Source organism: Equus caballus, chromosome 22 (genome assembly GCF_041296265.1).
Source record: "Equus caballus isolate H_3958 breed thoroughbred chromosome 22, TB-T2T, whole genome shotgun sequence".
NCBI classification, from domain to species: Eukaryota; Metazoa; Chordata; class Mammalia; order Perissodactyla; family Equidae; genus Equus; species Equus caballus.
In genome coordinates this window covers 22,313,828-22,439,836 of record NC_091705.1, presented here as the reverse complement: position 1 = coordinate 22,439,836, position 126,009 = coordinate 22,313,828, and the positions used below count along the sequence as shown (strand labels likewise).

At 52.1% G+C, this 126,009-nt stretch overlaps 1 protein-coding gene across 1 annotated transcript; it reads right to left on the bottom strand.

The window, feature by feature from the left end:
- Positions 1 to 20,736: 20,736 nt before the first annotated feature.
- Positions 20,737 to 58,616, bottom strand: RSPO4 (R-spondin 4). The gene is made up of 5 exons (XM_001497744.3): positions 58,371 to 58,616; positions 30,688 to 30,876; positions 29,847 to 29,987; positions 26,422 to 26,607; positions 20,737 to 22,577 (listed from the first exon to the last, which is right to left on the bottom strand). Exons 1-5 carry the CDS (start codon positions 58,447 to 58,449, stop codon positions 22,456 to 22,458), a joined length of 717 nt encoding a protein of 238 aa, XP_001497794.1. The 5' UTR covers positions 58,450 to 58,616; the 3' UTR covers positions 20,737 to 22,455.
- Positions 58,617 to 126,009: the final 67,393 nt, after the last annotated feature.

Here is a 126,009-nt window from a genome sequence, read left to right as displayed (position 1 = left end):
CCGTGTGGAAGGAAGACTTCCCTTATGCATGGGCAGGAAGTTGTGCGCTCCTAATGGGAATATAACAGCCCTCTGTCGCTCCATCTCCCTGCAGGGCTGGGATCTGGCAGGGCAGGCTGGGTGGCTGCTCTCCAGCTTTCTGTCCAAGAGCTCTCCCACCCCCACCTACTTTGGGAGCAGGGGAAGTCAGAGCCAGGAAGGTCTGGGGGGTGTCAGGAGCCGCAGGGGGCAAGGTGGGCGTAGCAGGTGGGCTCAGATCTGGACCAGGTACATAGACTGATGTGGGATGGGGGAGCTGGCGGCAGGACCTTGCCCAGCCTGGATGCCCAGGTAGGGAGGGAGTGGGTCGGCAGGAGAGGCGGGAGTATGGCATGATGCCACAGTTTTGAACTCTGGCTTTTCAAACAGACATGGTTCAAGTTCCACTTCTTCCATTATAATTATGAGACCTTGGGAAAGTCAATTCACCTCTCTGAGCCTCAAATTCCTCCTCTGAAAAAGGGGATGATAAGAACATGGAGAAGTTAGTAATAGGATCTCCCTGGCAGCTCAGAGAGGCAGCAACCCCCCTGTTAGGGGCTGGCCTGTGCTCCCATCACATCTGCACTGCTGACCAGCAGTGTGACCGTAGCCAAGATCCTTAACCTCTCCGTGCCTCGGCATCTTCTATAAGATGATGTCTCAGAGAGTTAGAGACCATGAGTTGTTCCTAATATCTATATCTCTCTTCTTTTTCAGTAATAGAATCCCTGGATTTTAGCTGGGCTCAAAATTTTAGCTGAGAATAAAGAGTGCATTTCCCAGCCTCTTTTGCATAAGTTGTGAACTTGTGATTAAATTCTGACCAATGAGATGTAAGCCAAGGTGTATATAACCTCAGGGATAGGGATGGGACTCATTTTTCTCACTCCCTTTTTCTCTTTCTTGCTGTCTAGAATGCAGATGTGATGGCTGGTTCTGGAGGAGCCACCTTGGACCATGAACTGAACCTGGGAATTGAGGCCACACATGGCAGAGCAACAAGATGGAAGGAGCCTGGGTCCCAGAACAGATTGTCTTCCTCTGGCCTTTAATTGGGATAGAAACAAATTCTCTGTTAAGGCAACTCACTCCAAAGGCTGTAATTTCTACCTCACGGAGGTTTTGTGAAGACTAAATGAATTAATACCTGTGACAAGACAGAGCATGGCTTCACATGGTCCAAGAAAGGGCAGCATTACTGTTGTTACTGATGAGGATTTTAGGCTGGTTAATTTTAAAACTGCAGATGAGAAGTGGGGCTGGCCCCGTGGCCGAGTGGTTAAGTTCGCGCGCTCTGCTGCAGGCGACCCCGTGTTTCGTTGGTTCGAATCCTGGGTGCGGACATGGCACTGCTCATCAGACCACGCTGAGGCAGCGTCCCACATGCCACAACTAGAAGAACCCACAACGAAGAATATGCAACTATGTACCGGGGGGTGTTGGGGAGAAAAAGGAAAAAATAAAATCTTTAAAAAAAAAACTGCAGATGAGAAGCGAACTCCGAGGTCGGGAGTTTGCTTGCCCTTTGTTGGGAAACATTTACATTTGTAAGGGAAATCTCCATCTGCACCAGGAAGAAGGTGGGATGGCCTTATCTCTGGAAACTGTTAATGGGGAAGGCAAGGACTTAAGTTGTTTACTCTCTGGCAACCTCATGTAACTGACCCACCCCCCCCCCCCCCCCCGCCCCCCCGCCACTCACCCAAATCCTCCTTTGTCTTTAGCTGAAGATAATATTTAAGTGGTGGCTTCTGCCATTTACTCACTCCATTTGATTCTTTTTTTTTTTTTAAGATTTTTTTTTTTCTCCTTTTTCTTCCCAAAGCCCCCTGGCACATAGTTGTATAGTCTTTGTTGTGGGTCCTTCTAGTTGTGCCATGTGGGACGCTGCCTCAGTGTGGTTTGATGAGCAGTACCATGTCCACGCCCAGGATTCAAACCAACGAAACACTGGGCTGCCTGCAGCGGAGCACGTGAATTTAACCACTCGGCCATGGGGCCAGCCCCAATCCATTTGATTCTTATCTAAAAGTTGTGGGACCACCCAATGGCCAGACTCTACCTTTTTAACTTTTTTACATATTCTTTGTCTTGTAAAGAGATAACTCACATACCTATGCCTTAAATTTAGCCTTACTCTCCACCCAACTTTGCAGCAGCAGTAGCGGTGGCAGCAGCAGCATCTCTGACTGCCCGTGGGTCCTGTCCCCACGCAGCAGCAACATGCCGGCACCAGCTCTGCCTGCCCATGGGTCCTGTCCCCATGCCAGCAGCACCACCTCTTGCCCGTGGGTCCTGTCCCCATGCTATTCCACACTGTTCTCTAAATAAAGGAGCACTACCACCAGATCTTAAGAGTCCAAGAAATCTTTCTTTCGACTCCTCGGCTCACTGACTCCGCGTCAGTTACCTCTCAGCAATGCTGGGAGGAGTAAGGAGATAGTGACAGCCACGGGCCTAGCACAGTGCCTGGCAAATAGTAAGCCCCACACGGACGATAGCTAGGATTATTATCGTTGCTGATGTTATTTCATTATCGTCACCCAAGTCCTCCAGCCTTTTCATGGGCACGCTTTAACCACTGAATGAATAGGAATATGAATAACAAGCGATATTTATTGTGTTCTCTGTTCCACCCACTGTTCCAAGCGCAAACGCTAACTCATTTATCATACTTTGTCCATGCTAAGTCAGCAAGTGTTTACTTTTTCAAATCCTCCAAATCAGGATATGCTTTACAATTGTTGGCAGCTCAGCTAATAATATTTAATAAAATCACCGCAGGCTTCATGAGGCCCATAATCTTGGGAAGTTCAGGTTGCTCTCCAATGCCCAGAGGGCAAGGCTTCCTCTTTTTGGGGGGTTCCTGCTGTCACATCTCCCTTGACCTGTTGGCTCCAGCTGCCCAGGGTGCCTACAGCCACCTTGGGGGCCCCTGGGCACCCACAAGCCTTCGCCTGCTGGCTTCACTGTCTCTGCCTCCCGGGAGTGAATTTCCCATCCCTTCTTGCCCCTGAGCCCCAGAGGTGGGGATGACAGCAGGGGACCCAGCCTGGACTGGAAACAGCAGGCATTTGGCCATCTCAGCCACTTGGGACACCTACCCTACCTCTTCCTCCTGGGCCCTTGCCTCCCCGCCGTGCCACCCTGCCCCCACACTGTAATCTGAAACTTTTCCCCAGCAACCCACCCAGGCCTTTGAACAGCCCCATCTGAATCTCTTTTGTTTCAAGCCAAAGGGTATTGTTCCTCCTGACATGAGAGCTTCCCACCCCAGCCCAGGTGAATTTGGCAGCTGTTCTGGGCTGGGAACCTGCTTTTCACAGGATTGTTCTCCCTGTGATCTGGCTGGGGGGGGGGGGGGGTGCTGAGGGGACCAAAGGCAGCGGCTGAGCAGAGGGACCTTCCCATCCTGGAGTCCCCATCTTCCGGGAAGTCAGCCCTAAGCCCGCGCTTTGCAGCATCCTCTCTCCTGTTCCTCATCTGGCGTTGAACACACGCTGCCCATCATCGCTGAGGATGTTGCCGCTGATGATAAGCAATCACAGCGTTGACAGGAACAGCAGCATCAGCAGTGAGAGATGGAGAGAGGAAGGAAACAGACTCTGGAGTCAGTTGAACTGGGCCTCTCTGAGCCTCAGTTTCCTCAACTGTAAAATGGGTTTGTTACCGAACCAGGTTCGTTTTTGCCTGCCGCCCAGAAAGCCAAACACCGAAATGAATGACGAGATTGCAGCAGAGAGAGGGTTTGCTCACGAGGAAGCGAGAGCATGAGCCTCAAATCCATCTCCCTGAAAACAGAGACTCAGCAATCTTTATGGGATGGGGGCAAGGCGGTCTGAAATGTGGAGAGAGATGATCTGAGGGGAGGAGAGATGAGGTAATTGACGACCTGCACAAGCACAGTAAGACGTCATGCCTCTTCATAGGACCCGTGTTCACAAAATGGAGGCGTTAGCATGATCTGAGGGTGGAGTTTTTAGCCTCTTGACGTCAAAAGGTTGCCTATCAGACATCTGCGTGGCCCGGCTGATGAGTTGGTGGTCTCCACCGGCCTGAAGTGGACAAGGAGTTCTTATTCCTGAAATACAGCTCTCTCACCCATTACCATGGTGACCCAGGCTCCAGGGAGATGTTATCTATAGGAGCCTAGTGGGAGTCAGATAGCATACTGCAGCACAGTTAACAATGGGTGGGTAAACAGCTCAAAGCTATAATCAGTAATTACAAAAAGGAAAAAACTTTAGTTCCCAGCTACTTAATCATCAGTGGCTAACTCTTTGCTCTTTAATAGAGCAGCTACCTACCTCCTGTGGCTGCTGGAGGATGACACGGGATCAACATATAGCACCCTTAGCACTCAGCAATGAGGGCAATTGTTGTCATTATTGTTGTTGCTACTGCAAGGAACATTTACCGAGGGCTTACCTCAGCCGGGGCCTGTGCCAGCACCTGCGTGATCACCCACAAATAACGAGGTGTTATGATACCCGTTTTCTGGTTAATGAAAACTGAGTTTCAGCAAAGCTAAGGGACGGGCTCAAGGTACCACAGCTGGGGCATGCAAAGCCAGCAGTGCATCGAAGATGTGTGCTACACCAAGGCCTGGGCCCTGACCCAGCAGACTCTGAGCCCTGGGGCGGGGTGGGGGTGGGGGGCCGTCTCAGTCCACACTGCTGCATGCACCTGCCACAGGCGGTGCCAGCCTCACTGGGCTGTGGCCTCAGACATCCTGGGCCCCCTGAGTGATCCTGGGCAAGCCACTTCACCTCCTAGAGCTCAGGGTCGGCTTTGGAGGTGAGATAATAGCCCCCAACTCACAGGGGTTGGGGGGGATTAAGTGAGTAAGTGGATGGGCAGCCGGAGCCCGAGGTCTGGCACCCAGTGGGGCTGAGGGGGGAGGTAGAAGCCAGCAAGCCAGGTCTGGAGATTTGGGGGGTGAACACATTTCCCCAGATGTCACCTCCTTGGCAGAAACGGTTCTCTGAGAATTGGCAGCAAGATGAAGCTCTGTGAGTGACAGAAATTCTCAAATTGGCCTATTTTCTTCAATGGGGCATTTTTTCATTCCACCTTGGGGCAAGAAGACTGCTCTCGGCCGGGAGATGCTGTAACAGGTTCATTCACTTATGCAGACATTTCCCACCATGGGTCACGTGAGGCCAACTTGGGCATCTTTGTGTCTGCTGTGCCCCCAGTGGGGTCTCCTTATCATTCTAGCCCAGGTTCAAGCACCTGCCCTCCAAGAGGCCTTCCCTGGGCGCCTGGGAAACAGACCCTTCATCCCCTCCCTGGGGTTTCTTCGCGGCTCTTGACTCTCTGACGTCGTGTTTTAAGTTGATTTGTCCGTCTCCCGTCTGTCTCCCACACAGGACATGGGCTCCTGAGAGCAGGACTGAATCTGAGGCTCTCGCTTCTGTATCCCCATTGCTACAACGTCCCTGGCAGACAGCAGGTGTCCATAAAGACTGGCTCAATGGCTGAATGAAGTATCGTGCTTTCTCGTTTACAAATTCCCTGAGGCCTCTGGCCTGTGGATACGGAAATAGGTCAGATGCAGTCCTCGGCCTCAAGGAGCACCTGGTCTAAAGGAAAAAGAAATGTCGACAAATGCCAACTATAGCTGGGAAACTCACCTCCACGTCCACAGACTTCACAGAGCTGAGTGGATGGAAGGAAGGAGGCAGGTGCTGTGTGCTGAGGGCCCGCTCGGTGACTGGAAATTTCACACCCCACGTTGGCTCAGTCTTGACAAAAGCCCATTTTACCGATTAAGCATCGGGAATTGGGAGAGGTGAAATGACCTGGCCCCAATCAGACTCATGGCACAACTGGGATGGGAAACAGGGTGGCCGGATTCTGAACTCGGAGCACTCTTCCCTCTACATCTGGCCCAAGAGAAAGAAGTTAAGTCCAGCCTTATATATGCATATATAAAATATATAAATTATACGTTTAATATATTAAAAATATATATTTATATATAAAATACGTAAATATATAATGCCAATTATAAGATATACAAATCATATATTTTTATATATAAAAGTACTTTACAAGGTATTTTATAAAATATATTTTTCGTATTTTAATTTTTATATAAAAGAATTTTTAATAAAATATAATATTTTATTATTATTATTTGGTCATGTAATGGCTACATCCAGAAGTATTAGCCTTCAGGCATGGCTGGATCTAGGGTCTCACACAGCGTCCCCTGAATTGTCTCCATTCTCAGGTGGCCTCTCAAGTCATAGAGGCAAGATGGCTGCCTTCAATGCCAGCCCTCTCATTCCCTCCCCAACTCCCCAAAGAAGCAGGTCCCCAAGGAAAAAGAATGTCTCATTGCAGGCCTTGGGGTTGGCTGATCCAGCGCCCGTTGCCATCAGCCTCCTCCCCGGATAGAGGCTGTGTAGCGGGGCACACGACACTGTCCCGGCCAAGGAGAGTAAGCCAAAGTCAGCCTGGGAGGAGAGGTGTTGTTGCTCTGACAGCAGGGGCGCTGTGGCTGGACCTGCCCCTCCCCACTATATCTTGCCTTGAACACAGGCCTGATGACGGAGCAGGGACCATCTTGTGACCAGGAGGAAAAGGCCAAAAGTCATCCCATTAGCCCTGGCATCGCAAAGCTGCTTACCTCCTACCTTCAGACTTCCTCCTAAGAGAGAAGAATAAACCTCTATTGTTTAAGCTGCTGCATTAAATTCCCTGTTCCTTGCAGTGGAAAGCATTCCCGTTGCTACACCCTCTGCCAAGGCCCCAGACAGTCCCTGGGAAGGCACCACGGGGCTCCCATGGGGTTCTGTTCCCACTGCTGAACTGACAGTGGTACCGAGCAGGGAGGGGAGATGCCAACTGCCCAGCCCAGCTCCGCCCTCGCCACACAGGCCAGGAGCGGCAGGGGTGGTCCCCAGGGAAAAGCGAGGGGCTGTCAGTAGAGGAGGGAAGTGATGGCTGTATTCCCTATGCCCCAGGATCCGTGGAGGAACAGACACCTCGTTCTTGGCCTAAGCCTTCTTCCATTATTTCCTGGAACATGGAGATCCTGGCTCGTTGATCCTCCAGGCTGTTTACTGCGGAGGTGGAGGAGAGGATAATTCAGTGGGACTGTCCGGCAGTCGGGGCGGGGTGGGGGGGGGGGGGAGGTGGGGATCCTTCCAGGAATGAGGACAAGCTGCAAAGACTGCATTAGATGCGGTGTGCATGATGTCGTTTCTTCGCAGCAGGACTGGGCCGTGACCTGTCACATCACAATCCCGCTGCCCTGAAGGATGAGGACGACCCAGCCCAGCCTCCTCTGTCCGCTCCGCTTTCCCCGTAAGACTTCCTGAGCCAGACGGCCTGAGTTCCAACCACCTCCCTCTGGCCTGCAGGGGGGCCGCCTCAGGCTGTCGCCCTCCCTCTCTGCACCTGCGACAGACCACCCTCCCCAGGCAGGACAGCGTGAGAAAGAGGGAACGGGGGCCATATGGCCAGCAGCAGCGCCGAGAGCACGTTCTCTGCAAACCCTTCCCCGACCATCCCAGGATCCCAGGTAGGAAATCCGCTCCCGCCCAGGCAGGACCCGCCAGTGGTGACAGACCCGCTGCCGTCTCCTCCTAGGTGCGAGGCTTGGCCATAGTCCCAGGCCTCCCTCGCGGGTAGGACGGTCATGGGACTGAGTCCCATTTCCCCACACATCTCCCCCTTCCGTGGGCTTGGTGCACACAAACCTGGAGACCTTGGGAGCCACGGTGGGAGACGGCGGGGCCACGAGGTGGAGGAGCTTGGGACCTGGACCTGTTGCTTGGGAGAACTGCTCACTCACTGGGGGCACCCGAGTCGGACTGTCAGGAGTGAGAAGAAGACCCCAATGTCTGAGCATTCCACCTTACAGGCTGATTCACATTGCCCTAACTCACCCCCCGCCCAGGGGGTGGCCTGGAAAGGCTTGTGGGATGGCCGACGGATGGCCGGTCAGGGAGAGGCTCCATGTGGGTGTCAGCAAAGGCAGAGGGTGGGAGGTGGGGGGCCTGAAGAGCCAGCCGTGACCACACTGTCTGGTGCTGAGACCAGACTCTCCTTGAGCCCTCCTCCCTTGACCGTCAGACAGCAACCACGGCGTCAAGCCTGGAGTGGGGGGTTAAGACTAACAATAACAACAACAACAACAGTAATAATAATGGGAGTCATTGCCAATATTCAAGAGCACCTACCACTCCCAGGCCGGGCTGATTGCTCCACAGGCCTGATCTCACTTAATCCTTGTGATGACCCCCAAGGAAGACACTGCAGCGGTCCGTCCCATGTTACAGACGAGACGACAGAGGACCGTAGGGCATCTGAGGACCCTTTCCAAAGGGCAGAACCTGTGCAGGGCAGCATCTCCCTGAGATCAGCTCCCCCACCTAGCGCAGCCTTCCTCGGGGCTCTGCCTTCATCCTACTCTGTGCCAGGCACTATTGATGGCGCTGAGGACACAGTAGTGAACAGACGGATGGAGATCCTGGGCCTTGTGGAGCTGGTGTTCTAGTGGGGAAAACAGGCAGTAAACACACAGACACGTAAGAGGAGTTCAGAAAAGGATGAGTGACATGAGGACAAGTCAGGAAGCTTCCCTGGGCAAGAGGAAGAGGTGGGGCCATGAATTTTGATATGAGAGGAAACCTCCCTGACAGGGAACTGAGGGCAAAAGGAGGGAGCCACATGAAGATCTGGGGAAGGGTGTTCCTGGCAGAGTGAACAGCACTTGCAAAGTTTAAGTGCAAAGGCCCTGAGGCTGGAATGAGCTTGTCATCTTCAGGGAATGGAATTGAGGGCGGTGTGGCTGGTGTGGACCGAGCAGGAGAGGGAGGGGAGTGATGAGGCTGCAGAGGGGGCTGGGATGGGACAAAGGACAAATTTGGGTGGGCAGTGGTGGGAGGGGTAGAGGACTCCCCTGGAAGGACTCTTCCGGGTGTCAGCTTTGGGGGAGAAGCAAGGGGGCATCCAAAGATGGGAAAGAAGACAGGGGTCTCAGCCCAAATTTATCCTCCCCCCTTTGACTTCTCTCTTTCTTTCTCTCTCTTGGCACAAGTGGAGGCTGGATCCCTCGGGAGAGTGAGGCCCAGGCTTGCGTCCACAGGCCCTGGGAATGACAGGGCACACTCTTGCCTTCCTGGAGAGCCTGACTTGGAACAGAGGAGACGGACAGACAGCCCTGAGAGTCAGGGCCCTCATAGCTTCTTCTCTGCTTCTAATTTGCTGTGTGACCTGGGGCTGGTCACTGCCCATCTCTGGGCCTCCCTTTTCTCCTCTGAGGAGGGAGCTGGTCTGGCTCCACTGTTTGCCAGCTATCTGTCCTTGGGCAAGCTATTTAACCTCCTTGTGCCTGTTTCCTCATCTGCACAACAAGGATGGCCCAGTCCCCAGGGTTATGGTGAGGATTAAATGGACAGTGACCGGAGCTCAATAAGTGCCAGGAATTACTGTTATTTTACCATTCTATTGCTATCGTTCTTGTTGCTATCAGCATTAATGCAGATCCTTTCTGAGGCCCCTTCGGGCTTTCAGGTGGGCCGGGAGGTTGCCTACGCTGCCTCTGGGCCAGTGTTGAGGGGCAGGTCCATCTTCCTCACCATGCTCTGCCTGGAGAGGGGTGGGGAGAGGGCTTGACGTCCCCTCCAGGAGATGGGTCCGGTCCCCTTCCTGCGCAAGCCCTGCAGAGACCCCAGCTTTCCTCCCCGCAAAAGATCGGTTCCCCAAGGAGGAGAGTTGGGATCAGAAATCACCCCCCAGGCCTCAGTGACCGGGTGGGGGCGGGGGCGGGGGCGGGCGGGAGTTGTGAGCCTGGAGGAGCAGGCAGGAGCCGGGAGGAAGTGGAGATGACCCCCAAGCCCAGTGGCTACCTCCAGGAGGACCGGCCTTGTCAGCGCCCGGGGCGGGGGGGTCGTCCCCCACATTCTTCGTGCTTCCCTGCCCACCTCCTCTGTCCCAGCCTCCCCCTGCATTCCTCCCCTCTTTCCTGAGGGGGCACCTTCCCTCCCCCGAGTCCCACCCCAGCCCCACTGGGGAGCAGCAGCTTGGGCTGCTCTCTGGATGCCCGCGGATTAAAATGCAGAGGCGCCTCTGTCCAAAAACGGGACGAGCCCTAATCGCTCCCAGCCTTCTTGGCCGAGCGCCCCGGCTGCTGGCTGCCCTCACCCGAGGCTGGAGCGGACTGACGGACGTGGGACAGAGGCCGGAATAGATCACAGGCGGCCTTCAGACTCCTCGTCCAGCGATCAGGCCAGGTGGGCAGGATGGGGTGTGAGTGGAGTGGGGGCGGGCAGCCCATGCGTCACTCGGAGCTTCAGTTTCTTCATCCGCAAAATGGGGGTGATGATGGGAGCGTTCATGCTCAGGAGGGTGCCGGCCCGCTGTGAGCACTCCATGAATCCTCCAGGGGGTCTCAGCCCCCGGACTCTGCTGTCCCCTCCTCTCCGCTTCTCCGCCCCTCTCCCGCCACCAGCAGACACTGAGGCCGCAGTCCAGGGCGCGCCTCACTGTCCTCTTCGCAGCTCAACCCGGCACCCAGCGGTCACCAGGGCCTCAGAGCGCCTTCGGCAATTCGGTTGAGCGCCCTCCCATGCTGGGCACAGCGCCGTGTGCTGCGCTCTTTTCTTACTCTGCTAAAACAGTTATTGATTCAGGGAAAGTTCTAGAAGGATATAGAGCAAAGAGTTACAGTTGTATCCATCCCCCGCCCCGCTCACGGCCCGCTCGCCTCTCTCTGCACAGACAGCTCAGGGCCGCCCTGCGCACGCCCCGCGCCCCCCCTGCCCTTCTGCGCCGTGGGCCCTGGACGCCCCGTCGGTGCAGGAGCCCAGCCGCGGGCTTTTCATCCGCTCACAGTTAGCCGCAGCGTGGCTGGGCCCCCCCTCGGAGCCGGCGCCCCTGATGGACTGTGGGCTGTGGCCTGGCTCCTTCTCTTGCTAACAGGGCTGCGGGGAAGGCCCTCGCTGTGCCTCTGTGCCCACCGCACGGTCTCTCTAAGGCGGATGCTGGCCGTGAGGCTGACGGACGGCACGTGCTGTTTATGTCTGGGGCACCGTCAAATCCCACCTCCCCCGCAGGCTCTTCTAGGCTTGCACACCCTCCGCCCCCAGCCCGTGGGTGAGGGTGCCCGTCGCCCCCGCTCCTCCAGCCTGGCAGTTCCCAGCCTGCTTGCCTCCCTCGTTTTCTCGTTCCCGTTCGAGGTGACTAGAGGGCCGGGCATCTCATGGCTGTGCCGCTGGCACTTGTCAACCACACCAGTTGAAATCAGTGTTGGTGGCTTCTCCGTCTCAGGAGACACTGTCACAGACACCCGAAGGAATCAGGGACCAGTGGGGGAGAGGTTTGGGTCCACAGAGGCAATGTTGGGAGAGCTTTGGAGTGGGGGTTCTGGAGCCAGGTGGTGGTTCGAATCCTGACTATTCCCTTCGCTGGCTGTGTGACTCTGGGCAGGTTACTCAGCGTCTCTGAGCCTCAGCTGGGTCATCAGAAAAGCCGAGCTAGTAGGAGCGTCTAGCCCAGACGGCTGTTGTGCAGTTTGGATGAGTCAGTACAGACTCAGCGTTTCAAGCAGCGCTGGGCACACTAGCTGTTGGTATTATTATTTGGGCACCTACAGTATGGTTACGGGAGCTCATGGGATCTCAGGAGACGGCACCGGCTGCTGTTTACTGAACGCCGCGGCGCCGAGAGCTGTGCGTGAACTGGTTTTTCTAATCCTGACAACTAGGGCAACCCAGAGCTCCGAGAGGGAGAGGGACGTGCCGGCCTGGACCTGGAAACCCGCTGCCCACTGCTCTCGGGCTGTTCCCCCTCCTGCACTCGGGTTCAGGTCCCAGTGGGGAGGCCGGCTGGTGGGAGGGTGGCCGCCGGGCTGGGAGGCAGGATTTCCAGGCTGGTCCGGAGCATGAGCCTAATGAGAAACAGATGCGCGAGTCGGCCCCGCCCAGCCCTCCCCGCAGCCCGGATGCGGGCGGCGATCGCTTCCAGATGGGCTGGGCTTTGAGCTGGTACCTTAAGTGACTCGGTCTGGGGCCCGAGCGTGGGACGGCAGGCCTCTTCCCTGGCCCTCGGCCCCTCTGACCCTGCTAGACACCTGATGAGGTAGCTAGGTTTGGGGCAGGTGACCTCGGAAAGGTCTGCCTTGCTCAGAGCCTCAGTTTCCCCATCTGAGAAACAGGCATTCTCCATCCGGCTGGCCAGGCACGGCTGCTGTGTGCTGGGAAACCCGAGCAGGAACGTGAGAGGGTTTCCCAAACTGTGGAGGGCTGTGCACACTGGATGGAGTCTCCCAGAGCTGGCGCCCCTGGAGAGGTAGGGCTTTTTCATTTGTTTTTTAATTTTCTAGTTGTATTTATTTTTGGAATATATAATATATTTCCGTATTCCAAAATCTCAAAGGTACAAAAGGGCCCATAGTGAAAAGTGAGTCTCTCTCCCGCCCCTGTCCTCCAGACTCCCAGACCCCCTTCCCCGAGGCAACTCCTGTCACCAGTTTCTTGTGAACCTGCCCCAAGATATTTTATGCACATGTAAGGAAATACAGAGGAATTTTTTACCGAATGATGACAAACTTCACATACTCTTCTGCACTGTTCTTTTATTATCTAACAACACACTTTAGAGATCTTTCTACATCGCTCCATAGAGAGCACCTCATTCTTTTTGATGCCTGACCAAGATGATATTCAAAACATCACACAACTGTTCATCGCAGACATTGACCAATCAGAATGGACTCCAGCAGTGTGCAGCCCCTACAGCTGTCCAGGGCTGGTGGCTGGTGCCAGCTCTGTGTCTGCACAGCTCTGTCAATGTGTACTTACCCAGTCTTCAAGTGATGGGCACTTAGGCTGTTCCCAATGTTTTACCTGATTTACTTTGAATCAAGGTGGCAATGAATATCCACTTTCTACATTTGTGGGAGGGTATACATAGGAGAATTTTCTAGAAGCAAAATGGCATTGTACATCCATATGTTAAAAAAAAATTATTTTAACCCATACCTCACACCATACACAAGAATTAACATGAAATGGAGCACAGATCTAAATGTCAAACTTAAACTCGTAAAACATCCAGATGAAAACACAGGAGAAAATCTCTGTGACTTGGGTTAGGCAAAGATTTTTTAGATAAGACACAAAAAGCATGAACCATAAAAGAAAAAAATATGTAAATTTGACAATCAAAATTTAAAACTTCTTCTCTTCTAATGACACTGTTAAGGAAATGAAGACCAGCCACAGACTGGGGGAACATATTTGCAAAAGTCGTATCTGATAAAAGACTTGTGTCCAGAATATATATATTAAGATGCTTTCACATCTTTGTAATAAGAAAACAAATAATCCAATAAAAAATGGGCAAATGATTTAAAAAGATACTTCACCAAATTAGATGTGGACGGCAAACAAGCACCTGAGAAGATGCTCGATATTATCAGTCATCAGTGAAATGCAAATTAAAACCGAAGTAAGACACCACTACACACCTATTAGAACAGCTAAATTAAAAATAACTGGGGGCGGCCCGGTGGCATAGTGGTTAAGTTCACGTGCTCCACTTAGGAGGCTTGGGATTTGTGGGTTCAGATCCTGGGCTCGGACTTAGCACCACTTGTCAAGTCTTGCTGTGGCAGCATCCCACATAAAATAGAGGAAGATGGGCACAGCTGTTAGCTCAGTGACAACCTTCCTTAAGCAAAAAGAGGAAGATTGGCAACAGACGTTAGCTCAGGGCCAATCTTCCTCAGCAAAAAAACCCCACAAAAAACTGATAATACCAAGTGCTGGTGAGGGTACATAGCAACTGGAACTCGGGAAACAATTTGGCCATTTCTTCTAAAATTAAACATATACTTACCATACGACCCAGCAATCCTACTCCCAAGGCATTTCCCCAAGAGAAATGAAAATTGTGTTCACACGACAAACTGCACACATATGTCTATAGCAGCTTTTCTCATTATCACCAAAACCCAGAAATGATGGTCCACCAACAGGTGGATGGATAAACAATAGAATATTACTCGGCAATGAAAAGCAACGAACTACGGATACAAGCAAAAATATAGATGAATCTCCAAGGCCTTGAGGAATGAAAGAAGCCAGACTCAAATGGCTGCGTTCTGTAGGATCCATCTACACGACCTTCTGGAAAACCATGTGGACAGAGAGCAGCCCCATTAGTCTTTGCCAGGGCGGATGGGAGAGGGACGAGATCAACCACCAAGAGGCACAAAGGGACTCTGGGGACTCCCGGAGCTGTTCTCTGTCCTGATGGAGGTGGTGGTTTCATGGCTGTATGTGTTTGTCAGAACGCACTGGACTTTACATCTCAAAGGGGTGAATTTTATTTACTGTAGTAAATTATATTTCAATAAGTCTGATATTTCAGAAACTCACCCATATGTCTGTAGACTTGGTAACTATTTCCAAATGCCCTACACAGACAGAGGTTGTGCCGGCTGAGTTGTCCATCACAGGCTGAGAGCCAGGGCAGGATTCGAGCGGCAAGCAGGGAGTGGCTTTCATGACGGGCCTGGAGGCCGCGTGCGGGGCCTGGGGTACTGGCTGGACACTGATCCGCTGCAGCCTGTGGGTGAGGGCAGCTGCCTGTCAGGAAGCCCCAGGTCTCACTCTTGCCCAAAGCCACTGTGGGCTCATCCATTCATCCATTCAACAGTGACCAGGGCCTATCCTCGTGCCAGGCTGGGCCTGGGCACTGGGACCTGGAGATGTGTGGGACCCCGGCTTTCCCCTCATGGGGCTCCCAGTCTAGGGGGAAGACAGACATGTAGAGTCAGAGACCACTCGGCCATGTGGGCGGGGAGGCAGCGGGAGAGGCACCTGGCCTGCCTGGGGGCTGTCAGGGAGGGCCTCCAGGGGGAGGCGGAGTCAGAGCTGAAACCTGTGGGATGGTGGGAGCCGACCAGGTGAAGAGGAGGCAAGCGCACTGTGTGGAGGAGGCGAGGGTGAGGCAGGGCGGGAGCTGCAGGGGTGGTACCTGCCACCGGCCCTCCCAGAGTGGCCGAGAAGGTTCAAGATGACGGGTGTTCCTGTGCCTGGAACAAAGGGAGCGCTCAGCAGGTGAGTGATCCAGGCCCCACGACGCATCCCTTCCTTCGCTCTTTCATTCACCCCACTGATATTGATTGGGGTCACCGTGCCCCTGGGGCTCTTCTCAGTGCTTGGGATACGGCAGTGCTCAGTCCCTGTGCGTAGTCTGGTGGGGAAGACAAGCACGGTCAGATGAGGAGGCAGACACAAAGAGTCAAGAATTAGATAAACAAGATCATTTTAAATCACGATAAGGGCTATGAGGGAAAAATTTAAAAGGTACTAAGTAGAGAATGATTTAGGGGGAGGGGCATGATATCTAGATAAGTTTATCCAGGAAGAAGGCCTCCCTGAAGAGGTGACATTTGAACGAGACTTACAGGAGGAGAAAGAGCCAGCCATGTGATCTATACAGAGAGCATTCCAGGCAGAGGGCATAGCAAGTGCAAAGGCCCTGAGGCCAGAATGAGGTTGGTGTGTTTGAGGAACAAAGGAGGCCAGTGTGGCTGGAGCAGGCAAGGAGGAGAGGGCAGGCGATGAGGTCAGAGAGCGAGTGGGGGCCGATTAGGTAGGGCCTGTGGCCACCACAAGGAGTATGCATTTTATTCTAGGAGTAGAGAAACATCTAGCTTGCACCAGCCCTGACATAGTGCAAGACACCCTCCAGGGCCTTGTTCCTGGTGGCTCCTGGCCTTCTAATTCCTCCTCCGTGTTTGCCAACGTCAGCGGGCTGGTTGGCCATCCCTGGAGGCTGCTCCCCGTGTCCCGGCCCACCCAGCAGCGAGGCCCACCCTCCCTGAGCCCGCTGTGTGCAGGCTCCCAGGAGATCCTGAGATCACAGAGGAGCCAGCAAAGATTCATTAACGGAGTGGACGACGATACGTTCTTGCTGCTGTCAGAGGCAGCCCGAGGTGAGGGCTCTGCTATTTGGGCAGCTAAGCCTCAATGGCACCCCTGTAAAGTGGGGGCGAATGTAGCCCCCCGTGTGTGATAGATGCCCGTACAACCTCCAAGAAACGTGAGTTAAACAGTGAGGTGGGCCAAGCCCTGTACCTGCCCCCTGGACTGGCTCAAACTGGGAAGTCGGGAACCAGCGAGTGTTAGCGAGGGTGTGAGAGACGGGAGTGCCGGGTTCCGCTGGGCGTTTGGACGGGTGCAGGACCTAGGGCCGGTGAGCAGGGCTCCATCCCATGACCCAGCCACCCTCCTCCCATGTGTGTGGCCCAGAGAGGGTCTCCCACAGGCCCAGGAGGGGCCCTGAGAGGCGACGGTCACTGTCCTTGTGAGGAGGCGTGACATAGGGCGCAGTGGACCATAATCCACTCTAGTGCCAGGGTCCGTCTTCCTCACACGCACACAAAAGTCAAAAGGAACAAAAGGGAAAAGCCAGCCTCTCTCCACCGGCTCCAACCCTGGCCCCACGCACCCTGCGCCCTGTTCTGCAACTTGCCTTTTCCACTTGACCGTGCGCCCCGGCGATGGCTCTGCATCAGGACCTGGGCGGCTTCCTCCGGGTGCTCTCGGCGGCAGGGCGTCCTTGAGTGCTGGAGACCATATCTGAGCCAGAGCTCCCACGGACCTGCAGGATGTGCCAGGTTTCTATGATCACACGCAGGCTGCAGGGGACAGCCGTGTGCCATGGCACTTGTCGTTTCGCACGTGGGTGAGGCTAACCTGAGGATCAATCCCTGGAGTGCTGGGTCAGGAGACATGTCATCGCAATTCTGACAGCTGTCAACTCGCCTTCTGCAGAGGTTGGACCACGCCCCTCCCCCAGGAAGGTAGGAGATCGCCAGCTCATGCACAGCCGGGGCAAAGCCCTAGTGTTGCAAATTTTGTTTTTTTGCCAATCAGATAGGTGAAGAATGGTGGCTCTGTGTGCTTTTATTGTCATTTAATCTGACTGAGGTTGACCATCGTTTCCGGTGTGTGTGTATGTGGAGCTCCTCCTCCAGATGAATTCCAGAGCAACACTGAGCGCAGACAGCAGAGGAGCTCCGGACACGCTGCTCCCACATGATGCTCATCGCCCTGGGCTGACGGGGACAGCCCCGCGGTGCCTGTTCAAGAAGTGGCCACCTGGTGAAGGGCAAGGTTTTGAGTTCCTTTCTGCGACTTACTTTCTGAGGCTCAGATTCCTCATCTGTAAAAAATAAGAATAATAATAAAATCCACTTTAGAGGGCTCTCGGAAAGATGAGTTTAAGTTTTTAATGTTAAGTACCTGGCACAGTTCCTGGCTCAGACCCAGTGCTTAAGAAATGTTTGTTGAGTGAATAAATGAAATATATATGAAACTTTTATTGAGCCCTTACTGTGTATAAAAACCCTTTCTAATGTATCAACTTATTTAAACCTCACAGCAACACCCTGAGGGACACTTTTAATATGTCCTTTTACAGATGGGGAAACTGAGGCACAGAGAGATGTACAAGGTGTTGCCTAAGGACTCACAGTGGGTTGGCGGGGAGACGGGACTTGCGGCCTTGCTGTCTGGTTCTTCCCTACCTTGCTCCTCTGCTCCTCCCCCCGAGGATCAAGGTGCAGCTATTAACCCCGTCCCAGTTGTCTGTCGCTGCAGAGCAGACCTGCCCACCTTGCAGGCATGAAGCAACAGCCACCCTAGGATGCTCGCAGGCTCTGAGGATCAGGAGTGAGGACAGGGCAGAGCGGGACGGCTTATTTCTCTGGGGCCTCCACTGGGAGGACCCTACTGCCAGGGGCTAGGACAGCCAAGGCTAGGGGACCCACTTCCCAGATGGCGTCGCTAGTCGCAGGTCTGGCTGGCTGATCTGCTCCGCCGTGTGGGCGGCAGGCTGAGGGGAAAGGCAGGGCTGCGGCGGGGGCTGCGGGTCGCACAGGGTAGGGTGGGAGCCTGCACACTCCAGGGCTGAGTCCGCACGTCCCAGGGTCTGGCAGCCTGGGAGGCTTGCAAATGCTGGGGTCGGCAGCCCCACGAGTAGCCTCTCCTCCAGCCTTTGCACACGCCGTTCTCTGTGCCTGGGACCCTCCCCACCTGTCTCAGAAACGCCTCCTCTTTCTTCTCAGTTCTCAGCCCGGCTCTCCGGTCCTAGAGGACGAGCTCCGGGAGCCCCGCGGGCTGTGGACGGATCCTCCTCCTGGATCTGACCTCTGAGCAGGGCCTCATCACACCATCGTGACTGAGTTGTCTGCAGGCCGGAGCTCCAGGGACATGCCTGGACCCTTATCACCAGCCCCCAGCATGGCACCAGGCACACAGTGGGCTCTTCACGCATATTTATTGAGTGGATGAGGAGATGAGTGATGAATTTTGAAGGACTTTAACTCGAGCCTCAGTTTCCTCTTCTGTAAGTTAGCTTGCAGGTTGCTGTGGAGGTGGCAGGAGATAAAGGATGTGAAACTGTAGGGCATGGGGAAGTCAGAAAAATGGTAGTTACTGGATCTACATCGAGGAGAGAAAAGCAAAGGAAATGAGATATTGCACCTAAAGCGTTTGCAGTGTCTGGCACATAGTAGTGCTCAACGGACATAAGACACTTTTTTTTCTTGCTGAGGAAGATTGCCCTGAGCTAAGATCCTTGCCAATCTTCCTCTATTTTTTTAGTATGTGGGCCGTCAGCACAGTATGGCTGCTAACAGAACAGTGTAGGTCCCTGCCTGGGGAACGAACCAGGTAGCCCAAGCAGAGCGTGCTCAACTTAACCACTAGGGCACTGGGGCTGGCCGGGACATTCTTATTAATCATTATTATCATTATTACTATTGTTTTTGTTATTATAAGAGTACACGTTTCCTGAATCGGAAGGACCGTATAGGATGGTTTGAAATTTTCCTACAAGTGAAAATGGAGAAGTATAATGCTCCACGAGTCACCAGGAACGCCCCCCCCTCCCCCCCCCGCGGAGTCATGGTGACCGGCTGTGGGACGATGGACTGGTGTCCTCAGAGTCAGTTTCCCCTCTGAGCAAGAAAGGGCCTGAGTCCTGGACCTCCGAGGTCTGACAGTCTCTGCGCTGCTGTGAATGCCACTCCGCGAAGCCACCATCGCAACTGTGGTCGTTCAGCCCGAGGCGGGAGCAGCCTGTCCCTCGCCGTTCCCCCGCCTCTGGTCCCCCCGGGAGAGGACGTCCCCCGACCCCAGAAAAGCGCCCGGGTTCTATGCGGGCTTCTGCGCTGTGCCTGGGTGGGCGGCGCCCTCTAGTGACAGGAGTGGGAACGACGGGCGGGGCCGCGGGGTGGCGTCCGGCAGGGATAGGGACCGAGTGGGCGCAGGCACAGGGATGGGGACCGTGTGGGCGCAGGGCGGGGGCGGTGGGCCTGCGGGGAGGGCCCTGGTGTGGCCCAGCTGGGGTCGGGCGGGAACTCCTCAGCCCGCGCGGGGCCGCGGTTCCCTCCCGCTGAAAGAGCATCCGGAGGTGCCACCGCTGGAACCGCCCTCCGGGCTCTGCCCCGCCGCCTTCTCTCGCTGGGCTCCGCCGGCTTCGGAGCCTGAGTCTGAGCTTCGCCGGCAGGTAGACGGAGGGTCTCCTTCCCACGAAAACGCCTCAGTCCTCGAGGGGGGGCGGGATGTGGGAAAGGCCAGGATTGGAAGGGAGTAGGAGCTGGGGGCAGGAGACGCCTGAGATGCAAAGGTGACAGGAGGGGCTTACGCCATGGGGGAACTTCGTCTCCTAATTTGGAAACGTTTAGCAAAACCTGGTCCACAGCCCTCAGTTGGGGACAGAGCACCAAGCCCCCCGAGGGAAAGAACATGGCCAGGGGACTGTAGGACTGGAACCTTCCATTCCTATCTTGGTCTCTTAGAATTGCAGAATTTAGAACCTTCCACACACTAGACTTTGAGTCTTATCAGAAAACTCTATATAGAGTATATATACACTAAACTCTGTAGAATCAGATCCTTGAGCCCTGAGGTCAGGCAGAATTGCAGCCCCCTCAAATTTAGCTGCCCTGCACTCTGGGGCTGGCGGTCACCAGAGAGCCGCTCACTCCCTAATCTTGTCCTGGAATGAGTATTTGCTCTCAGTCGGCTCCTAAACTTGTTTACAATTAGTAAGTCTGGGGTGGGGCCCTGAAACCTGAATTTTTAAAAAGCTCCTCAGAGGGAGCTGATCGGCCAGCCAGATTGGGGCAATGGATGTAATCCAGTCGTGCCTCCTCTTCATCCATTGCATGGGGAAACTTTCCTCCCAGAAAGATGAAATGACTTGGCCTAGACCCCGCAGATTGCTCATGACAGGCTGGGACTCAAACCTGTGCCTCCCAATGCTGAGACCACTCTCACCAGCAGCCCAGCGTGTTTAGATGGCTCGGTGGGATTGTCACACCTCCTAGATGTCCCTGGCCCCTCAGACATGTCCTCCAGAGCACAGATGGGTTCCTGGGGCCACTTCTGTGATTTATGGGAATGAGAGGCCCTGGGGATGGGGATGCCCAGTGTTGCTCTCTTCTCCCCGTGGCCGAGCCCCCGGCTTGAGAGGGGCCTGAGGGGCGGAGGGCCCCTCCTCTTCTTTTGGCATCATTCCCAAGCTGAGGTCCCCACAGTCCCCGACACACCCTGGCCCTCTCGGCCCTGAGCATTCCAGCGGAAACCACTCCACATGGTTTAGATTCGGCAACTCCAAACTCATAAGCATCATGGTTTTGTAACACCCGCTTGATGCCCACGAAGGATTTGCAAGTTTCATTTTTCTTTTCCCTTTATTTAAAAAAAATGCTGTGGTCTTGAAACAACAACAGAGCATTTCAGAGGCACAAAGTTTTGCAAAGAGAAGCTGGTGGCCTGGCCAGGCGAGGAAGGGCTCTAGCTGTCCTCAGGGAGGCGAGGGGGGAAGTGAGAGTGAGGTTGGCCTTGGGGGTCAGCCCTGCCATGGGTCTGTCGGGAAGCAGTGCTAGGGGATCCCCATGGGCTAGGCAGGGGGTGGGTGTGAGGGTAGGCACTCTCCTGTGGTGGAGGAGTGCCATTTCATTACCTTTAGCCTCTCCTCCATCCTGCGCAGCCCCCTGCCCCAGGCCACCCTGGGCCCCTCGGGTCTCAGACTTCCTGATCCTGGATGCTGAACCCTCTGGTTCAGGCCAGCCGGCAATACCAGCACAGATCAGGAGCACCCCTTTCTGGGGACTTGGGGGAGCCAAGGAGGAGAGGGGCTATGCTGGTGGAATGACAGGCAGTGAAAACAGACTGACTTCTAAGCTGCGTCTAACATGAGCACCCTCCCACCGCCCTTCCGGCTGGCCTGTGCCGTGTCACGGTGAAATACAAATGCTCAGGTGTCAGGGTGGTGTGGGTACATGGGGAATCTTTCCTGCTCCTGACCCAACAACTTCCTTCAGCACCTCCCCAGAGGCCCCCAAAGTTCCCCCTCAGCTGTGGATGTGCTGAGCAGGGCGACCAACAGGTGGAAGGCACAGGAATTGGCTTCCCCATGTGGCGTTCGGCAAATCCCTTCTCAGGCCTCAGTTTCCCCATGGGCACCATGGGCAGGAGGTGCCAGGGTAGGGAATGGAGTGGTCCTGTCAGCTTCTACGGCCTCGTCTAGGATGAGCCTGTGGTTCCCCCAGGGATGACAGCCCCACCTGAGGCAGCGCTTGGGTGCCCAAAGGACGTGGGAGTCCATTAGGCCCTGGAAGCGGGGGCAGGGAACAGTGAGAGGGAGGGCGCTAAGGGAGCACTGGTTGGGGGCTGCAGGCAGCTTCCAGGAGGGCAGACTGGGTGGGCACAGGGCAGGCTGTCCAGCCGTGGCCCTGGGGGGCTCCTCTCCGGCCAGCTGAGGAAGGTATCTGGGCTGGGCTCTTCCAGGGGCTTCCTAGAGGACCTGTGGCCCACACTGTGGAAGTGGCCTCCAGATTAGCCAGAGCAGGAGGTGCTCAGAGCCCGGGGTGCTGGGGTGTCCTCTGGAGCAGACGCAGGGTGCTCAGGACTCACGGCGCTGCCTCTGCGGTGGCCCGGGCCCTGCCCTTGGGAACCCCTGCTCTGCAAAGGTGGGGTCAGGTCGGGGTTAGGGAAAGGCCTAGAAAAAGACGTTTACTCTCTTTAAAGAACAGTGGAGGGAGTGGCTGTGGGGCGGGGCAGGCAGATGGGGTGTGTGTGTGTGAGAGACAGAGAGAGAGAGAGACTGAGAGAGGGGGGAGAGGGAGACAGAGGGAGAGGGAAGGAGAGAGAGAGGACACAATGAAGAACAGGAGGAAAGGGAAAGAAGGGCAGACAGATAAACGGAAACTGAGAAAGAGAGCACAGAGGGGAGGGAGGAAAAGAGAGGTGGACGACACTCAGGAAAAGGGGAAAAGACAGGAAAGGTAGACTGACAGAGGAAAGCGCGAGGAGGTGGCGAGGTGGGATTAAAGACCGGGGGCGGAGGAGGGGGTGCGGGGCCGCGAGGGGTGGTGGCCGGCGCAGGCGCTCAGGCGGGCGGCTGGCTGGCCCTGACGGGCGGCTTGCGGTCGGGGTCGGGCTTGCGGTCCGGCTTCCTGTCCTTGCGCGGCCGCTGCTCCCGCCGGCCCTTCTTCTGCCCCGGGCTTCTCTCTGCAAAGGGAGCACGGACAGGCGCGGCGTCGGAGGCCAGCCAGGCCCGGAGGCGATGAGGGTGCCCTGCCCGCGCCAGGCTGCCGGAACCACCCACCCGCTCCTTGCTGGAGTTGGGCTGCGGGTAACCCATCCCAGCGGACCCCGGACCCCTCTCTCAGTCCTTAGCGGGGGAGGAGGGGCTGACTCGCCGAGGACCCCCAGTCAGGACTCGGGGTGGCCTGGTGGGGGCCCATGACCCTACCACGTGCACTCGCTTCGCGGGTTAGGGGGCAATTCGCTGGAGACCCAGCACCTTCCCGCGGTCCCGCACCAGCTTCCCCACTCACCCCGGGCCCAGCTCTGCCCCCCAAAATGACAGCGACAGCAGCAGCGTTTAGCCGGTGCTCTCAGGCCAGCCACTTCCAAGTGCCTTCTGTACGTACGGTACGTTAAACTCAGGACAGCGCGGGAGGCCGCCGGCCGGGCCCCGCCCCAGAGGACAGGCAGCACAGGCCTGCAGTTCACCCAGTGCCCACTGGGCGGAGTGGATGCAAACCCCAGACCTAACTCGGAACCTTGACCCCGCTGTGACCTCTCCCGCCCCCCCCACCACGCCCCCCCAAAGCGGAGCCAGATGAGCTTCTAACACAAACACCTGATCAGCCCCATTTCTCAGATGAGTTGACTGAAGCACAGAAAGGGGCCTCGCTTGCTCAGCGGCACAGCCTGGGTGGAGCTTCTTAGCATCACTTTCAAGTGACTCCCAGCTCACTTGAAAGAAAAGACCATGTCCTCCCCGTGGCCTGCAGCCCCTCCTACCCCCTCCTCCCCACTCCCCTCAGCCCCTCCTCCTCGCTCACTTTACCCCAGTCACTGGCCTCCTCATTGTCCCTCCAACACAGCCGGTCCAGCCACCTCCACACCTTTGCACAGCTGTGCCCTCCCCCTGGGATGCTCTTCCCAGGTGCCCTTTGTCACTATCATCTACAGGTGAGAAGACCAGGCATGGTTGGGAGCAGAGCTAGCCCTAAATTTCTGGTTTACAAAGTGTCTCCACACCCCAGCTGTTTTCATACATTGTTATCCCAAGGCAGCTGTGTGCCACTTGAACAAAAGAGACCCAGGCTCAGGGAGTCACTTCCCAAGGTCACAGGGCGAGGCAGTTAGAGCTGGGAGCAGGGAGGGGAGGGTGATTTTATCTCTTCAGTGTCAACTGTGTGCCTGTCTCCCCAGGAGTCAGGGCTCCCCCTCTTCAGGGCAGACTTAGGGTCATCCCCTTAGGTCATGCTGCCCACCTCTGGGGCCCCTAGTCCCATCCCTGAGCTCACAGGGGGCACTGAAGCCAGGCTCCCTCTCTAGCTCCAGGGTTGATGGTATTGGCCCTCAGGTGAGAACAGCACTGGGGAGACGGGGCGTGGGTGCTGCCTGAGCAGCCCCTGCCAACTTTGAAGGGGGGAGCATGGGGTGAGTGGCTGTGGGTCCCCATCCCTTCCCTATGCCTGCCTGATATCTGCCCATTTACCCATCCACCCACCCACCCACTTACCCACCTATCCACCCTCCCATCCACCCACCTACCTACCCACCCACTCACTAGCCCACCTATCCATCCTCCCATCCACCCACCTACCCATCCATCCTCCCATCCACCCACCTACCCATCCATCCTCCCATTCACCCACCCATCTACCCATCTACTCACCCATCCATCCTCCCATCCACCCACCTACCTACTCACCCATCTATCCTCCCATGCACCCATCCAACAAGTGTTAACTGAGCACCTTCTATGTGCCAGGCCCTGTTGTAGGCACTAGAGAGGCAGCCATGAACAAGGCAGACAGAGAGCTAGCTCTCCTGGGAGATCACATTCTAGTAAGGCAGACAGACACTAAAGAAGCAGATACAAGAATGAGCGCCATCACATCAGGAAGATGTAAGCGCTATGATGCAATGTGATGGAAAGGGCCTCTTGGTAGGGGAGGCTGGGGGAGGCCTCTCTGAGGAGGAGACGTCTGAGCTGGAACTTGGGTGAGGCAGGGAGCCCACAGGAGGGCTGTTGGGAAGGTTAAAGGAGTCGTAGTCACAAAGCATTTAGCTCCGTGCCCAGCACATGGTGAGCGCTCCGAATGTTTGCTGCTGCTGCTGCTGCTGTTATTATTATTATTATTATTATTATTATCATCTGGGGGAAGAGCTTTCCTCTCTCCATCTCTCCAGAGCCAACCACCACCAGCTCGCAGATGCCGTGAGAGGTGTGGCCACAGCACGAGGGCTGCAGCGGACTGTCTGGCTGCTTCCCTGGGTCTGGGGTCTTGGTTTCTCTGGCCCCATTTCAACCTCACCCTCTGTCCCCAGCTGCCTACTATGATTCCCAGAGGCCCCCCGTATTTGCTATCTGCACTCTCAACCCAGACACAAGGCCTTCTGAAATCAGGTATGTCCCCAGGTTCAAGGCCTGGCTCCCCATATTTGCTATCTGCACTCTCAACCCAGACACAAGGCCTTCTGAAACCAGGGATGTCCCCAGGTTCAAGGCCTGGCTCCGCCGCCTCCCAGCCGTGGGCCCTGGGTGGCCCCTCGCTCTTAAGCAGGACTTTAGATTCCTCTTTGCACACAGACCTACGTTTGAATTCCTGGTCCATACTTCCCTAGCTGTGCAACCCTTGGGCAAGTGACTCAACCTGTCTGGCCTCAATTTCCTCATCTGTAAAACGAGAATGCAGTCATGTGTTGCTTAACGACGGGCATGCGTTCTGAGAAACGTGTCGTCGGGCAATCTTGTCGTGCGAACATCACAGAGTGCACTTACACAAACCTAGACGTGGAGCCCGCTACACACCTAGGCTCTACGGCACTAATCTTATGGGACCACCATTGTATAAGTGGCCTATCATTGATTGAAATGTCATTATGCAGCACACGACTGTAATAATCCCTACCTCATGGTGTCGCTGTGCAGATTAAATGACTTAATGAATGTAGAGAATTAGCACAGTGCCCAGCACACAGCCGGTGCACAGTCAGCATGAGCTACTTCACTCTGTGTGGTGATCTTGGTTGCTACCATGAGGGGGGACCAGTGGCATTCAGTGGACAGGGATCAGAGGCTGCGTGGGACTGTCCCCACAGAGGAGTCCCCATCCCATCCAGTTCTCTAGCGGCCGGCCCCACCCTCACGTGGCTGAGAAACCTGCTTGCTCAGAGCTGAACTCCGTCTTGTGTGTGAATGCCAAGCGCTTCTGAACACTGTCCCATTCGCTGAGCATTCTGGGGCTGCCAGGGTGCTGTCAAGCAAGAGATCAGGCAGTTTCCTTGGACTTTGTTCAGAGTTGGTCGCCACTTGGGAAACTGCATTTCTGATGTCAACGCGGCTACGCATGCAAGGCCTTGACCGCGTCTATCACTCCACTGCGACCCCACTTCACGAAGTTCTCTGGTGAGGGCCTGAGCACTGCCAGAAGCCTCTTTTCTATTACAGTGAGGGTGCTATACAGATTTAAGAAACAAGGGCCTGCGCAAGAGGGCTACGTTATCTGTGAACTCCATTTCAGAGCAGCAAAGAGGGCGTTCCAAGATCCTTGTTATGAAAAGGGAGCTGGTCAGTCTGAAAGGGTGGAGAACTCCTGATGTCAAGGACAAGCTCAGTCCTCCGAATGTATCTGGTACTGACCCCAGCAAAGAAGACCCTCCTTTGAAAGGACAGCGGGGAGGGCAAAGCTTACCCCACAGGAAGGGATGGCGAATGGTGGACTGGCAGGCAGCCTGACAGGTACTATTAGTGGAGGCAGCATCCTGAGGCCGCTCAGAGTCACCCAGGGGCCCTGCCTGCTGCAGCCCCGCGTGCCTAGCTGGTGCTCACCTCCTGGGCAGGGCCGCTGGATGGAGCATTTCCTTGACTCGGACAGCACCTGGCAGGCTGCCGCCTCTTCCTGCCCGGCCCGGCTGGCCTCTCGAACCCGGGTCTCCAGGCCCCAGGCCGAGCCGCAGGTCTTCCCGTGGTACGTGCAGGGGCTCCAGCTGCCCCAGGGGCCCAGCTCACACTCCTCTGTGGGGTGGAGAGGGAAAGAGACAGACAGACAGACGGGGTCAGCTGGCACTGAGTGTCCTTCCGAACCAAGGGCAGGGTCTGAGGTTCAGTTCCCTGAGGACACCATCTCCACATGCAAGGGACTCACAAGCTACTACAAGGGGCAGAGGGGAGACAGTTAGTTCAACAGCCATTTAGGAGGGCCTGGATGCGAGCTCTCTAGTAGTCCGCCCTTATCCATGGTTTCGCTTTCCACAGTTTCAGTTGCCTGTGGTCAACTGCGGTCCAAAATATTAAATAGAAAGTTCCAAAAATAAACAGTTCATAACTTTTAAAGTGCATGCTGTTCTGAGCAGCACGATGAAATCTCGCACCGTCCCGCTCCATCCCACCTGGGACGTGAATCATCCCTTTATCCAGCGTGTCCTCGCTGTGTGTGCCAGCCGCCTGTGGGTCACTTAGCAGCTGACTCCGTTATCAGATCGACTGTGGCAGTGTCACAGTGTTTGTGTTCAAGTCACCTTTATTTTACTGAATAATGGCCCCAGGGCGCAAGAGTAGTGATGGTGGCAATTTGAATATGCCAAAGGGAAGCTGTAAAAAGCTTCCTTTAAGTGAAAAGGTAAACATTCTTGACTTAAAAAGGAAGAAAAAAATCATATGCCCAGGTTGCTAAGCTCTATGGTAAGTTTTACTACTGTATGTTGTTATAATTGCTCTATTTTATTATTAGTTACTGTGGTTAGTCTCCCACTGTGCCTCATTTAGAAATTCATAGGTACGTATGCACAGGAGGAAACATAGTCTATCTAGGGTTCCGTACTATCCGCGGTTTCAGGCATCCACTGGGGGTCTGGGAACATAGCCCCCACGAATAAAGGGGGACCACTGTGCTAAAGCGCGCACAGGCTGCCGGGGCCCAGAAGCCAGAGTGACCAACTGGCCTCAAAGGGGAGGGCTTCCCCGAGGAGGCGACACAGGAGCTAAAGGGAGAGAGGAGTGCATCAGACTGAGATGGAAGGACGCACATCCCAGGCCAGCGCGCAGAGCCTGGGGCCCGGTGAACCGCGATTCGGGGACGGGCAGCTGGAGCGCGGGCGGGGTGGAGGTTCCAGACGGAGGGCCAGGAGGTGAGGCTGGAAGGCCGCACGAGGGTTTTGAACCTGATCATGTGCTTTTGATCAGCCAGAAGGAGGAAGCTACACGGTGCTTTTGTGAGGAAAGCTGAAGTCCTGGACATAAAACTCCTTAGTACGTAATAATTTTAAAATATATATAAGTATATATTTTCTTTCACATTTGATTCTTTTAAGAGTTCCTGAGAGGAAGCCAGAGAATGGGGCAGCTATTAATATCCCTTTTTGCAGATTGGGACACTGAGGCTTAGAGCACGTAGGGGGCCTGCTGGGGGAACATGGGAGGGGCTCTACAATGGAACACAGCACGTGTGAGATCCCGTGGGGCCCAGTAGGCAGGTCTCCAGCCCTTAGAATGGTGGTCCTTCTGCTGGATGCATTCATTTGACAAGTAAAGACTGAGCACCTGCTGCGGGCGAGGTACCGAGGTGGGTGCTGAGATGCAGCAGGGACAACACAGACCTGGGTCTGCCTCCTACAGTCCATCATCCAGAGAAGTCAGGCTGGAAGGGCAGAGTGCTCATGCAGTCATGGGGGCTCAGGTCCCAGCCTGAGGGACCTGGAAGGCTTCCTGGAGGAGGAGCCTCTTGACCTGAGTCTTGAAGTAGGTGCAGGGAGGTTAGCCAGGCTCAGGGAGGGGCAGGAGGGAGCAGTGCTCCAGGAGGAACGAAATAACCCCAGCAAAGTCCCCAGGGTGACTCGGCCCTTGACACTGGCGTAGAACTCAGGAAGTTAGAGCATGGACTCAAATGGGGGAGGCAAAAATGATAGGGGTGGAGAGACCGGCAGCTGGGGACCGGATTGTCCACAGCCTGGGAGGGCTTCAGGGAGGACAATGGGAGTCACTGCAGGACCTCGAGCAGGGGAGACACCTGATCAGACTGTCACTTTGCAATAGTCACTCTTGCTGCTGGGATGAGAGCCAGCGTGTGCTGGAGGAAGTGAGGCCTGAGGCAGGTAGACAGGCGGGAGGCCATCCATAGTCCCAGCGATGGGCAGAGGGTGGGGAGAAAGGGATGTGGGGTGGGGTTGGGAGCTTTATTCTGCTTCATTTCCCCTGCCAAATTTCTGTCTGCCACGTGACACCCGTATTTATTCTTGTGTGTCTCTTCTGTCTTCCCACTAAAATGTCCTGTCCGTGAGGGCAGAGGTTTGTCTGTTCCGTTCACCAGCGTGTCCCCAGCTCCTAGGAAAGTGCCTGGTGCACAGCAGACGCTCCAGTAAATCTCTCTTGAGTGAATGAATGAGGATATTGGATTGGATGTCAGGAGAGGGAGAAGAGGAGTCAACAGTGATGCCCATGTCTCCAGCATGGCCACCCATGGATTGTGGAGCTGGTCATTGACAAAAGCAGCCCAGAGGAAGCACCAGGCCGGGGATGGGGAGGGAGGGGAGGAGGCATCCAGAGGGCGGGGGGGGGGGGATGCGGGCCCGCTGCTGAAGGAGCGATGAGGCTGGGGACAGCGAGTCAGGAGCCATCAGCTCTTGGGATGACCACAAACATGAGCCTAGAGAGAATGTGTGGGCAGAGATAGACAATTCAGGTGAGAACACTGGGACCAGCCTCATGATAGGACAGAGCACCAAAGAGGAGCTCACCCAGGAGTCTGAAAAGGAGCAGCAGGAAGACAGAGCAGTAATAACAACAACAGCTGACATGTAGTGAGCACCTGCTGTGTGCTAGCGACTGTGTCAAGTACTTTCAATTGTATTGACTCGTTTAGTCTCCATAACAACCCCTGCCCCCACGCATAATGAGGTGGGTTCTATGTTCTGTTGTAATCTTTTTTAACATTTGGAGAAACTGAGAGACAGAGAGCTTAAGGGACTTGCTCAGGGTCACTAATGGGTACGTTTTAGAGCTACGAACTGAACGCAGTTCTGTCTTATTCTAAAGTCAATGCTATTCTTCCGTTGTCTGCTGCCTCCCTTGGTAATAATAATGATGCCAATGTCGGGAGTAATAGTAATCATCATAACAGTGCTTCTGATGGTTCCAGGGTATTGAAGGATTCCTCTGTGTACCTGACATGACCACGTGACATTCTACCATTGTTGCTTCCAGGTCTCCTGACACCCCCCGCCAGCCCCCTGCTCCAGAGCGAGGAGGCCCCCACTCACCCTGGCACTCCCGGGTGCTCTGCTGGGCCGTGGTGCCCGGCGGGCAGGTGGGCAGACACTTCCCCTTGTACAGGTAGAACCGCCTTTTGCACTGGATGCAGAAGTCCTGGCTGAAGCAGCTCTCACACGTGGCCCCGCATTCTGTAACAGAGCCAGGGCCACGCCCGGTTAGGGGGGCTGCCCGGGTAGGGCCTCTGAGCAGCCCCAATCTCTGCAACACTGGGGTCAGGACTCAGTGTCTCCTTGAAAGCCCAGGCTTGTCCGAGGTCAACCTGGGCTGCATTCAAGGGCAACTCCGTTTCTCAATGGAACTGAGGCTCAGTGGGGCAGGTGACACATCTAAGGTAACATGGACATATGTGAATTTAACGTATTTGAATTTAAAGGTCAGGATTCTCTTTCCCATTTGAGCTGAGGCTCAGAGAGGGCGAGTGACTTGCCTGAAGTCATATAGCAGGTCTGGGCTGGGAGTGAGGACTCTGTGCTCCATTTCCATTAAGGCTCAGGAGATGATCATGATTTGTCCCAGGTCACAGGGAAAATTAGAGTTAGGACTCCTTTTCCCATTTGAGCTAAGCCCAGAGAGGGTGAGTACCATGCCCAAGGCCACACAGCAAACTAAGGTAGAGGTGAAGGTCCCCTGCCCCATTAGTGCTGAGACCAGAGAGGGCATTGACCTGCCTAGGCTTTCAGAGCCAGCCTGAAACCAAGCAAGTGTCTCAGAGTCTGGGCTCAGGCACACGCCTGCTTCCCCCGTGGCTGTGCTGGGGTGAGAGGTGGGATGTGGGCCAGAGGGGCCCAGGAGAGCAACGCGAGCACAGGACAAGGGGGAGGCACGTACTTTTGCACCTGTTGACCTCCTGGCCGCGGATGCCGAAGTAGCCGGGGGGACAGTCGTGCACACACTTGCCGTACTGACGGATGCCCTCCCGGCGGATGAACAGAAACAGCCTCTGCTGGCAGGTGGAGCAGCCGTTCTCCTCTGAGCAGATGACACAGCCTGTGCAGTTGCCCCCCTGACCAGCTCCCACTGCCAGCCAGACGGGGGTGGGGGGAGGAGAGGGAGAGAGAGATGGTCAAACAGTATGTCAGCAGCTCAGAGCATCTCACTGGGATATTAACTGAGCATGTAGCCAACCATACAAAAGACTACATTTCCCAGTTTCCCTTGCAACTAGATATGGTCATGTGACCAAAATCTGGTCAATAGGGTATAAGATAGAGCAGTGTGTGCAACTTCTGGAAAGCTGCCTTGCAGGGCAGGGGCATGCCCTTTGTCATCCGCTCACCCTTCCTGTTGGGTGGAATGTGAACATGATGCCTGGAGCACCAGCAGCTATTTTGGATTATGAGGTAGCAACTACGTGTTGAGGATGGTGGAGAAATAAGATTTAAAAAGCCTGGGTTCCTGAGGAAGGCGGAACTGCTGTAACAGCCCTGGACTCCCTGTGTGGACTGTTACATGAGAGAGAAATCAATGTCTATCTCATTGAAACCACTGTTATTTGGAGTTCTCCGTCACTAATCTTTACTAAAAAAAGTGTATTTTTGAGTGTGTGTATAGTGCATACGCATGTGGGGGTTGAGGGAGACCCTCACCCTCCTGCTGTGTTTCTGAACAATACTCCGTTCCCTGCTGTCGCCATCATCAAGGGCTCCCAACACCATCATGTACAGCATGTTGAGGGAAGGCACTTTTTGTTGCCCCAGAATTGGCAACCAGGACCGAAAGCTGGGAAGAAAGAGGTGGAAAATACCCTAGACTCTAAAGAGAGCTTCTACATAGCTCACAGGAAGTCTCTGATTAAGCTGACCACTTGGAAAGAGGGACCCGTGGGAGCCGGGAGTTGTCAGCCTGGGGAAGCCATGAGGGAGGAGGGTTGCTGTGGCCTCCCTCTGTTCTTAAACCCTCAAACCAAGTGAGGTGTGATTCAGGGGAACCCCTAACAGAGACAGGGGGTGCCTGCAAGAAGGGGTGACCAGCATCTCACACCCCGCTTGGACACGGGCTTGTGTGGCTGCCCCACAGATCTGCCTGTTCCCTCTGAGCAAAGAACAGAGCCCAGGGGCGGGAAGGGCAGAGCTGAGAGGGGAGGCAGCGGTCCGAGAACCTGCACATCCTTCACGGCAGGCCTGGGGGGCTCCCGGTGGCAAGGCCCCTGGAAGAAGCAGGCTTAAGTGCTGTTGCTGCTGCCTCGCCTAAAAGCCTGGCTGCTGGCATGTGCCCCTGCAGCAGGGTAGACCGCCGGGGGTAGGAGCTGGGGAGAGTCAGAAAGTGACCAAGTGTCCTTAAGGGACAGAAAAGGACCGAGCGGCCTCGTAGAGGCAGCGCTTGGGGAAATGGGAAACTGTTTCATGTTTAGACCCCATCAAGGTCAGACTGGTTAATAAATCGGTTACACACTGGGGCTCCCTTGACCTCATGGCCACCCAGTAGGGGATGTTCTTGGCTCTCTGGCTGCCAGCCCCTCCCCCATTCTTATTGGTGCCCCAGCTTCCTTTTCAGAGGAACTCCCCATTGCAGGAGGCCCTGTTGAAGGGCAAATCCCGGTGCCCGCTCCCTGGAACAGAAACCAAGGAGGAACCACCCTTCTTCGTTTTGACAGTTGGTGAGCGTTGATGGAAACCTGGCCAATCAGACAGACACTCCAGTCACCCCGAGTCCTGGGAGTGGGACACAAAGAGCGAGGGGACACGTGGGGACAAGGTTCATGGTGGAGGCAGAGCTGACTCTGCTTCATCCAGCCTGGGTCCTTTCTGTCTCCCCTTCCTCCCTCCCTCCCGCTCTGGGATGGGTACTGCCGTTTCCCCAAGCCGGATCTCGTGCCACCTGGATTCTGTGAGCCCCTACATCCTGCTGATAACTCCCACTGCTGTTGCTTACACCCGAGAACCCGAGTGGTCCAGCGGCTCATATGGAGGTACACAGTAACTAATTTTTACCCTGGGATCCTGCCCCCAGGCAGCAATCAAGGGTGGCAAGGCCTCATTGCCCCTGGGAAGAGAAACTGGCACAGGAGAGCAGAGTAAAGATTTGTGTGTTTCCAAAGCAGTAGCCCTGGCAGGGACCTGAGCACGGAGAGAAAGCGTGAAATCATAAGAGGGATTCCCAGGGCCAGAGAGAGAGCATCAACTGAGAAGTGAACAGAGCCCTGGCTTCCCAAACGACTGGCGAAAAATTTAAATTCTAATGATATCAAGGGCTGGCAAGGATGAGAGAAAAGTTTCACTTCCAATAGGAGTGTAAACTTTGGAGAAAAATCTAGCAGCATCCAGCAAATTTGAGGATGTGCCTTTTCTAAATGTGGCGATTTGGCTTCTGGTATAAACCCTAGAGCGGCAGTGCTCAAACTCTAGCACGAATCAGCATCTCCTAGGAGACTCATTACAATGCAGGTCGCTGGGCTCCACCCGCGAGTCTGATTCACTGGGTCTGGGGTGGGGCCTAATAATTTGCATTTCTGACAGGTTTCCAGGTGATGCTGATGCTGCCGCTCCAGGACCACACTCTCAGAACCACTGGCTTAGAGAAACTCTTGTGTATGTGCATAAAGAGACAGGTATGAAGATGTTTATTGCAGCATTATTTAATAGCAAACAATTGACAAAACCTAACTGTCTATCAAAAGTATAAACACACAGTAGTCTAGTCACACACCACAGCCATAGTCCGCTTATAGGACCCAGCCGAGCCAAATGGCTGAGGGAACGTTACAGTCGCCATTGTGGATACATTTCAAAGACAACGCTGACAGCAAAAGGCAAACTGCACAATGAATCATATGGTAAGAAGCCATTTATAGCAAGTCTGTAAAACAATATTCTGTAATATTTATGATACATAAATTTGCATGAAGAGTAAAAGACATAAAAGGGACTGATAAACACTGAATTCAGGATGGTGGCACCTCTGAGGTGAGAAGTGGAGAAAGGGATTCAGGAAGAAGTCTGAGGACTTCACTTGTATCTGTGATATTTAATTTCTTAAAGTCTGAAGCAAATAACGGAAACGGCAAGATTTGATAAAGGTGGCTGGCAGGTACACAAATGTTCATTGTATTATCTTTTTATTCTTGCCTGTAGGCTTAAAATATTTCGCAGTAAAAATACTTTTAAAGAAATAGTTGAGCCTCTATTGTGTCCTGGGGGGAGAGCGAGAGGGAGGGGACCTCATTTTTTCCATGCCTTCTCCCTGCAACGCCCAGCCTCAAGCCGAGGTCTTGGGTAGGAGAAGTTGACAGAAATTCTGAGAGCAGTGGAGACCTGCGCCCCTGAGCACTATGCTAGTCATCCCCGTGTCCATTCTCCACCTCCTCCTCCTCCAATTAGTAATGGAACCCTAATTTTTAGCGGAATGCTGGTCCGAAAGTAAAGACTACATTTCCCAGGCTCCTTTGCAACTGAATGTGGTCATGTGTATAAGTTCTGGCCAATGGGCTTTAAGTGGGTGTGTCCTGTGCTACCCCCAAGGAAGCGCCTCTTCCTCCCGCCTGCGGGAGTGCGGGCTGGACAGCTGGAGCCGTGGCAGGTCAGATGGCGGAGGGAACTGGCACAGACACCGTGGCGCGGCCGTGCTAACCCAGGACTGTCTTCCTAGACGGTTTTATAGGAGCGGGAGGAAAGTGTGCCCCGTGTTTAGGCCACCAGGCCGTTCTGACAGATACCGAGGACTACACGATAATGACCGAGGCGGTCGGGTCTTCGGCCGCGCAGGTGAGGTCAGTGGAGACCCGCGTACCCGCGTCAGCGCCTCGGCACTATTAAGCCCACTGGACCTGAGATGCGACCCCCAAAAAAGGGCAAGGGGAGCCTCCCGTGGCTCGAAGTGACCTCTGCCACCTGGCAGAGTAGGAGTTCAAATTAGAAATGATGCTCAGTTACAGAAAAACAAAGTGGTGCAGACTGAGACTCACACCCCAACGTGGGTGTCGTTGCCCGTTTTGCAGCTGAGAAACAGAGGCCCAAAGAGGTGAGATAACATGCCCAGGGTCCTGCAGAATCAGTGGGGGCAGGCACCCACGTCAGCTGGCCCCACACTGCCCTCTTGGAGCATTTGTTCAGGATCTTCTCCGTGTCAGGCACAACAGGGGCCACCGGCGTGAGCCACACACGGTCCCTGCGTTACCGCACCTCACAGCCTGGTGGCAGGGCCAAAGCCCGCAGAAGTGACTGACAGCAACACAAACGGGCACAAAGCAAAACTCTTACTGACCACTGTCTCTCGGAAGAGCCTGACCCCTGCAGTTTCACTGGGGACCCCGAGGCCAGAAGGGGTGGAGCCTGGCCCCAAATCAGGCAGCCAAACAGCAGAGAAGCCCCAATTAGAGCTACAGCACTATTTGTAGAGTGATATTTCCCCGTGCTGAAGACAAAGGAACCCGACGAGGACCTTCCTCTGACCTCGGCAGGTGGTGTGTGTGTGTGTGTGTGTGTGTGTGTGTGTGTGTGTGTGTGTGTGTGCACAGAAGCGCGCGCACAAGAGTGGAATGTCAACTAGCGTCTTTCAACCCCAGGTCTCCGCAGAGAGGCGACTCTGCCTCCCGCATCCTTGGTGCTGACAGTTGCTAGCGCGCCCTCTAGTGCCTCTATGTTGTAATTGCACTTCTTACTTTGAATCCTGATGGTCTCACTCTGGCTTTTCATCACAACATCTCTATAACTCGTTAGAAAGAGCAACGCGATTTCCAACCCCTCCCCAAGGTCACGAGTGTACCACGAGGTCCTGAATGCTAATTTTATGAATAATAAATGATGACAACTAGAGTTTGTACAATCCTGCTTTGCAAAGATCCAAACTTAATGATTCTTAAACTTGGCTGTGCATCAGAATCCCCAGGCAAGCTTGTAAAGTGTCTGGTTTGGGCCCAGGAATGTGCATTTTAACAAGTCCAGCATCAGTGTAATAGGCATATTGGAAGTGTCTCCCCTGCTTACAATTTCCTTTCCCTGAGAACCAGACTCAGACAGCATGCTTGTCCTCCATGACCCTGTCCCCCGGCCAACGGGGGGCAGACTGCACCAGGGGCCGACAGCTCATCCAGGCTGAGCCAATTAGACTGTCTGTCTTGACAATTTTGACTCCAGGCCAACAGAGAATGGTCTGGGCTGGCCTCTTGACCTAAGGACATTTGCAGGCGGGCAGGGTGGTCTGTTCTGGTGCACATGTGTGAGAAGCGAGTGGGAACTGGCATCCGTGGTCCCCCTCTTTGCCAACAGAGGCCCCTCTGCGCTCTCTGACTTTGAGGTTCATGTGGGGCCACCTCCACCCAGAGGCACTCAGCCTGGGCCTGGCCAGTCAGCACCAGGGCCCCTTGACTGCGGGGGCTGGTTCAGACACAGGCACGTGTCTCAACAAGAGCAAGTCTTAGGATTTATGGTGGGGTGGTCAATGGGTGTGTGTGTGTGTGTTTTCTTTTGTGCTTTATTTGGATTTGGAAAGATGTAGACCAGAGCTGCTGGGCACCACATGAGGGAAGAGTGTCCCTAGAATGGAGGCCACACTGGCAGCAGAGCCCAGAGATTGTCTGAGCACCTGGATCCACCCCTGGGGGTGTCCATAAATTCTCTTCTTTTCTCACACCACTTTGTGTTAGGTTTTCCGTCACTTGCAACTGAAGACTCCTGACTAATACAGGAGCAGAGAGAGAAGAAGAAACGGTCAGACGCAGACAGAACAGCAACCAGAAACCCCGTGGGCCCCAAAGGACAGAAGTTCTGACCATCTTCTAATCCAGTCCCCCCAAGGCTTGGCTCACCTCACAGCTCCAAAGAAAGTCACTTTTTCACTTCAGCTGGCTCTCCTCCGGTCAACTTACAATCTAAATGACGTAGCTCACTAGATGGGACACAGATCATGGTGGGGCTCTGCTTCAGCAAGGACGAGGGCCCTGAAGCACCACCCACCCAGCCCGGCCAACGTGGCACCCAAAGGGGCTCTGGGATTCTAGGGAGCACACTTTGAAAACCCCTGGGTCCTTTTACACCTCAACTGGGTCCTGGCCTTCCTCGCTGCCCCCTCCCAGCTCAGATTCTAAATGAAAGCGTTTGAGCTCTAATTGCACCCTCCTCGAGTTTCCTGGGGGCATCAGAGGGGATGGCACCTCATGTGATTCCCCTTAGCAACTGTCTCCCATAATCGAGACCACTCTCGCTAGTCAAAATACCAGTCAGCCCAAAATGTATGGCTTTGCGTTGCTCCAGCAGCTGGGGGAGGGGGCCTTGGAATGACATCACTTCATTTTTCCCCAAGCACCCAGGGGATGAGCTGAGAGCTAGATGTCCATTTTATGGAGAATGACAGTGGAATTTATCACACCAGGCTTGGCAGTTTACAAAGGGATGCAGGCTTAAAACAACTCTGAACGCTTGCATTAGCCCAGGGTTAAGTGATCCATCCATCCATCCATCCATTCATCCATCCATTGAACAGATAGTTACTGAGCCCCTACCCTGTGTCCGATCCAGCACCAGGGGCTTGATGGTTATGAGCTTTTAGGGGGCTGGCTGTGTGATCATGGGAAAAGCACTTGAATTCTCTGAGCCCCAGTCATTCCGGCTGGAAAAGGGGGTAATAAAGCTTATCCTGCAGGGTTGTTGTGTTTAAAGGAGATGGTACATGGTGATCTCTTAGCTTAGAGCCCAAAACACAGCAGATTCCCGAAAAACTGGAGCTGTTGTTATTATACGAAGCAGATGACATGTTTTCTGCTGTCAAAAATCTAAGGACATGTGTTATGGACAGGTACCCAGGTTCAAATCCTGCCCCCACCACTCACTGAGTGAGCTTGGACAAGCACCCTCATCTCTATGGGCCTCAGTTTCCCCATCTGAAAAATTGGGGGAGCAATTCCTACCTCTGTGGGCCTTGTTATGAGGTCTGTGCAGACAAACCAGCAAGTGCCTGGCACATAGTAGGTGCTTCTCCATACACATTCCTTCCTTTCCTGTTCCCTCACCGTCACGAGACACGGTGGCATTGTCAATCCACATTTGGACCCCCCTCCCCTTTCACAGGGGAACACACAGAGGCCAGAGGTGCTAGTGGCCAGCAGGGCCCAGGAGATGGTCTTTCTCCCTCTGGAAGGTGACAAGCTCAGGGCAGAGACGAGGGGACAGCTTGGGTCTCTGGTGAAGGGCAGGTTTATTCTTTCTGCTGGGGTCAGGAAATGACCTGTGCTCAGGGTGACCCCCATCCTGAGAACAGCCCTGAGCCCCTCGTTGTGGCAGGAGTCCATGGCTCAGCGTATGCCCGTGGGCTCTCGCTTTTCTCCATCTGGGGATGTGGAGCGGATGTAGGGTCCTCTCTGCAATATCACGCCTCCTACCACCTTCGCTCTGCAGAGCTTTCCTCGAGGGGGCCAGAGGCACAGGGTGACGACATCTAGGACCCTGAACGTTACACGTCCTCCCAGACAGGTCCCCTCCTCGGCAGCCCACAGCAAGTCTGCCACTGAAACATCCTCAACACCCGATTCAAGAACGTCAGCCCCACACTTAAAGAAAACTAATTTGGATAGATTGCCAACATTTAAAAAGTCAGATTTCACATAAAAAGCTGGAAATTAGGTTTCTCTGGAAAAAGCCATGCTCTCTGCCAACACCGGGTCTGCAATCTTGCAAGGCAATAATTGGTTGGATACAGAGATGGGGCACAGGCTCTCCAGTTTGCTGCAGTCCCCACCACTCCTTAATATTATCCCTGACACTGAGGACAAAGGTCGGCTGTCCTGTACCATCCTTGAGCTGCTGCTTCTCTAACCCCCCTTCACTCACTCACATTAGAAGACAACGTAAAGCGGGGGTTCTCAAACGTGGACATGTGGCAGCGTCACCAGGAGCGCTTGTTAAAGCACAGATGGCTGGGGCCCACCCCAGAGTGGCTGATTCAGTAGGTCTGGGCGGGGCCTGAGAATCTGCATTGCTAACGGGTTCCCAGGGGTTGGGGATGCTGCTGGTCCTGGGACCACACTTTAAGAGTGGAGTCGGGTTAAGAGCCAGACTGCTGGGGTTCAAACCCCGCTCCGCCCCTTACCCTTGCCCATGTGACCTTGAACCAGTACCTTAACCTCTCTGTGCTTCAGTTTTTCCATCTATCAAACAGGAATCATAGAGGCTAACCTCACGGAAGCTCGAGGCCCTGAGCAGGGTCTCAGTAATGTGACTGTCACCATCTGCCATGCCTCCCTGGGCACTTGTGATTTTGGCCTTGCTTTGGCAATTAGTGCAGAACTTTTTATTTTGATGTCAACATTTTTGGGGTAGAGTTTCTTCATAATTGGGGTGTGCCCAGGGAAGTGTGTCTTGCATGAGAACATCGTGTGTCACGGTGGACTAAGGATTTAACACAGCTGTCCTGAAGGACTCCCCGGAGGTGAGAAGGATGGGGAAGGAGAGAAAGAGACCACTGTCCCCTGCTCCAAGGCAGTGCCACCTGAGGTGGGCCAGGCCCTGCCCTGGGCCCTGCTCTGTCCTTGGGAAGGATCCAGAACCATGTAGGAGGGCCGCGTGCAGAGAGCACTCGGCAGTGCCCCCTCGGATCCCTGGCTGGCCGTGGGGAACGCATGTCACCGATGAACAAGGGAAATAAACGACTCTTGGGCTCCCGCCTGCCCGCTGAGGCCACCACATACGGGAGGCAGCCACTGCCACTGGAGGCTGGCTCAGAGGAGCCCAGGGCACATTCCTGCCTGGGGGGGCAGATGGCACCATCCCCAGCAAGGCGGGGGCGCCCTGGAGATGACTCCTGGCTTGGAGACTCCCCAGGGGTGCGGGGCTAGAGGTCTCCATCCCACTGGACCCTTCTCAGTACCCCGGGGGGACCTAGAGGGCTTCACGCGCAGCGGAACATTGAGGTGATCTTGGCTTTCGGGCCTCATGAACTAGCACTCCCTGGCTGGGGGATCTCAGGCAAGTGGCTTCACTACTCTGAATCTCAGTCTCCTCTTCTGCAAAATGGGGACAATGTTTGTAACCACCTCCCAGGCACTTGTGAGGATGACGTGAGCTCATCCATTGAAAGTGCTTCGCACAGCTCACAGCAGATGAACGGGCACATTTTATTACCTGATTCACGGGAGGTGCATGGGAGTCCCCCCGAGGTGCTCCCTTGAGGGCTTGGACCCAGTTTGACTTGTTCTCCTTCAAATTTCTGTCGCCTTGCACATTGTGGGTGCCCACTAACTATTTCTTAAATGAGTGAATGGCTGATGGATTGATAAACGTTCTCAGAACTGTTCCCAGGGAACCTGCAGCCTAGCGGGAGGACCAGGCTCAGACGTTGCAATGAAAGCTGATGATGTCCGCCCAGCGGGGCTCAGAGCCGAGTGAAGGCCCAGGCAGGCGGGCGCTGGGCTCAGAGACGGGAGTCATCAGATGCCGGGGCAGAGCTGGACTAGTTTGTGTGGGAGGAGGAAAGCTCTGTAAGAGATGGGAGGGCAAGGCCGTGCGTGAGTGAGCGGTGGGGAGGGAGCTTGTGCAAGGAGCACAAAGCAAATCTCCGTGAAGGCACCCACGCAGCACCCCCGAGGGGTTCATGGATGAGACCCTCCAAATGCAGTAACAGTCTGCATCCCACATGGACACTGTTCAGCCCGTGCCCTCCAAGCCTGCCTCTCCTGTCGCCTCAGTCCACAGCTGTTCCTCTCACGGCAAAACCCTTGCAGTCACCCTGCCTCTTCCTTTCCCTCATTCCCACCTGCAATCGCTTAGAAACCGATCAGTTCCACCTCTGAAATAAGTCCAGGATCCAACCACTTCACTGTGATGCTGTCACCTGCCCCCTCTAGCCCGCCCCCTCCCATCTACGGCCACCAGCACCCTGCAAAGACCTAGAGGCTCCACGTCCCCCGGCCCTGCTCCTTCACTCACACGTTCTGCCCGCTCCCTCCAATCGCCCTGCTCCAGCCACAATGTCCTGGCCTAGCTGTGCCTCAGACATGCCGAGACCACTGCCACCTCAGGGCCTTTGCACTTGCTCTGCCCTCTGCTGGGAATGCACCCCCCCCCCCATTCCTCCACAAGGCTCACCCCCTCAGACCTCTGCTGGAATGTCCCCTCCCTTGTGAGACCCTCTAACCACCCGACCTGAAGTAGCACCCACTCCCCTGCCCCTCTCACCCCGCTTTGTTCCTCTTCATTTGTCCCCACCTGCTATGTGATATATTTGCTTGTTTGAGGTTTTGGTGTCTCTTTCCCACCATGGAGAGGTGAGCTCCAGGAGGGTGGGAACACACCCCAGCACCCTGCACACACTGCTCAGCACCTGGCTTTGCTCCCTGAAATGATCCTGGTGAGTGTCGCACGTCGCTGCCTCATTCTTTTTATAGCTGCTTACCATTCCATGTAGAGATGCCGCCAAATTCATTTAGGTGCGTCATCACACCCGCTTCAGAGAGGGGGGCGCTGAGGTCGAGGCAGGGGTGCTGCTTGCCCCAGGCCGCCGAGTCAGAGGTGCAGGGGACAGGCAGACCCAGGCCGTGGGACTGCAGAACCTGGAGGCTTCATCCTGAGGCCACACTGCCTCCCAGCTGCCAGCACATCCTAGCCTCCCCTAACCCTCCACCCAGAATACCCGGCCTTGCTATGTTCCCAGCGCTGCGCCAAGGCCCTGCCTCCTTCAATGTCCATTTGGCCCTGACTGAGACAGGAAATTGACCAAACAGTGGCAGTACAGGTTGACACAGGACTGACCCACCCATCTCTCTCTCGGCCCATCTCCCCTCTCCCCCAGCAGACATGCAGTGGATCAGCACGCGCGTTCAGTCCCTGATGAAATGCCCGTGTCCCTGTCCTTCAGGTCCCTCCAGACTCCGCATGAGTGATGCTCTTCCACCCGGCATGGGCTTGGGGAGGTGGGGCCTGGAGGCGGGTGCGGGAGCCAGGGTTCACACCCACACCTGTTGTTTCCCAGCCAGTGGTGACCCTGGGCTTTCAATCCACAGCAGAATCACCAGGTTGCTCACAAACGGCAGAGGGGCTGCCACCTCTCATATACATTGCTGGCTTCACGCTGACAGCGGGGAGCCCAGTGTCGCGTGCAGGAACTCGTGTGATGCCCAAAACGCGCCCTGCCAGGGCTCCTAAACTGTAATGTGCGCACAAAGTGCCCTGGGATCTTGGGTTCGAACATAGATTTTGATCCTAAAAGTCTGATGCCTCAGCCTGAGTTTCTGCCTGTCTCCGAAGCTCCCTGGGGGACGCTGGTGGCACTGGCCCCAGACCTCAATTAAGAAGCACAGAGAGGGGCTGGCCCCATGGTCCAGTGGTTGAGTTCGTGCACTCTGCTTAGGTGGCCTAGAGTTTCGCCGGTTCGAGTCCTGGGTGTGGACATGGCACCGCTCGTCAGACCATGCTGAGGCAGCATTCCATATGCCACAACTAGAAGGACCCACAACTAAAAATACACAACTATGTACCAGGGGGCTTTGGGAGAAAAAGCAGAAAAAAAAAAAGATTGGCAACAGTTGTTAGCTCAGGTGCCAATCTTTAAAAAAAAAAGCTACGAGGTGGTGCTGTCATCACTGCTCATTTTACAGGTGAGGGAACTAAGGCTCGAAGGCTAATGAATGTAAGTGGCAGAGAGTGATAGGGTCCCCAAACTCATGATGCCTGGTGACGGATGAGAGGTGGGGTGACATTAGGAAGGGGCAACGTGATTCCTCTTACCACTCATAGGAGGGGTATTTTCCCAAGTGGCCCAAGTTGGGGACAGTCCCTGCCAAGCTCAGCATGGCAGGAAGGGGAGGGGCTGGGTTCATGTGTGCCTGAGCATGTGTGTGCCTCTGGGACAGTGGGGGGCGGGGGGGTGACAGTCTGGCGGCTGACAGATGAGACCCACATCAAAAGGATCCTAGTGCCTGGAGGGTGAAGCGTGGGGAAGGCCTTGCCCTGTGCTGCCCCTGCCTGGCCTCCTGCTAGGCGGGCAGGGGGACACAGTCCCGAGCAGGCTGCTTGTGCCCAGCATCCCTCCCCAGCCAGCCCAAATCTCTGCCTTCTCCATCCCCTAACCACCCACCCAGACCCACCAGATGCGTCCCGCCCTCCAATAGCTCCTCATTAAGAGCAGACACATTTGTGTTCCCGGTGGGAGCCCTGGGGATGCTGAGCAGCCCAGCGCAGCCACCAGTGACCTTCAGAAAAATCACAGTTTTTTAAAGAAAGGATTGTTACTGGATTCCTCATCATTTGGCAGGCTGCCCCGCCGGAGGAGCAGCCGGCCGAGACCGGGACGAGGGGAGGCAGTCAAACCCTCCCGCCGGCTTCTCCGGGATCCTGCTCCCCAGAGCTCGGCACCCTGTCATCCGTGAACACAGAACTGTCACCAAGCTGCCCCGAGTGTGAAGCCGTCACGAAATCAATGGGCCTGTGGAATTGTCACAAGGCTGTCTTGTGTGTGGAAGTTTCATAAAGTTGTCAAGAATGTGAAATGGCGTAAGAAATCGTCTTCAATCGTCCCATATGGAAAACGGCCAGGAAATCGTCAGGTCTCTGTGGCTGCCACTCTTTTGAGAACACATCCAGAGGACGGTTCCTTTTCTTTTCTGGTTATAGGGACAGGTTTGCTGTGTGTGTGGCCTTCAACGAGCTGCTGAAATACTCTGTGCCTCAGTTTCCTCTTCTGTACCTACCTCAGAGGGCTATTTTGAGGATCAAATGCATTATGCTCAAAACAGTGCCCGGCACACAGTAGGTCCTCAGGAGTTCTCACCACCGCCCTCCCATACACACAACTAGAATGGAATCTCCTGAGGCAGGGCTGATTCTGGCTTGCTCATGGCTATGGCCCCATTACCTGGCAGAGTAAGTGCCTGGTGCACAGTAGCTGCTCAATGAGCACTTGTGGGCTGGGGAGTGGACTCAGGTTCTGGCTCCTTCCAGTTCCAGCACTGTCCCACAGTGGGGAGGTCTGGCTGTGTGACCTTAGGCAGGTCTCTTGCACAGAGAAGGGAAGTAAGTTGTCCAGGACCACACAGCTGGTAAGTGGCAAGTTGGGATTTAAAGCTAGGCAGTCTTAGTAACTAGGAGTTATTAAGTATTGGGGAGAACGTAACCTAGCCCATGTCCACTGGGGCGAGGGGAGAAGGAACGAGAGATGCAGCAGGGGCCGTCAGGCCTGGGGGAGCCTGCACTGCCACTTGGCACTTCTCTGCCCTGGTCAAGGGGACACTGAAGGAGGCACTCAAGCTTGGTCCAAGCTGCAGATTCCCAACCCAAAGGGGCAAGAGGCTGGGGGCCCATGGGGTAGTGAGGGAGCTGGGACGATCAGATGGAGCCCACGCTCCTCCGCAGTAAATCACGCTTGCGCCATAATCAGGGCACCTGCCACACCTGGAGGGAGGGCGTGGAGGGAGGAGGGGGACGTTCAGCCCCACCCCCCTTCCCGCGGCTCACTGGTGACAGGCCCACGTTTTCCCAGCGCTGGGAGTCATGAGGCCACAGCAGCATCAGAGAAGTAAGAGACTGCTGTCCCTGTCCCCATCCCTTCTTCTGCTCCCAACACACAGGGGAAGGAGGGAGAGAGTACGACACATCTCCCCACACGGCAGATCAGTGGAGTCAGGAGCCACGTCGGCAACGTGGAGGGAGAGAGCTTGAATTAGCCCTATGTTTTCACAATGATTTATTAATTGTAAAGAGCATTGGGCTGGTCTCTTGGATACCAGAAAGCTCAGAGATCTGCCCAAAGTTACTAAGGATCGGGTTTCAGAGCTATAACAGAGAAATAGAAGGAAAAAACCACCTGTCATGTTTGTAACCCTCTGCTGCACATGTTCAGTCTGATCACTAAGCCAGTTACACACAAAGCTGGCCAAGGACCGCCATCCTTAATATACTAAGAGCTCCTGAGGAATCAATAAGAAAACCAGGAAGAACCCGAGGCGGGAAAATGGGCAAAGACATTACAGGTAATTCAAAGAAGAAAGACAAATGGCCCTGTAACCACAGGAAGAGCTGTTCCACCTCACCAATAATTCTCAAAATGAAGTTTAAAACAGGAAAGAAATATTCCTTGTGACTAGACAGGCAAACTGTGAAAGACTGACACCCAGAGTTCCACTTTTGAGAAGGGAATTTGGGCAGTGTCTATTGAAATTTAGACTCTGTAGCATGGGGGTAGTGACGTCATTTTAGAGATGATGTCCTGAGGCTCAGAGAGGGGCAGGCACTTGTTCAGAGCCACACAGGGGGTCACTGGAGGGCACGACTGGAACCCCGGGCTCTGGATGGGTGCCTCTGGCTCTTCATCTCTGGCCAGCTGGTCCTCTCCACCTGGCCATGTGCACAGCCTGGGCTCTGGCCCCTGAACGGAGAGGCCAGGGCTGTTCTACCCATTGCTGCACCTGCTCTGGGCTCAGGACGGCTGGGGCCTTGCTGTTCCAAATGACTCGTGTCCTGTCATTGCCCCTTGCCCACCACAGCCAAGGCTTCCCCTCAGTCCTGCTCACCTGGGGTGGAGTGTAGTGGTGGGAACGCAAGGTTAGGGTCAGACAAACCTGCTCTCCATCCCAGATCCACACTTGACTCCCTGGACAGTCCTTTATCCTCAGTTTGCTCACATGTCAGACAGAGACAATCACCCACTCCCTGGAGAGCCTGTTCCTTCCACGGAGACTTATGGAGGGCCTACTATGTGCCAGACCCCGCTCTCGCACTGTGGACACTTCGGCGAATAAGACAGTCCTCCCCCTCAGAAAGTCTGCATCCCGAAGGAGAGAGAGATTGCTTGACATAGAGGCAGGGAATGAATGAAAGCGAACAGTGAGGGGAGGAGGGCCTGGGCCGCCAAGAAAGGCCCGGCTGAGACGTGCAAGCAGGGACCAAGGTCCAGAGGCCGGAAGGAGCTTGATGCGTAGGAGCCCAGTGAGGCCAGAGTGCAGCGACCAAAGGACAGCGGTTGGCGTTGAGGTCAGAAGGATGGACGGGATCAGACCCGCGTGTGCGGGCTCAGAAGGAGTCTGAATGGTGCTGGATTTTCCTGGAAACAAGACGGGGACAGGCCGAGGAGTGTCCCCACTTGGAAGCTCCCTCTGGTGGTCAGGGAAATGGACGGTAGAGGGTGGGAGCGGGAGCCGGGAGCCCAGGTCAAGGCCTGTGCTCATCCAGGTGGTCTGGATGAGGCTGGTGGCTGTGAGCAGCAGGGAGGGAGGATGGACAAGCTTTGCACATGGGTTATTCTGAGAATTAAAAGGCAAACAGCTTAGTCTGCAGTGTAGCATGTGGTTGGTGCTTAGCAGATCTGTTCCTGCCCTCAGCTCTAAAGAGAGCTAACTGGAGAATCCATGACTGTGTCTGCCCCACAGCCTCCCTTGTAAATGCCCCAATGGCTTTTACTTCTCCCGTCATCAGTTCAGGTCCTGCGCCCTTGACCTGCTATTGCTGTTGACTTTCACAGACTGCTGGGATGAGAGACCTGTTCTGGTTGTTTTTTTGTTTTGTTTTGTTTTGGGGTTTTTCTTGGTGAGGAAGATTGGCCTTGAGCAAATATCCATTACCAACCTTCCTCTTTTTACTTGAGGAAGACTGGCCCTGAGCTAACATCTGTGCCCATCTTCCTCTATTTTGTACGTGGGATGCCCCCATAGCGTGGCTTAATGAGTTGTGTGTAGGTCTGCACCTGGGATCCGAACCTGTGAACCCTGGGCCGTCAAAATGGAGCGCGCAAACATAACCACTACACCACTAGGCGTGCCCCCTCTGGTTGTTTTAAGCAGCTTTGCAGTTCAGTTGCGCCCCCTGCATCTGCCGCCCACCCTGCCCCCAAGCTGGGGAGCAACCCGAGGTCCTGACTGGGTGGCTCCCTAAGTCACTCAAAGCTGAGAACAGGTGGTGAGTCACAGTGACATCTGTCCAGGCCAGGCCCCCAGACCAACTGTGCAGCCCCAGGAAATGGGGAGATGGGAGGCCGGGCAGGCGGGAGCCCAGGTCACACAATGGGGTTTGAATCCCAGCGCTGCCACCTTGGCCCTGGGAGACCCTTTGAACTCTCTGAGCCTCATCTGCCAAATAGGAATGATGCTCTCCGAGGGTGCCTGGAGGGCAGAGGGAGGTAGTGACCCACAGGGCACCTGGCTGCGGGCCCGGCTCATATGCCAAGTACTCACCAAGTGGGACCCAGCTGTATCCTATATGCTGCCCTGGGTTTAGCTCGCCAGTTCCTGGCACAGAGAAAAAGACCCGTGGCTTCAGAGCCCCAGCCTGGCTTCCCACCCAGACTCTGAGGGCTGTGGGGACCTGGGCAAGTGACGTCACGCATCTGGGCCCTACTTTCCTCTTCAGTAAAATGGCTCCAGTCTCCTAAGGTTGTGGGGAATGCACACCAAACACCTGGCACATAGTAGGTGCTCAATAAACGGTGTGATGCCAGTGGGAGGAGCTGGATGGAAGACGGGGAGACAGGCACAGTGTGTGGTGGGGGTGGCAGGAGCACAGGGAGGTGGGGGCTTTGGCCATCTCAGCTTGACCTTGGAAACCTCTCGTCGCCCTCGGGCACTGTCGCCACCAAACAGAAATCCAGGTGATCGGAGAGACCTGGGCTCACACGGGCCTGGAAAGTCTGCACCACTGTCAGCGGGTCTCAGTTTCCTCATCTGCAAAATGGGAACCATAATCCTTCTGGCCCAGTTAAAACCAGCCGGAACCGAGCTGAGCAGCTGCAGCGGGAGATGCTGTTCTCTGTGAGTTCTGGCAGATCCCCCGAGGGACCAGGACTGCAAATGGGCAGAACCAGCCTAACGTTGCTGTGTGTCTGCACCTGTAGGACCCTGTGCTACCCGGGTCCTCGTGTTAAATCATTTCAAACCCACCACAGCCCTGCAAAGCTGGGGCTACACCTACCCCATTTTCATGGATGAGAAAACTGAGGCTCAGAGAGGTGAAGTGGTTGACCCAAGAACTCACAGCGAGGAGTCACGTGGGATGCAAACCGGACACCCAGCTCCTAACTGCTGGGGGCCGCACCACCCTGGTGACCTGTCGGCCCCTCCCTGCTGACTCCTGCCTGGTGGCTCTCCAAAATCAAAGAAGTGCCATGGAAAGCTATACATCTCTCGGGGCCCAAGGTCCACCAGAGAGGGGCCCCAGGCTGTTTGCAGGGACAGACAGGAGTCACTCTCTGTGACATCAGTGGGCCAAAGTGGAAGGAGAGAGGCACAGCTCAGCCACCTTCAGCCTGGAACTCTCTGCACTGCAGGAGGGAGCCCTTCAGACTCCCCAGACCTTCACTAAAGTGGGTTTATGCACAAACGTCCTGAGCCCCTGTTTCCTTTTCCTTCTTTTGCGGGGGCGGGGAGGATCCTTGATGCGAGAGAATAAGACGACCCACAAACAAGGGATGCAGCCAAAGCAGCCCTGGGAGAATGGCCGCGGTTGGCTGGGGATGCCCAGCCTGCGCGGAGGACTTCAAGCCTGGCGGGGACCGGTCAAGCCCGCCTCACCTGTCTCCAGGGGCAGGGGTCTCCCGCTGACGGCTCTGACTCTAACATTGAGACCCCCTCTGTTGGCCTGCCGCCTCCATCAGTCTGGGGCCCCCAGGGACAGGGGCCGGCTGACAGCAGGCATTGAACACTTGTGCAGACTGGGACTCGGTGACCCAGGGGACCATCAGGAAGGAGGCGAGCAGAGAAGCGTCCCCCACATTTGTGAGCGCCAGGAGTGACCTCAGGAAGGGTGTGTCGCTGTGTCAGGACTTTGCCCCAAGGAAGAATCTCTCACGGGAAGCCGGGTCCGTCAAGGAAGAGAGAACCAGGGGCTCACACACGACCTTCTGATGAGCCCTTCTTATAAAGACATTTTATCAGATCACAGAGCCCAGACCATCAGGCAGAAGGACCCCCGAAACCCTCAAGGGATGTGACCACGTGAACAGCGTCATAAGTGACGATTTCTATTCTCCAAAGGAAAGAGTTAGCAGATGGGCGTCAGACTGAAGAAAGAGATCTTCAACGTCAAAAGCAACAGGGGTTAATACGTAGGGAATACAAGGAAGTCCTATACATTGCCAAGAAAAATTCAAGAAACCCAATAAATAAGATATAATAAAAAATGCAAAAACTAAAAAGCCAAATAAAAAAATCAAAATAACAGGAATAAAAGTTGAACAAAAATAATTAAAATTAATCACAAATTCAAAATAAAATAGCATTTAAAAACTAAATTAAATGATAAAAATTGAAAATAACTTAGAAAAATAAAATGTAAAATAAAAATACATTTTAAGGTGAATTTAAATAAATTACATTAAGATTAATAAACATAAAATAAAACAATTTTAAGTAAAATTAAATTAAATTAAATGAAAAATGAAAAATTTTGAGTCAAATAAAAAATCAGCAATTTGTAACAGTTTAAAAAAGAAAGAAAGAAAAATAAAATACAACACAAGAGCAGGGTCTTGCAGGACTGATGCTGCTAATGTGCTATGAATTAAGGAGTCTGATGGACCCAGATGTCTGCCAGCGGGGGCAGGGGAGGAGGAAGGAAGAGCATGTCCTCAGGGCAGCATCTGACTGGGGTTTTCCAGCCCGCCGTGGACATCAGCTCCACCACGGTCCTCTCCACAAATAGCCAGCACATCATTTATACATTTATAATGTGCCAGCACCATACACACACACACACACACACACACACACACACACACACACACACACACACCCTTCCAGCCTCACTGGAGTCCTCTGAGGTCCACTCTCATAGAGGAATGAACAGAGGCTTAGAGAGGCTGAGTCACCATGCCACGGTCACACAGCACTCAGGACCACCCCATCCTCTGAACCTGGGCTCCTCAAAGTAACCTTCTGGTCTGCTGGGGACGTTCAAACTGAGGCAGGGGCATGTCCGATATCAGGCTGGAACGTTCTGGACACTAGAAAGAGCCAACCCTCCATGACGCACGACCGTTGTCACCACTGACTAGGCACCTACTGTCTCCCAGGTGGGGTACAGGCATCGTCTTCTCCGGGACAAGCGTATGATGTAGATGCTCTTGTGGTCCCGTCATACTGAGAGATGGCACTCCCCCAGGCACGGCAGTAGCACAGCTGGGAGCTGAGCCCAGGCCTGTCACAGCCCAAACCCCACACACCCTGGCTCTGGACACCTCAACAGTCGCTAACTGAGTGCTCCCTGTGTGCCAGGAATGCGTTTCAGGCCCCATTTTGCAAATTAGCCAACTGAGGCACAGAGGGGAGAGAAGACCTGCCCAAGGTCACTCAGCCAGTGAGCAGCAGAGCTCATGGCCTTCGTGACAGCCTGCCGGCCTCCCGCTGCTCATCGGGGACTTGTGAGGGCCAGCTGTGCCCACTTGCCAACGCCAGAGCAGTCTCTGGAAGGGCAGTCTGACATTCCTTCCCTGTGTGTCTCCGCCCCTGCGGATGTGGGCACCGCTGTCAGGCTTCAGGGAAAGTGGAGGCTTCTGGCGAAAGAGAGTGGTTTGCCCCTGTGATCTGGGTCCCCCAGGCTTGGGAATGCCTTTCTTTTGAGCTGGTGAAACAGAACCACCCCTCCCCTGCCTCCTCCCCACCCCACAACAGTGCAGTGGATTCCCCACCACGGGCCACAGAGCAGCAACCCTATGAATCACGTGGCACCACTACAAGAAACCATCCCAGGGCGGGCGGTGGTGGCCCAGCCCGGCACAGCAGTGCCCGAGAGGAGCCAGCTTCACTCATGTGGAAGTCATGGGAACCGCTGGGAACCAGAACCTGAAGGAAACCCCAAGGCTGGAGCTGAGGGCGTGCGTGTCCTGGATGGTGCTGACTGCCACACAGGGCTAAGAAAGCAGGCTCTGGCCCACGGAGACCTGGGGGCATATCTTGACCTCTCCCCATCCCGGCTGTGTGCCCTTGGTAAGCTGATTGCCCTCTCTGAGCTTCAAGGGCCTCCTCTGTGGAGTAACAGGATCAAAGCACCTCATGGGCTATTACATGGATGAACTGGGAGAAGGCCCAGCATATACCCAAGCTTTGGGACCAATTGCTTGGGTTTAAATCGTGGTTTTGCAAAACTAACTCTGTCAAGCTATCAGATTGAAACATATGAAATTGCTAATATTTTGCTGTTTTCAACCTACAAAAACGGCAATTTCATATACTTCAACTAATGCTCCTCTCTCTTAATTCAGTTTCCTCCTCTGTAAAATATAGATAATAACAGTCCCCTTGCAGGTTGCTGTGAGGATTAAAGAAGGCTGAGAGGCAACTGAGCTCAGTAGTTAGAGCTCGGGCTCTGGGACCAGGCAGGAGTTGAACCTTGGCTGTGTGACCTTGGACAAGTTACTTAACCTCTCTGTGCCTCAGTTTTCTCATCTGTAAAACAGGGATAATAATAGCACCCACCTCACGGGTTTATCAGAAGAATTTAATCCATTCATATGTATAAAGTATTTAGAAGAGCGCCTGACATTGTTAAATAGAGTAAAATAATACAGGTAACATCTGACAGAGGGAATGCTCAACCATAAAGTCAAATCAAAAAGAGACTTTTCTAAACCTTTGATGCTGGTGAAAATTAAGAATTTTTAAAGAAAGAAAGAAACATATATATATATTATCTATATATATATAATCGATACATAGATGAGGAGTGTGCTCCTGGATGTCCACCGAGCCCAGCGCCATTCTGCATCCTGATGGGGGCCACAGCCCGAGGCTCTGAGGAAAGGACTGGCCTCAAGGCCACAGTGGCTCAGTGTCTGGCCCGGGCCTCCACCAGGTCCAGGCTGGAACCACACAGCCCAGCCGCACACCCCACGTGGCCCCAGGGAATCTGGAGGCCTCTGGTTATGCAAACCCTCTGCCGACAGCTTTCAGGCTGAGCGCCCCTCAGCTCCATCCTCTCATCTGAATTCACCCCAGACCCAGAGAGAGGCAAAGCAGGTGGAGCATTACCAAGTCTCACGGGGGAACTGAGGCTCTGAACCAGACTTCCAGGCTCTGCAGCAGGCTGCCTTCGTCCACCTATCCAGAAGCGTCCTCACCCACGACCTCCCCGGCACCCTCACTCCACCCCAGCCGGGGGACCTCGGGTGAGGCACTCCCCTGCTTGAGGCTCCCCTTTTACAGGTGTTGGTCTCAAAGGTCTCAACTGGCTTTTTTGACCCTAAAGTTCCTTTATTCTCCAAGCCCTCTCCAGAACGCTGGAGAGAAGAGGAACGCTGAACTGCTCCGCACAGTGTAAAATGCCGTGCAAACGAGGCGGGGGTTGATGGCAGCACCAGACAGGTTTTCTGGAGAAGAGCACAGTAGTAGGATGTGCTCCTGTGGTTCTGGGCTCAGGAAGACCCGGGTCACACACACATTGGCTATGTGACCTTGCACGAGCCACGTCCCCCTCTGGACCAGCCTTCTTCTTCTGCAAGGGGCGAGGGGACGCTGTATCCACCGGCAGTGCTGGCTGAGGATCAGTGTGAAAGGCCAGGCGGGTCGGTGCTCCCCAGCTGCCCGGGCGGGGGGCGGGGTCTGACACAGGAGGATGTATTAGGGCCCCAGAGGATCATTCCACCTTCCAGGGGCTAAAATCCACATACCTTGGGAAGGACCCAGGTGCCGGATTCAGGGCCATTAGGAAAAAAGCATATGAACTAAGGACCCGCAAAATGTGTTGGGGGCAGCTGCTGCGTATTGAGGCAATTTGGCATCGCGTCTGAGCTCCAGAGCCAGACGCCCTGGGTTCACGTGCCTACTGCTGTGTGACCACTGGGCCTTAGCATCTCCATCTCTAGCATAGGAGTGCTCGGATAGCCGGCCTTGTGGAGATGTCATGAGGCCGGCTTTGGGCTCAGCTGAGACAGCGGCCTCCACGCTGCTTTGACAACAATAATAATTACATTTTCATATCAGTGCACACAGTACACATATGACACACACACTTTCACACATATCCACACCCGTGTGCACACACATCCACACTTGCACACACATCCATATGCACTCTCACCCACTCACAGATTCACATATATGTGTAAACCCTAACACACTTCTCAAAATAACAATTACTCTTAACACTTGCAATGCACTCTGATATCTTCTAAAAAGGAGGCCGGCTGAGTGGCCCATGGGCCAAATCTGGCCTATGGTCTGTTTTTAAATGGGCTATGAGTTAAGAATGGCTTAATATTTTTAAAGGGTTGTAAAAAAAAAAAAAACAAAGCAAAGAAGAGCACGTGACAGATCAAATGTGGCCTGAAAGCCTAAAATATTTACTCTCTGGCGCTTTACCAGAAAGGTTTGCCGACCCCGCTCTATTTTATTCTATTGTTTACTGTTGTGTTCTATTCGTTCCAGTCCACTCCATCTCATTCAAAAATGCTGTCTACACTTACTCAGCTGATGTCCCTGATCTGCTGATGGGTTACAAACCTCAGCTTGAAAAACTGTGAATTAATTCGAGCTTCAATTTGTTCACTAGATGAAAGGATGGAAGGACAGAAGGATGGATGAATAAACAGCAGCCTGATAGACAAGAAGGGGCAGGGGGACAAAATGAGTCAGGTCACCTTATCCATGCGACGCCTCAGCCAAGCGACGCCCCCTCTTTGAGTCTCAGAGTCCTCAGCCACAACTAGGAGCACCTCCGACCTGTCTCTCAAGGCTGTGCCAGGGAGCAGCGGGGTCCTGTCCACGGCAATCTTCCTGGTGGCTCCGTGCCTGGCATGTCAAGGAAACCCTGGGCCCCCCGACGGCAGGGATGGTGAGCACATCTCTGCTGTCCTTGTCAACACCTAGTCCAGGGCCTGGTCCAGAGGACGGGCTCCATAAACGCTGCTTCGTGACGATGGTGATAGGCAGGCGGCATCTGGGGCCCTTCATCTGGGCTCTGGTCCTGTTGGCAATTGGACCACCGCTTCCTCTGGCCACACAGCTCCTCGGACCCCTCCCACCTGGCCAGCCCCTCCCCTCCGCTCCTCTCCTCTCCTGCTCTGCTCCACCTGGGCCTGACAAAACCCCACCCCTCTGATGAAGCTCTTCTCAGAGGCCTCCACCTTGAAGCCCTCGGCAAGTCACTCACAGGATTCATTTCTTTTTCTGTGCCCGGTCTCTGAAGCCTCCAGAACTCTGGGTCCCCAGCCCAGCTCAGCTGTTGGGGGTTCCCAGGCAAGTGGGGCTTTCCTTTCGGAGCCTCATTTCCTTCGTGTGGGAAACGGGTGTAACACCAGGCAGTGTTACAATGAGGAGTCACAACCCATACGCAGAGCTCCGGCACACAGCAGACCCTCTCGAAGGGGCCTCATGGGTCTCCTTTGGTGGCTGGATGGGGGCTGGGAAGTTTCCATCCACGGGAGAGGGAGGTGGGCTCCTCCCAGGGGTGGGGGACGTGTGCGGTGACAACAGCATCCCCTTTGAGCCCAAGCTTGCCTCCAGAACTGGCTGCAGAGGGAGAGGGTGGGCAGGCAGAGCTTGGTTTACTGAGCACCCACCGTGTGCCACCTATTCTGCTTCCCTTCTCTCAACCAGCCCCCACTTTATGCAGAAACCCACGCCCAGAGGGGCAGAAGCACTTGCCCAAGGCAGCATCCTACCGAGGCATGGGGCCACTCCCTGAGCCCTCCACGGGCATCATCAGCCCTCGCTCTGCCCTTTCCGAGGCCGTTTTCCCTTCCAGAACTGCCCTGACATGCAGCTTCACCTGGCTTCACCTGGGTGCCAGAGTTTAGGGGGACACACCTGGTTCTGTGCCCAGCCACGGCCCCTACCTGCAGACAAGAAACCCAAATCCTCCCCCGTCTCTGCCACCGCCTGCACCTCTGGGCACCTGCCTGCCAGGTCTCAGCTTCGCTGTCTGTGCACGGGGACAGTCCCGCCTGCCTGGCCATCCACGGCCGGCTCTGCAGTTTACAGAGAATTATGCTATTCACGCCACACAACAGGCCACTGGAGCGGGCGCTGCCACAGTCCTTTGACAGCTAAAGAAAAAGCAGTTCAGAGAGGAGGGAAGGGCAGAGTTGAGAGCCAACCCATGGGAGACTCTCGTCCCCCGAGTCCAGGGAGCGTCCCGCTCTGCTGTAAAATGGGAGGGGAAGGGGCTGAATTCTCATGCAGCACCTACTGTATGCCTTGGGCACCTTCCCTCTGGGACTGTGGTGGGTCTTCCTGGCCACCAAAGAGGCCAGCGCACCTGTTCCCATTCCACGGATGTGGACCGTGGACTGGAGAAGGCACGTGGCCTGCCCAGGTCACACATCTAGGCCAGGAGAGGGCTCAGGATGTGAACTGGGGCTACGTGAATTCCAGACCTCCGCCCTCTGCCCCATGCTGCCTCAGGTCTAGAAGGATCTACAGGCACCACACGAATGTGGGGCTCTCTCTCCTGCACCGAGCCCCCTCCCCAGGAGGCCTCGCACGTCAGCCACGGCCTGTCTTCTCCTCATCGCCACAATGGGGCTCCAGATCAGCCGGGGAGAAGACCCCTCACTCCGCCTGACTGTCCCACTGCCACGACACCTCAGCATGTTTCAAGAGAAACGTCCGCATCTGGTTCTGATTCATTTGTACTTAATTAATTAAAATGTTCTTTTGTAAGAGACACTTGAGATCCAAGAACCTTTCTCAAGTCTTGTCTTTCATTCTTTCTCGTCTTAGACACAGAAAAATTGGGTTTCATCAAAAAACAGTGACGCCAGAGCCTGAGGATGCGCAGGTCTGCGGGAGCCGGGCCCTGAGGGTGAGACAGCGCAGCCCAGGCAGTGGCTGGGCTCTGCCTGTGGGGCGGGGCGTGGTGGGCAGGTGGGGAAGGCAGGGGAGGGCTCACTCCACACGGGCAGCTCCTCCAGGGTGGGCCCCAGGGCTGTTCCCCTGGGCACCCCACAGTCCCCAACACAGAGCATGGCACAGTGGCTGCCCTGTGACACTTGTTGAATGAACAAGTGAAAGGAAAGAAAGGAAGGAGGAAGGAAGGAAGGGAGGGAGGGAAGAAGGAAGCACGGCTAATACCCAGGTACCTTGAGGACACATTCTCCCGCCAGAGTTAGACCACAACATCAAAGCTGGTAAGATCCTCAAGGATCTTGTGTGGGATTTTCCAAGCAGCTGTCTTATGAAAAATGGTCTCTGATGTGTAAGCAGTTTGGGAAAAGTCCTATTCTCTATCCCCAGCCTCTTTACCATGAAGGCTCTGATAAGTCCTGCAGTCAAGAAATCTGTTAAACTCAGCATTTCCCAAACTTATTTGGTCAGGACTCCTCTAACGACCTTGCACAACATGCTACAGGAAGGGGCTTTTCTACCCCTCACCCCCACTCCAGTGCCAATGGAGAAACCGAGGCTGTGGGCTGGAGCAGGGGTGGAGTCCACGAGCCCAAGGTCACACAGTACCAAGGGTCCACGGTGGGACTGAGATCCAAGGCTGTCTCTGTTGCACCTGACAGATAAAAGGAGCCAAGAGCCTCTCTCTGAAGATGCTGGGCTGGGCGTGCGCGTGTCCCAGATGCAGGAGATCGAGCACCAAACCTGCGCAGTGTCGGGACCAGCCTGCCTAACTCCGCACTGAGCAGTGGGGCAGCTGCCGGGGAGCTGGGGATGGGCAGGGGCTGAAATTTTTCCTTTTCTTTGTTCTTTGCGCACGTGTGTGTCTTTTTAGAACAAAGAAGCATCTTAAAGATCTTCTAAACCAGCTCCTCTTCAGATGGGGAAACTGAGGCTCTGAGAAGCTCAGGGGACATCTTCTCAGCGTCCTGCCAGATGGTTTGGGAGTCGAGCCTGCTTTGTGACTTACCTGCTGTGCAACCTTGGACAAATCAGTTTCCCTTTCTGAAGCACAGTTTCCTCATCCAGAAAATAAGCATCTCCCCCTCCCTCTGTGAGGCTGCTACGAGCGGCCAAAGGACACGATGGACGGGAAATGAGAATGACTAAGGCAAGTGCCCACCAGGAGCCTGTGTACTTGGCAACTCATTAACATACGCCCTAACGCATTCAGTCTCCCCCACATCTGCCCTGTGAGTTGCATACTTAAGATTATTATTCCTATTTTAAAGCGGAGTCAATGAGGAGAAAGTTTTTATTCTTTTGGTCTCTCTTAGAGCTGAGAAAGACCTTAGAGATCTTCTAAAAGACCCTCAGATGGGTAAACCGAGGCTCAGAGAGGCAGAGTGACTTCCCCAAGGTCACTCAGCTGATAACTGGGGAAGGGGGATTTGAACCCAGGCAGGCTGACTCCAGAGCCCAAGCACTTAACCTCTAAGCCAGGGCCATTCACAGAGAAGTGTCCCTAGGAAGTCCAAACTCCCCCAGCTCCCTGAAGCCCACCCACTTCTCCACTTCCTGGGTCCCTCTGCGCAGCCCCCCCAGCGTTGGAGCCCTTCTGGCTACAGTCTCCCTGTCCCACCCAGCCCCACCTCCCAGTTCTCCCATAGCCCCCTCCGCTTCTGCTCCACTGCAGAAGGGACCATGTCCATGCAGGGCTTTTCACGCAAATAGACTAGAAGCCCCCAGAGGCAGACTCTCGTCCTCTTTCCTATGTAACTCTGCTCAGACCTAACACTAGAGCCAGAAGGAAAGAGGACCCTGGGTCTTCCATTCACCTGCTGGACAACTTAGCGAAGTTACTTCACCCGTCTGAGCCTGGACACCCGGCTTTAGAAATGGGATGACCCCTAGGTCATGAGGATGTAGCGGGATTCCATGAGACAGTGCACGGAAAATCTTTGGTGCAGGGGCGGGCGTTTGACTGTTGATTCTCAGACTGGCACCCAGAGGCTGAAGGGCTGCCGGGCTCAGGCAGGAGACTCACTCACCAGCTTGCCCTCCTTAGCCCCACCAGCTCTGCCACCGCCGGCTCTGCAGGAACAGCCTCAAACCCACCTCCTGGGGATGTTCTGACTCTCGCAGTGAGGGGCAGTGGCATAGGACCCTGAGGTGAGGGTGCAAGGGACCCCTGGCTTCATGCCCCAGGTACATTTAAGGTCTGAACCTTGGTTCATCTTCCTAGTGGCCAGACGAGGTCAAGATGGAGAAACTGAGGCTCTTGGAGGGGCTGGACTTCTTCCAGGTCAGAATAAATGGACTTGAACTCAGGTCTCAGGTCTCCGAGAATTCACGGAGCTCACCCAAGGGGGACTGCAAGGATCAGTGACTTCTCGGAGGCGACCTGGTGAGTCCGGGTTGGTAACAAGATTGGGGCATCTGGACTCCCAGTCCATGGCTCCTTGTCACCTCCTGGCTCAGCATGGATGCTTGGGATGGCTTCTAAGCCACTAACTCTGTCCCCTAGTCCCTGTGCCCTCCAGGCTGGCACCTGGGCTTCCTGTCTTTGCACAGAGCCACCCTCCTTCCTCCCAGCAACGCTGCTACCATAGGGAGTGGCATCGGTGAGAAAGCCCTGCCAGCCCCCTTCCTCCTTGGAGAGCCTCCTGGGTCTAGCTCGCTCACTGGGTGCCCTGGGGCCTCAGTGTCCCCATCTGTGGAGTGGGACCGACAGCTCTCTGGAAGAGTCAGTGGCCCCGGCTCTGGGCACCAGGCAGATGCCCCAAGGGCCATCCCCCTTTCTGTCCCGCTGCGCCCGCCCAGCCCCCTGCCCGGCTGCCCCTCGTACCTTGCTTCTTCCTTCGGTTCAAGGGCAGCATGTCCACGGCGTGGGCGACGAGCAGCAGCAGGCACAGTGGCGCCCGCATCTGGGCAGCCTGGTGCGGGGGCGCGCGGGGGTCCCGGCACCCAGGCGGCGCCCACAGGGGTTCCCCGGGAGGCCAGACGGCCGGGCGGCGACCCGGCGGCGGCGCGGCGGGCGCGGGGGATGCTCCGCGCGCATCCGGGGACGCGGGGTCCGTCCCGCCGTCAGGGACTCGCCGTCCGCCCGGGGGCCGGCCGCCAGGTCCAGCGAGGGCGTTGGCGGAGCCGGGACACGGCCCCGCGGGGAGGAGCCGGCGCGGCGGGGGCGGCGCGTTAACCCGCGCGGGCCGGCGCGGCGGGCGGGGGTCCCCGGCCAGGGGCCAGGAGGTCTGCCTGTCCCGCAGTCCGCGGTCTGGCGTCGTCCGCCCCCTGCACTGCCCTGCTCACACTCCCACCGCCAGCCAGCCAGACACAGGTACAGACCCCCCGGCCCCGCCCCCAACACGCAGGTACAGAAGCGGGGACGCCCAGGGACCCCCAATCTTCTGCTCTCAGCACCTCCCTCAGCACCACTCCCCGCCCCCGGGTTTTCTTTCTCCTCCTTTCGCTGTTTCTCGTTTCCCCTGCGCCCTTACGGGCCACTCCATCGCTTCCTCTGCTTCTCTGTCTTTGGGTCTGTCTTCTGTTCCTCCACTCGCGGCCTCTTCCCTCGACCCCCGTCTGGTCTGTTCCCTCTCCGCCCTGTCTGCTTCTTTCAAGAGGGTCCTAAGTCTCTTCTGGCCGCTGACCCTGAATGTTTCCGGCCAAGCCTGGCGGGAGCCCCTAATCTTTGACTCCAAGTGACCAGCACCTCATAAATTCGCTTGTGAAGGGGCCGGGGACCTGGACTGTGTTTCCTCCAACCTCATCTGCAGGACTGGGAGCAGCTGGCTCGGTTTAACCCTTTCAGGGCTAGATCCCTCCTCCTACCCCTCCGACGGCACCTTCCAGCCTCCTGTCGCCTGCCCACTAAAAACAATAACAGTAATAGTAATGCTTGCGATCATTTTGGAGACCTATGCGCTTGGCGTTGTGCTGAGCACTTTACACATAATAGAATCTTCAAAACAACCCAGCAAAGCTCTGTTCTGATTAGCCCCACTTTACTGGGAGGAGAGGGACTCAGAGGCAGAGACTTGCCTAAGGCCACGCAGCTGGTCAGTGGTCTGTCTGGGTCCAGGGCCCGCCCTCTTAGCCACTACTCGAGTCGCAGAGGAACTGACCCTTGACACTCTTGCTGAACAATTGTCCTTCCTTTTTCCTATGTGTGTGGGTTCGATCCAAAAGAAAAGGAAGGTAAATGCTGTATCTCCTTCTCTATCCCCTTCTCCCCATCCTTACTGAGTCCCCCCAGTGCAATGAGGACCTTGGAGGGCATGTCAGGGGGAGTGAGGCAGCCCTGGCCTGGCCGTTCTTCTGTGGCGCTCCGTGAACACTGGCAGACAACATCCTGGGGTCTCTGTGGAGTGTCAGACCCATCCCACCCAAATGGCTCCATTTCACAGATGGGGCCACTGAGGCCTCGGGATTGGGGGTGTGTAGCTCGGGTAGCCCAGCAAGTCTAGGACTGAGGTGGGATGGGCATCCAGGTGTCCCAGCATGGTCCCTCCATCATGGCCTCCAAAGCTGTCTTGTTCTGCCTTCTCTGATCTCAGTCTTCCCCACCACCCTACCCTCACCCCTTTAATCCCACAGATCTCAACTCCTTGCAGTATTTCACAAGCAGCTCCAGGCTGTCGTACTTCTTCGGAGCCTTTCACATGTGGCCTCTCTATGGAATGTTGGCCTACACTCCATCCGCCTTGTCCACTCACTCCTACAGGACCCAGCTCTGGAGGGTTGCCTCCTGGAAATGCGCCTCATCCAGGAGGCCTTCCCTGATTCTCAGGCCGGGTCCAGGGCCTCCTCTGGGCTCCCATAGTCTCTTGATCACAGCGTTGATAAACTATACTAACTATAGATGTGTCTGTCTGTCCCTCCTTCTAAATTGTCAACTCTGAGGCCAGAGATAAGGTCATGTCTGGGTCTCTGGAGCCTAGCACATGGAGCAGGGCGCAGTATGTTTGTAGACTGAATGAAAGAATAAATGATGAGGTCTCCAGGTGCAGGAGTCTCCTGGCTTATACACGGAATTCAGGGACTTGGAGACATAAGGTGACCCCTGAAGATCAAGCTTTAGGAAGCTGGAAAGTCAGCCCCTGCTCCACTGTCCCCAGTCCTGAGGGTTCCCCCAGGTGAGCAGGACGGCCCCCAGGCGAGCAGAGGGGAGCAACATGCCTCGTGAGTCGTGCAGAGGCTGGGGCCACTGACAGCCACCCAGCTCTGCGGACGGCGGCCTCTCTCCTTCTCCCCACCCGCTCCCTCTGCTCCAGCTACTCAGGCCTCCTCCTGTCTCTCAAACTTGTCGGCTGTGCGTCCCCAGCAAGGCTTTTTGCTGTTCCCTCTGCCTGGATGAGTCTTGGTCAGATATCCTCAGGGCCTGTCTCTGCTCGTTACCTCCTCAGAGAGGCCCTCTCTGAGCACTCCAGATAAAATACCACATCCCTTCTCTGTATCCCCTCATCCTGCTGTACCCGCCCTGGTACCAGGCACTGCCTGGCCTGTTCATGTTTGTCACTTGCTTGTCTGTGAGTTCCATGAGGCCAGGAATCTTCTGTTTTCTCCCTAAGGCTGGCACGTAGAGTGCTTAATGAATATTTGTGGAATGAACAAATGAATGAATGAGTGAGCAGCCGCTCACCCTTTGATTCATTGTGGCCTCTCAAGTGTCTCCTGCTCTCGGGGGTCAGTTTCCCCGTTTGTTCAGTGGCACAGAGGGGATTTTGTGTTCTCTGAGAACCCTTCCAGTCCTTTCAGAATCCCATATTTCTAGGGTTCTAAGAGCCAGAATCCCACCCTGCCCTGAGGTGCTCAGAGGGTCTTGGGTTCTCTGTAGCTCCAGGGGGCTGTCTGGGTATCCTAGCCTGCCACCAGTTGCCCTCCCCCAACATAGGTGCCCAGGGAGGACATGGAAGCCGGTGGTGCTGACGGCATCCCCAGGAGGTGTGCACACCAGGGGCATCGGTTAAGGAACCACTGGACACTGTCACAAATAGATGAAGATGGGTATAATGGCTGCAACACGTTATACTCATAGCCCGTTTTCCTGATCAGCAAATCCTTCTCCTGCATAGGAGAGCCAGGACTCAGGTTCCTTCCAACTTGTGCTCTGCTGTCTTCAGTACATGGTTTAAAGCTCCGGGCAGAAGGGTCAAGGCACCCGAGACCACCTATGGGAGGTACAGAGCTTGTCCCCCCCATCCCATTGGCCGGAACTCAGTCGTGTGGCCACACCTACCTGCAAGGGTGGCTGGGTAATGTAGTCTAGCCATGTGCTGGGGGTGTTGAGGGGTAGGGGGTGGACCGAAAAGGTTTGGTGAACTCTGGCCAGTCGGCCACATTGGACCACTCTCATTCTCGCCCCAGTGATGCAGCGGCTCCTGCCTGTGTTGGCCCTGACCCCTACAAGCTCTTCATCCTAAGCAGCCAGTGGACCTGGATTTTCTTCCAGATGAAGACTGAACTCCTCCTCGGAGCCACAGGGCTGCAGGATGGCCCCTGCTGGAGTGACCAATTGTCCCACTTTGAGGGATTGAAGATGCAATTTTCAATCTGGGATGCAATTTTATCTCATGTATGGCTTTGTGTAACCACCACCACATCAAGGCACTTAACTGGACCATCACTGGACTCCCTCGTGCCACCCCTTTATGACTCCACCCACTCCCTCCCCGCCACCCTGACCCCTAACGACAACTAATCTGTCTCCATTTCTATAATTATGTTGCTACACAGATATTCTGTGATGGAATCATGTGTCCTTTTGAGATTGGCTTTCTTTGCTCAGCATACTTTCCTTGAGATTGGTCCAAATTGTTGCATGTATGAATAGTTGCTTTTTACTGCTGAGTAGGATTCCATGGTATGGATGTACTGTAGTTTGTTTAGCCATTCACCCATTGAAAGACATTTGGATAATTTCTAGTTTTTGGTTATTAACAATAAAGCTACTATGGACATTTGTGTACAAGTTTCTGCATAGTGTCTTTGGCAAAATGTCTGCCTGTCTTTTGCACATTTTTAATTGGATATTTTTGTTTTACTGTTGCAGTTTAAAACTTCTTTATTCTACCCAGAAATCCTGTGTTGGATATGTGATTTGCTAATATTTTCTCCTCGTCTGTGATTTGTCCTCTCACCGTCTTCCCAGTGTCGTTACAGAGCAAAGGTTTTCAATTTTGATGAAGTCCACTTTATCAATTTTTTCTTTTTATGGATCATGCTTCTGGTGTCAAGTCTAAAAACATTTCCCTAGTTCCAAGTCTCAAAGATTTTCTTCTATTTTTTTCTACAAGTTATATAGTTCGACATTTGAGTCCATAATCTATTTTGAATTAGTCTTTATAGAAAGGGTGAGGTTTAGGTCAAGGTGTACTTTTTGCTTATGGATGTCCAATTGGTCCAGTATGACTTGTCGAAAAGGCTGTCTTACCTCCATTGAATTGCTTTTGCTCTTTTGTCAAAAATTAATTGGGCATATTTGTGTGGATCTATTTCTGGGTTAACTATTCTGTTCCGTGGACTATGGGTCATTCTATCCACCAATATCATGCTGTCTTGATTATTACAGCTTTATAATAAATCTTGAAACTGGGCAGACTGATCCCACCCACTTTATTTTTTTCAAAATTGTTTTAGCTATTTTAGTGCCTTTGCCTTTCAATATAAATATTATAATAATTTTGTCTCTATCTGCAAAGAATTTTGCTGGGAATTTGATCAGAATTGTATTAAATGTGTATGTATTTTGGGGAGAATTGACATCTTGACTATGTTGAGTCTTCCAATCCATGAAATGGTATGTTTCTCCGTTTATTTAGATCTTCTTGGATTTTTTAAAATCAGTATTTTGTGATTTTCACATATAAGTCTTGTATGTGTTTTATTAGATTTACACTGAAGTATTTCTCTTCTTTTGTTTCAAGCAATTGTGAGTGGTATTGTATTTTTAATTTTGCTGCCCACGTGTTCCTTCCTGGTATATAGAACTACAACTGATTTTTATGTGTTGATCTTGTACCCTACCACCGTGCTAAACTCACTTATTAGTTCTAGGAGTATTTTTGTAGATTTCTGGAGTTTTTCAACATAGACAACCATGTCACCTGCAAATAGAGACAGGTTTCTTTCTTTCTGATTTTTTGAATTTTTTTTTTATTTATTTTTTTGAGGAAGATTAGCCCTGAGCTAACTACTGCCAATCCTCCTCTTTTTGCTGAGGAAGACTGGTCCTGAGCTAACATCTATGCCCATCTTCCTCTACTTTATATGTGGGATGCCTGCCACAGCATGGCTTTTCCAAGTGGTGCCATGTCTGCACCCGGGATCCAAACCGTGAACCCCAGGCTGCCAAGAAGTAGAACGTGTGAACTTAACCACTGCGCCACCAGGCAGGCCCCGCCTTTCTTTCTGATTTATGTGCCTTTTATTTCCTTTTCCTGTCTTATTGCATTGGCTAGAACTTCTAGCATTATGCTGAATAAGAGTGATGAGAGCAGACATCCTTGCCTTCTTCCCAATCTTACTGGGAAAGCATTTAGTCCTTCACCATCAGGTAGAATGTGGGCTGTAGGTTTTTTGCCCTTTATCAAGTTGACAAATTTCCTCTCTATTGCTAGTTTTCTGAGAGTTTTTTAAAAATCACGAATAGATATTGAATTTTGTCATATGCTCTTTTTCTGGCATCTATTGACACAATCATGTGATTTTTCTTCTTTAGCCATTGATATGGTGCATTACATTAGCTGATTTTCAAATATGGAGCCAGCTTGCCCTCCCTGGAATAAGCCCCATTTGGCCATGGTGTATAATTCTTTCCATATATTGTGAATTCTATTTAATAATATTTTGTTAGGGACTTTTGCATCTATATTCATGAAGGATATTGGTCTCTCTCTATATATTTTTTGTACTGTCTTTGTCTAGTTTTGGTACCAGGATAATACTAGCCCCAGTAGAAGCAGAAGAGCAAAGCAGACCAGAATAGAATTGCAAAGGCTCTGGAAAATAAACCGACATCCCAACTACAGCCACCCAAAGTAGTTGAGAACCTACACACCACATCTAAACACTGAGACTGCCTGCTAAGGTAAAAGGTTTGAATAGGACCTGGAGTGTCCTGATATAATAGCCCAATGTCCAGGATACATAGAAAATTACCTGTCATACCAAGAACCAGAAAGCCACAGTTTGAATGAGAAAAGACAATCAACTGATGCTAATACCAAGATGATTCAGAAGTTGGAATTATCTGCCAAGGATTTTAAAGCAGCCGTCATAAAAATGCTTTGACAAGAATTTATAAATTTTCTTGAAACAAATGGAAACATAGAAAATCTCAGCAAAGAAATAGAAGTTTTAAAGAAGAAACAAACAGAAATTATAATACTGAACAATCAAATAATTAAATAAAACAACAACGTGCCGATGGACTCAGTAGGGGAGTGGAGACATCCAATGATGGACAAATGCCCCAACTCCATCCTTCAACAGGTGGGATAGCCTGGGGCGTGTTCTGCCCTGTCTCCCAGAACTCCCCAGCAGGCCTGAGCACCAGCTGCCCGCAGCGGTAACTGTCTTGCTAACCCACCCTTCATGGACTGCCTTCCCATCCTATTTTATTCTTTATTCTCAGCCCTGTTTTTCTCAGGATCCATTCCCAAATAAACTTCCCGAACTCAAATCTTTGTCTCAGGGACTGCTTCTCAGCAACTCCAAACCAAGACAGTATCTTATCAACTCTCGTGATCACGTAGAGGGGGTGCAGGTAAACACGATGCCTAATCTGGAGTGAGTTCTCACTAACAATTTTCATCATCTGTGCGTCAGTTTCGTCATCGATAGAGGGGAGGCAGTGAGCCCCCACCTTCCTCTGCTGGACTTCATCTCCTTCTCCTCTTAAATCACAACCTCTGCGACCCCTGTCTTCCTTCTTCACCTCGCCTGGTTTTTCGCAAGGGAAGGTCAGCAGCCCTGTCCCAGGGATGCTCAGGCAAACAAAGGAGCTGCTTCAAGACAGCCACCCCTCCTTCGCCTGCCCCAGTGGAATCACAGCCTCCATGGTGGGTTGGGTTGTTGTTTTAATACCAGTGTGAAATAAATTGAAACGTTACCCATAAAATACAGGTTTTCAGCAGCTGGCCTGAAATTTCTTTCCATAAACAAACAAGTTTAAAGAGATGCCTTAATGCCACCCGCCAACTCCTCCCTCCGCCTTTTGTGTACCCCTGTGGGAGTGGGGTCTGCTGGGAACCTCAGCCTCCCAGGCGAAGGCAGGCTGCTGGGGACCGTGGGTCATCTCTAGGCCTTTTGCTGACTTGTGCCTCTCACCCTGTCTGTCTGCTCCCTGAAGAATCCCCAGGTTCATCTCCCACCCCAGTTCCTACACTCAGTGTAGACTTGGGAGCCCAGCTGCCTAGGTTTGACTCAGAGATTTTTCTACCTATTAAGTGCGACTTTGAGCAAATTACTTAACCTATCTCTGCCTCAGTTTCCCCCTCTGAAAAGAGGGATAATATCAGTACCTACTTCATAGGGCTGTTTGAGGATTAAATTAAATATGAGGCTCTTAGAAAAGCGCCTGGCATCAGGCCATGCTGTGTAACTGTTAGCTATTATTAGCTTTATAGGCGGAAAAGAAACGAGGGTAGAAGATGGAGCAGGGGGCTCAGTGACATTCGGGCTTTTCCGGAATGAGCCTTCTTTGGGGTTTCCTCTGGGGTGTTTATATAAACATCTGCCCAACACCCTTCAGTTTGCAAAGTTGCTGACATCTGCTATTTCCTTCGGCCTGACGTTTAACTGTGGGAGGAGTCAGCACAGGGGCCGTGATTATCCCCAGCTTCCAGAAGAGGAAACTGAGGCCTAGTCGGTGGACTGACTCACCTGTGGCCTCAGGAAGTAGTAGACTCCATTTCGGTGGTTTGAGGACCCAAATGAATCCTGATCCTGGTCACACACTGAACCCTGACTCTCATCATAGACTGAGTCCTGGTCCTTCATCACATACTGAAACTTGACCCTGATCCTAGACCAAATCATAATCCTGGCCTCAAGTGGGCCTCTGACCCCATTCTTGATCATGGACTGAGCCTCAGACTAAGCCACCAACTTCATTTCAGTCAGAACCCTGCATGTTGTTTCATACTAGGCCCTGACTCCAGCCTCAGACTGAGCCCTGATCTTAGATTGAGCCCTGGCCCTGTGGCACACTGGGCCCTGATCCTTGTTATAGACTGAGCCCTGATCCTTGTTGTAGACTGAGTCATGATCCTGGTTCTATACTGGACCCTAGCTCTGGCCCAGAGCAAGCCCCCAGTGGAACTCTAACCTGGAACTCTGCCTCCAGCCCCATTCTGGATCTGCTGTGTGAACCCAATTGCCCATCTTCCCCAGACTTCAGTCCTTCCCCCAGGAAACAGTGGAAAAGAAACCTTCTCTCAGCATGCTGTGGAGAAGGCCCAGGCATCGGAGGAGGATTTACAGCACATTGTGGGAAGGGAGACTCCATCTCATCTCCTGTGTTTGCAAAGCCCCCGACCTCACCCGGGGCCAGCCTCCAAGCCCCATGTCCTCTGGATGCCAGAATTCTGAGTTCTATTGTTTGGGTGCTTTTCAGTTCTGACTATTTAATGCAGTCGTTTCTGGTTTGACACTCGCAGCCCTGGTGCACTGGGGCAGGGTTTTTCCTCCCCCTGTGGTTGAAGTTGTAACACTCTTTCAAAGAAAGGGAAAAATTTAAAAACAACAGTGAAAATATTTCCAAAACGTATTCATCATCAAGTTGATCTCTCAGTAATTGGCTGGGGGAGCGAAGGAGGAGACAGAGAGAAGTGTTTCATAGCGAGGGGACGCAGGTCTCTGGTGGATAGGGGGGCGGGTGCCAGCCTTGTAGACCTTCTCTGGGTCCACACAAGGGTGGCGACGTGGACAGAGAGATGGAGGAGAGCTGGGTGCAGGACGGCGGAGGAGAAGAGCCAAGCTTCAGGCCCCTGCATGTTCCCACTCCGGAAGGAGCCGAGACCCGGAGCCTCTTACTGGCGATGCGCCCTTGACTTTGAGCCTCTTTGCTCATCTGTGAGATGGAGACAATAACGCCTACCCAAGGAGAACCCTGGAGACCAAAAGACAAAGTGGCTGCAGAGCACCCAGCACAAGGTCCGACCCCGAGAGATGCAAGTAATAATAGTTGCTGCCGTCGTTGTTATTTGTATCCTTTGTCAGTCAGCCGAGAGGCAGTAGAGCCTGGTGGTACATGGAGGCTGGAGTCAAACCACCTGCGTTCCAGTCCCTGTTCTCCTGCTTACTACCTATGTGACCGTGGGCAAGTTGCTGAACCTCTCGGAGCCTCAGTTTCCCCATCTGTAAAATTGGGATGGTATTCAAGTTATTGTGAGGATTAAATCGGTTAATACAAGCAGAGCACTTAGGACTGTGCCTGGCCTATAGCAAGTGCCTGATGAGTGTTTGCTATTATGATCTGTTCAAAAAATATTTCATGCATCCCTACTATGTGCAGCCTGCACGGGTAGAAAGACTACTTCACAGGACATGCAGTGAGGGACACTGGGCCCCCGAGTTTTCTTGCCCCAAGTTCCCCATCTCAATTCCAGCCTTTAGCAGTTGATTAACTGATGGTTTGATTGAGTCATTCATTACCAAGCACCAACTGTGTGCCAGGGAGCAGTGAAAGTTAAAGGCACATGAACTTGGGGTCAAGGCAGTGAAGGGAGGCACCGTGGCTGGAGTGGAGAGAGTGTGGTGGTGGGGGGAAGGGGAGCAGAGCAGAAGCCGGGAGGGGGGTTGGGGAGCAGGGCCTGAGTCTATTCCCAAGGTCATGGGAAGGGGCGGGTGCTCAGAGGGGTGAAGGAGAGGAAGCAGGAGATGCCACCTTCAAGGAGGACAGGGGAGGGACAAGATCAGACGTCAGCATTAGAAAGGCTGGAGTTCTGGGTCCTTCCACACTCTCTCCTTAATTCCCACAAGAACCCATTTCACGGGTGGAGAAATAGAGGTCTCAGAGTCACACTCAGAGGACACGGATCTGGCGCCGCCGGCTCCCAAGCCCTGGCTCCCTGAGCTCCTCCTTGTCTTCTTGGCCTCTGCCTCCCAGCCCTAAGGACCCTCAGGACCCACAGCCTCCCTTGGCCCACCAAGTCCTTCTTTCCAGCCGGCTCAGCCAAAACAGGACTGAGGAGGACGTGATAGGCACCAACCCTCTGGTCTTCCTCAGCCCCTTAATCCCAGGACCAGTCACTACCCGGGGCCTCTGCTGCCCCCTCCAATCCCTCGTGACTTCCAATCAATTCAGCTCCTGAGCCGTCTTGGCAGAGGTGCCCAGTGCATGTCTCCCTCTTGTTATTTCTCCAGCTCCACCAGTGGGTGCCCTGCCCATACCATCTCGGCATTCACCATTCAGGTCCTTGCTGGCCGGAACCCAGGGCTCTAGCTGCCCACAGGGCAGGCTGGGAGTACTGGTGAGTTAACGGCCCCCAGGATGATGCTGGGAGTTGGAGGATAAGCCCCCGCCAGCTCCCTCGCCCCTTGGGTGGGACGACTCTGTCTCCAGAGTCCCCACTGGGATGGAAGGCCAGTTGCCCAACTTGATCCTCACCACTCTTTCTCTTTGCTTCTTTTCCTTTCCCATCTTGCTTTCTGGGACCAGGTCGCAAGTAACCAGTTTGCCCTTGAATTCTTATTTCCAGGTTTGCTAAGATAATCACCATGCCTAGTCAATTTTACCTGCAAAACAGCTTTCGAGCCCAGCCCCTTCTCTCATCTCCCCTGTGACTGCTCGCTAGATCCCAGCCCAGCACCTGCTGCCTGCCTGCATCTCAGGGCCTCCCGAGCTGTCTTCCGGTTTTGCCCCTGCCCCTCCCCCTCAGCCCCACCCAAAATGGAAGCCGACAGGATCTTGACATAAAGAAAACGGGTCATCTCCTTCCCCTGCTTAAAACCTGCCCACAGCTGCCCCTGTTCCTCCCCATCACAGCCTGCGGGATCAGCCCACCAACCTCTCCCCACCTCTCTGCCCCAGGCCACCCTGGTTGCCTTCCTGTTCTTCAAACACACCCAATCGTTACCATCTCGGGGCCTTTGCACTTGCTGTTCCCTCTGCCTGTAACACTCCCCAGGTCTCCCATGGTGAGATCACGCTTGGCTTCCTGGCCTCAGCTCCAACGGCACCTCCTCAGAGAGGTCTTCCCTGACCACGCAATCAACAGCTCTGCGTCCCTCATCACCATGCCCCACACCCCTAGCCTGCTTCATTCCCTTTATACTGTTTCCCATCCTCTAAACTGGCCTTGGTGATTTGTTGTCTTGCTGTTTGTGCCCCTGAAAGGAGGGACCTCATCTGCACATGCTGGCATCTTGCCCCAGGCCCTATGCTGGCCTCGGTGTTTAGCTGTGAATTTGCCGATGTCTCTGCCCCGCTGGAGTTGACGGTCTGGTTGAACAGGGGCTGGGGAAGGAAGGCAGATCATGGACCAATAGTAGACAGTGCCACAAAGGTAAAGAAGTAGGAGAGAAAGTGACCAGCTGCGGGGCAGTGGGAGACCACGCCCACTTGTATGGCCAGATTCTGTGTGAGAAGAGGGAGTCTGGATAAGAACGATTTAGACAAGGGACAGAGTAGCTCTCTCCGTCAGCAGCCCAGATGGGAGCAGCACAGCCTGGTGGGACGTCTCTGTGGGGCAGGACTCTTCCCATCTGGCAGCTCTGTGGCTCCTAGGGGGCTGCCCAAGATAGCCCCCAACACATCCATATTCCCGCGGGGGGATTGGTCAGCCCACAACCACATGGCCACGTCCAGCCGCAAGGGACAGGAAATGTGATATTCCACAGGGCAGCCACGTGCTCAGCAAAAAATCAGGGGAAGTGTTGTTATCCAGGAAAGTGGGAGATTGGGTATGGGGGCTGTCAGGTCGTCCTTGCCTCAGGCTTCAGCGAGAACCACTGGCTCCTGCTGTTTTTTGCATGTCTGGTTCTTGGTCCTTCTTTGTGTGAGGTGGAGGGATAGCCAGAATCCCACCTCTGGGACCCCACACCCTCTGTGAGTTCCCTCCTTCCCGAGGGGTTCCAGCCAGGCTCTCCCCATCCCTACCCTCCTGCCTCTGCCTGCAGTCTGTCCTCTCCATCTCTCTTTTGCTTAGATCTTCGCTCCACATCTGCCCCTCGTCATGAAACGTCTTAGACGTTCTGCCCACACGCGGCGCGGCTGCTTCTCACTCGCTTCTCTCTCCACTCTCCGGGAGGTCTGGCCTCTGCACTCCCTGCTCCGAGGTGTAGCTTGCTCAGCGGGGCCCGGTCCCTCTGTCATGAGATGCACTTTGACTCTCCAACCTCCCTGTGGCCCTCTGCCCTGCTGGCCACCCTTCCTGACGTTCTCCGTGACACTTCAGCACCCATTGGAAACAAAGAAAATGGGCTGTGCCGTCAGGAAGAACCAGAGCGAGGTTGCTTCACCTCTCTGAGCCTCAGTTGCCTCATCTAAAATGGGGCTGAGAACATCCATTAACTAACAAACGAATTTTTATTTGCAGCCACGCCATATCAGGCATTTAAATGAACCCATACAAATGCATCTAAAAGGGGGATAACAGCGCAAAAATACCCCTGCCTGCGGCAGGGTGCGTCGCAGTCCAGCGCGGAGCTCTTTGCGCGCGTGCGCATCAGCTCAGAGACAGCTCCCCACCCCGCCCCGTTCGCACTCTTTTCTCTTTCATTGCTAACTCCTTTTGCTCTTCTCCTTACTGCATTCGTTACTGCATTTCTCAATTGTTTTTCAGCTCTGTTCTCCTCTCTCCATCTCTGCAGCTCGCGCAGATCCTTTTCCCAGGTCTGACTTGGCACATCATCCACCTGGCTGGACAGCTCCGCCTGAGGTCCCGTGGGCATCTCAAACCCGGGGGTGTCTGGAACCAAACTCAGCCTCTTCCCTTTCTGGCTTCAGACCCTGGGAAGGGCCCACCCACCTGTTCACTGGTCTTTGGAGCCAGACCAGGCCCTCAGTCCCCCCTTCTCCACCCCTTGGCTCCAGCCGGGGTCCAGCTTCAGTGTCTGCAGCAGCCACTTCCCTGGTCTCGGGCTCTGACTTCTCCTCACGTCCATACCAGCCCCGCCCCCACAGCTGCTCAGTTACTCTTCCTAACCTACGACTTTGGCTGTGTCACCCCACCCAGAGCACATGCGGTCACTGTCCTGCCTATGTCTCCTTGGCACTCGTCTTTCCAGGTCCAAGGAGCCTTCTGCAAACATCTGTAACTCTGTGGCTGAGGCAGAGATGCTGGAGCATCAAGAGTCCCCAGCCCCGTCCCGCAATGACTGCTGGGAGTTGGTGAGTGAATACCCAGCTCCCCCGCCCTACATTGGGATACCTCTGAGGTGCGTTCTTCACTGTCTCCGAGTCCCCAGTTGAGGTCCCGTTGGGACTGAGCTCTCATGGCCACACCAGCAGCTTGCTTGATTATGCATCATTTTGGCTGCCTTTCCTTCCAGGCCTCCTCTCCCCCTCTTTACAATGTTTCCTGGAATCACCTCCCAAATTAACCATTTGCTTGATTCCTCATCTCAGTGTCTGCTTCTTGGGGAACCCAAACCAAGCCCATCTATGAAGCCCTTTTCCCTCTGCTTGGGAAGCCCTGGTCTCCAGGATGACATTCAAACCCCTTACCTGGCATTCAAGGCCCTTAACATGCTGACCCCACCACCATATGTCTGCCCTTCCACACTTTGCTCATGCTCTTCTTTCTGGTCTGAAATAATTGTCCTTTTGCTTAATGCTCATCTGAGTTGTATCTGCCTTTCAAGATTCAGCTCAAATTCATTTCCCCCAGGAAGCCTTCCAGACCACATCAATCCTTGGAGTGTTCGCACAGCCCCAAGACATCTGCTCCCCACTCGTGGCACAAATAGCATCAAGTTTTACCTGGTTTGTTCCTCCAGCAAATAGTTAGGTTAGCGTTTTCTCTGTGCACAGCTCTGAGAGCTGGAAGAGCCAAGACAGGGAGGTGAGTCAACACAGCCCCTGCCCCGAGGTCTGAGCCATCCAATGGAGAGGCCATCCGGAAGATAGAGTGGGCATTTCAGGCACAGCCATCAACTCCATGAAGAAAGGGACCATTTTTATACACGATAAAAAAATGCACGCATCATTTATGCTAGTGGATTCAAAGAGGAGTTGGCAAACTGCAGACCAGAGACCGAATTCAGCCCGCCACTTGTTTTTACGAATTAAGTTGTATTTGAACACAGCCGCATTTATTTATGCGTTGCCTATGGCTGACTCTGCACTACAGTGGCGGGGTAGTTGCGACAGAGATGACATGGCCCACAAAGACAAGTATTTACTATCTGAAGTCTTACAGAGAAAGTTCACTGACCCCTGGCTTGAAATACCAATATTATTTATTACGTCACACAGTTTCTGAGGGCCATGAGTTTGGGTTTGGCCTGGCTGGCTGGTGCTGGCTCGGGGTCTCTCAGGAGGGTGCAGTCCAGATGTCTGCTGGAACTGCACACACCTGCAGGTTTGGCTCGGATGGAAGATCTGTGTCTAAGCTGGCTCGCTCACATGGCCAGCAAGCTGATGCTGGCTGTTGGCTGGGGGTCTCAGTTCCTCTCCACATGGGCCCCTCCACAGGGCTGCTTGAGTCTCCTAACAACACGGCAGCTGGTTTCCCCAGGGAAGGAGTCCAGGCTAAGCATTTTACACAAAGCCTCATTTAATCCTCACAACATCCTTATGGGACAGAAGTGATTATTATCTACATGTCTCATCTGAGGAAACCAGAGCTCAGAGAGAGGAAGCAGTGTGCCCAAGTCAGAGATAGTGCTAGAACTCAAACTCAAGTCCCTTTGGCTCCAAAGCCCTACTCCTAACTACTGGGCTGCCTCTCCAAATCATCACAGAGTTCCAGCAAATGATCTGTGGCTGGGGATCCAGCATCATTTGGGTTTTATTTAGACCTACCCTTCCTGGGGGCATGGTCCCACTCTCCCTCCAGTTATCAGCTTCACGTGTGGGCTCCACCTCTCTCAGACTCTCTATTAAATGAGTCATTGGTCCTATCCAGCTTTCTTTCCCAATATTTTTGCCATCCACCTCTCCTCTTTTTCAGCCCACTGCTTCGGTCTTCTCTTGGGCCATCTGTTCTTGCCTGGAGACAAAGGCAGAAGAGGCAATGCTTTCGGATGGTGTTCCTTGATCTTACCACTCAGTGCACACTCAGCTCTCCTCTGTCCATCCTCTTGGAAGACAGAGATGCAAAGGATGACCCCATGAAGCAGAATTCCTTTTGCGTATTTTGCAGATGTGGGAACAGAGGGTTAGAGAGCATGAGTAACTCAGCTAAGGTCACATAGGGAGTAGGGAGAGGATAGGGTCAAAATCCCAGATCTATCTGATTCCAAACCTAGTGCTCTTTCCACTCTACCCATTGACCCATCTACCCGTTGACCTGACCCCCATCCTCCTATTCATCCATTGACCCATCCTTTCATCCACCCTATTATCTTCCCATCCATCCTCCCATCCACCCAGTTCTTCCATCCACCCACCCATTATCTTCCCATCCACACATTCATCCTCCCATCCATCCATCCTACCACCCACTCATCTATCTTCACCCATCCATCCTTTCTCTCACCCACCCATCCACCAATCTATAATCATCCATCTTCCTATATATCCATCCTCCCATCCACCCATCCCCCCTTTTATTTAATAGTTCCTGAGAGCCTACCATCCACCAGTCACTATTCCAAGGACTGAGATATGATTCAGAGCTGGACAAAGTCCTGCCCTCATTCTGGTTGTGGGAAGCAGACAACAAACAAATAAATACACGCCGTACATGGGGCATAAGTGCTGTGAAGAAAAATAAAGCAGGGGATCAATGTCGGGAGTAACTAAGGCAAGAAGGTGACATTTGAGCAGAAACCTGAAGGAAGTGAGGGAGAAGCCCTGTGACAACTTGGGAGAACAGCATTCTAGGCAGAGGGAACAGCTATGCAAAGGCCCTGAGGTGGGAACAAGCTTGGTTGGCCTGAGGATCAGCAAGGAGGTCAGTGTGGATGAAGCAGAGTGAGAGAAGGAGACATAGGAAATGAAGAGGCCAGCTAGGGGTAGATGACATCAGGCCTTGCTGGTCACCAGGAGTAACTGGGTTTTATTTCAAGTCAGTTGGCCAACAGTCTACACAATAGTAGGGTGATTTCTCATCTCCCAAGGAGGGAGCTGCAGAGCTCTGGGCACCAGTTCTTCCTGGTCTCTCCTTCTTCAACCACCCAGGCCAGTGGCTTTCACCACTGCAGCTGAAGCTGATGCCAGGGATGGGGGCTGAGGAGGCCAAGATCTGTGCGTCGGCTTCCACGGGGATGAGCGTGTCCCTTGCTGAGTAAAGAATGGGAAGAGTCAGCCAGTACCAAGCACCGTTCACATGAGCCTGTTCGGTCTTCAGCACCCGCTAGAGCTGGCATCATCAGCTCCATTTCACAGAAGAGGAAACCGAGGCTCACAGACGTCATGAGCTTGCTGAGGTCACACGGCCAGGAGGTGGCACCAGATTCGCCCAACTCTCACGTCTCATACTCTACCTTTTCACTCAACTCAATTAAATCTTTCAAAACGTTATTTGTTTGAGTTCCTACCGGGTGCTGGACCCAGAGTGAGAGACTCTTGCAGACTCATGGCCAATTCTGGAGGGAACCTTCACAATCACCTGGCACAACCCGCCATTCTCCCGATGGGAAACAGGCTCTGGAAGTTTCCTCCTTCAGGTCACACAGCTCAGAGAAGATGAAGCCGGGATAGTCCAACTCAGCTTATTTTACTAAAACTCTACACAGTAGGAAAGGGAAAGAGGCCATATTTTTCTCCCCACTTTTAGTGGCTTGACTTGGAGCTTGGCCACACATGTGTCAGACTGTTGGCTGTGGCAGAAACCACCTTTCCCCACTGTGTTTGGGGGGATGGACCCTAGGACTTTGATGTGTACACTCTGGGTCAGTAACTTCCCCAAACAAGGGTATCTGGTAAAAATAGGAATCGATTAATTCATCAGTAGGTTTCCTAACCGATTGATCAGTTGATTTCTAGGTCCCTATTGTACAAAGGATTTGAGGCAGCTCAGGAAGGAAGCGAAGGGTGGAAACTTGTCATCTTCTGTGCTTCGTACATTCCAGTCATCGGAAACATGAAGAAATGCAAAAAGAAAATCCAGCTGCTACATAGCTGGGGAACAAATTCTTAGTATGGAAGTAATTCTACTAAGGCTAGCCTCCTCCGAGTACATTCCAAATGCTTTTCCTATTTTCAAATTTAATTAAGAGACGTTTCTGTTGTATGAGTCATCACTTAATATTGGGAAGTGTTTATTAGGGAGTGGGCAGAATGAGGACAGGACCATTGGCCAATCAGATTTGAGTTCTGCGAGTCACTCACTGGCTGTGTGGTCTTGGGTGAGCCACTTTACCTCTCTGAGCACCAGTTTCCTTGTCTAAAAATTAAGATTTACCTGGCAGGGACTTGGGGAGATCTAAACTAGATCATACATATAAAAAACTTGCCACAGCACATATTTGCTGCCTTCTCTTTCCATTTCTCTTCTCACTTAGTCTCCTAAACAACCTCAGGGACCATGGTTGGAGTGTTGTTTGCATGAACTGTAGCCTTTCAGAAACCATTCAGCCAACCCTCTGAAATGACATTTCTAGTGAAATCTGATGCATTCTCATACACTGGCACAGTGTTGTCTTTCCCCATAGAGCTAAGCACATAGTCATTGCTGTAAAAAACCATCTTTGGATGGGGTGGGAAGTTCAGAAAAGGGAGACCTCTCTGGGTTGGGGTCATCATCAGGGAAGGATTCCTAGAGAAGAACTTGGCTAGGTGGTAAGAAGGGGGCACCAGGAGGTGGACACAGCAGAGGCCAGGGTGTGCAGGCAGGACTGAGCTGAAAGGTGACCGTGGCAGGTGATGGTGGAAGGTTAGCCCCCAGTGCCACTGAGAGCTCAAGAGCAGGAGTGAGAAAGATGAGTTTCCATTAAAGACAGACCAAAGTCACTTGCTGGCTGATTTGTTCTTGGGGAAGCATCTCTCCTCCCCGACAGGGGAGATCTTTGTCTGTCCTGGACAATAGGCTGTGGTCAACACAGATGTCTGCCCACCACACTTTCTTTTCCCCTTTCCTCTGTCTTTTCTTTCAGTTGTGGCTGTTGGGGAGGGTCTCCCTCTTCGGCTGTCAGGATGGAGCCTTGAGGCTGCTGGCGTCATATTTATGCCACATGGAGTGAAGCTGTCTGAGCAGGAAAGGATGATGCTACCAAGCCGAGAGACACAGAAGCCACGCTGAGCCTGGAGAGAGGGCTGCCAGTATTGCCCACAGCCCTGAGTCCAGCCATACCTTCAGCCCATTGGATTTGCCCTTTCCGTGAATCAATAAATTCCCTTTGCTTATTTAACAGGATATCTGTCACAGGTAACTGGAAGAATTATGATTAAGAGAGTCGGAAAATCAGAGACAGGCTTCTTTGAGACAGACAGAGCAGTGAAGGAGCGCAGCAGACGTGGAGGCTGAGTGCGAGTCTGGCCTCAGTTTCGTCATCTGTGAAATGGGCCGCTATGAGCACGAAATAAAGTCATTTATTTATGCCCCACCTTGTTGCAAAACGATTTAAGGCAGCTTACAGGTGTTATAAATCCAGAGGATGGGAAAAGAGATGGATACTGAAATTGTGAGGAGGGAAAAGAATGTGAACTCAAGGATGAGATCAGGTTCCTGAAGGCCAGCTGTGAGGTTCTGGACCATCACTCAGGTGAAGGGAATTTTGATTTTGAGCCTCCTGGCAGCCAAAGCAAGAAAAGAGAAACACAGCTACCTGGATTCAGAGGGGAAAAAACCCAACCCAGTTCCTGAGAAGAAGCCCAACTTCTCCTGGAATAAAAGTCTGAAATAAATTTCCTGTGGGTCTCCATCCTAAGGACTTTGTGAAGCACCATGAGCCGAGATAAAAGACAAGGAACAGGCTGGAGAAAATAGTTGCAACATGCATAAGTCAGAGGATTAAAATCCACCATAAATCAAGAGCTCCTACAAGTCAACAAGAAGACAAAGCATACCAGCAGAAAATGGGCAGAGGGGACTAAGGACGCAACGCCCAATAGAAGTCACAACAAAAGAAGTAGCTATCAAATCAGCAAAAAAAAAAAAAAAAAAAAAATGAGTAACACCAGTGTTGGTGAAGGTGTGGGGAGACAGGCATGCTCAGGCACATTTGTTCTTTCCTAGCACTTCTCATCACTTGACCTATTATACATCTATGTGTTAATTTGTTTGGGGCTGTTTCCCTGACCAGACTGTGAGTTCCGTGAGAGTAAGACTATCTCCTGAGCACTGTGGAGTCCCCAGCGCCTAGAACAGCATGCCTGGCACACAGTAGGTGCTGGGTAAATATTTACCAATCAAGGCCATGAGTGAGTGAATGAAGGATGGACAGCATGTAAACTGGCGTGACATTTTTGGTAGGCATTTTGGCAATATCCATTAGATTTTTAAATGTGCATTCACTGATTCAGAAATTCCTCCTTCGGCAGTCTGCTTAATAGAAACACACCAACTCTGAAAGGAAGGGATAGAAGGATGTTCCTTGCAACGTTGTTTGAACGGCAAAAGTTGGAAATAACCTAAATGCCCAGAGCACTGCACTGATTAAGTGAGATATGGTTTATCCTCCCTGTGGAATACTGTATGTACTTCTTAAAAAGGACAAGAACAGGGGCCGGCTCCGTGGCCGAGTGGTTAAGTTCCCACGCTCCGCTTCGGCGGCCCAGGGTTTCTCTGGTTCAGATTCTGGGTGCAGACATGGCACCGCTCGTCAGGCCACGCTGAGGCAGCATCCCACATGCCACAACTAGAAGGACCCACAACAAAGAATATACAACCATGTGCTGGGGGGCTTTGGGGAGAAAAATAAAAAATAAAATCTTTAAAAAAAAAAGGACAAGAATAGATCTATGATACTGACATGGTCTGATCTCTAAGACATGTTACTAAAAGAAAATAGCCAGTCACAGAACAACAGTATGTAGTATCTATGGGAAAGCAAAAACTTTATCTATCTGTCATCTATCTAGCTATCATGTGTCTATCTATCTGTCTATTTATCTATCTATCCATTTATCCTCCATCAATCTGTCAATATAAACAAATAGAAATATACCTTGGAAGGAATCACTAACCTGTTAACAGTGGTAGCTTCTGAAGAAGGGACTAACATGGGGAGGTATGCAAAGGGCTATTTTTGCTTTACGATTTTATTTAAACATAATATGCATTTTAAAGGTGCACAGATAGGTGTAAAAGTTGGTAAATCTTCACAAATTGTGTACACTCATGTAACTAGCTCTCGGATGAAGAAAGAATATTCCGGCACCTAGCAGCCCTGCTCATCATCCCCTCAGGGAGAGTTTTCACTGTCCTCTGTCCCCTTTATCACCTGAGATTCAATTTGCCAATTTTCCAACTTTATATAAATGGGACCACAAGGTGGATACAATTTTGTGTTTGGCTCTTTTCGTGCAATGTTCTATTTACGTATTTCATTTTTTTACTTTTTTATTGATAGACTTCTGTCCATTTCAACTATTTTCGAAGAGAATGTATCACTTGTCTTCTACCCTTGTGAGTTAGATCATCACAATCTAGTAATCAAAATAAGTCGACCCAGACAGTGTGTGCGCCAAGAGTTTGCCTTCACCGAGAACAGCAGGGGTTTTCCCGCAGTAAGACAAGGGGACAAGGATGGTGGGCAGGCCTCAGGCCGCTGCGTCAGACCCCTCACGCAGAGCGGGCGGCTGGCGTCCTGGAGCCCGTGTTGAGGGGTTCTTCGGCTTTGGCTGAGTCTTCTGCGGGAGCTGGAGGTTTAGCGGACGGTGCTCATTTTCCATGATAACAGCAGCTTCCATGTGGCGAGCCCCCCTTGCCAAGCGTTTGCAGGCATAGCTCATCCTTGCACAGCCTCTTGGGGAGGAGACGTGACCTGGGTGCAGCGGGGGCTGAACTCAGGTCTGTCTGGCTTCAGAGTCTGAACCAGTATTTCCCAGTTCGGTGGTGAAATGGGCAGCCAAGAAAAAGACGAAGACGTGCTAACCAGGACACACGTGGCTGCACAGAAATCCACACCCCAGGAGGTGTGGGTGGGCATGGTGTGGGGACACGATGGGATGGCGGGAGTCCAGGGACACTGATGCAAAATACGGAAGGAAAGCCTGCACGCTGTGGTGGCGGCTGCTTGGGTGGCAGCCGGGCATCAGGAGCCGTGGCTGCTCCTCTGAGTCCCTCCAGGCCGCTCTGTGTCCTCCTCTGGGGCTGAAGGGGCCAAAATCTGTCCCCTCTCGTCTGTCGTCTGTGATTCTTTTCAGTCCTATCCAACAGCGCCCCAGGACAGCAGGTAGGAGCTGACAATAGTTTTTAAAAAGTTTTAAAGAATTTTAAAAATAATTTCCCTTCTTCCTTCCTTCCGTCTTCTCTTCCCCGTCTCTCCTTCCTTCTCCTCCTCCCCTTCTTCTACGTCTTCTCCCTCCTCTTTTTTCTTTCTTCTTTTTTGAATAGGCTGTAACAGACATATGTTGTACAACCACAAACGGTACCAAAGCGGATCCTGGGGAAAGTCATTCTCCCTCCCACCTGTCCCACAGTCGCCCGGTTCCCCTTCCAGGGAGCAGGACTCTTTTCGGCTCCTTTCTTGTGTTTCTGTTCAGAAACAGCTTATGCGTTTCTGAGCGTATGCGCACACACTCGCTCCTCCCCTTTGGTCTTTACCAAACGGTGGCACGGGACGCAGTGTTCTGCCCTTCACTTTTGCAGCACGCCTTGGACATCGTTCTCCCTCAGTGCTCGGAGAGCTGCCTCTTTCTTTTGCACGACTACGTAAATTCCATGGTTTAGACGTGCCCTGGCTTATCTAATTGGTGGCCTACTGATGGGTGTTTAGGTTGTTTTCTGCCGTTTGCTGTTGCCACAAGGCTTGCGATGCCTGTCCTCACGTGGATGTCGTTTTGCAAATATGTACATGTGCAGAATAAACTCCTAGAAGCGGAATCAGTGGGGCCAAGGGCATGGGTGTTTGTAACCAGGTAGATGTTGCCCGATGGCCTGACACTTCACCCAGGATGGCGGAATGCCTGTTCCCCACCTACCAGCCACCTAATCCTTTTCTGTTTTTTTTGGTGAGGAAGATTAGCCCTGAGCTAACATCTGTTGCCAATTCTCCTCTTTTTGCTGAGGAAAATTAGCCCTGAGCTAACGTCTCTGCCCATCTTCCTCTACTTTATATGTGGGAGACTGCCACAGCGTGGCTTGATGAGTGGTATGTAGGTCTGCACCGAGGATCAGAAACTGCGAACCCTGGATTGTGGAAGCAGAGCACACGAACTCAACCACTCCACCCCTGGACCCCAGTACTTTCCATCTAATTTACAGTCTCTATTCTGATTTTGTCAACTGTCCCAACAATGTCCTTTATAGAATTTTTTCCAGTGCAGGATTCAGTCCAGGATCACATATTGCATTAGTTGTTGTGTCTCTTTAGTCTCCCCTCATCTGGAACAGTTCTTGACCTTTCTTTGTCTTTCATGATGCCAACATCTTTGAAGAACATAGACATGGTTTCATAGAATGTCCTGGCCCTCAGTTGGGTGTGTGCAGTGTTTCTTCAAGATTACACTCAGGTTATGTCTTTCTGTCGGGAACACCTTGAACTGACACTCTGTCCTTCTCAGTGCATTGCATCAGGAGGCACGTGAGGTCAGTTTGTCCCTTTCTTGGTGTTAACTTTGATCACTTGTTAAAGTCATGTCCAGTTTCTCCACTATGAAGCCATCACTTTTTCCTTTGTGATTAATTTTTCGGGATGTACTTTAATATCTTTATTAAATATCTGTCCTTGTCAAATCCATTGTACATTTAAAATGTGACTTTCTTGATTTGGAGTAATGGGAAGCATTTGCCCCTGTGTTCAAGAGCCGTTGGGTTTCCTTTTGTACTGAATTTTGATACTTATTTTTTTCTTAAATTTGCAGGTTTACTTTTTTAAGAAACTGAATGGTTTAAGCTTAGCTCTCTAGCTCTTGATCCATGATGATAATAGTGATTTTTTAAAAATCCTCATTTCTCTAGCACTTCCGAGGAGGATTCCTTTCCAAAATTCATCTGGGTCTCAGGCCCGGGGCTGGGCTGGGCCTGCCCTCCCCGACTGCAGCCAGAGGCCCCCTCCGCCACACTCTTCGCTGCAGGAGGGGGCAGATAAATGTCTCCTGCTACTCGTGGGGGGTCCAACTGTCATAGGCTGCAGGTGGGAGGTGGCCCAGGCCAAGGTTACAGGCTTCCCTGAGAGCTAGCCCTAGTCAGACAGGTACCACCCCCTCCCCATTCTCCCATCCCCAGCCCAGGGGAGGCCCCTCTGCCCGTTGCATCCCCTAGATGCTGAACCCCCCATCCCAAGTCATGCTGGCCTGGGGTTCCGAGTGCTGCCCCTTCCATGGCAGACTGTCCCATGCCAGCTTCCCCACCTGGTCCAAACCTACAATCCTGCTGCATGGGGTGGCCCCAGGGGAAGAGAGTTTCCACAGTGTTTCAGCCACAGATCTCTGCTCCAATAAAACCCTACTCAGATCCCCGGTCCATTCAACCTCTCAAGATGGAGTCGAGCACGCTTTGTGGTTCCACTCTTCCCACTGGGCGAGCATTCCCGGGGGTGCACGCCAATTGCCGTGAGTCTAGACAATTGTTAATTAAATAAATTACTCATAGCCAGTATTGTCCAAAGACAAAATTTAAAAACTCTTTCAAATAATTTTACAGCTAAAAATATATTTCATGTGGGTTCATTTTAAAATATTTGATACAATTTGATTTCAATAAAGAATGCCAGAACCCATAATGAGCCACCCTCCCACACCGCCCCAAGGAAATCAGGATCACCTGTTGATCTGTCTCTACACTCTTCCCTTTCGTCTTATTACACTCATTGCGTGTTATTGACGGGACCAATTGTTAAGGTCTCTTTTCCTCTCCACCATCCTCACCCGTCCTCACCGCCTCCCCAGCTCTGAGAGCAGGGCTCTATCAGCAAAGAGAAGCATGGCGGTGAAGGAAAAGGTTGCTACATTGGCCTGCATCAGAATTAAGAGGCTCCTTGAGGTCAGGTGCTCAAAAAACAGCTGTTGGGCAGATGAGGGAAGGACTGAGTGATGAAATGAGTGAGTGACTACATCCAAGTTCCTGGAGAGGGTCAGGGCGGCAAGGCCCCATTTGTGTGGTGATTGCATAGGACTTTCAGGGTTTGGCTTTAGGGTACGGGGTCTGGCTTCTGTCCCCACTTTGCAGACCCTGTTGGTGCTGGGAGCCACTCCCCTGAGACCATGGACAGCCTGGAGCCACCAGTTCCCTCCCTGGAGGATGTTTATTTTGATGTTGTCTGGCAAAGTGACCGGTCACTTCAGTGACTCTGCCGGGCCCCGTGGGACTCTCTCCTGGAGCCCCAAACCTGCAACGTCTCTGAGAGGGCAAGGATGACTCCCAGTTCCAAGGGGCCTGCGCTGGGCCCTGGGGGTGGGGATGGGGGCAGGTTTTCCCCGTGTCCGGCCGGTGTGTAATGGCAAGGTCCTGAGGCCATACTGGGACATCGGCCCCCATCTCCTCTAATGGTGCTCCTGCTGGGGGACACTGCAGAGCCCTGGGACGGGACGAGTCTGCCATGAGGAGACCTGAGCTCTCCTCCCGAGCACTGGGGCAGCCTTGGCCCTGCTGGAGGCGGGCAGCTGGAGGGAAACGGAGCCGAGCTGCAATGCCCAGTCCGGCTCTTGTCAGCCATGTGACCTTGGGCAGATGACAACTCCCCTCTGGCCGGGCCTGAGTGTCCTCCTCCATAAAATAAGGGCAATCCTCCTTGCAGCCCTGCACCCACATAATGCCAGCGTGAAGATCAAATAAGAGAGGGTGTGAAGGGCTTTGTAGGGAGCCCGCACAGGCGGCCGTTCTTAAAGGGGACATAAAACCTTAATAAAATTCGCAGGAATGGTCTGCCCAGCATCTTTAGAAGAAGACCAGGGAGAGGACAGCGCTCATGCCTGGAATAACTTATCCACTCATCCTCTATGCGGTGGACTCCCTGCCTCCCCGAGGAGGCAGGGCCACCCCCAGAAAGTTCTGCCAGATGGCACTGTCTTCTCATTGCAGCCTCACACAGGAGGCACTGCTTCTAGCAGAGCCCTGACGGACGATTGTTTACCTGACCGTCCCCCCCACTGGCCTGGAGTTCCTCTGGGCAGGAACCATGTCTGATTCATCTCAGAATTTCCAGCATTTAACACAGAGCCTGGCGCATTGTAGGCACTCATAAATGTTTTTAACCAGACTGACCGGCTCAAGTAGAGCTAATGGTGGAAATCAGGGGCTGGGGTCTAAAGTTGGGGGATTAATTAAATTGAATGCAGGCCTCTCCACACTCCCTTCCCAGTCCCTTATCTGATGACTCTTGCCGCCCACGTTCGAGACGAGGTCTAGTCTACTCGTCAACTTCAGGCCAAGTGAAGACTCCTTGAGGTAGGGTGACTGACGTGTCTTGGTTTGCCCAGGACTTTCTTGGTTTTAGCTCTGAAGTCCCATCTCCTGGGCAGACCAGGACAATTGGTCCCCATACCTTGAGTCAAGGGCCTGGATCCTGTTTGCCACTGATGCTCTGTGTCAGACATTGTCATTGTTCACTGATCAGACATGACCCTTTCCTGCTCTCCACTTCTCCCATGCTGGCAGAACCCGTCTCTCATGATAGAGGCTGAAAACAGCAGATACTTTCCCAGCTTCCCTTATGGGGTGACCATACTTTTGACCATAGTTTCATGTGACCCAGTTTTGGCCAGTGAAACAAAAGGGAGAGTGGGCTGGGAGCTTCCAGGATGGGGTTTCTTACCTTTATCTACACTTACCTCCCCCTTTCCCCTTCTTCCTTCTTTTGGGTATCGCTATGTGAAGATGTGATGCTTGGAGCTGTGGCAGCCATCTTGTGACCATGAAGGAACATTCTCACCACACAGTCAGGGTGGTAAAGTGAAAGATCAAAGAAGCCCGAGATTTTGGTAATATTGCTGACCCTCTGAACCAACCTTAGGACCACAGGTTTCTTATTATGTGTGATAATAATAAATCCCTTGGGCCTAATGAAACTTTTCTAGAATAAAATATAGGAAAATATTTTAATACTCTGGCTATTGTGAGATATCTTATAAAGAACCCAAAAAGCACAATCACAAAAGAAAAAACTGATAAATTGGACTACCTTAAAATTAAGAATTCCGTTTATCAAAAGACATCATTAAGAGAACAAAAAAGCAACCCACGTACTGGGAGAAGATATTTGAAATACCTGTGTGATAAAGGACTCATAACAATATATCAATGATAGATGAATAACCCAATTTTTAAAAATTTGTGCAAAACTTGAACAGGAACCCCAGAAAAGAGGAGATCCAAATGGCCAAAAGCACATAAAAAGGTGCTTAACATCATTATTCACCAAGGAAACGCAAATTAAAACTACAGTGACATGTGATCTTGTACCCACTAGAATGGCTAAAATTTAAAAGATCGACAATATAAAGTGTTGACGAGGACGTGGAGTAATGGGAACTCTCCTATGCTGGTGGCAGGAGTTAAATTTGTACAATCACTTTGGAAAACTGTTGACTAATTGCTACTAAAACTGAATATAAACTTACCCAATGACCAGACAACTCCACTCCTTGGTATTTACCCAAGAGAAATGAACACGTGTCCTCAAAGATGTGCACATGTAGTTTTATTCATTATAAAGATGTTCACAGTAGTTTTATTCATAATAACAGAACACAAGAAATACCACCAATGGTCATCAATAAGAGAATATGTAGATCAATAAGTTGTGATATAGCCATACCATGGAATATTACATAGCAGTAAAAAAGGATAAACTACTGATACATGCAACAAGAGGGATGGATCCAAAAATCATTATACTGAGCAAAGGAAGCTAGACATAAAAGAGTGTGTACTGCATGACCCCATTTGTATGAAGTTCGAGAGCTGGCAAAGCTAATCTATACTGTTAGAAGTCAGGTTCATGGTTACCCTTTGCTGTGGGGGGACAGGGAGAGGGTTAGCTATGAAAAGGGCATAAGGGAGCTGAACGGGATGTTCTGTATCTTGATCTGGGTGGTGGGTGTATGTGCAAAAATTGTCGAGCTGTAGGGCTCCAGATTTATGCACTTCATTTATACAACAGGCCAATTAAAAAAGTTAAACATAATAACCTGTATAGTTGAAGTCACTTTTAGTCAGATATTCTGTTACCTGCAGCCGAAAGCACTCTGCCGAATACATTTCCTCACACGCCCTGGAGGCTCAGAAGATGCTTGTTGGCGAGCAATGACGACCGTCACTCAGCAGCATTCTCATGAGAACAGAGTGCGGAGCACGTCACATCCATCAACGTCCATCGTCCCCGCCTCAGTTCTACCAGGAAGGGTTTGTAAATTCCACTTAACAGATGCAGAAACCGAGGTGCAGACAACTGCACTGACCTGCCCAAGGTCACACAGTGAGCCTGTGACCAGTCTGGAAATTGGGCCCGAGATTGTTTCATTCCAAACCCACTGTTCTTTCCTCTACACTTCTCTCACCACTGGGCACAACCATAAACAAACATTTATTGAGCTCCTATTGTGTACACTTCAGGGAATCCTATCTGGTCTCCACTTCCGCTGTCCTTACAGTCGAGGAGCAGAGCAAGGATTTTTCTCTAACAGTAATAATTGTATATTTTTTAAGTGTTAGCATTAAACCCACTTCCCCTCATTAAGCACCTACTCTGTCCAAGACCAACAGTTCCTAACGTAGAGGCCAAGTGCTGCAGGGCACACCCCAGTCAGGGGCAGAAAAACAGTTAGTAATTCTGTCTGTATGTTTTTTATCTCATCTTTTTTTAATTTCCATTTTTGCATATATTATATAAGGTAAAGATATATTGGCACATTGCTATAATGTTTTTACTTTATAAATATATAAAATATTTGGGGGGGGTGAATGTTCGCTGATGAGAATGAGAGACCAAGACCTTTGAAGACCCACTGGGTCACCTGACCACACGATCCCATTTAACCCTCATGGACTAGATGAATTATCTCACATTACAGACGAAGAAGCTGAGCCTCAGAGAGGTCAGGGGCTCAAGGCCACACAGCCATGAAAGCAGCAAAGCAGAGACCAGAACTCAAGGCCGCTGGCCCAGCACTCCTGTCAACTGTCGCCACACCAGGGCCTCACTGTCCCCTTGATCAAATCCCTTCTCAGAGCTCCAGTTCCCTTGTGTAAAACTGAGGGGACGATCAGATTCAACTCAGTTTAGAGGGACCCCAAATACAGTGATGAGGATGTCCTTGTCCTCCAGAAAACCCATGTGGGAGCCCAGGAGATGCCCCTAACCCAGCTGAGGGAGGGCAGTCAGGGAAGTTTCTCCCAGCACATGCCCTTCGGGGGGCTCCAGAAGTATGACTGCTACACACGGGGACACAACCAGGAGTCTGGCATCTGTATGGCCCTTGAGTGATGCAGAGAAATTCCGAAATGCATTGTGATATCTTTTAGCTGTGACTTCCATACTTCTACATCTTACAAAACATACAGCTCTCTCTTGACGTATCCATTCTAGAAATTATATGTTGACTTCCTGTTATAAAAGAGGAGGATTTAGTTCAATGACACCATTTCTTCTCTCCCCTTTCCCAATACAATATCCATTTTTTGTTAATTTCACACCAGTGTTTTCATTATTATGGCAAGGCAAATATTGTTTCCTACCAAGTACTGTATTGTAAGGACATTTCCTTTCTCTTAAACTCCCAGCACTTTCCCCTTGAATTAAAGATTGCCTATTTTTATTTATCTAGGAGATTTACCAAATAAAGCCCACAGTCCCCTCCTGGTCTGAGCCCTTGCCCAAGCCCCTCCCACACTGATGCTGGGCTTAGTCACGTGACTTGCTTTGGCCAATAAGATAATTGCAAACACGACACAAGCAGAGGATTGATAAGCACTTGTGCTTGGGGGCTTTGCCCCTTTGCAGCTCTGGGGAACCCTGTGAGCACCACCAGGCTGGTTTGCTGGAGGTGGGAGACCCGTGGTCAGATCACCTCCATTACCCTAGCTGATGTCAACTGACATCAACCACCAGCCACGTGCATGAGGCTGTCATTTTAAAACACGTCCACAAATTCTTTGATATTTGTCTTATCAGGAGATGGGGTTTGTCACACACACACACCCCACCTGAGTCTGGACCAGCCTTAGTAATGCTGCAGAAGTGATGCTACACAATTTCCAAAGCTAGGTCAGAAAAGACCATGCGGTTTCCACCTGGTTCTCTTGGGATGCTCACTCTGGGAGAAACCAACCACCACAAGAGGTCCAACTACTTCTGACCGCCATGCTGGAAAGGCCACAGGTAACCAGTGCAGTCAACAGTGCTAGCTGAGACCGGTCTTCCTGCCATCCCTGCTGAAGGCGACAGACATGAGTGCCACCATCTTGGACCCCCCAGACTAGCCCAACTACCAGCTGAAAACCACTGAGTGACCTCCATCAACACCAGGTGAAGCAGAATAATCCCCCAACCCAGGCCTCCCTGAGTTTCTAACCCACAAAATTAGCCCACTAATTTTGGGGGTAGTTTGCTACACAGCAGTAGATCATCAGAACAGACTCCCATCTCCCGAGGGGCAAACGGACAGGCATTCTGGGACGGAAGAAACTTGTGGCCATTTGTGCAATCCACCACACATTTTTAATTCTACTTTCTTACTCTCTTGGCCTTTTTAATAGCTTCCTGTTCATGTTTCATGGAGGCAATATCTTCATCTCTCAAAGGACATTAATTGCAGGATGTACTTTGAAGTTTTCTCTGTTCTCTGCATTGTCTCTTTCTCTAAGTCCTTTCCCTCCACCTCCTGGTTTGCTTTGACCTCTGCCTTTCATATTGGAAATTCCCTTAACTACGTAGTGATCCTCGGCAGTCCATCCACATTAACAATCTGATTGGAAGCCGTGGGTGGGGATGATGGACTGGTGGGCTTCTGTGTAGGGTGAGTGATGGAGTGGCTGCTAGTTAGCTTTTCTGTGATGCACTCTCCCTTCCCCCAGATTGTCATGTCTGTACGTCTTTGCCTTAGAAGTGGTTCGCCAGATAATACCCTGCCTGGGAGCGGGGGGAGGGCATAAGCCCCCCCCCAACGACGTTCTGAAACTAGACGGACGAATGGAGCGGAGGATCTCATCTTCTCTGGGCCTGTTGTCCCTGATTCTAGAGCTTCTTTGATTCTCCTTCTCTGGATAATAAACCTCCCTCTGCTGGCCTGGATGTGAGAGGGGCTATTGTATTGGTTGGCTGGGCAGGATGGGGGTCAGGGACCCAGGGGTTCAGTGCTCCTTGTACAGACTTCCAAGCCATCCCCCCGCTTTCAGTCCCTGCCTCACTAGCATCTTCTGTGACACCCGGCCTCTCCCATTTTTGAATCTTGCAGGCAAATCAGCTTGTTTCTCTTTGCAGCAATTCACCCACATAGCGACCACCCCCAGCACGCGTTTGGGTTTGACTTATTCCTCTCTGCTAAGTCACTGGCCATTTCTTTATCCACTTCCCTTCTTTGTTTATTGTGGCTCAGGGTTACAATATCTCCCAGTTTTCTCCAAGACAGAGGTTGTGTTTCTGCTCTTGTTTTGGGGAGATTTTTTAACAACAGGAGTAGAAATGCCTTTAGTCCATCATGTTAAAGATACCATTTCATTTGATTTTTAAATGGGATAAACATCATTATCCTGAGCAGAAGCATGTCAGCAATGTGGCTAACTCTCTCACTGGACGGCCTGTGTTATAACCAGACAGCTGTGTGTTCTGCTTTTACAGATACATTTGATACTGTTAATAAAATACCAAATTGTGTATTAAGGACAATACAGAGAGGTCATTGCTGGCCAGTCAGAGGGCAGAGAAAAGGGCAATCCAGGAAGACTTGGCAAAAGACCAGAGGGGGAAAAGTGGAAGGGAGGCGCGAGGCCAGTCTGTCCCAGCTATGGCAGAAGTGCCACTGTCCCCACAGCTCGCCCCTCCCTACCTGCAGGTCTCTGCTCACACGTCACCTCCTCAGAGTGGACTCCTGCCCACTCATCACTTTCTCCCTCCCAACTTTTCTTTATTTGTCCTCACCGACTGCCTGGCAATGGATTATATATTGACTTATTCATCTTTAGTGTCTGTCTTCCCCACTAGAATGCGAGCTCCATGACGGACGGAGCTTTTCTTTCCTACCTCGGTATGCCCGGTGCCCGGGACAGGGCCTGGGACATTAGCAGGTGCTCAATAGTTGTTGAATGAACACGGAATGAATGGTTGAAGGAATGCACAGGTTTCTGAGTAGGCGGGAGCTCTGAGGACCCAGACGGAGGCCCGGGGACAATGAGAGAGACTGGCTGGCCCAGATGGTGGGTCTCGAGCTGCCTGTCATGGTGGCCCCTGCACTTGAGGAACCACAGCTGCTTCCCCTCTAACAACCCCCTCCTTGGAGGCCAGGGGGCTGTGAGAAAGGGAGAGAACACAAAGTGCCTTTATTCGAGGGAGCGGATTCCATCTCGAGACAAATTGTTACCTCCGAGGCCAGCAGCCGCCCAGCCGGCCCATCACCATGGCCTGCCTCTCAAGGATGTGGCCACAGGCCTGGCCAGAGCTGAAATTTCCCTGGAAACTAGTCTCCCTTTAATTAACAGGGAGAGCAACCAAGCCTGCTAACGGGGCAGGGTCAAGTTCATAAAGGCCCCAAAGGATCAAGGCTGCCTTGTTTATTTTCCCAAAAATGTTCCCCTTTACTCAGAACAAGGGGGCGGGCAGCGGGCCCCAGGCAGGGAAAAAGCTTTAACCTCCAGCCTGCTCAGCTCAGCACGTCACAACTTAACTTGCATTTTTCTTAATAATTGCAAACTTAATGAAAAACTAACCTAACCCCAAAACAGCAGGGTCTCATGGTCAGCAGTTGGCGGGAGCCCCTGGCAGCTATGAGGACATGATGCAAAGGGTACAGAGGAACCACTGGAAGACAGGCGATGCTCTTCATCTGGAGACTGCCTCTCTCCAGGGCCAGCCTTGGCTCCCTATTGCCTTTTGCATGATGCCCAACTGTCTCAGCCTCTGCCTTAGAGCGGATTTTCCTCAGGTCCAATGTAGAGGACCTGGGAGCCACAGGGGAAGGGAAGTCGTCAGGTCATGTGTCGTGTGAGGGCTGATGCGGGTGGCGAGGGTGCTTGGCAGTTCTGAGAGAGCTGGAGGGAAGCGAGAATACGTCCTGGCCGCCATCTGAGCCCCCGCTGGGTATGCCCGACTTGCCAAGAAGCTAGCCCTGGGAAGCAGGCACTATGATTGTCCCTTTTTTACATCCCAGGGCTTGAACCCAGGCCTGTCTGACTTTTAACCCTCACATTAAGCGCTCTGAAGGGAGCTGGGGGTAGAAACCAACAAGAAGAACAACAATGGCAGCTTCCATGGGTTTCAGACTTGCTTTGTGCCAGGCACTGGGCCGGGTCCTCCACTGTCACCGTCTCTTTTAAACCTTACAGTAACCCTATGTGGTCGGTGGTGCTATTGGCCCATTTTACAAATGAGGCACCGAGCGTTGGTCAGGGAACGGCCCATGCTGTTAGCCCCTGAGGGTGATGCTCTGCAGGGAGCGGGGCCTGAAAAGAGTTTTGTGAGCTCCCCAAACCAGACACCTTGTCTTCTTCAGTTTTATGTCCCCAGGGTGTAGAACAGAGCTTAGCATATAGCAGAATGTTTAATAAATACTCATGGAGTGAATAAATGCATGGATGAAGGTATATGGACCTAGAGGGAACTTCCAAAGAAATCATCCCAATTCTCCCTTCCCTACTCCAGATGACCTCAACTTACCTTAAAGTGGACAAGGTATAAAGGGGCTTAAAGCCAGGCTGAGAAATAGGACTCGCAGTAGGGAGCCACAGCAGGTTCTTGAGAAAGGGAGTTCTAAGCTATTGGGGTCACTGTCTTCCTGTGTCTCCATGGATTCCAGGAGTTAGTTAAGATCAATGAATGTTTGGCCAGACGGTCAAGTAGGGGCATGTGTGTGTGTTGGGGGCAGAAAAGGATACTTCTCAGAGGTTGTAGGTCCCAAGCTAGCAATACTCTTTGAGTTGGCAGCTGAGAGTGCCAGGATCAGGCCAACCAGCCAGGCTTCTCAGCTTGCCCTTGTAAATCCCCGTCATCCTGGGGTGGAGACACCAAAACACGTATGTCCACAGCTGGCCTCCAGAATCAGCGCATCATCAGATCTTAGAACAATGAGTTCTCTGAAACTTTCAGCCCTGGAGTCTTGGGGACCCAGAAACAGCCATCTCAGACTCTGGGGCTGTAGAAACTTTCCAGTCTAGAATAATGGAAGCGTTGAAACATTTATTGAGTGCTTACTATGCTCCAGGCACTGTTTACAAATATTAACTCATTTGGTCCTCGCAATGACTCCATGAGGTAGTAACCACTGTGTTCCTTACTTTATAGATGTGGAAACTGAGGCACCAGAGGTCATGTAATTTGCCCAAGGTCACCTAGTTAGTGGGGGTGGGGCTGGCAGGAGATGAACCCATGCCGTCTGGCTCCAGAGCCACAGTTCGCTGCCTCAGACGCTTAAAATCATTAAGACTCAGAATTTTAGAATCATCGAAAGTGACATGGGCAGGATCTTAGAGCCGCTGAATCTTAAAATCATGGCACTTTAGAAGCCACTGTCACTGACTTGTCACATTCTGCAGTCGTAAAACCCCAGCACTTTCCAATCCTGGACTTCCAGACTCTTGGGGCCTTTGAGTCAGAGAAGTTTGGATTCTGGGATTTCAGACCGACAGAAAGGACTTTGGGGTGCAGACCCATGTTCAGTCCTCTCATGTGGCCATGGGGAAACTGAGGCCCACAGAGGGGAAGGGAGGTGTCCAGGAGAGGCAGCGCCTGGCGGGCTCGGGGTTGGTGTGCAGAGAAATCCCAGCGTACAAAGGCCGGCCCTGGGCGGGGATCTGTTTGTGATTAGCAGCGGGTTTTAATGCTGCCGAGGAATGTGCCCACGGTCCGTTAGCCCGTCACCCCCGCAGGTTGCTGCCTCCCTTTCTCCCGGTCAGAAGCCCTCCTCGGAGCCTGCCCTCGCCAGCCTCGAGATCCTGTTTATACTGACGACAAATTGAATTTTCAGAAGTTGGCCCCCTGGAAGCCGGCTTGGTACACTGGAGAGTTTCTTTGCCTGCATGCTGTTTCTTGGGGAGAGGCCTGCTCTCCAGGAGCCCGGAGGAAACCCAGAGAGATTTAGAACCCTCAGATCACCAGCCCAGGAGGGAGGAGGAACAGGAACCTCGGGGCAGGTGGCGGGAGCATGGACAGACCCAGGGGCAGGAAGAGAGATGGAGTGTCCCAAGGTCGGAGGTGACCGGCCCACAGGGGCTTGTACTGCTCAGGCCATCCTTGGGGATGTGGATCCTCTTTGGGGGTCCTCAATCTCTCAGACACATCAATCAAATGGGCTTGTCCAGAGGACGGCGGTGTTGGGGGGCGGGTGGGAACCCTCATGCCCTGGGAGGTCATTAACCTGGAGCAGAAGCGGGGGAAGCGTGATTTCTGAAGCTCAGCCTCCTGGCGCTGCCCCTTGAAGGCGGAGGAAGGATTGGGGAGCCCCTGGGGTAGACCCAGCGCTGAAGGGTGGAAACCGCCTGGAGAAGATTTGGGTTCCTTCAAAAGCAAAGGTTCTCAAAGTCAGGTCTGGAATTGCTGGGGCCCAGAGGCCATTCCGGGGAGTCCCAGATCAAAACTATATTCACAACAACCTTGAGCCACGCCTGGCCCTTCTGCTGCTCAGTGGAGTTCTCCGAAGTTGACATGACACGTGACAGCACCATTGCTCTGAAGACGATGAAAAAAATTCACAGATACGCACAAAACTCATGACGAACAAAACATCAAACTTTAAAATAAAGATGAGATCAATATTATTAATATTTCCTTTGGCCTCAGGCTCCAACATGGATTTTTCAAAATAATGCATTAAAATATTTATCTTGATTACTGAGATTTTTGGCACTCCTTAAATTTTACGCTGATTTAACTCATCCTGGCGCCAGCTCTGGATATAATCCACGTGGACAGAAGCTCTTTGGGGTCCTCAATAATTTTTAAGGGTGTAAAGGGGTCCAGAGGAAGAAATGTTTGAGAATCGTTGATCAAAGGGAGCGTGTTCCTGCAGCGCAAAGTACCCAGCAAAGGAAGGGATTGCACTGCAAGGCACTGAGTCCTCAACACGAGCTGTGCGCAGACAGGGATGAAAGAACCAGGCCTGGGGACAGCAAGAGTGTCTAGCATCTCATCTGGATGCCTGCCGCAGCTGCCCTCTGGCCTCCTGTCACCCCGCAGTGCCCCCCACAGCTGAGAGATCTTCCCATTTTCCCACTTGAAACCTCCCACTGGTTTCCCGTCACATTCTGAGCAAAAACCAAACTCTTCTCCATGGCCTAAGGGGCCCTGCGTGCCCGGTCCCCTGCCCCACTCCTAGCCCCCAGCTGGCTCCACTCTCACCATACTGGCCTCTTTCCAGTTCCTTGACATGCCAAATCCTCGCCCACCTCAGGGCTTTTGCACATGATATTCAATCTGCCTGGAGTATCCTTCTTCTCAGGCTGTTCCTTTCATCCTCCTCAGCTTGATTGTTACCTCCTCCAGGGGGCCTTCCCTGACCACCCCAGAGGAAGCAAGATTTCTCTGACATCATCTCTCAACCTCTTGTCTGCTTCCTTCATACACATCATCACCATCTATTTTCTCTTTATTTGTTGGCACGGATGGTTCTCATCCGTTCTCCCCGTGAGACCATGAGCTCCTCCAGGGCAGGAAGCCTGGCCCTCCTGATGCTGGGTCCCACCCCCTGACATAGCACCTGGCGTGGAGAAGCCCCTTGAGAAATGTTTGTTAAGCAAATCAATAAATTCATTATGAATAAATGAATGAACAAGTAAATGAATAAATGATGAAACCAGCTGTGCGCTGATACGCATGGGCTCACCAGGAAGCCCAAGGCCATGCAGGTTGCGGAGACATCAGTAAAGCGCTGGATGGTGTGTGACGAAGCCTTAGGTGTGTTACATGTCTGTCCCACCGCCGTCAGCATTAACTGAGCAGGAGGAGAGAGAGACTGGTCTGGCTGGAGAAATCCGCTAGAACTTGGATGAGCTGGGGCTTGACTATGAACCTCCAGCCTGGCTAGGGCAGCTGCCTGCCTGCAGCGTCCTCCCATCCTTCTCTGACGAGTCAGTCTACCCGCTGTCAGGGCTCAGCTCAAACGGCCCTGCCTCCTAGAGCCCTGCCCAACTCCTCGGGCTGGAGCGACCCATCTTGCTCTGGGTGTTCTTTCATTAGGACAACAGTCCTTGTCTACCATCCTGATTTACAAACATTAGCTTATAGAAATGTCGCGACAGCCTCCAGGCCATTGTCCCATTTTAGAGATGAGAAAAGGAAACGCCCGAGAAGAGCTTGTGTGCTCATGGAGGAGACCCATCCCAGGCTCAATGAACAGATCTCCGTGATGTCAGGGGTGACAGAGCAATGGTGAAAGATAACGCAGGGGAAGGGGCCAAGGGAGGCCTCTCTGAGGGGTCAGGTGGATGTGGGTTCAAATTCCAGCTAATAATATCGGCTAAAATTCAGGTAACTGTTATCCTAACACTTAGTTAGCCATTACTTCCTGGGTGTCTGCCCACTGCTCTGCCCCCCGCCGCTGGAACAGTGCTCAGCTCAGAGCAGATGCCCCGTGGGTGGCGCAGGGTGAACCGGGGGCTGTCTGCACCAGCATGATGAGAACGATGTCTAAGATGCGTATATCTTAGTTCATCTCAGCGGGGGCAGGGCAGCGGTCATCATCATCCCCATTTTATAAAGAAACTGGAGCACAACCAAGTCCAAGACTAAAGACCTTACCCAAGAACACACAGCTGGCAAATGCTGGAGTCACAAGTGGATGCTAATCCAGGCCAGGCTTAGCTACTACCCCACATGGCCTTGCCCTACTTGCTTGCTGTGTGATCAGGGCACATTACTTAACCCCTCTGAGCCTCAGCTTATCTTTTAAAATGGTACCCGTGTCCCAGGGTTACCGTGAAAGTTCAATTCCGGCAGAGCTTGCAGACGCCTGCCTGACACAGGGTGACGCCTCAGTTCGGGTGACCCGTTGTTGGCAATTCTGTCAGCCATCACGAAGCAAAAGGGCACAGAATCAAACTTTCCAAATGGACAAACCCCCTGTGATTTCTGGAAAGCCTTGGGAAACTTGCTCCGTTGTGGAGGCTGCAGAGAAGGCGGCCTTGGGGGTGAAACGTATGCCGTCCCTGCCCACGCGGGTGGGTTTGCAGACAGCTTCCTCTCCCTTAGGAGGGAGCGTTATGGCCCCGGGACCTCAGGCACCCTGCAAGAGCTCTGCCGCACCCTCATTGATTCTTCCTGCCCCATTATACAGTTGGCACCACTGAGGCCCAAGGGGGTCAAGGGACTTACGCTGGGCCCCACAACGGGTCAGAAACAGAGTTGGGACTCAAACTCAAGGGAGGGTCCCAAAGCCAGCACCCCAGCCACTGTGACCAGTCAGCAAGGAGGGCCATGAAGACAAGGGCAGAAGAAGGCTGGAATGGCAAGCAGCCCATATTCCCATCAGCTGAAATGGGTGCTTGAGGGGATCCCAGCAGAGCCCCAGCATCCAGTCCACCTGCCCATCATTATCTGACCACCGTGACCACGACTATAGCAGCTCCCACTGATGGAGCACCGTCCACCTCTCAGGCACCTCGTGATGTGTAGGTGGATTCCCTTATTTCATCCTGCGACAACCACGAGGAGGAGCGCTGTTATCCCCACTTCACAGATGCAGAAACTGAGGCTCAGTGAGAAGAAGGGCTTCCCCAGAGCTACATGCCTGCAGAATGCTGTAGCTGGGAATCGAACCCGAGCAGTGGGACCTCAGGATCCTACCATTGTGCCTTATAAGAACCCCTTCCTTTAATCCAACTCAGCACTAGGTCCCTGGAGTCAAACCTCTGGCCCTCAAGGAGCTTACAGGCCAGTGGGGGAGTCGAGACATCAAACGTCTTGAGGTAGTGTTGTGATGAAATACGACCTCGGGGGAAAGGGGGGTGCATCATGCCCAAGGAGCCAGGAAGGGAGGCAAGTTTGGCCAAGGGGAGAGGCTCCAGCCACAGGGCCCTACATGACACAGCCCGCCCCTCCAGGAATATTTGCTGAATGGATGCATGAATGAATGAATGGTTGGATGGATGGATGGCTGCTGGCAGAGCGTGGGTTGGAAGATCCAGACAGGAGGCAGGGAGACCAAGGAGTCATCGAGAGCCACTGTCCAGGGGAGGGAGAGCGGGTCCTAACCCTGCAGGGAACATGGGGATGGAGCCATCAGAGAGAGCTGGGAGGTGGACCCTCCCAGAGTTCAGCGACCTAGAGCCTCTATGGGCACCATCTCTCAGAATCCCAACCCCGCTCCCACCTCTCCGTGCTCTGTGCTGCATCCCCTGCCCGGGGCCCTTTCCTTCCCCCTCTGTATCTCCAGGCCTTGCCCATTTTCCCCTGCTGGCCCAGCTCTGCTTCCCCTGGGAAGTCTTACTGACAACACCTCTCTCCCTTCCTTCCCCTGCGAGGTCACTTCCCATGCCCCTCAGTGGAACCTTCCATTTGGAGAGGCCAGGGTTCAAATCCCAGCTCTGCAACCCTTGAATGCCGGGTGAGTTGAACACCCCTGAGCAGGGGTACGATGGGATGACCATGGAGCTGCATACCCCGCACAGGTGGCATCTCTCTGCCCCCATAGCGCCCACTCATTAGCCTCTGAAGGCAGCATCTGGTAGAAATCAGAGCTTGGAGTTCGGATAATTGGAAACAGGAATGGCATCTCTGGGGACGGTCCCTAAATTCTCCTGGAGCAGACAGCACAACTCTTCACAGAGGGGCTGCAAAGCCCTGAATTAAAGGCACCCTCAGAGCAAAAGCTCTCCAAAGCAAAAGAGTTGGACCCCATCAGAGCCCTGAATCCAGGGAACCAGGCCTTCCTGAGTGCCACACAGAAACAAACGAAGCCTGAGGAAGAGAAGGCTCCATCCTTGACTTGCTGCCCATGGGAGGGACACGCCATCCCACACTGACTGCACCAATTGTCTCCTTTGGTTGTGGGCAAACTGGCTGATGCAAAAAGGAGGCTTCCTGGACTGAAAAGCCCAGGCTGGAGCTCCAGGTACGGCTGGTCTAAGGGCACCAATGATGTCATTGGGGGGGTGTGGTTCTCTCCATTTTTCTGCTCAGCATGCTTCACAGTTGGTTTCATTCCCAGGGTCCCTCTGGAGGCAAGATGGTGGCATCAGGACCATGTGCTTGGATCAGTGTGGTCGCACACCCACCCTGAACCAATCTTGGTGGCCAAGGAGTGCAACACCCTGCTTGGCTAAGGGCTGGGGTGTACACCCAGATTACACTGACTGAAGAACAGGGTGAGGTTCCCCAAACAGAAGCTGGAAGAAGGGGGAATGGATTCTGGAGAAGTCAGCACCCACTGTTTACCTGTGTAAGCTAGGGAGCTGTCGTTTGCTTTGCCAGTTTACCGATGAGGAACCAGTCAGAGGCGAAGCCATGCTCACGGGTAGGAGGCGGCAAAGGCAGCCTTTGAACCCGGCTCCATCGGGCCCCAGAGCCGGAACTCTGAGGGGCTCCAGCATCCTGCTTCCCAGGCAGCGTCTGCTAGAAGCTGGACTTGGTGCAGGGTAATTAGGGGGAGGATGGCATTCCCAGGAGGCCTTCCCGGACACCCTCTCAGACAGCCTGACACCGGCATCTTTGGCTTTCGTGAAAAGCACACCCAGAGCAAACCCATCCGGGACTATTTGAGGGGACAGAAGGGCTGGGAGGCAGCAGCCGCGGTCTGTGTGGCAGACCTCAGACCAGCCGGGCCTGGAGGGAGAAAAGACTCCTTCCCCACAGGGTCCGTGGGCTATTCTGAATAGTGGCAAGTAACATTGATGAAGCACTTTCTTTATGGCCGGCACGCTTCTAGGTCCTCTGTGTGTCTTCTTTAATCTTTTCAGCGGCTCTGTGAAGCTGGTGCCATTATTAATCCCCATTGTTGAGTTGTGGAAACTGGGGCAGCATGTGGCCTCGGCTCAGAAGCAGCGCTCAGTAAGGGCCGCTGTTTATCGTTATCATCAGAGGGTCTCTAAGCCTTGGATTCTGTGGGTCTCTCCAGGACTCAGTTTCCCCATCCACAGCTCTCGTGGTCTCTACCACATCACGGAACCAGCATGTTGTAATCCCTTTCCTCTCTCCTTTCCCCATTCCTCTCAAAGAAACAAAGGCCAGAGTTTGGAAAAGAGTCACCCTGACTTAGACTCATGGGATCACACCCCAGTGACCAGGGGAAAAGTCCACTTAGGTGTCAAGGGACAGCAGTGTTCTAGAAAGATTGCTGACTCTGAAGGCAGCCAGATCTGAATTCCGATTCTGATACTGATGCCACAGGCTGTGATGCAAAAGATGCCTCCAGGAGTCATGCAGTGCGCAACCTTCACAACCTTGGGCGGGGGCCCAGCAAAATTCCATGTGTGTAAAATGAGAAGAATGGGTGCTATCTCAAAGAGCTGCTGAAAGAATTGAAGAAGCCAACATTTACAAAGTGTTTATCATGAGGCCTGCTATAGTCGGTGCTCACAAATAAAGATAATTATAATATTGGCACCAAATGGTTTAATAAAGACAGAGCTTAAATTCAAACCCAAGTCTGATAGCCAGCAAAGCAATACTTTTTATTGTATACGTTTCATCACAGGACATAATATAAAGGCTGAAGGAAATGGAATGATTTATTTATCTGTATTAGTCCAAGGCAAAAAATTGGTGCCAGATTGCCCTGTGTTGGAAGGACAGATAGACGGGTGTGTATGGATGAAAGGATGGACAGATAGATGGAGGGAGGGATGGATGGATGGAGGGGCATGTGGACAGGGGAGTGGATGGATGGGGCATAGATGGGTGGGCAGAAGGATGGATGTGGATTATTCGCTGGGTGGAAGAGTAAGTTGGTAGACAGTTAGGTGGAAGGATGGACGTGTGGCTATGTGGGCAGACACTTGCATGCTTGGGTGGGTAAATGAACAGGTAAGTGGAAGGGCAGACAGAAGGGTGAGTAGGCAGCTAGATGAGAGGACAGATAGAATAATGCTGACAGAAGCACTGGCGAGCGTCTCTGGCCTCCTGGCTACCTCCTCCCAGCCGCCTCTTCCAGTGGAAAATTAAAAATCATGGGCCCTGGGAAGACATTTCCCTGTGTGGTCTGTTAATAGAGGCCCAGAAAGGCCAGCAGAGGCTGGAAGCTCGCCCCCCGCCAGGACCCTGTTATTAGCCATGCTCTCCCACCCTGCCCTTGGGTAGAAGAATGAGCTGGTGGCCACTGAGGGGCTGGGCCCACCCAGGCCCCTCATTAAGCCTTATTAAACCCACAAAGTGGGAGGAAGGAAGGGAGGGAGCCTTCCTCCCAAAGGTCAGCAGTTGGAAAAAGACGGTACAGATGCATTCTGCGGTGGTCGTCCATTCTCGGGCCACAAGGAATGTCAAAGTTTGTCTGGCCCGACCTGCTCCACCCCCATCTTGCAGGCTGGGAAACTGAGACCCATGTGGGAGAGGAGAGGGGCACACACAGAAGTCAAGACAGAGCCAGACTCAACCCAGGCCTCCCGACCCACGGACGGCAGCCTAGCCCACCCCTGAAGTCCACAGCCTCAAGACGGATCTGGAGAGGGAAAGGCTCAGCGTGAACGGGCCTCTACACATGCCAAGCCTGTGGGCCAAGCATTTTCTGTGCATGAAGCCATTGGTCTCCTTTGTGTTTCCACCAGTAAAATGGAAATTATTTGTTGGTCCTTTCAATGATTCAACAAGTATTTATTAAACATCTACTATGGGCCAAGTGCCGATCTAGGAGCTAGGAGTATGGCGTTAACCAGCTAAGCAGGATTTCCACCATCACAGAGCTTACCTTCTAGAAAGGGACAGACACAATAAACAAGTATATCAATAAAATATACTATGAAGAAAATCAAATAGGGATATGTGATATAGAGCGATGGAAGGAACGCTCTTTGCATGGGATGGTCAGGAAGGCACTCTCTGAGAAGGTGACCAAGGCCAAAGTAGTCAATTGTCCATCAAACCCATGCTTCCCTTGGCTAGTATATGGTTGGAGCTGACAAGTGGCTGCCCAGGCAGGGGCAACATGCCCCAGCCCTCTCCACATCCAGGCTTAGCCATGGGCCCAGCTCTTGCCAACGGGATGGGAGCAGAAGAGATGAGTGCCACTTCCAAAGCTAGGCTTTCAGAAGTCGGGGAGCTTCCCCCGTGCTCTCTTTCCTTTTCCCCTGGCTGAATGCAAGGGACAGCAAGGTGCCAGGATGCAAGAGCCTGGATCCCTGCATCACCACATGGAGGAGAGCCATCCATTGTGCTGGCACATCCATTACGTGAGAAATAAACTTCTAGCGCACTGGAGCTATTGCACATTTCAGGATCTCTTTGTCACAGCACTTGAGCCTAACCTAACGCATACCACGGTGTTTGAACTGTGACCTGAGGACCTGCAATGAACTAGGTGAGGGCATCACAGGCAGACAAAATGGCAAATGCAAAACCCTCAAGGCGGGGCTGAGTTTGGCATCCTGGAGGGACAGAAAGGATACCACTGTGGCCAGAATGAATGGCGCCAGAGGTGAGGCACACCGGCAGAGGCCTCAGTCAGGAGTCTAGATTTTAGGGGCACCCACGGCGGGTGGGGCTATAAGCAGGGGAGAAGTACTGTCTGGTTCACATTTTGAAATGATCCCTCTGGCTGTCGTGCAGAGATGAGCTGGCGGGAGGCAGGGGTGGACATGGCACCAGAGCGGGGTGGGTACAGTCATCCTGGGAGGTGACCGCGGTGGCCTGGATGAGGCTGGGGGCAACAGAGGGAAGTGAATCAATTCCGGCTATAGTTTGGAGGGCTTGCCGATGGGTTGGTTGTGGAGGGAGAGAGAAACTAAATAATCCACAAACCGTCGAACAAAATCTAACGCAGGAGCCAACATACATTACTAGACGCTTTGGACATATCTTTCCAGCTCACTGCTTCTCCCCTGGGAGCCTCCCAGCCGGTGGGAATCTTGCTTCTCATAACCTGGCACCTCCCCTGTTGCTGATTGGCTAGAGATGGGCCCCTGACTGGGGCTCAGCCAATCAGATCATCCTGGCTATCAGAGGTGTGGCTGGGGTGGGAATGGGGCCAGGCCCCTGGGTTCTCTCCTTGATAGAGACCCCAGGGGAATGGCCTCTCCAAGGGCCCTCTACCCACCCCAAAGGAGAGGTTGCCTAGCTGCAAATGGAGTCAACTCCCTCTCAGTCACAGCTGGAACCGCCACCAGCCAAGGGTGGAGATACTCGCCTTTGCAGAGCCCTGGCCTGGCCAGCAGGGCAGGAGTGGGGCTCCCAGGGCAGAGGATGGGAGGGGCCGGCCAGACTTCAAGGTCCCCTGCTGGGCAGCCTGACCACTGCATTCTGTCCTTTGTGGATCTAGACAAGTCACTCCCCTGGGAAGGGGGAAGGAGCTTCAGTTCCCCCATCTGTCAGGTGGCTGAGTGTGGAAGATTGTGTTTTCAAAACATGCCACAAGGATATTTCCGCTCCCACATGCTCTTCAAGAACCTTGCCTCTCTCCTCCACCAGGAGGGGCGTGGCTATTTCGCTTCCCCTGCAATCTGGGCAGGACTTGTGACCGACAATGAATAGAAAGCAGCAGAGGTGACACTGTGTGGCTTCCAAGGCTGCATTAGAAAAGATGACACAGCTTCCCCTGGCTCTTTGTCTTGGAACCCAGTCGCCATGTTGCAAGGAAACCCAGGCCCCGTGGAGAAGCCAGAAGTCGATGGTCAGGCTGACAGCCCAGCCGACGTTAAATGTGCAGGGCCTGGAGCCTGCCTGGGTTCAAATCATGACCCTCCATGAGTTCTTTCACCTCGATTTCTTTATAACACGAAGATGGCAATTATAGAGCCTCCCTCCTACTGTTTTGTCAGGATGACACGAGGTAATCCATTTAAGCACTTAGAACAATGCCCGGCACATGGCGAGTGGTCAGTAAATGTGAGCTAGCATTAAGGCAGGAGCAAGAGCTGCAGAGTCCTCAACCAGGGCGTGGGCTTGGCACACAGTAGGTACGCAGTAAGCGGTCAGAATCCTTCCTCACTTTCTCGTACTCAATGTAACAAGTACCACCACCCACATGATGTTTACCTGCTCACATGATTATTACCCCTTTCCTCCACCAGAATGTGAGAGCCGTGAGGGCAGGGATTCTGTTTTACTCTCTGCTTTATTCCCATTGCCTGGAAGTGCCCAGCACATAGTAGGTGCTATGTACCAACAATGAATATTTGTTGAATGAGTGCATTTCTAATTTTTATTTCCATGCTTGGGCACACAGCAAGTGCTCAATAAATGCCAGTCCTCCTCACCCCTACCAGCCTCTCCATCCTGCCAGCCCCATCCCCACCTGCTCTAAGGAGCCCTGGGGCACCCACTCGCAGCCTCCACTGACAGCCCAGGCCAAGTTCTCCGCTGACCTCTCAGCCCACCTCTCACCCTCTTCATCCTTCCTGCTGAGCAAACACCTTGTTCCCCAGCCCTCCCACCTTGCATGTGTGTCATGCAGGACTTGGGGAGTAGAACCAGCCCAGAGAAGAACCCCTACTTTCCTGCCCACCCCCAGGCCAGGCGCACTCTTGTGCCTGGACAGACCATGGAGATTTTCCATGTTGCTGAGAGCCCGGCGGTCAGATGCTGCCAGATGCTCCCCTGTCCCACCCCTTTTGGCTACAGGGGCTGCAGTCCCACCGGGGCCAGAGCCATCCCCTGTTCGTGATTCCGACATCTGTAATACTTTCCCCTCTCCTCACAGACCTCCGCCTCCAAATTCCTTCTGTTTCATTATTAGTATATATAAAAAATTAAGCTGTCTTAATCATTTTCCATATTAGCTGACAGCCGGCTCCCATATGCCTGGGAGTGAGACCATTTCTCCTGTGCCCCCCTCTCCTTTTCCAAAATAGCTAACCCTAAACAAAGCCCAGTTGTCAAAAATCCTCAGTCTTGGAACCTCCACAACCCTGTCTCCTTGGGGTTCCATCTGGCCGGTATGGCCTGAGTCAGAAGCAAAGGATGGAGGTTCTCTTATGTCCCCAAACAGCACAAACCTCAGGGCTGGGCTGATCACAATTTGAATGTCCATGTTATCACTCACAAACTGGAAGTCTCCATTTTTGCTTTGACTGTCTTGTCCTGCCCAGGAAAGGACATGAATTCTGGAGCACACACATCTGAGTTCAAACTCCAGCTCTGCCATTTACAAGCTGTGCAACCTTGGGCAAGCCGCTTAACCTCTCTGACCCTCAGTTTCCTCATCTGTAAAATGGCAGAAACAATAGCACCAACTTCTCAGGGTTGCAACGAAGAGTCGAGAAGACTTTGATAACAACAGTTAACATTCAGTGCACCCTGCTGTATGTCAGGCCCTGCACCAGGCCCCTACCTGCATCCTGTCATTTAATCTGCACAACAACCCTCTTTACAGACAGGGAACAGAGGGCCTGAGAGGTTGGGAATCTCCTCTGAGGACAAGCAGCCAGGAGGTGGAGAAGCTTGTATTCTAACCCAGGTGTCCTGGCCCCAAGCCCTACATCTTCAGGACCCCTCCTGGTGCCGGCCTTCTGCAGGTACTCCATAAGAACTCAGCCCCTTCTCACCCAGCTTCATCTTGGTCTTTCCCTCTCTCTTGGCCTTGAAACCTGGGCCCCAGGGACTAGCAGCTCTGCTGTGTCCTGCCCCCACTACCATCCCCCTGCTAGGCTGTGGACACCAGGAGGGTAGGTAGGGGCTCACGGCCCATGTGTGGCAGACTCAGGTGGGCCCAGCTCCTTTCTGGCTGCCATCAGGATCACCTGGGAGCACTTAACAGTGTAGACACCCATGGCCTTCCCTGAGGTTGGAGAGAGAGAAGCTCTGTGTTGAACTTGAACTGAATGAGGAGTCCCAAGTCAGAAGGAGATAGACTATTCTGCTAGCCCTCAAACGTGAAGACTATTTTTGTTTTTGCTTAACTGTGAACCAAACTGATATGTTTTTCTTTATTAAAAAAAATGAGTGAGACTGTTCATAATAGAAGCCTCCAATATATCTCCTAGAATTTAACCAAAATATCCCAAACAGAACTTAGCTAAAATAGCCGCACCTTCTTAAAATATTGATATTGACACGTCACTACGACTTCTAATATTTCCTCTACATCCTTGATCCATACCCCGATGGTTCTGGTTTCTCTATATTCTGTATTCTTTCTGGGCCAGACACTTTGCGTGAATAATTTCTCATCCTTTCTGCAGCCCTTTGTGGGGCATACCACTGATCTCCATTTTACAGATGAGGAAATTGAGGCTTAAAGTGGTTAAATGATCTGTAAGAACAAAGAAAGGGATTTGGACCCAAGTCCCAGCTGCAGAGCTGCGTTTTTGCTATCGCAGCCTCTGCATGGTTCCCAGGGAGGCCCCGTCCCGCAGTCCTGACCCAGGATCCATGGACCCTCCCTCCTCGGACCATGCTGGTCTCTGCCCTGAGAGGCAGCGTCGTGTCCAGCCAGCTGGGTTCAAATCCCGGCTCAGCCACTCGCTAACCACGACCCTCGGGCCGGGCCACCGCCTCAACTTCTGTGTCTTCTGTCCGGTAGAAGTACCTTCCCCCACCTTTTAGGGCTGTTGTGTGAATGAAGCCATCGTGGACCTAAAGTGTCAGCACAGAGTGGCTAGAACTCTTATTTTCCTTCTAAGTCCCCCAGCCCAGTGTTGAGTGGGGTGTAGAGAATAGGTGCTCAAGAATTGCTCACTGCTAGTAAAAGAGGACTTGGAAGAACAAAGACAAGAGGCTGGAAAGAATATTAGACTGTTGGCAGTAGATCCCTCTGGGGATGAGATTATGGGTGATTTTGTCGTCTTGTGATTTTTTCCCCAAACTCTCGGCTTGGCAGTATATTGTACTGTGTGTCCCAATTCTATGATGCTATGAACCGTGAGATGCACCATCAACTTAGATTTTTTCAGAGGAAAGAAGGAAACCATATCCCATGGACTTGTAAGACTTCAGATTTTAGGAAAGTTAAACTCTGTTGGGGAAGGTGTCAGAATCGAGGAAATACATTTGTAATCGCGTAATCGAGGGGGTGGTCTGCAGGGGAGGGGAGGGGGGGAGGAGGAGAATCTTTAAAAGGAAGAACAGGATCCAGTGAAAGTTCCATCGCTTTCCAGAACCCAGGAAATCAGCTTAATCCTGCTGGCACACACCTGAGCGACGTGGGTCCTTGAAAATAAGTACGGATACCCCAGCTCTGTCCGGGTCCTGATGACCCAGTGTGTCTGGACTGGGACCTGGGGGCTGGGGCCTGTGTTTTAAGCTGAGAGGGCAGGTCCTGGGCACTGTGTTGGAAGCAAATCTCCTCCTCCGCCTTCTGTCTCCATCATACAGATGAGAAATCTGAGGTCCACGGGGGAGGGTCTTTAGGACCCTCCAGCTTGAGTCTGAGCAACTGATCTCCTCCTTCACCCAAAGGGTCTTTCTCACCCCGCCCCTGCCCTTCTCTCCCTCCTTGCTCTGTCTGCCTAGAGCTCTTTCTTCCTCCCTCCCTAGGGGAGTGTCCCTGTTCTTCATTAAGGAGACTCGGGGTATTTTTGTCTCTTTGAGTACTGTATTCTATTGCCAGCAAATAACTTTAAATAGAAAAAACATGCCCAAAATTAAACGGGAAAACAGAAAATAAATAGGAAGGGGTGGGTTGAGTGTCAGCCTGCTCTCCTAGGGAAGAAGGTGAGCTCCCAGGCTGCTTTCCCACCTCTCTGAAACGGAGGTCACAGCCCCACCCCTGGGTGTGGGAGGATGAGACAGGAACCGCACGCACCCAGCACAGTCCGCATGAGCCTCTACTCACTGTGACCTCTGAGGTCACCAGGCACACTCGCTGCTTTGGCTTTTGAGATAATCGTGTAGAGAAAGTATCAAGGGACCCAAAGCCCACCAGCTGACATTTCCCAACCAAGAGCAAGTCTAGAACATGCCATCAGGTGTCATTTTTCAATAGGTGCAACTTTAACAACATCCCTCCGCTCCTGCACTGATCCAGCTGTTCACAGCTAGTGACCTTCCAAACACCTAACGCCATGTGATCCTTCGGCTCCAGAACTTTCCAAAGCTCCCCAAATGGGACGTCCACTTCCTTTTTTCCTCTAATTGGAAGTCAGGTGCAGAGAGTCGGGTTGGTCATACGCCTGAGCTCCGGCCTCACTTTTGTTACTGGTCCGTGAGACCCCTCCCTTGCTCTGTTATTTGTCCCTTTCATGCCCATCCCTCCTCTCGTCTTTCCTCCACCTCGGCACCTTCTCTAACATGTCTGGTATGTGTCTTTAAATGTGCACATGCCCGTGGGGACCATGCAGTGATGTTTTCTGCATGCATGTTTTTAATTTACATAAATGCTATTAATATCACTGTTTCTTGCCTTTTTCACTCAACACTTAAAGATCTAGCCCCCGTGTGTGTGCACCCATCGCTTCTAACTCCCGAAAAGTCTGCAAAGGTGGACATCCTGCAGGCTTTACCTGCCTGCTCCCCTGGAGCTGGAGGCAAAGGTTGTCTCTAACTACCCACCATAAACCTCTGGACCACTTGTCATGCAAGAGGACTTCACAGCTTCTGCCTGTTGCATAAGCCAGGCATGGTTTAGTGACAAGTGGCAGATGCCTAACTCAAGCTGGTTTAAACATGAGGGACAAACAGCGTAGATTTAGATGTTCACTAGCAGTCACTGCTCATTAAGTGTCGCCATCTCCTTCCAGCCTGAGCAACTCCACGCTCCCAGCACCCTCCCCCCCCCCCCGACCTTTCACAACAGGCAGGGGAAGAAAAGTGCCCACAGCAGCTGCCGGTGACTGCGGGAACCACGGCCTGGCCTGAGTCCTTGATGGCGGGGCCCTGGTTTTGTCCTGTGTTTCAGAGGAGGTGGGCTCCAGGCTCAGGGGGTGAACCTGGTCTGAGGCACTGTTTCTCAACCTTTTGTCATTATTGTCCCCTTAGGAGCCGTTTTAGACATTCTCCTAGTTGTGCCCCCATGAAATTTTAATACCACAGATATACCGTATATCTGTTTATATACTACGACCCTTTGGAGGGCCACAAACTAATGTTATATCTAAGATTTTTTTACCTCCCTCACCAAACACATTTTCACCCCCTTGAGGCAGATACTGCCCCCATCGAGAATGCATCGACTGAGGCAATTTCCCTGGCCAGTAATTGGTTAGAACGTGGGCAGGTGAGGCCAATGTAGATGACAGATATGAGAGCCACAAAGGAGGAAATAGTCCCTTTTCCACCTTTGGTCTTTATCATGGTTGGGTGTGATGCCCGGATCTGCAGCAGCCATCTTGTGACTGTAAGGACAAGGTTGATGTGCTTCAGTGGTCACAAAGGAGACAGAGCCGAAGCCATTGATCACATTGTTGAACCACCAAAGTAACCATCCTTGAAGGTGCCCCAGCCAGGAATTCTCCATTATGTGAAATAGCGCATTTTTTTTTGCGTAAGCCTGTCCAGCTGTTTTGTTGTTTTGTAATTGGAGCTGAGGGCGTTCTAACAGATTCTGTTCTCCTTCCCATAAGTTCTAGCAAATGTCCTGAGGCAGAGGCTCAATGGTGTTGATGAGCCTGGCTAGGTCCAGAACCCATCGCCAAACCAACCATGAGGCAGGCTTGAGTCCTGTGCCCACCCACCCCAGTGGCTTAGGGGTAAGAAGGGGTCAACCCCACTGGACAGAGTGGGGGCTGTTCCTCAGAAGGAGACCAGGGAGGTATTTCTAAAAGGGGTCATGAATGCTGGGAGGGCAGAAACAGCAGCTGAGTTCCCCACTCACATTGTCCCTTCGGCATGAACACCTGGCCCCCAGCCCTACACACTCACGTTACTGCAGCCCACAGCTTCCTCCGCCGGAAGCTCTTCCCACAGCTGAGGTCATCCCTTCCACCCTGGTGGTGCCCGCAGGGCACTGAGAGTCTACTTCCGCCCTTGAATGGCCAGTCTTCGTGGCATGCGACCATCCGTCCAGCCAGCAATCATTAACTAGCGCTTTCTGTGGCCATCCCCAGGCCTTGGGGCACCAAGAGTAAGACCTGATTCCTTTCGAGTACTTCACAGTCTGAGGGAGGAAGCAAGACTCACAGGCATTCATTCAATGCACATTCATTGGAGCCTTCTCTTAGCTGGTTCCTGGGGTGCAGAGGTGTGTGAGATACTCCTTGTCTTCAGGGAAAGAGGAAACTCCCCAGCTGGGGGAACAGGCAGACTGAGAACCAATAAGTAAGATGCATAACGAGGTGACAAGCCACCACCCATGGCTCTGACTAGGAAGAAACGACAAGATGCCTTAGACAATCTTGGCCCCGGGGCGGTGGAGGGTGTGGGAGGCGGGCTGGCAGTGCACTGGCTGTGTAGGTGCCACCTTGCCTGGCCACCTTTTCCTGGGGGTCTGGTGCAGCGGATGCCGTTGTGGCCTGCCCGAGGCCACCCTTCAGCTCACTCCTGGGTTTGCTGAGCTCGTGCCCGGGGGATCTGCTTGTGGAAGGAGACCTGGATCTGACGGGAAGGAGATGGAGGTGCCAACACCAGGCATCCAGGAACAGAGCTAATGCTGCAGGTGGGGTCTGTGCAGCAGACACTAAGAGTTTGGGGCAGAGGGGGTTTATTAGGGATCCACGTCTGTGGAAGGCAGGGGAAGGAAGCAGGACTGAGCAGCAGGCCCAATAGAGCCTTGGCTGATGCAGCGAGGAAGCCAGAAGCAAGCATTGCCCTTCAGAGTGTCCCCGAAGAGGCCTAATTGTCAGGACCTTTATCCCCACCCCACTCATCCACCAGAAGCAGGCCATGCCAGGAAGGCCCGACCTCCATCCTCCGTCAGAGCGGCCTGAAGTGTCCCTGCCTTCAGCCACCGAGTCCTCCAGGGTCCCCCCCAGCTCTGAGCACCACTTTATGGGGGGTCACTTCTTTAAAAGGGGTTCTGGGCAGCATACCACAGTGACCACCACAATTAGGGAGACGTGCCCTGGGGGATCAGGGTAGCCCAAACTAAAGTCTAGAGGAAAGGAACCCCTGAAAAAGCCAAGTTGTTTTGCATGGTTCGTTTTTGGAAATGGGAAGCTAAATCTTTGAGACTGCCCGAGCAACCTCTGATAGAATCCTTCATCCAGCAAGCAGAACAGAGAGGGAGCACAGGACGATTGCTGATCCAGTTAAAAAGAACGGGGCAGGGGCCGGCCCCACGGCCGAGTGGTTAAGTTCACAGTCTCCGCTTCTGCAGCCTGGGCTTCCCTGGCTCAGATCCTGGGCACAGATCTAGGACCACTCGTCAGGCCATGCTGAGGCGGCATCCCACATAGCAGAGCCAGAGGGATCTACAACTAGAATACACAGCTATGTGCTGGGGCTTTGGGGAGAAGAAGAAAAAAAGATTGACAACCGATGTTAGCTCAGGTGCCAATCTTAAAAAAAAAAAAAGGGACAGAACTACCCTTGCAGACCTGAATGGCTCCCTCGTCTTTTGTCCCATGGCAAAGGGCAGGGGTACAGGACCAGGTGAGAAACTAGAAACTATCACATAATCTACCATGACACAGATGTTTCCTGGTGAAGCCCACCCCTCCAGCTTCATCCCACAGCCCTTCCTCACTGGCCCAGCATGCTCAAGGTCAAGTCCTCTGACCTTCAGTCCTTGGCAGCCTCTCAGTCTTTTGGAGACACTATACTTTTGCCTGAAATAGTCCTTCTCCACCCCCACTCAGACCTCAGTGGAAACGTCGCTTCCTCAAAGAGCCTTTGGGTCTGTGCAAAGAGATATGCATGGATGCGGGCCTTGCCTCCATCCCATTATCCAGGAGACAGTGACCCCAGGAACAAGCACGGGTGGGTGAGCCAGGAGCCCAATCTAACATTAGCCCCGCCTGTTACTGATGAGACCCTAGGAAATCTCGTCTCCTTTCTGTTTCTCCGTTTTCCCTTCTGCGAAAGCAAATCAGAACACTCTCCTATATCAGTTAGGAAAGATTACAGCTGCAAATAGCAGAAACCTCAACTCATAGTTGCTTAAAGAATATCTCACAAACAAGAAGCCTGGAAGCAGGAAGCTCCAGGGCTGGTTTACTGGCAGAGTGATGCTATTGAGGACCCAAGCGCTCACTCGCACACTCTCTCCCCCTCTTCATCCCCTTCCCATTCTATTTCTACTCTACTGGCTACTAACCATTTGCCTTTTGTCCACAGGCTTGGTGCCTCATGGTCGCAAGATGACTGCCACAGCTCCAAGCATCACATTCATGTTCAAAGCTAGAAGAAGCTTTGAAAGGAGGGGTGGCATCTATGAACTCCGCTCACGTGTCTGTTTTATCAGGAAACAAAATATCTTTCCCAGAATCCTCCCAGGAGCTTCCCCTTACATCCCACTGGACAGACACGGGCCACATGGCCACTCGAGTAAGGAAGGAACGTGGTAATGCTAGATGGAGCTTTTCTCTTTGGCTTCCTTCATGGGAGGCAGCCAAGGAGAAGCGGGTAGGAACTGGCTCCTGGGTAATCAACCACGGCATCTGCTTTCCACCTCACAGGTTCTTGTGAGCATCTGGATTTGCTAGGAGCACCCCGAAGGGCCAAGAGCATCATAGGACAACCTGCCTTTCTTGTTGTTCATGATCTTTTAAGAGAAGTCAGTGTTGGAAGAGAACAATAATACTTAGCACTTGTTTAACACCAGACTTTTCAAGGTGGAGAGAAAAGGAAATACTGACCAAGCACAGTCCTAGTCCCGAGACCACGCCACAGGCCTCACTGCAAGCCCCCTGCCTCCCCGGTGCCCCCTCCCATCCATCGGGCTGAAACAGCCTCTGCCGGGCCTCCCAGGATCTCCACGCTGCCTGAGCCTGTGCGCGTTTGCCTGGTCGTATATTTATTTGAACTCCCCTCAGCACTCGTGTTATTTCCTTTGACGGGTCAACTGTCCTCTCCTTGGTGCCCGAGCCTGTTTGGGCTTTTGTAGTCGCGCAGCCCAGGCTGCTCCTTCTCAGTCTCATCTGCTGGCTGCTCCTCCCTGACCTGGTTTCTAAGCACAGACTGACTCAGGACTCACCTGAACTGCCCTCCTCTCGTCCCAGCCCCCCGCCCCACCTGTCTCAGTGCTTCTCAAATCTCAACATGGTCAGCACCACCTGGAGGGCTTGTTAACCCAGAGACCTCCGGGTCTCACCCCCATTGGGTCTGATTCTGCAGGTCTGGGATGAAACCTGAGCGCTTCTGACAAGTTCCAGGTGATGGTGATGCTGCTGGTCCAGAGACCACACCTGGAGAGCCACTCACTGTCCACGGCCTCGGTTCTCAGCCTTGGCTGCATGTTGGAATCAGCTGGGGAGCCTTAGCATCCCAACGCCTGGGTCCCATCCCCCAGAGATCCTGCGTTTAATGGTCTGCATTATAGCCTGGGCACCTGGCATTTATAAACCTCCCCAGATGATTCCACCGTGCACTCAAAGTTGCGAGCCGCTGGTTAGGATGCTACCTACCTGCTGATGACTCCTCAGTTTATTTCCCTCTCCTAGACTTGTCCCCTGAGTTACAGCCCAGAGCACCCAGTCACTCATCAGCATCTCCACCTGGGTGACTTGCAAGCGTCTCAGCGTTAACACATCCAAAGGGGAGCATGCTCTGCTCTGTCTTCCCCAGGTCCCATGTGCAGTCCTCCAGCATGTCCTGTCAGTTCAACCTCCAGAACACGTCCCCCAGTTCTCCGCTCCCCTCCGCCTGCACTGCTAACACCGTCCACTCTTTACTCCCTCACCAATGCACCCTCCACACAGTGGCCAGGTAGTCTCTGACAATCAAACCAGACCATGGCACACCCCTATTTAAGGGCCTGCAAAATTTCTCCTCACCCTTGGCACAAAATCTCAGCTCCTGCCCCCTTCTCACCTTCATCTGTTCCACTCCCTCCCCGGCTGAGGGGTTCCGACCACGCCAGCCTTCCTCCTGTCCCTCAAAAGCATCCAGTTATTTGGTTACTTGCATTTGCTGTTCCATCCACCTGCACGTCTGTTTCCCTGGGTCTCTGCTTGGTTAGCGACTCCTCATCTTTCAGGTCTGTTCATGTGTCGCCTCCCCAGAAAGAACAACTCTGACCCACCTACTATTCTTTCTCATCACGCTCTATATTCTTCCCAGCACCTGTGAGCCTGTGGTTATTTGATTCATAAACTTGCTGGTTCCTTGTCTTTCCCACTAGACTGTAAGCCCCTCGAGGGCAGAAACCTTGTCTGTCTTGTTCGCAGCTCGAGCCTCCGTGCCCAGAAGAGGGAATGAGGCATATTGGGAGCTCAAAAAATATTTAGGGGAGGAGGAAAGGAGGGGAAAAGAGGGAGGGAGGAGAGAGAGAAAGAGAAGGAAGGAGAATGGAAGGTTCTGGCAATACTCAGAGCCCAGGATCTAGCCACCACACCCTGCTCGCTCCCACCCAAGAAATGCTTCAGATCAGAGACAAGATCTCAAGTCTCCTGCCTGATCATTCAGAACTGCTGCTTCTAGAGAGACGGAACATTCAACCAGCAGAACCGAAAGGTGAAAACGCCTGTGAGCTCCCTGAGAGCAGCGGCCACGATTTGTTTTCTCTTTTAACCTTGACGCGTGCACGACCCTGGCCCCAAGTGGGTGTTCAGTATGGTTCATGAATGATTTGCATGGCATTTACCCCATGGAAACCTAAGATAGTCTCGTCTTGGTTTCCCTGTTAGATGGGGCAAGTAGTTCTGACGTCCCCTCCCACAGGCTGCTGCCAACCTGAGGAACCCATCTTGGAAGAGAGGACTGGCGGCCACCTCCACTTGATGGGGTCGCCCCGCTGCCCTCGCTGCAGCTGCAGCCCTGAACTCCCCGGGTGACCCCGGTGGGCCAGCCTGTCCGGGCAGCAGGAGCATACCCTCAGTTATGAGCACTCCGCAGGAGGATGTCTAACCGCCTTCACTAGCACATAGCTAATCCCCCAGGGGGCTTCTTCTCATTAAAACTCAAACCGCAATTATAGCTGTGCCAAAGCATACGCACATGGTGCCACTTAAAAGGGACAGATTTACAAGGTGTTAACAACTCCAGAGGCAGCCCTGCCCCAGCACCAGGTGCTGCAAATCATCAAAATTGGAACCAAATGGGTCGCTGGGGCTGGAGATACAATATCCAGTGGGGCCTGCTGGGTGGTTCTGAGAAACTTATGAAGATTATTTGAAACACACTAAATATGCTCCTGCCACAGGGCCTTTGCACCTATGATTTACACTTAAATCTATGAGATACATAAATCATAGATTTGTAATGACTCATGATGATAATATAAATCATAGATTTAAGTATAGTTTATCATTTTCAATCCTAAGTTTTGGCATTTTTATCCTAATTGTCACTCAAACTGTCTCATCTTTGGCCAGTACGAACCTCTTCAAGTTTGCCCCGAGTCCTTTTGACATATTTCCGTTAGTCTTTATATCTAGTAAAATCTATGTAGCAGTACATATGACAAAATATTCCAGGCTTTTCTTGACCTCATTTCCTGCCTCGGACCCAGAACAGCCATTTCTCCAAGGAGTCCTGGTTCCTTTTAATAGGAAATGGTATTTCAGGATGCTAATCTGGATGCTAGGGATGCTCATTGCTACTGGGCTTGTCATTACTTCTAGACCCTGTCAGTGGACAGAGCTATAATATATGTCTATAAAATAACTCATGGGTTCATATCGGTACTTTCCATTCGAACTCAGAACTCAGGCTGCTTATTTAACTTCTTTACAACATATTGGTATCTTTTTTCTTACACACTGAGAACTCTAGTTATTAATCTCACAGGGGATGATAGCAATAGTCCATAATTAGTCATTTGCTTGATCCCATGCTACACACACAACAGTCTTAGATTAATAATACAAATATTATCACCATTAATGATAATGACGGAGAACAGATTTAAAGTTTTTTGTGTGTGCTATCCCGTCCCCTTTCCCATTTTTAAGTTTATGTGATCAGATGGAAAGCCTTTAATGCTATATTCTCTTCCTTTCAACTATCACCTGGTCTTAGTTCTCTAAGTCAGTCCAGATCAATGCTCACCACCAGTCTTTATTCTGACATCTCTCAATTAATTTTTGTTGTCTGAAGCTCATTTTCTAGTCGAAAGGCTCATGGATACAAAATTCCCCCGGTTCTTGTATGTTGACAATAGTTTGTGCCCTTTATATTTGAAGTGAGTTTTGATGGATACAAAATCCTTCATCATTTTCTCGAAGATATTAAATATGCTGCTCTATTTTCCTCTACCATAAAGTGTTGCTTTAAAAAAAAAAATCTGATGGCATTCTAATGTCCTTTCTTTGTGTACAAACTCTTTTTGACTAGTTACCCAACTTTTCTATATTTTTCTTTAAAGTCTAGTAATTTGAGTGGAATATGTCTTGGTCAGCCAAGGTCATTATTGTCAGGTGTGTAGTGTTTTCTTTCAATATATAATTTCAAATTTGTTTTTTGCTTCAAAAAATTTTCCCGAATTGTAGTGTTTGGTGTTTATTCTGTTTGGTTTATTTCCTTTCAGTTCCTCTTTTAAGTATTCCTATCATCCATACGGTGTATCTTCTTTGCTTCCCAATATGTGCCCCTTTCTTGGAATCTTTTTAATGTTTTTCTTCATTACTTTTTGATTGTTTAAGAACTTTCCTCCTTTTTCACCTTCTCTTTCTCCTAAGGTTTTATTTATCATGTTGATTCACTCCGTTCCTTCTAGTTTAGATTTTATTTTTTAATGGTGTTTCTTTTATTTCTAAATATAACTTCTGAGTTTTCCCTAATGTCTTTTAGTTCAGTTGGAAACAGCACACTGTCCCTGTCTACTTTATGAATATGATTCTCTTCAATGCTTTCATATCTGCAGGGATGTTACTGTCCATATTCTTTTTTTTTTTGTAATAACTTTGTACAGGATTTGACCTTGATACTTTCTAAGGTTCATGTTTATGTCAAATCAGTTTACCTGAACAATTGGAAGGAAGCCACTTAGAATAAACCCACAGTTCAGGGGAGCTTTTCTAAATTCTCCAAGCTTCCTCTTTTGCTGTCTTTGTATAATGTCGAAAAATATGGTGGCTTGCTTTCTGAGATATGCTGGTTTTCTTCCTCTCCCCGCTTTAGGCAGGATTTTCTTTTTCCTTCATCTCTGTCCTGCGCAATTTTGAGTGCCTGGTGCTATTTGGGGTTTAGCCTGCCTTCGGGTCTGTCCACACAGGGCACACACCTCAGGCTCTCCCAGCACAGACCCCACAGCCCACACGTCTCGTGAGCGTTGGGGTTTCCCCACGGTGCGCTCATAGGTGGAGTTAAAGGGAACACTTCCGGACGTGGCTTAGCCAGAAATGTTGCCCGTGGGTTTGGCTCGCTCTGTGTCTGCTGTTTTCGTGTGGGGTTTAGGAAGATCCAAACGCTAGGCTTCTATCATTGCTGCCATCTTCCCAGAATTTTCCAAGAAATTTTAAATTTGGATTGGATCAAATTCAAACCTGGGTCTTTAATGCTGGGCTGGAAGGTAGACATCAAAACAGGCTGTGGTTCCTGTTGTTTTTGACACAGAATTTTCAATATTTTCGATTAATTGTCGCCTTTTAACAACAGCAAGATTTGGAGTACAAGTTCAGATTTCTGAGTTCTCTGGGAAAACAGAGAAGTTCTGGATACCCTGGGCCCACCTTTCCACGTGGCAGCGGTGGGCGGGACCACACAGCACTGACCCGTCCAGCGGGGTCTGCTCTCGGGTTCGCACAGCCCCTCCTAGCAGGCCTCCCTTATTTATGTGACCTGCTTGGCCTCTTAGGATTTGAGTTTACGATCCCTGAGCTATGGGGACTCTGGGTGTACTAATTTCCCATGGCTGCTGTTACTAATTACCATGAACTGGGCAGCTTAGAACAACAGAGATTTACTGGTTCACAGTTCTAGAGGCCAGAAGTCCGAGAGCAAGGTGTCAGTGAGGTCATGCTGCCTTCGAGGGTGCCAGGGGAGGCTCCGTCCCAGGCCTCGCTCCTCAATTCTGGCCCTTCCTTGGCCTGTGGCAGCAAACTCCAGCCTTGACATGGTGTTCTACCTGTGTGCATGTCTGTGTCAAGCTGCCCCTTTTCCAAAGGATATTGGTCATCTTGGATTAGAGGCCCACCCGCGCCAGTTTGACTCATCCTAACTTGACCAGTTACATCTGCAATAAACCTACTTCCAAAGAGGTCCCATGCTAAGGTCCTTGGGGTTAGGATTTCCACGTATGAATTTGGAGGGGACACAACTCAACTCCCAACACTGGGTTTCTCCAGTTTCTCTTTGGGAGAGAGTCCATAAGCCCCAAAGTCCCTTGAGGCCCCAGAAAAACCTCAAACCCAAGCCCGCTTCTCTCCGAGCGTTTGAAAGGGAGACACACTCCCATTGAGAGTGGTACCACATCATCGGTGTTTCTCAGAGGTGGTTTTGAGGGTCCCTCCTCAGCCTGCTGCTGACCCAGACGGGGAGAAATCTCCAGATGAACCCGATAAGGAGGCGGAGCAGGCAGACAGGAGCAACCTTCTCTTCCGATGAAGTCTGAGCCCGCACCAGCCCATGCTGCAAATTAGTCTCTCTTCACTTAGTGTTCTTAGATACCGCGAATGGCCCGCTGAGTCAAATCCAGAAAGGGCAAGGGATCCAGCCAAGGTCACACAGAGAGATGGGGAACCGGACCCACCTGGATCCAAATCACAGTCCGGAGTCATCACATAATATGAATCAGCCTCAAAGTATGGATTCTAGAAGGGAGCTTGGGCAGACCCGTGACCTTGGCGATGTTTGTTTCACAGGATCCCCACTCCCCCAAGTTCAACACCCAGCTGAACTGCCCGCTGTGCCCTCTGCCGCAGTGGGACGAAGTCACCGTGACAGAGTTGTGGCCGGATCCACCAACATCTGTGCTTTTATTGACTCCTTATTTTTCTTTAGATTCCTTTTTTTCTCTATGTAAATAAAATCTTAAAATATATTTAAATAGATGTACTTAAAATTTTTCAACTCACAGCACAACTATACATGGGAAAGCAGTACCTATTCCTTGTTAAGACTAGAAGGTATCTGTAAGAGTAAATAACTCTCAAAACTAAATATTGTTAATGGCTTGCTAGATGCTGTTGCCTACCTGAAAAATTTGAACCTGAGGCACGTTCTCTCTTTCTTAAAAAAAGATTAGCAAGTGTTGTGGATACGTTGAAATAGCTGAGACTTTCTGCTTGGCGTTATCAGAAGGACTGAAGAAGAACTGGAAATGGAGTAACAGTGCCCCTGTGTGATTCAGAGCTTTTCAGGGTCCCGTCTGAGTCCTGCCCAGGTCGCCGTGGGTGCACCCGTGGCGCTCCATCCACGCTTGAGGAAACACTGACACAATGAAAAGAGAACCAGAGAAAGACTCATTGGTGCCTTAAATCACTTCCCCGTGTCAGTCAGCAGTCAGTGTGCAACAGCCACCCCGGGGCTCAGCGCCTTGACCCGTTTACTGTGGTAGCTCCTGTATCATGGGTCAGCCAGAGCTCCGCTGACCTAGGCTGCGCTTGATCACGTGACTGTGGGTTGGATGGGGCTTTGCTCAGGCTGGGATTTCCCGGGGTGTGTTACCTGGGGTGGCTCTGCTCCACGTTTCTTGCTTTTCTCCTGTGGGAGCCCAGACACATTTTTCTCAGGGTGACAGCAAAAACACAAGATGGCAGATGGAAGCATGAGAGACCCGGGAGGCCAGGCTCAGCATGGTGCTCTGTCACTTCCGCCTCGCGTTATCGACCCAAACACGTCACAAGGCTGAGCGCAGAGTCACCTCTTCTGTGGGAGGAATTGCAAAGGGTATGGAAAACGTGCGAGGAGAGGAATTGTGGCCAATAATGCAACCTCCCACAGTGATGCCACCTCTTGGACAGGGGGCTATGTCAGAGCTTTCCAGCCCTCCACCTTGAGGGACTCACTCTTCCCATTTTTCTTCCACAAGTTCCAAATTCTGGAATGTTTTTACATCTTAAATACACTGCATTTACTAAGGTACAATTTCTCTTAGGCTTTTTGAAATAGTACTCTCTTGTGAGACCTCAATTTCAAAGCCACGGGATTAAGTACCCTTTAAGTATCTCACATCCATATTTCCAAGATTCTACGAATCTACTAAGCAATTATGCTAAGATTTTATGCTTTTAAACTACTCAAGATTCTAGTATTTTTTGTTGTATACTTCTAAGACTCAACAACTAGTCACTGAAACTACCTTTCCGAAGGATCTGTGTTTATATTTCTAAGATTCTCTGGATTTGTTTCGAAGATTCAAAGACTGCATGTGCTGGAACATCTTGAGATATTAACTGAAGGCTTTTTCTCTTGCATTTTTTATACCCTTTGTCCTTCATGCACGATAAAAGTCTATTTTAGTGAATGTTTTATGTACAATTGAAAAGAGCATGTATTATGTTGTTTTGGGGTGAAGTATTCTATAAATGTCAATTAGACACCATTGTTTGACGGTGTTATTCAGTTCTATATCCTTACTGAGTTTGTGTCTGCTGATTCTATTGGTTACTGACAGTCTATTGATTATTGACAGTCTTGATTATTGACAGGTATTAAAGTCTTCAACCATAATTGTGGATTTGTCTATTTCACCTTCCAGTCTGTCAGTTCTTGCTTCCTATATATTAAAGTTCTCTTGTTAGGTGCATACACACTTTAGGATTGTTTTGTCTCCTTAGTGAATAGGCACATTTATCATTATTTAATGTTTCTCTTTATCCCTAGTAATTTTCTGTCTCTGAAGTCCATCACATCCACATACATTGAAATTTCCATCAGACAATGTTCAGAAAATTTTCACATTTAGCCATCAAATATATTTTAAAGAACTGAAGAGAAAGAGAATAGTTCATTATTTTTACTCAGATATTTACCATTTTATGACCTATTATTGCCTCTATCTTGCTCTTCCTTCATTCCTCATCTTTCAAGTTCCCTCCTGTTCCCTTCTGTTGAAGAACTTCCTTTAGCAGTTCTCTCAGAGCAGGTTTTCTGGCTACGAATTCTCCTAGTTTTCTTTCACCAAAAATGTCTTTATTTCGCCTTCATTGCCAAAGGTTATTTTTGCTAGGTATAGAATTCCGAGTCGGCAGTTCTTTTCTTTCAGGACCTGAAACACGTTGTTCTGCTTCCTTCTCACCTCCCCAGCTTCTTACATAAAATCTGCAGTCAAAAATGTAGGGAAAAATTATTATAGGGGGTGTCAGATGGTTAATAAAAATACTGTTATTTTTCTGGATTTTTTTATTGCCTGTGGTATTTATCAGCTTTTTGAAATCTGTGATTTATTTTCATTTTCTTCTCTCATTTTAAATACATACTCACCTTCATACTTAAATGTATATTCATCATTTTCTTTTCTTTTTCTTAAAGATAGTCACCCAATGTGGTATAAGGCCCTCACAGAAACTAGGTTGAGCCTCACTTCCACCCTCACCTTAGCTTTGCATCCCTTCAAGGAGATGTCAGGGTGAAGAGAGATGGGTACTGGCTGAGTCCCAGCTGGATCCCCCCATCTTGGCACAGTACAGGAGCTGAAAATTCTGCAGAGGGTGCCTTGGCAGACTGTAGCCCCCAACAGATCCCACAGGTCAGAGAGTCGAGGTGAGCCAGGCGCCTGAAGACGGCACAGGTGAGGCATCGAAAGCCAACAGTCCCGACTGAAAATCAGGAGGACGGCATGGCAGGAGCAGCCAGCATGACAGCAGGACTACATGCAGGACATGTAGGACCAGAAGCTCCCCCCCACCCTGGGATTATGTGAGCCCCTCAGGATTTACACATAACCCAGGAGGGAAGAAGAATATTAAACGGACAGATTTCAACCTCCATCTCTACTCCTCCTCCTGTCTCCCACTTCCACCCAGCCATCCAGGTCTTCCCGCTGTTTCTCCCTCGACAGGTCAAGCACACTTCATCCAGCCTCAGGGCCCTTGCACCTCCCGTTCCCTCACCCAGATGGACTCTTCTGTCCTGGGTCCTCATGGGCCTCACTCCCTCACATCTTCCAGGTCTCTGCATGAAAGTCGCCTCGTTGAGACACATTCTCTGGCCACTTGTATAAAATAACACCCCTTCTCCCTCACCTACCCTCCCCTTGCTTGATTTTTCTTTGGAGCACTTATCACCGCTTATGACATTCTCTCCTATATTTATTTGTTTGTCATCTGTCTCTTCCACTGGAATGCAAATTAAACTCCATTGAGGCAGAGATTGTTATCTAACATCTCATATTCCTACCCCCTAAAAAAAAGAAAGTACCTCGTATACAGAGGCCCTTGGCCAACACTTGTTCAATGCATTTAATGAACTAATGCTATGCTGCCTGTACGAATGGAAGCTAATAAATTAAGTTTGTATAAGGAAAAGTAAAGTTATGTTTACTGGAATTTCTACCTGGCTCATCTATGCTTGGTGCTAAGATAGATTGACTTTTGAAAGTCTTGCTGTGTGTAAGATTCTATAACCTGCCCTGTATTTGTTTCTAAGTTTCCATAATACTGTGATTCTCTGTGTCTATGTCAAGGATCCTGGAAATCCCGGCCTTGGTGACTCTGGACAGCTCACCCTGAAATATAGAGCTGGGTCTTAATGACTCCAAGCTGTACAGGATAAGCCAAGGGCACCCAGCTTGATTTCACACAGCAGTTTCAGCTTGGAGGGATAATTGCAAAGATTATCACTAGGAAATTGTTTACAGGACAAGCAAGCTCCAGACAGAGCCATCACCACCCCCAGTCCCCGCCTGGCTTTTATTTCACATAAGTGGTTTTCTGAGCAAAGGGTAGAACCCTGCCTAGTTTGGTGGGTTTATGTAATGCCAGGAACAAAAAAGGGGCACCCACCGAGGTCAAGGATGCCCTGGCCATCATGAGAGGGGAAAAGGTGCTGACACCTTGAGCACCTCGTGAGGCCATAGGATGGTTCTGGTCCAGGGCCAGCACACCCACATGCCCACGGGGACCAGGCAGGTGAGCTAAACAAGAAAAGATGGCCAGATGAGGCCCAAGGCCGACAGACTATCCATATCCCTTCTCAAGGGGGCAGCTCTGACCAATTTCTGCCAAACAGCAATGCCAGATATTCTGATTTCTCATTAAAAGCCAGAAATTCAAATTTGTACGTGAAATCTTCCCATTTTAAATGTTGGCAACAGAATAAAAAATTTTTAAAGCACTACTTTCTAGTTAATATTTCCATGTAACAAACCACTCCAAATTTAATGACGTACAGCAACCCTTTTATGATGTCCATGTATTCTCGGTGTTAGCAGTCTGGACAGGGCACAGTGGGGACGTCTTGACTCTGCTCCACGTTGTCTGGGACTTCAGCTGGGAAGACTCAACCGGCTGGGGTTAGGACCATCAGGAGGCTTCTCCGCTCACAAATCTGGTGCCTGGGCTGGGATGACTCAAAGGCTGGGCACAGCTGGGACTGTCCACTGGGCGCCTACACGTGGCTTCTCCATGTGGCCTGGGCTTCCCACAGCGTGCGGCTGGTTTCCAGACAGAAAGCACTGCAGATCCAGAGACCAGGTGGACGCTGCGTGGCCTTTTAGGATCTAGCCTCTAGTCTCACAGCGTCACTTCCCCCGTACTCTGCCTGTCAAAGCAGCCACGGATCCAGGTGGATTCAAAGGAAGGGGTACGCAGACACCACCTCTTGATGGGAGGAGCGTCAAGGAATTTGCAGCCATTTAGAAAAACACCAGGCACCGTGTGGTCATGCCAACTGGGTCTGCAGGCTGGATTTGGCCAGAACGTTGCCAGCAGCATGTCTGAAGGGCAGAAGTGAACAAAGATGCCGCTCGCACAGTGAAATGAGAATTAGCAGTGACAGCCCCAGAGCACAGATATCAGTGCGGAGCCAAGAGCAGAGGGGTGCCTGCCTGGGTGGGCTTACCCTGCAACACACAGCCACGTGGGACCTCTGGCCCAGACCCCAATCTACGCACCATCTCAGTGCCTGCTCACGGCCATCCTTTCTCCTGTCCTCAGGCTTGGGCCCAGCCATAGCCACAGCCTGACCCCAGAACGGCATGGCTGAGGTGTTCATTTCCTCACAGACCCAGAGCCCCATCCACTTCCCTTCCTCTTCCTCTCTAGGAGGATCTTTCTGTAGGTCCTTAGATAGAGAAGGCTGACCCCACCCTTTTTCTAGGCAACCTGACATAAGTGCCTCTGGGGGCCCAAATGCTCCCAAGGTGGAAATACCTTCCTTCCTGATCCCCTGGGGACCGCACGGGAACAGGTGTGCAAGGCAGGAGCAAGCGTGGACTTCCTGCCCAGCCTGTGCTGGCCTCTTTACATCCGTTCTTTCATGTAATCCTCACAACGACCTTGAGAAGCAATTGCTCCCATTTAGGAGATGAGCAAACTGAGTTTCACAGAAAGGACATAACTCACCCAGGGTCATGCAGGCAGGTGGGTGGGTTCACACCAGGTGGACCATGCTGTTGACTCTGAAGGCAGGTGTGCAGGACAAGAGAAGACCAGCCTGCTTAGCTTGGAAGAGGTGGGTTAGGGAGGAATGAGATGGGCCAGGTGGGGCCCGACTATGAAGAACCTTGCAAGCCCCCCAAAGAATCCTGAACTTGACGAGTCAGGTGGTCGGGAGCCATCCAAGGTTCTTGAGTTAAGGGGTGACTCTACTAATTAAGGCCAGGGATAAGGCACGTAATTCCTGACAGAGTGTTTTCTTTTGCCAATCTTCGTTTCCATGCATTTCCTCATTTGATTCCCACCCATGTGGTTGGGCTCTCCATTTGCCATATAAGCAAAGTAAGAGTCTCAGAAATTATCATAGACCAAAAGTACTAGTGGCAAAACCAAAATCGGAATTCAGGCCTCCTGACTCACACCCTAGTCAGTGAGGGGCAGTGGGGACAGCACTGTACAGTGGACATCAGCCGTTCTGGCCACCTACCATCACTCCCCTTTATCCTCTTTTCCTTTGGGGATTTTTCCCTCTCACCTCTGACTCCAAGTGAGTCTAGCGGGGCTGTCAATCATGTGATCCTATAGGGGTGGGCACAAAAGCAAGCTGACCAATCAGAATCCTTCTCAGGGATCAACATGGATGCTAGGGGAGAAACTCTCAGTGTTTTCTTTAGGGCTGCCACCAGTAAGGATCATATAGGCCTGGGGCCTCTGGCAACCATCTTTACTGTCATCTGGAGAATGCCTGCTTGAGAAGGAAGCCAACAGGGAGGACAGCTGGGTGGAGAGGTAGAGGGAGGGAGGCTGCCCCCATGACACCAGGGACAGCCCCCAGATCCAGCCATGCCTTGGCCTCCGTTGTGAGAGCCACTCTGACCTGGTTTTCTGACACTTGCACCTGACGCAGCCCTGACCCACAGATTGAGGAGCAAGACAGACTTGAGTTCTCTCTGAACCTCAAATTCTTCCTTTGTAAAATGGGGATAATTAAGATACTAAACCTACAGAATTTCTGGAGAATTAAATGTGCTTCGTAAATTATAAGGTGGCAAAAAATGAAAGGAAAAAGGAAAGAAAGGTATAATGGGAAGGAATAAAAATACTGCTATTTGCAAATAATGCAATAATCCTCATAGAAATTTCAAGCAACAGACATAATATTAGAACTCAAGAGAATTCAGTGAAGTTGCTGGATAGATGATTAATGTTCACAAATCAATAGTGTTTCTATATACCAGCAACGACAAATTTTAAAATCTAACTTTTTTTTCTTTTAAAGATTGGCACCTGAGCTGACATCTGTTGCCAATCTTTTTTTTTTATTTTTTATTCTTCTCCCCAAAGCCCCCCAGGACATAGTCGTATATTCTAGTTGTGGGTCCTTCTAGTTGTGGCCTGTGGGACGCCGCCTCAGTGTGACCTGACTACTGGTGCCATGTCTGCGCCCAAGATCCAAACTGGGGAAACCCCGGGCCCAAAGTGGAGCACCTGAACTTAACCACTCGGCCACGGGGTGGCCCCAAATCTAAATTTTTTAAAAGACTCCATTCATTCTAGCCACAAAATCTATGAGATCCCCAGGAATAAATCTAACAGAAATAAATCAAATAGAAATGGGCAAAACCTCTCTGGAGAAACTTATAAATCTGTGTTGAAGGACATGAAAGAAAGCCTAAATAACTGGTGAAATGTACCAAATTCACCGCTGGGAAGGCTCACGGTTCTAACTGTGGCAATTGTTCCCCCGATTTAGTTTATAAATACAATGCAATTTTATTCAGAATCTCAACAGGGTTTTTCACTGAACTTGATGATTTGATCCTAAAATTTATGCTGGAGAATAAATGACCAGAAATACCAAGCCTAAAAAGGGAGAGCTCATCCCACGAGACATCGAGATCTGCTCACTCCCGAGGCTGTACTAACAAAGCCATGAAATGCGCCCCACTGTGCAGAGATGCCTTTCTGGATTGGGGAACAATGCAAATTCGGCAGGATTTTAAAACGGGGCAGCTACTGTCCAAATGACAGAGTGCACATAACTTCTGCTCACACAGCTCCCTCTCCCTGTAGTAGGATCATACTTCCCGCGCCGCTAACGTGAGGCCTGACCGTGTGACTTACTCGGCCAACGGTAGGTGAGCTTGAGTGACGCCCCGCCTCTTCTGAGCAGAGGCTCAAGCACGTCTCCACCGTGTTTCCCCCGCTTCCACCAGAGCGGTGTGTCCCAAATAGGTCTGCTGGGTCCCAGAAGGAATCAGCTGGGTCCAGTGAAGGAAGACGATGTGGCCAGAGCTGCAGCCACTCCTCGGTGCAGGATGAGCAAGAAATAAACTTCATTGTAGTGGACCAGTGAGATTTGACATTTGTCTGTTACCTCGGCATAACTTAGAGAAGCTGATACAGAAATATAACCTAACGAACAGATAAAATGCTGCAATTGCTACCCTTCGTTAGGGGATAAATGGTGACTTTTTCTAATTAGTACATTTATGCTTTACACTGGTTTCTCATTGTTCTGCTCAACAGGAGCATTGTCCCAAAATATTTACAGGGATTTATATTTTTAAACAAGTTTGGGGAAATGCTGCAGGT

Bases quoted from the DNA above. Each gene is read 5' to 3' on its own strand.
- RSPO4 (XM_001497744.3), bottom strand. From the start codon at position 58,449: ATGCGGGCGCCACTGTGCCTGCTGCTGCTCGTCGCCCACGCCGTGGAC. The intron at 26,608-29,846 runs GTGAGTGGGGGC...TCCACCCCACAG, and splicing joins GAGCACCCGGGAGTGCCAGG to AGGAGTGTGAGCTGGGCCCC. The intron at 22,578-26,421 runs GTGAGCACCAGC...CTCCCTTTGCAG, and splicing joins CCAGCGGCCCTGCCCAGGAG to AGAGAAGCCCGGGGCAGAAG.